The sequence below is a fragment of the Agelaius tricolor genome, unplaced genomic scaffold (genome assembly GCF_023055355.1).
Source record: "Agelaius tricolor isolate 1412-34295 unplaced genomic scaffold, bAgeTri1.0.p SCAF_3, whole genome shotgun sequence".
Taxonomy (NCBI): Eukaryota; Metazoa; Chordata; class Aves; order Passeriformes; family Icteridae; genus Agelaius; species Agelaius tricolor.
The window spans coordinates 13,538,839-13,669,610 of record NW_027269263.1 but is presented as its reverse complement, the minus strand read 5'-3'; the positions used below and the strand labels follow the sequence as shown (position 1 = coordinate 13,669,610).

The 130,772-nt window shown below is 44.3% G+C and overlaps 2 protein-coding genes across 4 annotated transcripts; one reads left to right on the top strand and one right to left on the bottom strand.

Moving 5' to 3' along the window:
* Nucleotides 1-14,007: 14,007 nt before the first annotated feature.
* Nucleotides 14,008-18,081, top strand: BHLHE41 (basic helix-loop-helix family member e41). The gene is made up of 5 exons (XM_071422545.1): nt 14,008-14,240; nt 14,498-14,561; nt 14,844-14,951; nt 15,172-15,283; nt 15,408-18,081. The coding sequence occupies exons 1-5, from the start codon at nt 14,179-14,181 to the stop codon at nt 16,415-16,417; spliced, it is 1,356 nt and encodes a 451-aa protein (XP_071278646.1). The 5' UTR covers nt 14,008-14,178; the 3' UTR covers nt 16,418-18,081.
* A 12,983-nt stretch (nt 18,082-31,064) lies between these two features.
* On the bottom strand, nt 31,065-105,655 carry RASSF8 (Ras association domain family member 8). Of its 3 annotated transcripts, XM_071422543.1 has the most exons (7): nt 105,380-105,655; nt 104,150-104,276; nt 68,903-68,985; nt 52,257-52,451; nt 39,326-40,215; nt 37,238-37,382; nt 31,065-36,115 (listed from the first exon to the last, which is right to left on the bottom strand). In XM_071422543.1, exons 4-7 carry the CDS (start codon nt 52,357-52,359, stop codon nt 35,994-35,996), a joined length of 1,260 nt encoding a protein of 419 aa, XP_071278644.1. In that variant the 5' UTR covers nt 52,360-52,451; nt 68,903-68,985; nt 104,150-104,276; nt 105,380-105,655; the 3' UTR covers nt 31,065-35,993. The 3 variants fall into 3 exon arrangements, with proteins under 3 accessions (XP_071278644.1, XP_071278643.1, XP_071278645.1); XM_071422542.1 differs by lacking the exon at nt 104,150-104,276; XM_071422544.1 differs by lacking the exons at nt 104,150-104,276; nt 105,380-105,655 and adding an exon at nt 99,610-99,755.
* Between the last annotated feature and the right edge of the window lie 25,117 nt (nt 105,656-130,772).

The window sequence follows — 130,772 nt, the reverse complement described above, 5'->3', positions numbered from 1 at the left end:
GGAGGCTGGGGCAGGAAAGTCGAGGGAATGGGAATGGGAATGCTTGATTTGATTTTAAAAACGAGCAGTGAATGGCAGGAGGAATGGGGATGTGCTCAGCAGAGCATTGCAAGATTGGGATTCACTGCCACCGGAGATTGCTGAGACACAGAGCTCAGGAGGTCTGAAAAAAATGCATGGGCATTCATAAAGGTTGTGGATATCTCCAGGGTTACCTCATTGGAGATAATCAAGCAGAAGGGATATAAACCAGAGCTCTTCAGGGGGCATGCCAAGTGATATATGCCTAGGGTTAGGAAAATATTTTCCTATAAGTAAGTTATGATCAGCCATTCTGGTGTTTCTTGTTCTGGGTTTACAGGACTTGACAACTGGGCACCTTCAGAGAGAAGAGAGCAGAGCAGATGAGCTGGGAGCCCAGTCCAAGGCAGCAGTCCCTCTGGTCCTGTGTCCTGCTGCGTGAGAAAGCATGTGAGGAATTATAATTCCCTTTGGACATGTGACCCAAATTGCAGCGGGAATTTGCATTCCTGGTGCCTGCTTCCATTTCATGTCTGCCCCCCGCTGCACAACAACACCTGCAAGAGGGTTTGTTACCGTCTCTGAGAGCACAAGCTCAACAATCTTTTCAGAGACAATAAGAAGAGTATCTACAAAGGAAACTGAATGGCAAAGAGGAGTCAAAAATATGTCAATGCTGTGTAAAAGCTTATCCATACAAAACAAACTTGCTCAAAGAAAAATCAGCTGTCACTTTAAAATCTGACATTAAGGTTTTCAAATCACAGACCTTAATCAGGAGTAATACTTGAAGAGGAACAAAGAGAATTTATGATGAAAAATCAGGACAGTTGAGTGCTAGGCTCAGCGGGACTAACTGCATGACAATATGGATAAGAATTATAATTGCATTAGCTTAGCCTGAAATCACTGGCCAGAGCTGGGGTTTTTTTGGTCAGCTGAATTTCTGAAATGGCTTCATTTATTTTTTAAGCAAACTTGGAAGGAGAATTACAAATAGATTATGACATGTCCATCCACTGTCTTAGGGGAATGGAGTATTTCAGAAAAGCATCCTAACATTGGCTTAGAGCTTTTTGAAATGGGTTAAGCCAAATGCCCTTTATGGGTCCTTCTAAAATAACATAAGAAGGTAACTTCTAGTGGTGAAAGTTAGAGGATCCAAACCCATGATGCTCTCACTTTATTCCACACATTGTACTTTGACCCCAAGCCCCCATCAGACCCTCACCATGGTGACATTCTCACTTAATCCAGTTTTAACATCTTATTTACCCTTTTAAAAATTGGGATGACTTCAAACAGGCACTAATCCTCTGCCTGTTAAAAACAACAAGATTCCTCTACCTGAGTCTAAATTTTCTGCAATAGGAAACTGTGGGTTTATCTCCCAGCTCTACAGTCAAATTCTGGTTCAAATTCCACCCCAGTGATCCCAGTCTCACTTCCAGCTGCCAGTTCCACGTTGCTGAGACCTGGTGGGAATAGCTGGGAGTTCCCAAAGCAGTGTTCTCCCAAACCAGAGCACTGTGAGATCTCGGACAGGGGAAGCAGCAGCTGGTGCAGATGGGAGGGAGGAGCAGACATTCCCCCACAGCCCATACCTGGACCACTGTTCTCACTGGTAAGCATTGCTCTGATGGAACATGAATTTGCCCTTAGCAAAACCTGGAGCCCAAACCGGGGAGCATGAATGAGGCAAGGGAGATGTGAACTGCAACAAAAATTGGCTGATCATGGCAAATCTGCTGCTGTCCCATTGCAGCATCAAATAAGTGGCAATGCTACATCTCTTGGTGCTGCACAGAGGGACAGAAGCTCTGTAGGACTGGCCCGTCCCTGTGCTCAGGGCAGGAGACAGTGAGCCCTGTGGCACAGGCAGCACTAGTAGGGACCAGGCATCTGGGACTGATGCCTCTTTGCAAAAGGGAACGAGTTACTTTAACTTGTTCTGCACAAAATAACCAAAACATCTGTGCCTCTAATTCCTCCTTCAGCAGCAGCAGCAGCAGCTCCAGTGCCCTGATCCCGTGGCGCTGCCTGGCAGGAGCACAGCTCTCCTGCAGCCAGCCAAAGCACCAGCTGCTGCTGGATGTGCTCAGGACACCTTCTCTGAGCAGCCTGGCTGCTGTGCAAGCCACTGCTGGCTCTGTGGGCCCAGGAGTGGCCGGACAGGCGGTGTCCACTGTCACAGAGCCGCCTCCGCCACGACCCGGCCAGCACACGCAGCTCCGATTGCAACACCGCCCGCCTCGCTCACTGGCTGCTTTTATTCGTCTTCCTCAAAGGCTTAAATAAACAAGAAACAGGTTAAAAACAAAATCTTGGCCCTGGCCCCTTCCTGAGCTGGCTGTTCCATGATGGCTTCCGGCCCTGTACACGAGCTTCCCCCTGCAGAGGGAAGCGGCGCCGTCCTGCAGCTGCCTCGAGTGGCAAATGAGGCCACGTACCTGCCTTTGATATCGGTGCCAGGCACTGGAGCAGCGCTCTCCACACCGTCCTGCTGCTTTCCACGTCGAGTGGGAACTCAAGTGCACTGGTGGGAGCTGGAAGAGGTTTGCCTTCCCAGGGCCATGGCACAAGGACATGGGACGGTCCCTGCCAGCTGGGTGCCAGCTCCATGTGAGGGGGCATTTCCAGAAGACAAACCTTGCACACCTCTCCAAAGCCTTTTTTGAGGGGAAGAGGAATTTTATTCCACTTGCAATCTGTCATGAACATAATCTTGGAGGAGCCCATCAAACCAAGAACTTTTGCCCTCAGGACCTGCAGTGCAAATTGCACTGGAGCAAAGCTCCTCCAGCCATTTTGCTGAAGGGACGTTGGGAGCTCATAGCAATGACCCCCTGCCTGAGGTCACTCTGTGACAGCTGGGCAAGGCTCCCGGGGCTTTTGAAACATTTCACGTGCACAAAATTGCCTCACAGCACCTTTGCTATGGATGTTTTCTATTCTTGCCATTCAGAACTTCCAGAAACAGATAAAAAGGTGCCAAGGTACACGATGGGACTCTGTGCCAGTTACTGTGCATTTCTTCCTGCCCCAAGCTCCCTATTTTCTTGACAAGGCCCAAATGATTTTCCTCATAGAGCATTTGAGGTCTGATTTTCTGTGTGTATTAAAGAGCTTTATGTCCATCATATTGCTGCTAAAACATGCCACTATCTAGCGCTGGCAATATGTTCCTTACTAGGGCTTTAGAGTGTTATAGATAAGTTATGTGGCATTTTCCATTTAAATTAAAATAGATCAAGCTAAACTCAAGGGAAGCTGATAGCTGCACTTTCATTTTATTTCATTCTATTTCCTCTTTATGACCCATGTTACGCTAATAATCAAAACTTTGATTATAGGTCCCTAAGGCACCATGTTGCACATAGGCTGGAAACTGCCTCCAGCTCTCCTATTGCCAGGGTTCCAGCTGCCAGCCAGTGGCAAAAGCAGGGTGAGTGATATCAGTGTGGCATCTTGGGGTCTTTTTCCTCCCTCTATGGAGAAAGTCTCTGCTTCTTGTCTCATCTGGCCTGAATTCTCCAGGCATGAAGATACAGATCTCAAATTTGCCTGATTGCTGGTGCCAGTGGGGATCTCAAACTGCCAGTGTGGACTTTGCCACACTGAGCTGCATACAAGTGTTTTGAGGGGACTCTTGCAGTGGTCAACCCCAGAAAGGAGGTTAAAAAAACCCAGCTGTTGAGGGTAGTGCTCCTGGGAGAGGATGGACTGGCCTCACAGAAGATGGAGACATAAAGGAGACACACTGTCCTGCTGTAGGCACTTGCCAGCACCCAGCTGTTGTCCCCCTTCTGCAGAGCTTCAAGAAACTCCTCTAAATGGTTTTGGCTACACCAAGAAAAAGTGTTTAAAATGAAAAGTATAACAGGAATGATAACGCTAATCTGCAAAATGGGAAGGCAATAAAAAACTCTAAGCTTTCTTGTCTCCCTCAGGTTTGTGGGGCTGAGGAATCACAGGATTATAGAATGGCCTGGGTTGGAAGGGACCTTAAAAATCATCTACTTCCAATCTCCTTGCCATGGATGGGTATGAAGGAGGATGTGGTCATGGTCCTGCTTGCTTGACTCTGCCCAGCTGAGCTCCCACACCTCAAGTCAGCTCCAAGGGCAGGTGCAGGTATTTGTACCTCACTGTGCCTCTGATCTTCAGGAAAAAAACTGCTCTGGTCTAGGTCTTATTGCCTTGCTAAAGACTTCACACACTGGGGGTTTTAAAGAGTGGTTTGTACCATACAGGAAATCCCACAAGTGAGACCTCCTTGCAAAGGCCCGGACGCTGTGCCAAGATCCGTGGGCTGAATTTTGGCCACAGCTGTTTTAGAAAAGTCACAGAGTAAAGTTCAAAGAAAATACTGAAATGTCTGCATGGCTTCTTCTCCTAGCAGCAGAGCAGATTTGTAGGGACCTGCCTGCCCTGCTCTGAGTGGGAGGGTGGGGTGAGCATCACCCACTGCTTTGCATGGCTTGGCTGTCACACCTCACCCACTCACTTCCATGAATCCTGCACCCCTTCAGCCTATGGCTTCCTCCTCACACCTTGGAAGGACAGCAAAAGAAGCAAAGGGCAATAAAACAGAACACTGACCTTTGCATAACACAGACCTTTTCTAACTTTGACATAAATTCATGAGCTTTAATGGGCACATGCTGAAGCCTTGGGTTTGGTGATTGAATGCCTTTCTCTTTGCCAAGGCCACCAGCAGGCATGACACGTTTGTACTTGGGGTCTGGGATGCAAAGGTGATTTGGATCCCCATGGCTGTGGGGTGTGTGGGGATGAAGGAACAGCAACCTCAGCAATGCCTGGCTGTGGACAGGGGTCCCTGGTGGTCCTGCAGGGGTGCACAGGCTGCACACCACCTTCTGCCCAGGGGCCAACACTAAAGCCAAGCCATGGAGGCAGCGGGTGCCAGCACATCCCCCAGGTGGGCCGTGTGGGTGGCACTGTCCCCATCCTGTGGCGCACCCCAGGCTCTTTTCCCAGCACCCTGCATCCCTCCCCACCAGGGTGAGTGTCCCTGCTGCTCCTGAGATGAAAGCACTATGCCTGGGGAAGACCCAGGGTGACTGCCACCCTCGCTGTCACTGCCATCAACGTGGGAGATCGGGACCCAGCGTGGCCTGGGTGGGCAGGGGCTCATTGTCAGGATGTGCCTCGGGCAGGCGCCTGTGCCCAGCCCAGCTTTCTGACCGCACAAAGAAAACATTTGCCCAGACACAGCCCGGCCCCTTGCCACGTTGAAAGCCTGGCTGCTGGCAGCTGGAAGGGGTCATGCAATGCCTCCCCAGCAGGACACAGAGCAGAGGACTGGAGACAAGCTAAACGAGCCTGGGTTTTAGAGCCTTCCTGAAATCTGCCCTCATAGAAGGCAGCTGTCTGGAAACCTGCTCACTGCGGGGAGGAGAGTCTCCCTGTGAAGAAGGGAGGCTTGCCAGGCCTGCCACTGCTGCTGCTCGCACACAGGCAATGCTCCCACCCCGGCTCAGCAGCCTGGTAAAACACCGGGGAGGTGAATAACACCACGGGAAGTGACCCTGCAAGCAGGATTTCCAAGAGCTTCAGAGCCCCACGCACCATGGGATAGCTCCCTGTGGCACTGCACACTCCAGGGAGCACGGCCAGCACAGGGGACCGTGCTGCCATCTGCTCTGGGAGCAAAGGGCATACTGGAGAGAGCGGGGAATTCAGGCACAATGGCTGAGGGGGTATTTCCCAGCTGGTACAAGGTCCAGAGGTATCCTGGATACATCCTGACAAGCTAGGATGGGTCTAAGGGCTGACTTATCCTTCCCACTGGGACAGTGGGTTTTAGAGATCATCACACATGCCTGTCCCTTCTCCTGAGTGTCTGTGCTGAGCTCTGTGCTGTCCTGCTTGTGCTCTGGGGCTGGGCTGCAGTTGGGGCCTATGCCTATGGAATATTTAGGCTTTCCAGTCCAGTGCTGTTTATACAATGCAGAGGACTTCTCCTTGCTTGCACATTCCAGGTACATCTGGGGTGGTGGCTGAAACAGACAGGTGCCAACAGATCCCCTGGTTTCTCCTCCTGTCCTTCTAGCTAAGAAGCTCAGCCCTTCCCAGGCAGAACCCAGGAGAACTCATACATAGCAGTTGGGCTCTTTGCTCCAAGTAGCATCTGTACCCAAAAACACATACTGGGCTTCTCCTCTGACTTCTCTCACATCTTCTTAGCACTCACCTGTCTGCAGCCAAGTGTCTGGAATGGGGTGATTTCTGTTTCATAGAGGAGGGAGACTGTCCCACCTGTCCTGCACACTTGGCTTTAGAAGGACTTGGCTTCCCTGCCACGTCTGACCTCTCAGCCTCCTCCTTTATTCTGAAGGAGCTCAAAATGACAAGGCTCTAATAAACCCACCATTCTGTGAATGAGGGAATATAATTTAAGAAGTGATGACTGACACATTCTTATTTACTGTAATTACACAGTGTGCTTCAGGAAGGTATTTTCCTATCGCTAATCCAAAACATTTATACTCCCCTTTCTCACAGTTTTCTGCTCCTTCATTTCCATCTAGGCAGCCACTCCCAGATGCCCTGCAGTGTCCCTGCAAATCTCTGCCCCTTTGGAACTAGCAGGGAGGAAGGGGATCTGTGCTTCAACTTCTCCAGCCTCAGCTTTCCACAGCTACATTGGCAGCGAAGGAAGGACAGAGGAAGAGTGAAATCCTGAAGTTTTGTTTGCCCAGTTTGTTGTTTTCCTCCTACATTTTCTAATGGGTCTTGTGAGAGCCTGGGACCACACTGTAGTGTGTAACCACCATAAATATCCAGGTCAGTACCATATGGCCTTATACAGCAAGTTCAATAGTGTTGCTCTAGGTTTATCCTTTTAAAGACTTTGACACTAAGATGGTAAAATATCCCACATTTCCACTTGATAAAAAAAAAAAAAGGAACATGTGCTTCTATGCATGACCCAAAACTCTTTCTTCTTCTCCCAGAAGTCCATAAAAAGGCATGCAGAAGGCCTTAGGTTTTCATCAAAATGGTGAGGAAGTGCTTTGCTTCTCCTGGAGCCTCCCAAAGGACTGGAATATGCTCGGTATTACTTCAGGCAGTTCTGAGGAGCAAGCCACTTGACTGGAAGAGTCTGCAAAAAAAAAATATCACACCAACCCTTTAGGCTGTGGTCACATGGAACTGTTTTAGGGATCCCAAGCACCCCACAGATCTGCTAAAAAGCTCTGGTTTCAGAGTTTCTCCCTCGAGCTTTGTGCAATCCTCCCGTACCTCCTAGGACTTGGAGGGAGAGGATGTCTTTCACTTGGACATCTGGCACTGGTGTCCTAACAGACAAGCTCCAGGGCATTTTGTGAAATAGTCTGCAGCCTTTAGAATCTGCTCCAGACAGAAACCCAAGGACACCAGGCAATGCAGCCCATTAATGGGATGAGTCTGTCAGATACTGTTTCGTGGGGTGTCTCTGTGTTTCTGTGGGACTGTTATTTGCATTAGGGGCATTTATCTCCTGCATGCATTCTCTACATACATCCTGATTCTTAACCAATGTAGGACTTTTTCCCTTAGCTTAGCTAAGGCTTGTTGGAAACACAGCGTGGCTTAAAACATTTGCCAGCTTTTAAAATAATAATCTCAGAACTTCCTGCTCCAGACACCACCTAACAATGTGCTCTATAGGTTGTTTCCATGCACTAGAACTTATGTGTCTTATTTGACCTTTCACTCCAGACTTTTCCACCATGACCAGAATGCTTTTCCCTTAGTATCCATCACTCCATTGTGCTCCAAAAGTATGTAATTGTGCTCTAGGACAGTGGAGTTTCCCAGCTCATTTTCTAGTTGTATCCTACTGGGATTCTTCCTGTGATGAACCTTCAGGAGCCCACATTTCTCCTCTGGCACTTCCCTTCCTTGGTTCTCCTGAGTGAACTGGAAGTATTTGCACATCCACAAGTGGTTTGAGAGGAAACTAGCATCTCCCTCTCTGCATTCATCCCTCTGAAGAATCAGCTTGCTGTGACACTGTTGCACTGCATCCCAAAGGTTCTGCCTGGATTCCCCATCCTGGCTACTCCACTTACGACCAGAGGTGTAGTGAATTGTGCAGTTGCAAAATTGCCATTTTCCTAAAGACTTGGCCAAATTGCATTTGGGAATCCCACAGAATGAGCTAGTGCAGGGATTTATGGCCTACACCCCTGTACAAATCAGTACACTGATTACACTGTTCCTCCTGTGCAAATACCAGCAGAGCTCATCAGTAAATTTAACCACTGGCAAGAATTGCACAGATGGAAACTGCTAAATCTCATTCTGCTGGCCACTGAAACGCTCTCCCTCTGTCACTGTGCCCAAGCAAGGTTTTGCAATGTTAGCACATCTACAAACAGCACATCTCCTTCTGTAACAGGAGCAGAGTCCTGTGGACCTGCAGCTCTGGGCAGTCTCACTTTTGCTTTTTTTAGTGGAAATTCCCCATCACCAGTTGGTGCAGCAGGCTGAAGTCACCTGCTCTTGGAACAACTCCCTTTTCTTTGGGACCAGTTAGAGAGTGTCAGCCTTGAACTTATCACAGGCCACGTTGTCCACGCACCTACCACTTGTTCAAAGGTCTCTGCATGTACCCATAAATAGCCTAAGCACAACAGACCTCTTGGAAGGTTGAGGCCATCCAAGGCCTCCTGTTGGCATGGTGTGCCCTACCTTCCCCACCAGCCTCTCTAGTGCAGCTGGGGCTTTACATAAGCCCCCAGCCATCACTAAACTGCCAGGCTGGGCTTTGCTGAGAAAACAGTTTTCTATTATTGCTTTTTCTTTGTCTTTTCTGCCTGTTGATATACACATTTCAGATTTCTTGTGACTGACCAAACTGAACCCATCATCCAAGGGGCCTTCATGCTCAGACAGAGCTTCTTTCCAGGGACTTCAGAGGGGGAATTTAAGGGGAAGGTTGTTTTACTTGCTCCTGGTTGATGTTCCTGGAAGGCATCCAGCAGACAGATGGAGGTCCTTTCTGTAACACATACCCAAGGTCTGACTGACCTGTTGGGGAAGAGTCTCTGAAGGTCCCAGGACTCCAGGCAGGCTTCAGACTCTCCCATCAGTCAGGGCTTGCAGTGACCTCAATGTGGAGTCACCTTTATTTTTTACTGTCCCTGAAGGAAGGACAGGTTCTCAGCTACCTGCCAACAGGGAGCTTCACTGGAAACACACCTTAAAAGGGAATTTCTGATTGGAATAACTGATGGAATAAGGCACAGTTCCTGGTGTTTATCAGGACATCACCATGCCTTACTTATTGCTCCAGTGCCTTGTTTCTGACTTCCCCAGGTTTGGGAAGTGTCTACATTCTCCTGTCACCACTATCCACTACAAGCTGATTAGCTCGGTCACTGTTAGCCCACAGGCTGGTTTGGGAGACTGGCCCATCTCTGGCATCACCCATTTCACATGGCCTAAGATGGGCCAAAGTATACCAGAGTGTGACCATTATCCCCCTGGTAAGCTTTTTGCACCAGTCCTCCACAAAAACGTGGTCCTGACTCTGTCCCCCAGCTGGATCTCCCCCCCATTTCCTCATTTTGCAACTCTGCAAAGGGCTCGATGCACGTTGTGTCTTCTCTTGGCCTACCACCTTCCCACACTCAGGCTATTTTATTTCTGCTTCTGAGCTCAGCTCTGTTTTTGCATGGCCCCTGTCTCTCTTACTTTACATATGCTGGGTGTGTGTGGTACTCTCTGAGGTGGAAGTTCTCTTTTCTTGTCCCCTCGATAGCTACAGTGCTGTGCTGACAGGACTGACCACTTTCTCACCACTGCCTGCTAACTGGCTCAGTGCTCTGCTGCAGCCCATCATTTAAAAACTTGGCACATTCCTCAGCCTCTTAGGGCATCTTTGGCTTCCCATTAAACACAGAGGTATCATTTCTGGCTCAGGAAGTCTCTGCCCTGCAGGCCACCAGGACCTGGGAGACTGGCATAGGAAGCTTGCATTGTGTTCATGTTTGTCTGCTCCTCCCAAAGCATCTCCTCCTGGACTCCAGGACCTTTTGTGGGACCCAGCTCAGATTTTTATGTGCTTACCTTTCCCTTTTTCCCTGATCTCAATCTGGTCATCCCCTCACTGAAAAATCTATTATTAGGTCAATGTCCAATTTCCCCTGGTTGAATACCTTGTTATCCAACCAAAATAATCCTTCAGCTGAATTCTCTTTGTCCCCCACTTTGTGGCACACAGCTGACAAGCTTTGTCTAATTTGATGGTTGATTCTAGTCATACAGCCAGACTAGATAATTTAATCTCTTTTCCTGAAGGCAAGTGCTCACTGACATAAGAGCTGACCCCATCAAATTGGCTCCTAGGCCTCCCATTTCAGAACCATTCCCTCATGCCGTGGTTCTGGATGGAACTGAACAAGGTGCATTTTCCTCAAACACCATGGCTTTAGCACTGATTCAGCTGGGACAAATAGTCTGATTCCTTTCTCCTGGAGACTGGAAAGCTGGTGGATGATGGTGGTAGACTGTGTGATGGCCAGCTTCTGTGCAGCAGGAGGCTGTTTTTTCCTGCAGCAACCTGCAAACCTTTTATATCTTTTTCTCACTGATTTTCTCCATTTCTTAACTCTTTGCTATAGTTCATCTCAGCTTATAAATTGACCAAAGCTTTTGTTGTGCCTCTTATTTTCTGGAAAAACATTATTTTGCATGATACTTACGCTGCTGCTCACCTCTTTGATCCATCCTGCCTTTTTAAACTGGGAATCTTCCAGAAGAATTTAGCACTCTTTCTGGACACTGGAGTCTTTTATCCTTGTCTCCAGGTGACCTCTTATAAAACTCTTAGAAGTTTCCAGATGTTGCTTGAACTCCTTTTGCAAAGTCTCCAGCTGTCTCGGCTCATGTTTTGAGTCTTTGGTAATTTTCAATTTCCGTTCCCACTTGGTTCCAGAGGAATCCCAGAATTAGGACTTCTCCTAGAAGCTGAGTCTCACCCTCAACATTCTTTCCATAATTTGAAGATCTGCAGGTTGTTCCAGTGAGGATGAAGCTGGCAAAGAAATGCTCCAGAAATGTTCCAGGTGTTCCACAAGGAGGTTGCTCCAGAAATGCTCACTGCACCCCCTCCCTGCTCCCCACCCTGTGTGTTAGTTACAGAAACCATGCAAAGCCCTGCTGTCCTGCCCATGGGAGCAATCACCTGCAGGGAACTGTCTCTTCTTTCAGAGTTCAACCTCCTTTTTTGTCAGCACTCCCCCAAAAGGTCTCCAGTTCAGGGTGCTTTAGTTCAGGGTTAAGCTCCTTTTACTTGGCCTGTTTTCTTGATACTTTTTCAAGGACCACTCCAGTGAGGAGTAGGGATATTTCATGCTGAAGCTGCCTGTTTCTCTCCACTGACTAACAAGAGAGCCTGCAGCTCTTCCTTAGATGTCCAGCATGGATGACTGACATGGGGCAACCAATATGTCCTTGATGAGCAACTTTCCCCTGCAGTCTGTGGTCCTCCTTCCCGAGGGAACTGCTCTGCAGTCCAGGCTTACCCAAGGTAATGTCCCAGGGGGGATTTAGGTAGGATATTAGGAAAAAGTTCTTCCCCCAGATGGTGGTTGAGCATTGGAGCAGGCTCTCCAGGGAAGTGACCACAGCTTCAAGACTCACAGAGCTCAAGAAGCATTTGGACAATGCTTTCAGGCACTTGGTAGGATTGTCCTGTGCAGAGTCTGGAGCTGGACTCCAGCATCCTTGTGGGTCCCTTCCAACTCAGAATATTCTATGACTCTGTGAACATTTGTGTAATATTCTATGACAACTGTGTAACCATTTGCTTTCCGCAGCAGCAGCAGATTCTCCCACCCACCTCTGTAGCAGTCCACGAGCCTTTCCTTCTGACCCCCCACCTCTATAACCCATATGCACGTGGCACAAAGGTATGCTATTTTTTTTTGTCCCCGGTTTAGCTTCGGACAGTGTGGAAATGCCATCAATTTAACAGGGAGAGAGCTGTACAAGCCCGCAGTGCCGCTTGCTGCTTGCCAAGCAGGAGCCTCAAACACCTCATCAGAGCCTTCGCTGCTCCTAAAACCTCATTCGCACTTTACAGACGAGCAGTGCGGTTCGGCAGCCCCCCCTCCCCCCGCACACAAAAATCACGAGTTACCCTTATGGCCAGAATACCTGCAAAGCACGATCTTTAGACAGGAATGATGTGAGGTTCCCGTCTCTATTTTGGCAGAGGGAGTGTTTGGTATTTATTGGGGTAATTCCCCCGCCTCCCCCAGCAGCCCGGATTCTGTGGGAGCCCGGGTTTGGAGGTCACGCACCTCCAGGAGCCGGAGCCCGCGGAAGGGAGGGAGCAGAACTAAACCAAGTGAAAAGCAAGCGGTCAGCGCTGGTGGCGGGGATAAACAGATCGCTATGGATCGCCTCAGCTGACACTTCCCGCCGGGAATACCGGAGAGAAAGCCGCCAGCCCGGCGCTGAGAGGGGGTGGTGGTGCCGGGGGTGTCCGCTCCCCCCGCCCCGCACGTGGGGCCGGGGCCGCTGCGCTCCCCGCACACGCCGCGCTCCCCGCACGTTGCAGGGCACACATGCGGCGCCGGCTGCAGGCACGGCGCACACGCGGGGACACGCGGGGACACGCCGGCCGGGACACGCACTCGCGGGGACACGCACGCACGCACAGACAGCGCCTTGGCCGGGGCACGGGAAAGAAGAGCATCCCCTTCCCTCGGGCACCCCGTCCTTCCGCGGGCAGGAGGGTCCTGGCGGGCTGCCCGGCGAGGGGCGAGGGGCGGGGGGCGCGGGGCTGCCCGGGGCCGGAGGGGCACGGCCCGCGGTAGCCCGTGCCGGGGGTGCCCGGTGCCGCCCGGTGCCGCCGCCTGCTAGCGGGGGACGGCGGGGCAGGGCCGCCCGGTGCAGCCCGGCGGCAGTGATGTGGCAGCAGGTCGGGTCACGTTGCCGGCCCTGTGCTCGTACCAGTGTGAGACGGGATTAGGGAGGCGGCTGTCGGTGCCGCCGCCGCCGGCGGGGAGCGGGGGCTGCGCGGGCGCGCCCGGCGCGCAGGGACGCGGGCGGGGGGGCGGGGGGGATCCCGCCCCGCCCCGTCCCGGGGCTGCTGCGGCCGGTCACGCTGCACCGGTGCAAATCCTCTGGCAATGTCACCCCCTGAGCCCCGCGGGGATGAGGGCTGCCCGAGGGCAGCGCCAACAGCAGTGTGTTTACATTAGAGATAGACATATTTTTATATGTATGTGCCTCTATACGTGAGTCCATCTGTATAGAAGGAGCGCTTCTGCCGCGGTCTGGCGTTGCAGGCAGATCCGGCTCCCGTCCAAAGGTCGGGAGGGAGAGCTGCCGGGAGCAGCGGCGGCCGGGCGGGAGCACCGGGGGACGAGAGCTGCGGCACGGCGGCGCCGGGCCAGGGAGCGCTCCGCGCAGTAACACGCGAGTGCGTGCGCCCGTTCGTGCCCCCGCATCCTATAGAAATCTATAGAAAATGTACGGCGAACGTGACCCCCTAACCGCACCCCCCAAGAGAGGGTCTCGATTATTACCCCCTTCATCCCGTGGGCACGTTTTCCACTGGCGGGTCTCCTCCCCTGATGCAAATAAAAAAAAATACAATAATAAAAGTAAAATAATTTCATAAGTATTCAAATTAGAGAAATCATAAAAATAATAAAACCACAGTGAGAGTGGCAATCATCACGGCGGTAACGCTGACGATGACAGCGGCGGCAGCAGTAACACGGGGGGAAGCCGCTGTCTCGCAGGGCGGCCCCGGGCGGGCGGCGGGACCCCCCCCGTCCCCTCCCCGGTCCCGCCCCCGCCCGCGCCGCACGTGAGCCGGGTGCGGGGCTGGCTGGCGGCGCGCGTGCCCCGCGGGCAGGCGCGGCGGCGGCGGCGGCGGCGGCGGCGGCGGCGGGAGCTGCGGGCGTGTGCGCGGGGAGCGCAGCGAAGGCGGGCGGGGGGGAGCGGCAGCGGCGGCGGAGGCACTTGGAGGGGGGGGACGAACCGCCGCACACTTTTGGCCACTGCACGGGAGAGGGGGGACGGAGGCTGCATGTGCGCAGCGTCGCTCGCGGATCTCCCGAGACTGATCTCAGCATCCCGCAGGCTCAGTCAAAAGCAGCGACGAAACATCAGCCGCTGCCAGACATGGATGAAGGAATCTCCCGCTTGCCGGAGAGGCAGCTACTGGAGCATAGGGATTTTATAGGGTAAGGCGCCGGGGCACTATCTCCGTCTCGTATCTCTACGGCGTTTCGTCTTCTTGAGAAAGTGCTGCGAAGCGCTGGAAGCGGCGCCGGCTCCCCGGCGGGGCGCGGGGCTCGCCGCCTCCCTCCGCTGGCGGACCCGGGCGAGCCCTTGCCCGGCGCTTCGGGCAGAGCGCTCGGGGCCCGTGTGCCCACTCGAGGAGGTGCTAGGCAAGCTATCGCTGCACTTGCCGATGCTGGATGTTTGTGTTTTTCTCCAGGCTGGACTACCCTGCCCTGTATATGTGCAAACCCAAAAGAGGCGTGAAGAGGGACGAGAGCAAGGTAAGGATAAGTTTCTGGGGCTCTCTTCTCGCTTAACTGCTTAATTTGGGCTCGCTGAATTTTGCAGAGTAGCTTCGCTCCCAAGAGCATCCCCGGGGGGCTGCGCATACAACTTGCCCCCCGAATCACAAGTGGGTTTACGAGAGAGCTGGCGCGGCGGGGAGAGCGGTGCCTTGACGATAATTTGCGCGGCATGTGGTCCGCATGACATTTGTTTTGGTTTTGATCGGCGTTCCGAGGGACTCTGCCTAACGCTTGGCTTTTCCGGGTTTTGCTAATTAGGAAACGTACAAACTGCCACATAGACTGATAGAAAAGAAGAGGCGAGACAGGATTAACGAATGCATTGCCCAGCTGAAGGATTTACTGCCCGAGCATCTGAAACTAACGGTAAGGTGCCCAGGAGCGTATATGCCCGTGCGGATGCAGGCGCCGGCAGCCTGCCCGCTGCGCATCCCCGGGACGCCGGGCTGCCTGACTGCTGCCCGCCCGCCGTCCTGGCCCTAATGCCTCGGGGGCCGGTCTCACCCAAGTTAACGGAGGCCGCATTTGGCGGTAGCCAAAACGTGCCGGGAGGTAGCCAAGCCGCCCCCTACCCTTGCCTTTGCAGACGCTGGGACACCTGGAGAAAGCGGTGGTGCTGGAACTGACTTTGAAGCACTTGAAAGCACTAACAGCCTTAACAGAGCAGCAGCACCAGAAGATAATTGCTTTGCAGAATGGTAAGCGGGGTCCGGGGGGCAGCGCCGCTGGGGCGCACCGGGGGCGGGCAGGGGGAGGCGCGGAGCGGGGCGCTCCATGCCGGAGCCGCGGGTCAACGCTGTTCCCGCTCGGTCTCCCCCGCAGGGGAGCGGTCCATGAAGTCTCCGGTGCAGGCCGACCTGGACGCCTTCCACTCGGGCTTTCAGACGTGCGCGAAGGAAGTGCTGCAATACCTCTCCCGCTTCGAGAGCTGGACCCCCCGCGAGCAGCGATGCGCGCAGCTCCTCGGCCACCTGCACTCCATCTCGTCGCAGTTCCTCCCCGGCCCTCAGCTCCTCTCCCCGCCGCCGGGCCCCCTCAGCAAGGGATCCTCCTCCTCTTCCTCCCCGCCCGCCCCCCCCTGCGCGCCGGGCCACAAGCCGGAGGGCCAGGCTAACTGCGTGCCCGTCATCCAGCGGACTCACGCCGCCGAGCTCAGCGCCGAGACCGACACGGACACGGACAGCGGCTACGGCGGGGAGGGCGAGGCGCGCCCCGAGCGCGGCCCCGCGGCGGCGGCCGGCGGAGCGCTGCCCGCCCTGGCCATCAAGCAGGAGCCGTCGGGGGACGAGGTGCCCCCCGCGCCCAAGCGGCTGAAGCTGGACCGCGGCGGGAGCCCCATGCCCGGCCCGCCGGGGCTGGCGGCGCGGGGAGCCGAGGCGGCGGCGGCGGCGGCGGCGGCGGCCGCGCTGGTCAGACCCGACGCCGCCCTGCTGGGTTCGCTGATGGCCCTGGGGGCGGGCGGCGGCGGGGCCCCCTTCGGACAGCCGGCGGCGGCCCCTTTCTGCCTGCCCTTCTACTTCATCTCCCCCTCGGCCGCCGCTGCCTACATGCAGCCCTTCCTGGATAAAAGCAGCCTGGAGAAGTATCTCTACCCCGCCGCCCCCATCCCGCTTCTCTACCCGGGCATCCCGGCCCAGGCGGCCGCCGCCGCGGCAGCCGCCGCCGCCTCCTTTCCCTGCCTCTCCTCCGTGCTCGGCCCCGAGAAGGCGGCGGCGGCCGCCACCGGGCTGCCCCCGACGCCCCACCTCCCGCACCCCTTCGCTGCCGCCGCCGAGCCCGGCGAGGAGCCCGAGCCCGCAGCCGCCGAGGAGCCCGGCGCCGAGGGCCCGTGAGACGGCCCGGGGGCTCCCCGCCGCCGCTGCCCTTCCCTCGGACTGAGGGGCCGTCGGGCCCGCACTTGCGCCCCCGGGTTCCTACGGAGGGCAGGGGTCGCCGGGGCCGGTGATCGCCGGGAGCTGGCGGCCGCGGGGTGCCGGGCCCGGCCCGGGGGAGTCCCGCTGCCGGGGCGGCAGGTCCCGGAGCGGCCCCCGCAGAGGACCGTCGAGGATAAAATTTGCTACTCAGTATTTTTTTAATGTTTGGCTTTATAAATGCATAAATAAGGAAGACAAAACAAAAAAAAAAAAAAAAGAAGAAGAAGGAAGAAAACATAGTAAGGATACTTTTTTTTTTCCTCTATAAATAGAGTAATTAAATGTGGCACCTTATTTGGAATGGGTTTATACATTGTGTCCCTAAGTCCCACTTGGGAACTTGCACTTGTTGTCCGGGAGACCTGGATGGGTTCAGGGTGAGGGCGGGGAACGAGGCGAGGGAGGAAGGGCAGAGCCCAGCACCTGTGCTAGCACTTTATGGAGAACCGGAGTGTGGAGGATGCACCCTGAGCCCAAACCTGCAGTGCCTTGAGCACCCGGGGATGCCGCTGGCTCCAGCAAGTTTTGGGTGTGCAAGGAAAGGAGGGTCAGACCCATTACATAACCTTGTGTTTATTTCATTATTTTTTTGGCTAAGGTATACAGGTGTGGCAAGTGCATTTGTTCTCACCCCATCTTTATTTAATTCAGTATGTTCCCGAGAGATTTTTTTCCCCCAAACCTTGCTGTATAAAATGAATGTTACTGCACTGAACTACAAAAAGAAACCCCCTTCTCTTCCCCCAAGAAAACACAGAGCAGCTTGTCAGCCTGAACTCATTTTATCCTAAATTCCGAGTGACACAAACTGGAGGCCGTAGGTAAACACCTCGCTGTGCAACCAGAAACGATTAACCCAGTTGGGGTAAGTTTCCCATATGGGTTTTTCCCTCATCCCATGCTCAAATACTGCGTTTTCCCTTTCTGGAGACAAACCAGACGCCAGATAATCACACAGATAAAGCTTTTATAATAAGGCTTAAACCAAGACCTTGCCTAGATATTTTTAGTTTGTTGCCAAGGTAGCACTGTGAGAAATCTCACTTGAATGTTATGTAAGAGGTGAGACACCACAGCCTGGCGAGGAGTGTGTGCGTGTCCGGGGTCCGTCAGTCCGTTTGGTGCATCTGCTGCTGCTGTTGCTACTGTTTGCCTCAAACGCTGTGTTTAAACAACGTTACAAAAAAAAAAAAATCTTACTAGCCTACAGAGTGGCTGTATGTAAATAGTTGTTAATACATCCAATTAATGATGTCTGACATGCTATTTTTGTAGGGAGAAAAATATGTGTTAATGATATTTTGAGTTAAATATCTTTTGGGAGGATTTGCTGAAAAAGTTGCACTTTTGTTACAACGCTTATGCTTGATACAAGCTTATGCTGTCTTAAATTATTAAAAAAAAATAAATCCTGTCTGCAAGAAACCAGCTGTTTTAGAACAGTTTAGTATGTGATATATTAGAAATCAATCTTTATATTCAGTATTTTCCAGCACTCCATGAATTCTATTATCTAAATATTTCCACACTATTTTGTGATTTAAAAAATTCTTAATAAGGAATAAAAACTTTAATACACAAAATGGGGCTGTCTACTAATTAAAAATGCAATGATAATACATAATAATTGGTGCATTGAGCTTCAAACTGTATGATTGTGTGTCTGATGATGATTTAATTCACATTTTTAATCTGGGTTTGAATTTGCTGGGTTCCCTTTAACTCTCTCTGGCAAACTCTGGTTTAATATGTGCACATTTCACAAAGCAAAGTGTGGAACACACGGGTTTCTTCCTGACATCTACTTTTTCCCCCTCTTCTTTTTGCAAAATACTAATCTTTAAAATTAACACTTGTCAGCCCTGGCGCTGCATGGGAGCTCCCTTCGCTCACAAGGAACAAACTTTATGATTTGCCTGACAATCTAATGACGTATCACAATCTCTGCAGGAATGAATGATGGGTGTCCCAGCTTGGAAATACTCTACAAAAACCACATATTTTGTGCTGAGGGGGAGAGGTAGAGGAAGAGGAGGAATAGAGTGGTGGAAGCAGGTTGATCATTCCTAGCATGGAAATGCAGCACCCTAAAGGCTTCAACAGATTGAATAGCAGAGCTGCAGATCACCTTTGCTTCCAAAAATTCTGGCAGGGAAATAAAATTAAAGGAACACCTCAAACAGTAGCCAGTGTTTATGTAAGAGAGAGATGAAGGGAACGTTCCGTGCTCCCTCTGCTGGTTCTCCAGTACCGGTGACTACAGTGACAAGGAATGAAGTTGGAATGGAATAAAAAGTTCCTAAGATTCGTGTTAATTCCACCAATCCCTTAAAACACAGGGCGAATTATAAATTGGATGAAAAATAAGCACTTCTTTTAACTTACTCGAGTAGGATTACTAAGAAAGGCGTCTTCACATGGAAGCTGTAGTAAATTTAATTCCAATTAGAGATACATGTGGGCTATCTACAAATACCAATGGACACATAGACATGTTTTTTTCCATAAATAATGGACCAAAGGCTGCCACAGTGCACCACTCTTCCTGCCAAAGTAAATTACTAGGTAGGGAAATGGGAAAAATCTGTGTCTGCCTCCATCTGTCTTTGGACCTGGTTCTGCTCCCTGTGTTTTCACAGGAATGAAAGTGAGCTGGGCTCAACCCTTCCCCTCGGTAACTTTGACCTGCATACTTGAACAGCTTAACACTTGTTACGCCAGCATTTAGGCCGGGATGAAGGTGCTCATGAATCCTCCTGCCAGCTGGGCAATCGGCCTGACTGAGCACAGGGCCTTTCCTGCCAGATCACGGTCCCAACACAAGGGGTGGAGCCAGAGCACGTCATAAAACCCTGTGCCCCTCGTGAGGAGTGCAGCTTAAACCCGAGCATCGGCAAGGCTTTAGGTCTCCTTCAAATTTTCTTCCTTTGGGAATATGAATCCATTTAGGTTTCACTGGGCTATAAACCCAGATCCTTAGAGGGCTTTATCAATTTCAGTATTTACCATGTACAGTAACAGGAAGGCTTGTTTTTATTAGCCCCTGGATCAAATGTGCCAAATGACTTCATGCCAAGTTGCAGCATCAGTGAAATCTATTACATTTTATGACATAAAACATAAAGACAAACTATGCGTTTTCTGATAATCTCAATGCCTAACAAAAGCAAACATGGGGGAAAATGGTTTGTAATTGAGGCTGATAACCCACTGCTGATGGAGGCAAAAGGCCCATGACAGGAGGGACCCTAGTGTCAGCCTTAATTATTAAATTCCAGGCTTCCTCAGATCCCTTTGGAGTCTAAATCAATTTGTATGTCTTGAATTTTCTTGAGTTTAAAAACAATCACAGAAACACTGGACAAGAGCTTCCCATCTTTAAATACACATACCCTTATAGAAGCACTGAGAGTGCAGGACTGGGTGCTACATTTACTGTTTACACTTGAATCCATATTCTGTTGTCCCATAAACTACAAGATAAGTGATGCAAGCTTGATTTCTTAAGCAATAAACGTTGAAACCAGATTTTATAATCCAGTATATCATAGTGGCATGACAGGCTCCATTAGAATGTGTTAAATCAAGATGGTGATGATTGTTAAGCCAATGGAAGGCAGTATAATGTACCTCCAACTAAAGAACAAGGAATTTTTATGTTTGGAAGTGTTACAGCTACAGATCTTGACTATCAGCCCTGTTTGAGAAAGGCCTGACCTACCATTTAAGCCATGTGAGCCCTTTTCTGGAGCACAATGGGCCTTGGAGTAGGTCCCGAGTTTGTGTTTTGGGCCTTGTTTGTTTAATTTTCACTTTAGTCAGGGCACACTGAATGTCTGACATCCAGCAAGCCTGGGGACTGCGTGCAAGGTGTGTTATAGCACCTCTAAATTCCTGGCCTGCCCTGTAACCTGGGTCTTGCAACGGATTTCCTTCTCCCTTCAAACTTCAGCTCCTGGAATCATGTGATCCCGGCCTTCTTTGAGAAGTTTCCTGCCTTCTAGTTGTAGAAATGAACAAGAAAGTACAACCTCGGAAAAAGAAAGTAACAAAAATGCCGAATTTTCTCTGCGAAAAAAGCCTTGGATTTTTTAAAGCCAGTTTCACTCTGCAAAGTCTGAATGTCTGTTGCGTGTCTGGTTCTCCTGCAGGCTCAGAGCAGCTCGCTGGGCAGCAGCAGAGAGAAGCCGGTGGCTCACCTGCCGCCAGCAGCAGCTGCGTGAGCCCCGGCCACGTGTGGGCTGGGTGTGAGCAGGGCCGAGCTGCTCCGCTCTCCGCATCCTTCCCGCCGCTCCAGCGTTCCAGCCCGCAGGGCTGTCAGTCTGTCACAAGCACTGAATTCAGGGCAGCCTCGATGCTGCAGGAGCTGCCCTGCTGGGGCCGGGCTGCTCTGCCTGGCTGGGCTCACGGGGCACCCAGGGGCAGCACACCTGCTGCTGCTGCTGCTGCTGCTGCAAACATTCCCTGCCCTGCGTGCACCTCCCGTGCCCCAGAGGATGCAGGCGATGCCTGGGGCAGGCCAGAAGAGATTCCCTGATGTTTCAGCAAGCAGGGACTTTGATCCCAGGCAGCTCTGCTGGGTCATAGGGACCAAGGAGAGTTGTTTCTCCTGCCTCCATAAAGCCTTGTTGGTTGTTTGTTTGGGTTTTTTACTTTGCTTTTTGCTAGGTGTTTTATAAGCATGAGACCAATGTACTCTCACAACTATGTAAGTTCTAGGGAATAACCTCAGGAAAAGAGCCATGTAGGTATGGCACCTTCTTCCTCAGCAGAAAATTGTCTCTCCAAGTGTGTTTGGATTAATACCTGCAGCACAGAGCCAGATGAGCTGACAGACGCTGGAGTGGATTCTATTCCCACTGTAGAAGGTTGCCAAGGCTCCAGCCCTCCTGTGAGTGGCAGGCAGGCCCTCAGCCTTCCTCACATACGATGTTGTTTGCAGAAGAGCCCATCCAGATGGGAGCAGCAGTCCCTCTGCATGGGTCGAAGAGCAGCGACCCTGACCAGCATTTCTGTGGTATGGATATCGCAGCTTCCAGCAAAGCTCTTGAGGCTGGGCCCTAGGCTCCAGCTGCAAGACCTGGAATATGAGTATCCATCAAAACCAGTCATAAGCCACCAAGAGCAGACTCTGTAGCAATAAGGCAGCGTGAAATGTGGGGGAAAAAAAGCTTCTCTTCACAGAATCCCAGAATAGGTCAGGCTGGAAGGGACCACAGTGGGTTATCTGGTCCCACCTCCTGCTCAGGCAGGACCATCCCAGATTGCATCACAGGATTGCATCCAGATGGTTCTGGAATCTCTTCAGTCAGGGAGATTCCACATCATCTCTTGGCAGCAAGATTTCCAGAAGGTGTTTGCAGGACTACCAGCAGGAGAAACTGTCTCCTTTTAACATGTGAGTCGAACTCTTGTTCTGCATGGGACTGAGAGGCTGGAAAAGACCTAAAGCTGGAAAATCTTTTTATACTTTGCTTGCAACGAGAGGACATCAGTCTTAAGCTGTGCAGGGGAAGGATTAGGTTGGACATGAGGGAAATTTTTTTCAGTGAACGGGTGATCAGACATCGGAACTCCCTGCCCAGGGAGATGGAGTCACTGTCCCTGTAGATTTTTAAGTAAAGTCTGGATGTGGCACTCAGTGCCATGGTCTGCTTGACACGGTGGTCTTCGGTCGTAGGTAGGACTCGACGATCTCAGAGGACTTTTCCAGCCTAAATGCTTCTGAGATGCTGTGAAAAGAGAAGGTCTGTCCCACGCTGGGTTTGTCCGGAGGGCAGGAGCGCTCGGGCAGTACCTGCGCACGCACCGGGCGCGTCAGTGCGGGCAGCACTCCCGGGGGGCACCGCAGGGGGCCATGGGGCCGCTCCGCGGTGACTGTGCCAGAGCATCCCCGGCAGCCCGGCCGGTTCCCTGGCGGTCCCGCCCCGCTCCGGGCCGCTGTCCTTCCCCCGGCTCCCGCCCCGGGCCCGGGTGCGCGCCCGCCCCTCAGGCCGCCGCCGCCGCCGCCGTCACGCGCGCGCCCGCGTGACTGCCGCGCACGCTGCCCGGCACGTGCGCGCGGGGCCGCGCCCGCTGCGGGGAGGGCGGGAGGGGGAGTGGGCGGGGCCAGCGGTAGCGGCAGCTGCCATTGGCCGGCGCGCGGCTCGCGCTCCGCCTCCCCCCACGTGGCCCCACCTCCCCTCAGGAATGGCCGCCCCGGGGCGGGTAGGGCCGCGGCTGCTCTGACAGAATCACGGGGTCAGTCAGGCTGCAAGAGTCCTCTGTGATCGTCGAGTCCAACCTATGACCGAGCACCACCGCGTCAGCCGGACCATGGCACCCAGTGCCACGCCCGGCCTCTCCAAAACACCTCCAGGGACGGTGATTTCACTGCCTCCCTGGGCAGCCCATTCCGATCTATGATCGCCCTTTGTGTGAACAAATTCTTTCTACTCTGCTCTATTGCGGTCTCACCTTAATGATTGTGTCTAGTTTTGGTCACTGCAACGTAAGAAAGAGATTAAGTTCAAGAGAGTGTCCAGAGCAGGGATGTGGAGATGGTGAGGGACCTGGAGGGGAAGCCACACACGGAGCAGCTGAGGGCGCTTGGTCTGTTTAGCTGGAGAAGAGCAGGCTGAGGTCAGAGCTCACAGCAGTTCTGCAGCTTCCTCACGAAGCAGAGACCCTGATCTCTGCTCTGTGTGACCAGGGACAGGACCCGAGGGAACAACTGGAGCTATATCAAGGGAAGGTTAGGGTGGATATCAGGAAAAGGTTCTTCCCCCTGAGGCACTGAACAGGCTCCCCAGGGATAGTCACAGTCCCAAGCCTGACAGCTCCAGGAGCTTTTGGACAGCTCTTGGGCACATGATGTGACTCGGGGAGTGTGTGTGCAGGGCCAGGAGCTGGACTTGATGATCCTTGTGGGTCCCTTCCAACTCAGCTCATTCTGTGATTCTGTAATGTCCAACCTAAACCTCCCCTGTCCTCTCAGAAAGGGCTGTAAGGTGTTCAGAGTCCTGGCATTCAAGAGTTTTGCCCAATGCACATTGCAGTAAACTGAATGCAACATTATGCACATATGGGCCAATTTTGTACAGAAATTAATAATTACAGCCCTTCAGGGCATCAGCTGGAGGGTTAATAAATCAGGGGAAGCCTTAGTAGAGGCTGTTTTTAAACTTCGATTCCTCTAAAATAACAACATTGTTACTGTGATATGGAATGATAGAATGGCCTGGGTTGGAAGGGACTTTAAACACCATCCAGTTACACTCCCTTGCCATGGGCAGGGACACCTTTCACTATCCCAGCTTGCTCAGAGCCCCATCCAGCCTGGCCTTGGACACTGCCAGGGATCCAGGGGCAGCCACAGCTGCTCTGGGCACCCTGTACCAGGGTCTCACCACCCTTGCAGGGAAGAATTTCTTCCCAATATCCAATCTAAACCTGTTCTCTGTCAGTGTGAAGCCATTCCCCCCTGTCCTGTCACTCCAGACCCTGTGATTAGTCTCCCTCCATCTTTCCTGTAGCCTCTTGTAGGTCCCTTTGTTTCAAAAGAGTTGGTGGTGGCAGCACTGACACAGTGGCACCTGTGGACAGAACAGCAGGATCAAAAGATAACACAGCCACCTGAGAGGAGAAACTGAGGCTGCAGCCCTGGTATGCTGCATGTTTATGCGTTTTATGTTGTAAACTCACTGGAATAAAACCAGATCTTCACAGGAGCAGGGTTGGACCTGGCATGGTGGTTTCCTCTTCCCCAAGTGCAGATTCTAATCAAACAGGCTAAAGCTATTTCTCAGTAAGTAACTGCTTAATCATTCTGTGCAAAGCAGGGAAAGATCCACCAGAGGAACAGTGCACACGTCTTTGAGAGCAGCTTTTGGCACAGGGAGCAGGAGATGCAGAGGTGAACCTCCTGGGAGGAAGAATATTCAATCCCAATCACCTACTGAGAGATAAATACTCTAGGTCCTGAACTGACTCAAAGGCAGGGCTGCTCTTCTTCCAGCGTTTTGTGTGAGGAGTGGTGCCCTCTGTTGTTCCAGGGAGAAGCTGCTGGGAGTTAGGGAACTGGAATCACGAATGTGAGGTGGGTTTGTTTACTCCAGTGCTGCAGACTCTTACAGATGCTCTGATTTGGACAGGGTCTGTCATGCAGAACGCACTGCCATCAGCACTTCATTTTCCAGAGTAAAGTCAGAAATGAAACATGTAGAGACAAATGGAACAACATGACTAGGAAAAAATGCTTAAACATTAGAAAAGCGTGTAGAATAAGCAAGAATTCCTTAATAGCTGCTATGAAGGTAATTGAAGGGTATGGGAATGTGTGTGGACAAGGGTCAGAGTTCAGGCTGTCTTCCCTTTGACATCTGTTCCCTGAGAGAGAAGGAGCTACCTTTGCTTACCAAGCTGCCATCATCAGATAATGCTCCTTGGCACTCCTAGTCCATCTGCAGAGGCAAATGTGTTTGTGTGAACCTGGGCTGCACGAGTTCCTGCTCCCTGGCACAGCAGAGGAGTTGTGTTTGGAGTGCAGTCTGCTCTGCAGAGTGCAGAAACGAGAACATAAAGATACATCCACGTCTGCAAAATGTGAAGTGGCTTTGAAAAATGCCTGACTGGTCACGGGGCTAATTCTGGTGTTGTAAATGATGAGGTAAGTACAGTTATTTAAGATGACCTTTGAGAGCAATCTGTGTGCCATACTCCAGGAGCCAGCTGTGGGAAGCACGCTCCCATCAGTGTCCTGCCAGGCCCAGAAGGCATTTCCAGGACTCCAGCTGTTTGCTATGATTGCTGAACATGCACAGTCTGCAATACCTGCTTTTAAAATACACAGTAATGTCACGGGCTTGCTTGAGGTTAGTAACCCTAAGGCAGTGCATTCCAAGGAGCAGAGGGCAATTCAGCTGCCTGGCAGAGCCAGTGGGAAGGTACTGCATGTCCCTGACTTTTGTTTGCCACAGAGATCACTACCTGTACCTTCAGGAACAAAGCTGCCTGGTCTGGGGAAGCACAGTGGTAGTTTAAGTCTAACCTAGCACTTTCCCTAGTGTGTACAGTCACATCATAGAGCAGAATCACAGAATGGCCTGGAATAGAAAGGACCCTAAAGATCATCCAGTTCCATCCCCCTACCACAGGCAGGGATCACCATCCCAGGTTGCTCAGAGCCCCATCCAGCCTGGCCTTGGACACTGCCAGGGATCCAGGGGTAGCCACAGCTTCTCTGGGCACCCTGTGTCAGGGCTTCACAGGGAACAATTTCTTCCTGATATCCAACCTAAACTTTCTGTCAGTGTGAAGCCATTCTCCCTTGTCACTCCAGGCCCTGGTTAAGAGTCTCTCTCCATCTTTCCTGTAGGCTCCCTCCACGCACTGGAAGGGCACAATGAGATCAAACCATCTTTATTTTTACAAGTCTGTGAAGAGAGATCTCCTCCTTTCCCCAGATGTTCCTGATACACCCACACAGCAGTGCCTTTGGGATGCAAGCCTGATTCCTTAACTGAAGGCACCTCCACAGTGCAGGAATCTTGTGAGCTTCTGGCTGACAAGAGAAGCAATAATACAATATATAATAATATAATAACTAGGCAGAGTTACCTGAAGAAGAAATCAGAACAGACTCAAATCACGCAAGGAGCTGAACTCCTGCATATGCTGAAACCCGCATGCTAAAATCAACAGTAAATGAAGGTAGTGATTTTGGAAAGTTTTAAGTTTGAAACAGATGAATCAATTAGATCTCAAAGGTAAAATCTTTACTGGTTGAACCTGGTGCAACACTTGCTAAAGGAGAGAATAAGTCTCACCTCCTTTGAAGTGCTCTCATTATTCAGTTTAGAAGGGATATAAATCCTCTGCTATCAGGAAGAGGTTTAACCTCTGACTGAAGGGTTAGGGAAAGCTTCCTCTGCAAGTAGGTTATTTTGGCAACACTGCATCAAGGGTAGTTTACTGCTGAGCCCAGGCAGCTCTTTCTACAGAGCTCGAGAGAATGTTAGGCCAGGTGCCCCCCAGCCTGACTGAACCATTGCAGGACAACTCTGTGTTGCTCAGAACAGACTTTTCAGCAAAAGGCAGTAAATGGAGATGAAGGGCTTGTACTCCTTCTGGGAAAGCCCTGCGCTTCCCTGGGCTTTAGTTTCCCAAGCTGACATAAAGGGACAATAACATCTAATAGGGTGACTATATACACATATATGGGTGTGCATACACATAAATGGTATGATTGGGATCATTGTTATAGTCATAGTAACATAAGAAAATAGCTTTCCTTGGGAATTTTAGGCTGTGTTCTGCCACTGAACAAAGATGTTAAGGTACTCACACTGCCCAGGTTCCTGCTTTTGCAGTTGCTCACAACACCTGAATGCTTGTCCCATGTGACTGCACCCTGGGGGCAGTCCATTCTTCCAACCACAGGAGGAAGATGTTCCTAGAAGTAGGTGCCTCTTGCTGTAAAGTTCCTCGGATAATGTACAAAGGTAGCAGCAAGAACTTTATTGAGCAGAACATGAGATAAGGTACTGCAGCACTGATTATTTATTGTCCTGTCAGATGCCAGCAGCTGCACTAATTGTTACATTCAGATGGCTGATATCTTTAAATGATCTCTGAGCATCTTTAAATGAACTGAGCAGCAGGGACTCTCTGTGCTCAGACATGCTGAGGGGTGCTCATTCTCAGCAAGACTCTGGTGTAAGTGCAGCTGAGAATTTGTTAGTTAATTAAATTTATTTGGAGCATGTAGAAAACACTTTGGAATTGGAAAATTATGAAAAAAGGCACTTTCCTACAATTCTAACTCTTGTGTGCTTTATCTCTTCAGCCACGAATACCAAAGGGCACTTGGGTATCAATGGAAAACTGTGAGATGGCAGCCTGTCATGGTGCATTACTGGTTACATGCACATTGCTAGAACATCCTAAGACTTGCAGAAACACTGGAACATTTAGGACCACCAAGCAAATCTCAGCCTGTTCAGTCAATTATTTCTATCAATTAGGTACAACACACTCCCAAGGAGCACTTGCAAAAAGATTTAGGCTGCCTTTGGTAATAGCAGCACTTTGCAAGAAGTATTGAGCAAAAGTTGAAATGAGGTTTTATTCCTTTACTTGCTTTTCCTTTTTACACCTTTAGAAAAAGAAATCTACTTAAAGCTAAACAAGAATTCACCTTCAGAAACCCCCAGCTTCCCTCAGCACACCTGCATCTTGCTCTCACTGCAAGGTAAAGCTAACTCTGAGTGACTTCTTGTCACCCTCTAGGTAATGATATGAAAATACACTTCATGCTGCAGTATCAGGATGGCACAACCAAGTTCAGGACCATGTTGTGCTCAGTACTATTTGCAAAACAAACAGGAATCGAGATCCTGTTCCCCATGGGGCCTGCCGTATATAGAGACAAAGTCAAAGGGGATGAGGCAGTATTATCTCAGGCTTACAGCTGGGAGACTCCAATCCACAGGGATTACAGTACCTTGCCCAAGGTCACACACAGGAAATCTGTGGCAGAGCTGGGAAATGAAACAAGAGCTTCCCAGGCACGAGCAAATACACCAGTCACGGGACAGTATCTAAAACTGAATGCTTCAACCCACATCTGTACAGGTTTCAAAAGCTTCCAGGCCTGCTCACAAACTGCAGGAATGGCATCATTTGTGCATCAGTTACACTGGCACTGTGAATAAGACATGTCTCTTTGTAAGTATTACTGTGTCCTTTCTGAAAGAACGCCTTTAAAGTTGGAATGTTGGGTGCCTCCCTACCACGTGCTGTGTATTCCTAGAAAACCTGCTTCCCATCGCAGTGCGTGGCTGCTGCGTGTACTGCTGCCCTCTCGTGTGGGCCTGCTGGGAACTGCAGCATTGGCACAGTCCAGGCGACCCGACCATGTGGCGCCTGCCCCTGGCACAACCTTTCACCCCAGCCCTACAGCTAATGGGCATTGCTGCCTTTCTCATTTGCTCTGTCACTGTCTCCTCCATGCTTGCTTTGTGTGTGACACAAGCAACATGACAGTGCAGAATCCAGGTCATAATTTTGGCAGCCACGCTGCAGATCTGCCAGGTCAAGGAAACGCTTAAGACAACGTTGTAGCAACAAAATGTTGTCAAAGGTCAGCTAGCACTCTGAGATTTCCCTTCAGTGTGCCAGGAGGGCCAGTTACACCTCATCAATCAAAGTTCACCTCAGGCTGATTGGGACTGCTAAAGCCAAATCATCTGTTCTGGGCACATAACATTTCATGAACAGCAGTTTGATACACACAATAAAAGTTGTGGCAGGTAGTAATCTAGGAGAAGCTCCACAGGCAACCACAAAGAAATTCCAGTTATTTCACACTTAAAGGCTGGCCTGACTTTCATTCTAGCAATAGCTCCTGATGGTACTTCTGTGATACCATGTCACTGGCTGCAAAGTTGCATGATTCACTTTCCATCACACTGGCACTGGAAGAGACTTCAGGGCAAATACAAAGTAGGTTAAAGATGTTTTACTTGGTCTACATCTCACTCCCTTCCCTCCTTTTTTTTTTTTTTTTTTTTTTTTTTTTTTTTTTTTTTTTTTCTTGTTTTTTTTTGTTTCTGTTTTAACCAGAAGCCCTAATTTTAAAAATACCTAGGCAGGAAATTATTGACACTCATTGGTGTTGCATTGGATTAGGTGGGTTTTTTAAGAATACTTTGCTGGAGCTCTTCTGAATACCTTTTCTTCAGACTTTTGCTCATTAAAAATAAATAACAGAAAACTTTTCTTCCCTGTAACTTGACCCAGGATTGAATATTAGATCTTTTATGCTGCATTTTCCTACTAAGTTTTCCAATAACCAACTATCTTCCTCCTTTTACAGAGGGGTAAAACAAGACAAAGCATGTAGCTGAAACAATAAGAACAGTCTGGTGTAGTGGCATTTCCCCTCTATCACCCTCCAGATGTCTGAACAGAAGTGTGATGACAGTCTCTCACTCTTCCAGAGATCCCTGTAGCCTTTCCACAGCCATGGATTCAGATCCAAAAAGCCTCTAGAAATCAAACTTCAGATTGCATGGGGGAGAAGCTCCAGGGCTGCCTGTGTGGCAGCAAGGAAGGAGGCACACACAGAGCCACCAGAAGTGGCATGAGGATATTGGCAGTGCCTGAGTTGCTCAGACAAGCGGTGAGGGTGCTCAGTGAAGTTTATCAGCTCTGATTGCATCAGTTCCTTGTTGCACTAGCAAATGCCAAAGAGGCTCCTTTCCAATCAGCCCTGGACAGTACACAGAACTCATTGCAAAAGATGGGGGAAAAAAGTACACAACATTTTCCACCTGGAAAAAGGGATCAAAGTAGACCAACTGAGATTGTCTCCATCCAGTATTTCTGGAGAAAGTTAATGATGAAGCAGTGGTTGACCCAGAAAATACTCATTAACACTAGCTACAATATCAAAGGAAGCAAATATATCATTTTCAAGTAAGGCAATAATGGGCACCATTGCTCATTGTGCCCTACTTCAGACACCAGACATCTTAGTTGAAACAATCATTAAAAATTTGGGTTATAAAGGAATAATACCTAGCTGACACAGACATAACAGGCAGAAGAATTCAGTATGGCTTCTGAACAAAATGGATCATTGATCTGGCCTGGTTTTGCAACTCATTAGTGGTCCAGTTACACTGAGCTAGTTAGTGCTGCAGCAGCCACATACAAATAGACCACTTTGTTCTTTAAAGGCAAAGCAAAAGATCAGAAACATCAGCTGTAGCCCTGGCTCTGCTGAGCACACTGGGAAACCTTAGTTACCACAAAAGCCAGCCAGCTGACTGGCACAGGAGCAGGAAAGGGCACCTTTCAGGGCACAGGGCCTCCACAACTTCCACAGCCCTAACAACAACAGCGCCACGTGCTAGGGCTTCAGTGGAGTTCGTGGCATTGTCCTATTGCCAGTCAACAGTGCCACTACTGTTAGCTCACTTCTCCTCACATCTAATGAGATTAGGCTCCAGTTAGCTTAGGAAAATCCATTTGTTGGGATATTAGACTAAGGACTGCATTTGCATGGCTTAAATCACAAGTCTCCAGCTGCATCAAGTTCCCAGCCTTGATTAGCTCAAATGATCTCAAGCAAGCCTCACACCCTCTCTGGTCTCAGCACAGTAACTACACCTGAATCTGGCCTAAAAGGTCTTCTGCTCCTTGTTCAAAGATTAATTTCTTCCTGCTCCCTGAAGCATCAGGGCACCCTGCATTTGTTGTGGGAAGAATCTGTACATTCAGTTCACCTCCAAGTGAACCTCTGCCTCTTTGCTTTAAGTTACACCTCCCCCGAGTCAGTGACCAATTCTGTCATTTCAGGGTTATTGTTAATTTTAGTGACAGTTCCTCAGCTGAAAACAAGCTCCTCTTCCCTCTTGCAGTGCCTGGGCTTTATCTGATTGAGATTACAGCACACTTACAGTAAAGGAGCCTTGGCCCTGCCTTCAGGCCCGGTGTTTTCTGACAGAATCCCAGCAGCTCTGTCGTGAGATGTGCGCAACATGAACAATGCAATCCCAGCAAACCATGAACTGTAAAGACCCAAAGTTTCAGAGGGGAATTTATTGTATGGGAGCATATCCAATACTTTTTGTCAACCATTCATGAGAATAATAAAAAATAGAAGCTTCTTAAATGACAAAAAATATAGTTACATATAATACAGATTTTCATCTTGCATTGAAGCGGAGCAGTAATAAAATGCTCACTCGTGTTTTCAGTTTGTGTTGCTTCTCTAGGTTAAAGCATCAGCAACTCAAATGTTCCAGTCAGAACCCCTAGTTAGCAGTTTCATGGGATGATGGCGAGGGTGAACGCTCTCAGCATTCTGACACACTTCACAAGTACAGCAGGCACACTTGATCCATTTCAGAACTACTAACATTTTCAGAGGTACCAGCTACACTTGAGGCATCCTTGCTGCAACTGAAAGGGTTTTGTATCAGAACATGTTTTTTAGGCCCCAGTCAGACACACAACTGTGGAACACAAAAATGTCCTTAAATTCAATCTGGTTCAAAGGGCTCCAAGTTGATCCTTTGAGACCCCTTTGTTCTGCTCTCACACGCACCACACATGAGCACAAAGCTCTAAGCAGTACTTGGTCACATGTGTAAAGTGCTTGCAAGACCACAAAGGATTTAACATTCTTCAGCACTCCACTTAGAGACCTAAAGGCATTCACTGCATGCATACATTGGTATTTACTACACACACTGACACCCAGCCCCCAATATTATTGCAATAATTCTTTGCTGGTATAACAGCTCATACACCAAGTTTCACTTATTTAATTTTCTACAAACATAGGAAAAAAACACCTGAAGAGAGCTAGAACAGCTTTCAATCAGTCACTATATTGGCATTGAAAGCTTTATTTTTGAAAACTTTAAGCAGCAATACTGAATAAATAGACAGAATGATTGTTTTGTCATCTCCATACAACTGATGGCCTTCATCCAAAACATTAAAATACTGTAGCAAATAGAATAAACATGCACATTTCAATGTTCTAAAAAAAAAACCCCAAACAAACAAACAAAAAAAAGGAGGTGTAATATAAAAGTAACACTTTGACACTTTTTTGATACAGTACAGACCATTAGAGACTATTTTCTGGAAAAAATATCTGAATACAGTTTTGTTATTTACATATATCATTAAGGCCCAATTCACTCAAGTTAATGCACATCAGGAATTTATATGCTTCAAGGTAACTCACTAAAAATTACAAGATCAATGTTTCTTTGATCATACTCATATGATCCCAGTTCACTACAATAATGCAATACTCTCCACACTAAAAACAAGGCAATTGCTGCCCAAGAGGAGATGTTTATTTCACTAAAGGATCTTTTTCCCTCTTACCTCATATGTTTGCATATTGTTAATGCTAGTAATGGCAGTTCTCTTCTTCAAGAACTTCCTCTGAACTTGCCAGGGTTTAGAAAAGCAAGCAATCTCAAAGCTAACATACCATTTCCAGAAGCAATTCAGGCACTTGGGAACCTAAGTCCCACTAAAAGATACTGGGAGCTGACTTTTTAGAGTGGGACTTGGTTTCTCCCTTGCTCAGGCATTCAGACTGTTCACCTTAGCCTTTACCTACTGGCTTTTCAGATGCTCATCCCCCTCTTTTCCCCTAACAACATAGCATCTCCATCCTCATGGATGAGAGAGGTAACACAGTTAATTTCCATTAGTAATAAATTACAGGAGTTCTCCATATAAATTCCCTGTGCACTGGAAAATAGTGCTTGTGTATTCAACTATTTAACGCAAGCAAAAAACCCCATTTTTATCATGCTGCCCAGTAAATAATATGGCACTTGTTAAAATTAGTATGTGTAGCTTCCTTTCTGCTAATGCCCTAGGAGGTGTGGAACACTTCTGAAAATGGACTTTTTGTACAGTTGTAAAGAAAGGGTGAGTTTCTGCAGTTGATCCGAAGCAAAACTCTAAACGCCATAGTGTGAGGGATTTTCTAACTGTTACACATGGGTCAAGTCACATTTAATGCAAGGGCATGCCATTTCCTTTTTGGTTTATTTACAGAGAGGGCGAAAATGCTATGGAACTTCAGCCTGGGTGAAATTCAATAAGCAAGGGGAGTATGGTGGGGGCAGGGGAATTTGTCAGTGTCTCACAACTGGCAGGTCTGGATACCAAAGCCTCTCCTTGGCCACAGGAGTGGCTGAAGCTGCAAACGCTTTTCAGATCACCTTGACATGTGCCAAAGCCCTGGCAGGGAGGGGCCACTCAGGGGTGCTGAAGTGGTCACTCCTGAGCCAGCTCCAGGCTGGTTCCTGTGTCCAACAGCTCCTGCAGTCAGCAGGTGCTACTTTTTAACTCAAATGGCAAATTCCTCCCTTGATTCTATGACAAAGCTGTAATTCAAGCCCTCCAAAGCTGCTCTTACTCTTCCTTTTAATCCTTTTCCTCTTCCCTCTGTCTTACAGAATAACCTGGCAGAGAAAGAGAGCAGGTTTTGTGATGCAAGAGCCCAATTCAGCTCAAACTGACATCTGTGGAAGATGGACCAGTCATAGAATATGACAAAATCATTAGCTGGGGTAAATATGCTGATCTGCCTTAAAAATGCTTCATTTCAGAACAAGACTCTTTCCCCCCACCCCCATGCAGCATAATTTGGGCCAGACTTTGCAAGGTGCTGAGTGCCTCAGTTCTCTAACATCAAGAGGTGCTGAAGATGCAAGATATCCACTGGAGAGGGCCATTTTATTTCTGTAAATTGAACCCAGAATGTAAGGCATATATGCTCAAGTACCTTAGACAGATATTGTCCCCAAACTATGGATATTTTACACTTTTATATATATATATATATATGTATATATACACACATTCTTTTTTTTTTTAATACAAATGTATGGGCACAGTAAACATGAGCACGGAATTGTGATAAACTAACAGTAAAATGGGTGAGCACTGCAAAGGTTCCTCAGGTAGGAATATCTCATTTTCCAGTTTGCTCACAAGGGAAGATGGAAAAAAAAAAAAAAACCTGATAAGTCAAACAGTAAAAATTCAGAGTCCATTTGGAAAGGTCCTTTATATATTCACAGCCTTATCTGTTGCTGTAAGTCTAAATACAGCAGCATTTTTAGAATATATGATGCCATTAATAAAGTGGAAAGAAAAAAAAATGCATTAAACACTCAAGAATCCTTCATCTTCTGCTATATCTTTAAAAACTTCCATTTGTCAGGAAGCTCATTTATTTAGAAAAGGAGGCTTAAATTAACATTTATCTGCACATCAGTGAATCAACACAAGAGGATGCTACGAGTTAAGTATTTTTCTATGGCTAAAAGCTTGGAGTTTCCTAGCAGTGGTAAAATCCTGACCATGCCAAGGAGGGCATCAGGAGCCCAAGTCTTCAGCACTGCAGTGAGGGCACAGTGTCCCCCCTTGTGCCCAGGGGATCTCCAAGGTGGGGATGATGCTGTGAGTTGCTGTCAGAACTGAAATCCAAACCAGGGAAGGCCCATCCCTTCCCTAACTCATCCATGAGGCCAGCCCCCAACATTTACAATGTGTCCCACTGATGCCAGTCCCTTTCTCCACAAAGCTGGTGCCCCCTGCAACAATCTCACTTCAAGGCCTGCAACCAATGAGCTATATGGGAGCAGCTACTTTCTGCAGGAAACCCTTTTTGTATAATTCTTTCTTAGCTTTGATTGCATTAGAGCAATATCAAGATGTGATAATATTCTCTTTTCATATGTTTTGAGAAAAATGACCACCAAATGCGTGAATTTTCTGCTTGGAAGCTTTACATTCTCTAAGTGACTGTCTTTCAGAGGGACCAAATGTCTCCACCAGGGAACTGAATGAAATCCTGGCCTCACTCCTGTCAATAAGAACTCTGCTATTGACTTCTTGGGACTCTGCCAGGTTTATTCTCTTCACAAAACTTGAGTGGATTGTGGAAGGTTGGAAGTGGATACTCATTTGTGTTGTGTCTTTCTTCCCCTCCAACAGCAAGATTTGTAACAAAACAAGAACACTGTAATGGCTAGCGAAAAAATTGAAGTACAAAATCACACACAGTGAAAGCCTCCTACTCTCTTTTGGTAAGATATATGAAGACAACTTCTTACATTGTTCTTTTCTCAAAAGGCATATACAATGTGGCAAAATATTTCAAATATACATTCTATATAATAAAATATCATCTAACTAGTGCATCCTCAATCATATGCTGGAAATATTTTTACCAAGCCAAGGTTTAAAATCCATAAATCTTCTGAACACTTGGTGCTTCATTCAAGGCAGATACAACAGCAAGTAAATCCCACAAGCTCACTTTTCAAGCTTAAAAGGTAGCAATGGATGGAACATGACATATGATGACCCATGACAGAAATGAACAAAGTTAGTGGTGAGAAACCACTGCAATGGTTCAGCACCCCTCAGAACTCTGCATTGCAGGTTGCTGTACTTGATCAGATGGGGGATGTTGGTACACACAAATTAAAGTCACCTCATCAGACTGACACACAGCCATACGTGATAATTCACAAGTTAAAAATAAAAATATAAAAGGTCAACATTCACAGGTCCATTGATTAAAGGGAATAAATTAAACTTCAGAAAAGTTGCATACACGGTTTCCTTCACCCTCAGTCTTCCATTTATGACTATACAAGGAACAATACTTTCCCAAACACTTCTGAAATGGCAAAAACAATGAAGGTTTTTGCACTCAAGCTGTGTTGACAGCAAGGTCATCCTTGCCAATTATGAATCGAGACAGTTCCTGTCTCTTTAGCATCAGTGCACAGGGTATGGCTCCAAGTGGTGTTGGAGGAAGAAGAAGAAATAACACGGTGGTGTAACAAAAAAACAAAACAAGACAAACTTCTTCCATTCATCATTGGCTGAATAAAATAAAGTGTATCTTGTCCAGGGTACCTTGCTAGGTCCTCTCTAGAAGAGGTACATACTGTCATACATAAATGCCCTCTGGGTTAAAACCAGATGACAGGGGGTTCTGTAGGATCCGAAGGTTACTGGGGAGTTGCCTCGATGAGCCAGGGCGCTTCAGTGACCCAGATTGAAAGGCTGGCTCTGCATGAGAAAAAGGGCAATTAGAAAAGTCATCAGCAGGGCTGCACCTCTCCTCCTCCTCCTGTATTGCATTTTTCTTAATGCAATACAGAAAAACGAATCCACATGTAACAAACAACTGAAGTGTCTGGCTAGGAAGTGAGGAGATCTAAGGTGCACACTTCCTACTCACTTCATAGCAGAATGAAACCCACACAAAAGAATTACCTTCCCACGAGAAACATGCGCACGCACACAGACACACTTAAATGGTGATGAGCAAAAAGAGCTTGAACATGTAACATGACTCAAAGCTTCAGCTTCCTCCCTACTTAAAAGTTCCTACAAGCGCTGCCTTTGAAGGCCTGGCTGTCTTTTCTTCTCTCCCCACCCCCTTGCCCCCTCAGTGCCTTTTGGTTATAAAGTTTTCTGAGCAGAGGGACAGACCCAGCACAGGAGAATGCCGAGACAAAGAGCCCCTTGGACACAGAATGATGGAAAAAGCACCCGACTGTGCTGGAGCTGCAGCTCTGACACGCATTCAAAACGCTCCCGTGGTTCTGCCCAGGAAACTCCCATCCAGATGTGGGCACGTGCAGGCTGTGCTGATCTCACTGGGGGCAAAGGCAATTCGCACCCGCAGTGACAGCCATCTGTGCAGGACTTCTGCACGGCTGGCAGCCCAGCTGGATCGGCTCCTGTTCCCGTGCGGCTGCTGTCTGGGGTTTCTGGGGGTCCAGACACATTCCTTTTTCTGCTTTGACAACACCCCCACCAGAAGAGGAAGAACCCAGACGAACAGCAATGTCAGATGTACGATCACGTTCTGTGCTGGCAGCCAGCCACGGCGGCCCCTCTCGAAAGCTGCAGGCTTAATGCGTTGCTGATGGGACAAACGCATGCCCGGGCACAGTGGGAGAGAAGTTCTCCACATACTGCTCTTTATTTAGAGCCTGCTAAACCCTTGGAATGAAAAGAAGCACTCGACAATGCGCTCTCGTAGTGTTTTGCTAATGTCTTCACTAAGGGAGCATTCACTTCACGTAGGAGTGCCAGCGTTAAAGTAAACGCGGCAGTAAAGGCACCGCCCGCCCCTTCTCCCTCCTTCCTTCCCTCCCTCCCGAAGCATTCCGAGGGCTGCACCTCTCTCGAGCTCCACATGTGGGGCCTCCTGCTCCACGGGGTCTGCCGGCAGCACCGTCACCTTGGTTCCCGTTTGCTGGATGAACTGCTGCAGGTTCACCTGCCGCAGCTCCTTGGTCAGTTGCTCCAGTTCTTGTTCCCTGTCCTGCCAGGAAACAGAAAACATCTCCTGAGCAAATAAAGCAGCATTTCATGACCATAGTTACAGTTGGGCAACTAATGCTTCTCCTCTTGATGAGAAAGCCTCCAATTTTTAAAGCTCAAATGCAAATTGATGAGTTGAAAGATATTTTAATCTTGTAATTTAAAAAGCCAGTCAACACTCACTAGCACTTACAGAATCACAGAATCAATTAGGTTGGAAAAGACCTCTAAGATCATTAAGTCCAACCCATGACCCTAATTGGGTTTTTCTTAATGTATTTTATTTTTATATTGCTTCTTGGATGACTAGCAGCTGTTTCTCATACCACCTGAGAAAAACCTTGGCACATCAGCAAACAAACATAATATTGTGAATGTTGAAAAATTAATTAACTGAGCGGCAGTCTGGCACTAAGTCTTACTTCTTCCTGAAGTGTCCAGCACAGCTTGGACAGCTCATTTAATTCTTCTGATCTTAAATTAAGTAAAATTCTTTTCTCTTCTTGTTCTTTGCATTTTCCATTTAAACTTTTTTGGCCAGAACCTTCTCACTCTGCAAGGGTTTTGTGCGATGAAGCCAAAGCCTGACTGGTTCCCCACCCCTTCAAAGCACAGATGATCATTTAGGATCTTTTTCTGTACTTCTGTCATGATATGCAAAATTTACAACTCTGAGAGATTATAACAGTCTTGGACTATTATTATTCCCACACACAGAGGTTGAGCTGCTTTAATCTTTAACTTCAGGCATGCAATAAAATATTTGTCTATCTCCTCCCCCTCAAAGCTCCATAATGCAGAGCTCAGTTTATTTTCTTGTGGACTTCCAGATTTGTGCACCTTTAGGTTTAGAAGATGACTGGAAGTCTGAATTGAATGGGAACTTTGCAAAGAAAACAGACTATGAAAAGTACCAAGCCAGAAATATTTTTAACTCCATCATAGCCTCAGTGAATGTGACTGAGGATAGATAAAACACATAAAGAGAACTTGAAGTTTTCCATCAGTGCAAATCCTTAAGTGTAGCATGTCTGGAAACTTAGCATAGATAATCATGGCCAAAACTGCTTACCGTTTTCATCCATTTTGCTTTGGATGAAAAACTTCTCCCCTCCCTCATCATCTAGGAAAACGAGCTCATACTGACATGGTTCTAAGGCAGGAGTAAGGATACGAAATCCCTTTACATATTCACAGTGGAATCACCTTATTACTACTGCAGTGCTGCAGAATATACTAACTGTGAATCCTGGGAATCAGCAAGGACCACAACTCCTGCTGATGTGTGGTGCCTTAGGACTACCCTATGTGGCACATAAAAATCCCAGGAGCTCCAATCTTCCCTCCACCTCATCCAGCTAGCAGTGAGTTCCTTTATTCTTTCATGCTCTATCAAGTTCCAGGTGATATCATTAACTTTAGCAAGGAAACAGGGACTGGATTCTCTTTTGACATGTGCCACAAATGCCTGAGGTGTAGAGAAAATAAAATCCTGAACACCAGCCAGTCAGCCAGGAAAAGAGGGATGTTGTTCTTTAAAACCAAAGCTCTGTAGGGTTGCAGGTACTTTACTTTAGCTCTGTACCTTTCCAGATGCTGCTTTTGGACTGTTCTTTGTAATTCATCTCTTTTGGTGGCAGACAAACCTAGCAAAGATCAGAAGTTTATCCTCAGAAAAGGCTATGATGGTGCAAATTACTGCTTTTCTTCTCAGACAGTTTGAATGAGCAAGTTAAACACGGGTGAAATAAAAACTGTCTGCACTCCAAAAAGAGCCCCACAAGCTGAAATGTGATTTGAAAATGAAAGCAACACATTCTGCCTTTTACCCTGATTCACTTTGGAAACTTTTTTGTGTTGTCTTTCATAGGCTTCAGATTTGTGTAAGAGAAATTAGTCACAGTCTTTGACTTTCTCTAGCTATGGATAAAATGACAGTCTTACCTGTAATCGCTTGGTAGCTTGGCCCAAAGACCTTTCTACCGCTTTAATGCCATTTTCCAATCTCAGACTCTGCTGGCCCTGAATATCAATTTCTCCCTTCACCTTCTCGATCTTTTCCTTGACCTCTTCTTCATTCACCTGGGACTCTTGAACTTCTCGCTGCAGCTTCTCTGCTTCAAGGCCACTCTCCATGTTGTGGATCTGAGACACATAGTCCTTGAGCTTACTTTCACACTCCAGGATCCTCTGCCTCATCTCCTGCAGCTGCTCCATCAGCTGCTTTTCATTCTCTTGTTCGATCTGCAGCTCGTTTTCCCAGAACTCTTCCTCCTCGATCTCCACTTCGTTCCGTTTGATCTTCTGCTCCAGTTTGAGGATTTCTTCTTCCAGGCTGGCATTGTACTTTTGCTCCCAGTAGCGGATCTCGGCTTCATTGGACTCCAGCTGCTTCTCGATGCACTGAAGCTTCTCCGTCTGGAGGTGGATCAGTTTCTTCAACTCGTCCGCTGTTGTTTTACAGTTGTTGAGCACCTTTTGCTTGAACTCGGATTCCTTGCTCTTCCCGAAGATGTCCATTAGCCCCTTGGCGCCGCCGGTGAAGGTGAGGGATTTCCTTTTCGGCTCCCTCCTCTTCATGGCCTTATCCCCGGGCTGCCTCAGCTTGGCCAGGGGCGGCAAGCTCTGCCGGTACAGAGTCCTCTCGGGGATGCGCGCCACGCTGTCCGACGTGGGCCGCTCGCTCAGGGAGGGCCCGGTGCGCCGCAGGATCAGCTGCACGTCGCTGGCGTACTGTCCCCACTTGTTGAGGGACACGATGGGGTTCTCGTGCGGCGCCAGGTGCCGCTCCGTGTCCCGCCACTTCTCGATCAGCGTGTAGCGCCCGGTGCGCCCTGCAAGGGAGCACAGCGTCAGCGCGGCCGCGGGGGGGCGCCACCGCTCCGCCCGTGAGGGACGGCACCGGGACGCGCTGGGACAGCACCGGGACCAGGGACAGGGCAGGACAGGACCGGGAAAAGGGGACACGGCTGGACAGCACCGAGACAAGGGACACGGCGGGACAGGATGCTCCGGTCCCCCACAGGCTGTTTCAGCGCACCCGCCCCTGCCGCAGCACACGCTGCCCGCACATCACCGAGTTCGCCTCTAAACCCTCCCCGCGCAGGGCGGGAGCGGCAGCAGCGAGGAAGGATTGACCCTAAGGTGAGAACCGTGGAACTGCGCAGTCCCGGGGCTGCCGGCGGGCTGGAACGGACTGGGATTCATGGCATCGCACAATGGTTTGGGTTGGAATGGACCTAAAGATCAGCCAGTTCCATCCCCCTACCATGGCAAGGACACCTTCCACTATCCCAGCTTGCTCGGTGCCACATGCAGCCTGGCCTTGGACACTGCCAGGGATCCAGGGGCAGCCACAGCTTCTCTGGGCACCCTGTGCCAGGGCCTCAGCACCCTCACAGCACAGGAGGAATAAAGCAAGTGACCCAGCAGGGTCACATAAATACACCCATTGAGAACCTCTAGGCCAAGAAAACAAGAACAGGAGTCCCAGATCTTTCATGCAGCCACATAGAAATATCCAGTGTGGAGGCAGTGTGTTTGCTGTTAAACTTTAACAGCTGCCTCTGATTGATGACTGACTGACGGAGCCTCAGCTCCCCTGTTCATGCCTTCCAGTTTGTCTGGACACTGATCCAGCCTGGGCCACAGCCTTTGATGCCCACGGCAGTGCTGCTGATGTGACAAACCTACACTGAGGAGAGCACAGGGACAAGAGCAGCAGAGGCTGCTTGAACTGTGAATGAGCAATCCCCGCCCAATGAACGGGCTCCCTGCACAATGTTGCCATCTGTACCAGCAGCTCCCACATCCCCACTGGGATCCCAGCCTTCAGGAAGAAGCTCAAGTCTTTCTTTAAGTGCTGAGTTTTTCTAATCGCTCCATTGACAATACAACTTACATTCATAGCTTCATTTGGGTTCTTATCAAACACAAAATTCAGATCAGCAGTCTTCCTCCTCCAACACCACTTATGGGATATTTTTCTAAGCACTCTCACTACTCTGAAATACAGCATTCTCCCTCTCCAGAAGTTTCCCCTGTCAAAGTAACCTCACTTAAAAGCCACAATGTTATTTACAAAAAGATGGGAAAGATCAACTGCTTTTAAAGCATTTGATGTTAATGAATTTCTGAACAGCTCCACAATTGCCATTAACCTTAAAAACATCATTAGCTACTTTAATGCATTACCTACATTCATTTTAATGAGAAATGATCATTCAAATGATTTATTTCAGCACATAAAAGCCTGAAATACCTGTCATATATTCAACTACAGAGGGGAGGAGTCAGAAGAAATGCAGTTATCCGTGGTAATACATTTGATGTGTTCTCTTACCTTATACTACCTGCCCATTCATCACACTTTTCTCAAAATGACAAAAATATCCTAATCTCAGGCTGGAGATCTACCCCTGACTTCTAGTCACATCACTCACATGGACTCCTCACTTCAGATTTGTAGGGAACAAGCTGCACTGTGGTGATTAACACACTGTGCACCCCTCTAAAATCAAACACTGCCTTCTGAAGGGCTTCCCAATCTACAAATACTGCATTGGAAATGCTCCTCTGCTCTCTCTGTCTCGCAATTAGATCCCAAAGAAAAGAATAAGAACAAAAACTGTCTGCAGAGGCACCACCTGGAGAACAGGTGGTTTTGGCACATGGCTCATCCTAGGGGGATTGGCTGGCCCAGTCAGAAACCAAAATGTCCATGTTCACTTCCAAGTTAGGAGTGAGGACTGAAAGATTTGGCTGATGGAAGTCAGCAAAACAAGGCAGACAGCAAAACTACAGGAATCTAGCACCCCAAATGCCATATAAATAAATGACTCTGGGTAGGGGCTGGGGAAAAAAGGTGGGAAAAAGCCCCAAACCTAACAGCATACTAACATGCTTGGCTAACACTCTCAGAAAGAGATTTAAGGCTTATTCTAATAAAGTTCTTCAAAATCAAGTTTAATAAGGTATATGGTGTAAAGTGAGAGATTTTTGCTAACTTGCAATATTGCTAATAGATCCATGAAAACTTATAGTTTGTAGCAGGCATTGGTGTTGTTACAGGAAAAATAAACCTACTACTGTTTGCCATAGCATACGGACAATAAATCCTGGAGAAGAATTTAGTGAAAACATACCCCAGGACAAAGGCTGCACTTCCCTGTTCTCTTTTGTTCATCTTAGAAGTTTCCAGCTTGTAATCATGGTTGTGCTACTCATGTTCATGTTGTGTCAGAAACAGACAGGTTCAAAGAAGTCCTGAAATTGCAAACTAGAGTAGGTACCACTAGGGGAGTGAGAGCAGAGTGCAGTTTCTATTCACTCTGCTATTAAATTCATTACTTAAAAAAAAAAAAAAGGGGAAAAGAAAGAAGAGGAGGGAGGAGAATAAAACTCTTAACAACCTTGACCAAAAGAATTAAGCACAGACTTGCCAAGAAATATTTTCATCTTAGCTTAGGGTTCCAAATCAACACGCAGCCCTAAATAATGAACTTGGCACTCAAGATCCACATAAAAGAAAGTGCTTTGTAGAAATAATACTTGCACAGTTCAACAACCACACCTGGAGCTCAGGACTGCTCTAAAACAAAGCTGTTCTCTTCCGAGATCATTACCCAGGTCTGGTGCTCAGCCTGTGCATGACGCAGATTAACAATACCCAGACAACCACAACTGTGATGTTTGCCTGCATTAGAGGGGATTAATTCACAAATGAAAGGGTGAATGAGTTAATTCAGAACTAATGACAGAGTATTTCAGAACACAGGCGTCCCTGTAGCAAACTGCTGGGTTTGATGTGCAGCCACCACTGACAAGGAGAAAGCAGCTTGCCCGGGTTGTTGATGAGGAACAGTTTGGCACCTGCATGCTGCTTCTTGCCCTCTGTGTTTGTCCACAAGCTTCTGGACACAAAAAGCACCTGGCAGAACTCAGTCCAGCCTCATTCATGCAACCTTATTATTTTAAAAATTAAAGTTACAGTTGCATTCAGGTAATGGCCACGTATCAGCAATGCACAGCATTCCTCAAATTATAGTGTGTTTCTCCAGCTGAATATTATATTGAATCCCACCCAGAATTTTGCAATATCTCCAGGGAAGGTTCAGTGACCAGTTCAGCAGTGAATTTCCCTAAAACTTCTGCTTTAACTACAACTAGAACATATTAGACTTTTTTTTTTTTTTAATACTTCTATCAAAGCCTTGTATTGATGGGAATGCTAGAGAAAACCATCCAGACAGGCCCAAAAAGCACAAGTAGTGCTGTGTTCTGTAGTTTCCTCTTCAGAAAACAGGAATTCAAGGGCTGGAAAAAGCAATGAACTTCTGCACTCTATTTCAGGCTCAGCTACTTCATGGGCAGCAGGGGAAAGGTGGTTCTGCTCCTCTCTGCTGTGCCCCCCCTGCAGGGCTGCATCCAGCCCTGGGCCCAGCATAGGAAGCACAGGGAGCTGCTGGAGCCAGGCCAGAGCAGGGACACCAAGGGGATCAGAGGGATGGAGCAGCTCTGCTGGGAGGAAAGGCTGAGGGAATTGGGATTGTTCAGCCTGCACAAGAGAAGGCTTTGGGGTGACCTCATTGTGGCCTTGCAGTGCCTGAAGGGAACCCACAGGAAAGATGGAGAGAGACTCTTGGCAAGGGCCTGGAGTGACAGGACAAGGGGCAATGGCTTCACACTGACAGAAGGAAGGTTTATACTGGATATGAGGAAGAAATTGTTCCCTGTGAGGGTGCTGAGGCCCTGGCACAGGGTGCCCAGAGCAGCTGTGGCTTCCCCTCAATCCCTGGCAGTGTCCAAGTCCAGACAGGGCTCTGAGCAAGCTGGGCTAGTGGAAGGTGTCCCTGCCCATGGCAGGGGCCTGGGATGGGATGATTTTTAGGGTCCCTTCCAACCCAGGCCATTCTGCGATTCTGTGATTATTACATGGTCCCCAGAATCCCCATTCTACCCTACATGACATTACCATCTTAATCACCAAGAACTTGTATCTGTTTGGCAGGCAGCAAATGGCAAGCAGTAACAGAAGCAGATACATATTTACATCCCTGAAGCACACTGCATCTGCACAAAGGGCAGTGTCAAGGTTAATAGGTTAAGTTTCTACCTACAGCTCCCGAAGCACACAAACTTATCACAGGTTCCATTAATACAGGCACACCTTCAAAAGAATAATTTATTTCAAAATTGAGAAAGACACTAGGAAAGGAAATATATAGACTCCAAACTGCTGATGTTCTGACACCCTGCAAATAGCTGTCATGAGTGGTTTGAACCTGGATTTCTTGTGATATTAAATGGCAAATTGTACTCAGTGTCCTAGATCTGGCTCTGCTGCACAGCCAAACACAAGCTCTGGACCCCAGTGCCCATGCCATGTGCCCAGCCACTGTAGTCTTAGCTTGGGATTGATATAATTGGTGTAATTTGCTAATTTAAACACAGATTCCATCACAATGAACAGTGATTAAACGAATGAAATATAGGTACAAGGTAATGAACATTTTTTAAACTCTCAAGAGGCAGATTTTTAAATTATACTCCGTGAAGGTAGTAGGACACCATTACTCACTTCAAGCTCCTCTATATGCTTTAATTTTTGCAGCTGACACAGTAGACAGAGCAACCATTTCTGCTGCCAAAAATGAAAATGAAACTCCAAAGGAAAGCAGCAGTAGCAACACTCTTGGCAGGACTGTAACCTGAGAGGTCATCAATTCCCTTTTTCAGGACAGAAATGATTCATCCTATTACTCCCACCCAAAAGTCCATCATCCTCTACAAGCAAAGCATTTCAGGCACTACATTTATTTTGGTATGCAGGTAGTATTATATACCATGAAAAAAAATTATCTGTGCCTTATCTTTCCCATCAGACTACAAATGTTAATGCCAAGCACCAAGCAAGATCCATCTTTCCATTAAGTGTCTCCCATGCTTCAGAGCCAGGACCTACAGCAGTGAGTCAGTGCAAGCAGGTGACTTCTTGCCCTGGTCTCATATCATTTCTGGGAAAAGCGGTGGGATGAGCAGTCTTAAACATGAGGATACCTCTCCTTCCCTAGAAAAGGGGTTGGAGTGGGCAGGAGCAGGTTTTTGTCACCAGAGGTCATAGAATCATTTAGGCTGGAAAAGACTGCCAAGAAGATCATTGAGCTCAAGCTGTGCCCAATGCCCACCTTGCCAGCCCAGAGCACTGAGTGCCACATCCAGTCATTCCCTGGACACCTCCAGGCATGGGGCCACCAAACCTCCCTGAGCAGCTCCTTCCAATGCTTAACAACCTTTTCCATGAAGAAATTCCTACTGATGTCCAACCTGAACCTTCCCTGGCACAGCTTGAGGCCATTCCCTCTTGTCCTGTCTGTTGTTCCCTGGGAGCAGAGCCCGACTTCCCCTGGCTGCCCCCTCCTGTCAGGCACCTGTGCAGAGGCAGAAGGTCCCCCCTGAACCTCCTTCTCTCCAGGCTGAGCTCCTTCAGCCGCTCCTCACAGGACTTGCTCCCAAACCCTTCAATGCAGTCTTGCTCCCAGTTTCTCCTCTGTCCCTGAGACCACCAGGATACACTCAGTGCAAGGGAAGTTCCCTGGAAGACACATTCCTAGTTCCCATTTTCCCCAGGGGTCCCATCACCTCTGCTGCACAGCAGCTGTGCCAAGAGTCTGCCCTGCAAAGTAGCACTCTGGACAGTCTTGGGAAAAAAGTGGTAAAAAAGAAAATGGTCACTTAAGACAGAAGTTTTAGGACAGCCACACTAAAAGAGAAGTTGCACTAGTCTCAGTCTTGAGCTGAATCTGAATGAGCACCCCAGACTTATCACAGTGCATAGTAAGAATAAAGACACTGTCACCTGCCTGCACACAGGTCTCCATGGAGGTAAAGCCAGACCGGCCAACACCTGGCTCCAGCCAAATCCAGACTGCCCAGTGCACTGAACAATGCACGTGGATACAGTTTTCTGACCCACTTGGTTTCCCAGAGACAGCCTTCCAGCCCTAGGGCTGTCTTCCTTAACAAGGCAATGCAAAGAAAAAGTAATTGCATGTGGGTAAAATCTTCTAAGAACTCATAATATGTGGAACACGTGGGTGAAAATGCTCTGCCTTACCAAAGGGACAACAGCATTAACTCCTGAATCTTTAACAGCACTGACTGAAAAGCAATTTCTGGCAATTTTAATCAATCCAGGATGATTTGAATTCAGTATCTTTGAAATATGAAGCTGACATTTCATTCATTATGTGATACTTAAGTTAACATCCATTGCAATTAAAAAAAAATTACCATTCTGGCTACCTGAAACTCATTAAATACCTAAGATTAAGAGGGGGAAAAAAAACCCTTCAAAAGAGAGGTTAGAGTTTTCATTATTCAGATTTCTTAACTCATGCTATGTTTTGCAACCACAGGTATGAAATACAATAGAAAATAAAGAGTGAGAGGAGTCCAGTCCTAGGAAGAAATATCCATAGAGATATACAGGCCCCATGGAAGGTCTGCTGAGTTCTCCAGGCACAGCCATCTCTCCTTGTCTTTACCAGGGCTGAAGCCTTAGTTCATTACTATTATTCTTGCTCTCAAAAAAGAATATGCAGGAGTTTATCACAACCTGACAGAACAAAGCTCTCAGTCATCACTTCATACTTTCAACTGCCTTTTTTCCAAGCACCCTGTGGTATCACACTTATTTTAGAGCTGTGTCCCAAATAGGTGAAACAATGGGCAAGTTTGGCTGAGGTCACACAGCAACACATGGCAAAGCACATAGAGCAGCCCAGGTCCCTCTTGGTGGGGTTACTGTCACCAGATTTCTGAACCAGAAAGGTTATATGATCACACCATGGGATCACCACAAAATTTCTTGTACTTATTATCCCTCTTAATGTCACTATTTGAAGTGGCAGAGAATGAAATCTTGGGGTTGAAAAAACACAAATTCTTAGCAGGGACACCTCCCACTATCCCAAGTTGTTCAGAGCCCCATCCAACGTGGCCTTGAACAGTTCCAGAGATGGGGCAGCCACAGTTTCTCTGGGCAACCTGTGCCAGGACCTCCCCACTCTCATAGGGAACAATTTCTCCCTCATACCCAATCTAAACCTGCTCTGTCAGTGTGAAGCCACTGGCCCCTGTCCTGTCACTATATGGTTTTATAAAATAAGAGATTTGATCTTTCTGGATACAACTCTGGCTGAGCCCTACAATGCTCTAACACATGTCTGAGACAGCACTGACATTTTAATAAATACATTCCATTTATCTTTGAGGAAAAATACTCAACTGGAAGAGAAAAAAAAAGAACCCTGATGGCTGCATTTGTTTAATTTTAAAAAGAGACAGCTGTACTTCTTGTTCAGTGAAGTGTCGCTCATGATTCTCCATCCAGAAGCACCAAAATCCACAGCACTATTTAAAGCAAGTCTGCCAATTTAACTATTTGGCACAGAAAATTACAGGGAGGAGGGCAGAAGGTTTCTTTTGGTAAGAAATTCAAGCTTCATGTCTCTAGACTGAAATATCCATAGGGAACAAACATTCTGAGCAGAGGAGATGCATTCTAGGCTTCAGGAGTAAAAAAAAAAATCACAACAAATACAATAAAAATCCTCATGGGGGCTGGAAGTGGGAAAGCAGCACTTTGAAGGAACAGGACAAGTGTGTTTGTAACTGCACTACTTGTCACCACATTCCTTTGGAAGATTTTTTATTTTTTGTGTTTGAATGGAAAACAACCAGTAAAAGCCAATTTAAAAAAATAATCTATAGTTAAACTCCATCAGCTAAAATGATTGACTCACTTTTTTAGGATGCACCTGCTTTTCCCCTCACTATTACAATGACTTTTTGAGAGGAGTCACTATGCTCACACACATTCAAAACAGACCTTTGGCGGGATTCATCAATCATCTCATCACACACAAAGTTTAAAAGTATCAAGAACTCTCTTTTCCTTTTTTTCAGTTGTCCAAATTATGAACAGGAATCAAAATGACCAAGCAATGTTTATATGAAGCCATTCTGATTTTCACAGAATGCACAGAAAACTTAGCAGAGAATGGGACATTTTTAAAAGAGACAAGGATGAACCTTGGAAAAGCTCATTTCTCCTGGTAAAAATATTTTCAAAACAAGACTCGTGGTTCTCTATTTAAACTGTGTGCTGAGGTGTGGTTTTTTTTGGTGAAGGCTTTGTTTCTCATTATTAAATAATCTCTTCTCTTATTTGTATTAAAAAGCCAAATCTTTGTCACTTGCAAACAGTTTGAGTTAAAAAGAAAGCAGACCTAGATAAAACTCATAAAGGGTAGTATCAAGTGTTCTTAAAGAGCCCAGTGAGAGATGATTTCACTCTCTGGAAACTTGTAACTGAATAGTTTTATGTCTGTCTTGAACAGAATTCCAGCGACCCGCCCTCCAGCTGAGGCAATTCCAACTCCTTCTGAGTTACAGATACAGACAATTTTAGTATCCAAAGTTATATCCAACTGATATTATTTTCTCTTGCATTCAATAAACTACATACACATTTTTAAAAATAAGCTCTGTTGGGGCACCAAATGAGACAATTCTCCCCTTTTTTTTCCCTTTTGTTTTAAAGAATGAGACTGAGATTTAACTTCAGTTCATTTGAGACTGAGATTTATCTTCAATCCAAACAAATTTAAAAAAACAAAACAAAAACACAACCAACCAAAAAACCCTAGAATTCTTACTTTGGGTAGTCATTTCCTGTTCTGCAGTGATGAAGAGATGGGCAGCAGGGGAAAGGGAAGGAGTTCACAGTGCAAGAACAGGTAACACAAATGTTATTTATCAGGAGTACAGCCCCAGAGAGAGACTTTTTACTGGAAGAGCTCCAATTTCTAAGGAATTAAGGAGCATTAGGCAGGGAAGTTTTAGTGACAGAATGCCACAGCCAAAGGATTAGACAGACACTAGCTATGGAACAGAACCTCTTACAAAGGCTCATAGCCCAGTATAACTTGATTTTTTAATGCTAAAATAGCCCCAGAACATTAAAACAACAACAACAACAACAACAAAAAAAAAACCCAAGAAACTGTATCCTGAAGTTGTTATTGAATTTTCATGATATGGGGGAAAGAGTTGGAAAGTGCATAGATGGAAATATTTTTGTTGCTTTTATCACAGCATCAGGAGACAGGACCCTGCATTTGATCAAGTGACAACAAAAGGCATTTTTTAAAATACAAGAAATTCCATTTAAGGACAGCACACTCCGACTGCCAGGGTGAGTGAACACTGCTACAGTCAGGTCTCCACACTTGTGCATATTCAGAACCCAGCTGCCCCTGAGCAACCTGCTCTGCCTGGCCCTACTCTGAGCAGCAGAGTTGGATACTGTCCAAAGGTGCCTTCTGAGCACAGCTCCATACTAATTTTGATTTTCCTCTTTCTGAAATACTGGACAAAGCTTGATTTTTCACATGTCTAGAATAGAGGCAGCTTCATTTGTCCATGAGAAACTTCTTAAGTATGGATGTCTTAATCCAGGTATCTTTGGCTTGTGCCTTCCTCAGTGGATATGGCTATAAAATAAGCCAACTTTCAGATATTCCAGACACTACACTTCAAGAAAATAATATATTTCTTGCAATTCACATTTCAGGCTCAGTGAAGAAGACTGTGTTTTGTGTGTTGTATGCTTTAAGTCAAGGACCTAGTAATAAACTGGAAGGCACAACAAAACAAAAGGAGTATCTCACAAACTTTACAGACAGACAAAATAATCCTGAGTGCAGCCAAGTTATGTGACTGCTGAAGGAGCCAGACAGCAAAGTGGAAAATCCCATCAGAGCCAAGCGAGGAGGAAGCCAACTAAGACTGGCTACTTTCCACCACCAAATGTCAGGTGATAGTTAGAGGGATCCATTTTCATAGATTCCCATTCAAATTCAAGTGACAATTACTCCTGGTGAGCTGGGACCTACATCCAAATCACAGGGGCAGCCAGATGGTTCTGTCCTGATGAATGGCCTGACAGGAGGGCTGGGAAAGCCCCCCCTGCCAAAGACACACAGGTGTAATTTATATGGTGCTTGATACTGTCCTAGCTGTCCCAGCAAGAGGGGAATTGTTCTGGGGGTTTTCTACAGAGGCTATTTGCCTTGGGAAGGAATTTCCAAAGGATTTTCTTGATTTGGCTCTGGTTGCAGCTGAAATTTATCTCAGCATGGAACCAGTGTCGCCTGTCCCAGACAAACTGGTGACGTGTTACAGAAAAGGAAGTCTGCAGAGCTGACAAAAACCTGTGTGTGTTTCCAAGGCTGAGGGAGTCTTTACAGAGTTCAGGCTAATAACTGAGGATACAGAAGAAGACCCAAGGAGAAATTACACAGGAGAACATAAAATTACTGTCTAGAACTGGGAGTCTGACATTTCTGTGGGAGAAGGCAAAGGAAACAGAATGAAAGGGATATTAAAAACAAAGTGAAGAACAAAAGTATCACAACCATTACAATATTTCTAAACATATATCACTTAATCATGACTAGAAAATGATCATGCCAGCAGAATTGTTTCTCAAAAATTTTGAGAATGTTTCTCTGCATGCAGAAATTGAGATATGGAAGCTATTGATGAACCAATTACCATTAAACAAAAAGCTGCAACAAAACCAGTAAAGAAACATTTAACAGTTTAACATCAACTACAATACTTGAGAGAAAAACTGACTTTCTACAATTTTTAAATGAAGCTTTAAAAGCTATTTGGTGCATATAGATAAGCATATTTTGTTCAATCTTCTTAAAGTATAAAAATGCCAGTCTTCCACTCCATCAGATATAAGTAGATGGAAATTATGTTTAGAAGTTTAACATTTAAATAAACAAACATCAATTTCAGAGAAATTGACTTTGTGCTTACAGGGAGAATACCTTGCTGACATTCACAGATCTAACTTTCTATTAGAAAATCATTCTTTTCAAATTGAGTCAGACTGCTAATACAATCTTGCAAAATTGCTGGCATACTGAAAAATACAGAAGCTCACCTTTAAACTATTCATTTTAGGTAAAACATAAGTTTTAAATTGCATAGTATTGTGTAATAATACTATTAATTAGTAGTATTATTATCTAGTATATAGTGTATAGTATTATTAATAATACTGTAATATACGAAATTTAAATAGTATGTAAAGCAAATTATAACATTTTAGTGAAGAATAGGTATCAGCATAGGAAATACTGATGGGATAAGGCTGAGGCTTATTCAGGATGCCCTTAATCACTGAGAAATATCTAACAAGACTTTCCTGTGGTGGAGCCTGAAAGATTTTATTTTTCTCTTCTAAACTGTTCAGCAAAGGGATAACAGTCTAAAGACTTCCAAGTTACCCTTTCATGAGCAGTGAGTTATGTGGCATGCAGGAGTCAGAGGAGACCCTGAAGGATCTATTTCATTGATCTATACTATTCCCAGTATAGCTAAAGATACTTACAGTGGGTATAATTTCAACAAACTTCATTAGCCAACCAATTATATTGAACTGCCAATTCTATTTTTGAACAACCAATTCTATTTTCTTTGGTACTCAGAATATTGACAGTTTAGCACCTTCCTTAGTCCAGGCTTTATTTACAACAACCAATAGCAGCATAATTATTATTATAGAGAGAATAAATTTTTTACTGAAAGGAAGGTTATAGATTTCAAAATGTTTCTTTTCTGTCTTTTCAGTCTCTCTGGCACGTGAAAAATCCAAGGCTACAAGTTTACACTGCAAGATTATCCCACTGCACGCTGCATTTTCTGCTCTGCTGGTACCCAGTGCTCCCCCACCTCCCCTGGGCTTAGCTTCACACAAAAAGCTTCACCCCACCTCCCATCTGGCAATACTCACCAATAGCCTGAGCAAGGGCTATTACAACTTCCTGGCATGTTGTGACTTCGGTGACCCCACACACAATTCTCTGCACTCCATCCACCCATACTTTGAGCTCCATGGTTCACCAGATCATCCAAGAGCCATGAATGCAAATCAGTCAAGTCATTCTTGCAGCTGCACCAGAGACATGCAGCTGACTTCCTGCAGCAGCTGGAACAGAGAAAAATCCTGGTCTTAGAACAAAGAATCGCAAATAACAAAGAAGTTAACAACTTCACCTCCTTGAGAGCCAATACAACCTCCTTGCTTTGAAAACAACAACAGGAACCACACACTGAAGCATTCTGGGGGCAGAGTGGCTGGAAAGTACCCAGCAGAAAAGGACAGCAGGTGCTGGTCAACAGCAGCTGAATACGAGCCAGCTGTGCCCAGGTGGGCAAGAGGGTCACTGGCACCTGGGCTGGGCCAGCAATGGTGTGGCCAGCAGAGCCAGGGCAGTGACTGTCCCCCTGCTGTGGGCACTGGGGAGGCCACACCTCAAATCTGTGCCCAGTTCTGGGCTTCTCACTTCAGGAAGGACATGCAGGGCCTGGAGCATGTCCAGGGAAGGGAACAGAGCTGGGGAAGGGGCTGGAGCATGAGTCTGATGAGGAGCAGCTGAGGGAGCTGGGAAAGGGGCTCAGCCTGGAGAAAAGGAGGCTCAGGGGGAACCTTCTGGCTCTCCACACCTCCCTGACAGGAGGGGAGAGCCAGGGGCTGGTTGGGCTCTGCTCCCAGGGAACTGCCTCAAGTTGTGCCAGAGGAGGCTCAGATTGAATATCCGGAGAAATTTAATAATGAAAGGTTTGTCAAGTACTGGAAGGGGCTGCCCAGGGAGGTCTGTAGTCCCTACTGCTGGAGGTGTCCAAGAAAGGACTGGATGTGGCACTCAGTGCTCTGGGGCTGGGTGATAAGGTGGGTATCAGGCACAGGTTGGACTTGGTGTTCTTGTCCAACCTCAATAATTCTATGGCTGCATTCTAGGATCCCATGCTACAACAATGTCTACCTCTTCTGCAGACTTACCCAAAGCTTCATTACAGTTTATTTCCTGAAATTTTATGAGTTGTTACAAAAAGAGCACCCAGAGAAAAAGCACTAAATAAACAACTCCAGAATAAACTCATAACAGTTTTCAGTAACAGGTGCCCCTACTCCTTTATATGCTGCCTGAATGTTTCCAGGGACTAGTAAGTAGCTTTCAGTATTAGTTCAATAATTTCTGGCAGGTGGAGCTGCAGAAAAACAAGAGGGAAACATTTTTAATTACAGCCATCTATGAGAGTCCAACTTTTGTTTCCCTGCAGAAGCAGCTGAAGGTTCCTATTCCCAAAAAACCCATGCATTTTGTACCAGAACCCAGAGAGCAAAGCGAGCAGACAGATTGCTTCTCTCTCCCCCTCTAAAACAAAAAGATGCATCAGGGAAAGTGTTCTAGGGGTGCTTTGACTCCTGCCAGCACTGTGCTGGTTCTGTGAGGAACCAGATGTTGTCTAATATATTTTCCTAGGTTTTTCCATAGGCTCTGCAATGATACCATGAAAAAAAATTTGTACTAAACTGACTAAAGTTTGTTGTCTTCAAATGATAGAACGCTCCCTCAAAAAAAAAAAAAAAAAAAAAAAAACAAAAAAACAAACAAACAAACAAAAAAACCAAAAAAACCAGGCCACCAATAATGATGATTAAAGCTTAAAAACCCCAGAAACTAACAAGAAAGCAAACACCCAAAAACCAGCTACAAGCCAACCAACAACAAAAAACCAAACTCAAACAAAGAAAACCTAATGAGACAGCTGGGCTGCTTAGGCTGATAGAGGGAAAATAAATAGTGATAATACAATAAAAGAAGCTAATGTACTCAGGTAATCCCATATGGATAAAGTGATAAAACTAAAAATTTTTTTAAGACTTAAGTACCAGGAAAATGGGTAACAGAGAGATGGAGTATAAGAAATCTGAAAATTAGGGGAGATTAGTGAAGACAGGCAGGGTGGGGTTACACAAGAAACATGAAATCAGATGATGCTGATGGATTGAACAGAACTGCACCACATGGAGGCAGAAATGGTGCAGAGAACACTGCACAAATACCTAGTGTGTTCACATTTACAGTGTAACCAGAGCTGCTTTCTCCTGGGGATGTGAACATCTCTTCCTGCATCTAAAAGATGCACCACTGCAGCCCCCAAGCTAGAGGGGAAAAATGACTTCCCATCTACAACCAAACAGTTCACCCAGCAGATGATAAATACTGACACATGATGCAGAGGACACCTGGAAGATCCTCACCTGACAGGCTGGGGGTAGCAACAACCTCAGAGCCTGTTAGAGCCCCACCACACCAACAGGATGAGCTTTAGCAGAAAAGCACTAAGCAGTAAAGTCAGGGCAGCAAACACCCCCAAAATACTGCCCAAACCTACCTGTTCAGAAGTATATGTAAAGCTTGTAAGTAAAACCAGATCTCAAATAGAGTTGCACATTCAATAGAAAAGTGATCACCTTTAAGAATATTGATGTATATAGAAATAGTCTTTTGAGACATGAACAAGAACCTGAAAACCCAAAGAGGTTTTGATAAACATTCTCCCACATAAAACTAGGTGATTCAAAGAAAATTTCTATCTACACAAGCATTAACCATGTACAAACACAGAAACACTTCACTTGGGTTAACACCATCTTAATGTACCAATAAACTAAGCAGAAGAAAATCTTTTACCAGCCTGTAACATAGCAGTGACTGAGAAAACACCTCACCAGCCTCATCAGTGACCTCTGCTATTTATTCTTGGACCAGTTGTCTTCACAAATAAACAGACCTTACATTCCAAGCCCAGCTGTAAGGAACTTTATTAATTAACTTAATAACTTGCTGAGGGTTGAACAGTTCAGATTTCCTGGCACCGACCAAGCCATCTCTCCATGTGACAACGCACACGTCAGCAAAGCATCCGACAGCTCTAATTGTTTTTCTGTCTGTCAACATCCAAAGAATTATCTCAATTTAGCAAGCCAGCAAATGCATTTTTCCCCCAGTCAGCACGCAATGTACAGTCTTGTGCTCAGTGCAGATCAGATTTGGTCATTTGTTTGCCTACAGTCCATCTTTGAAAAAAGCAAAGACTAAAGAGGAGCATCATATAGTAAGGAAATATTTGCTGACACTTCCAAGTTTGAAGAAAGCATTCACCAAAGCTGCAAATGATCTGAACAAAGTGCCTTTGAATCAGTTCAAGCTCAGGGGAAACATTCCCATTCATTTCCTACAGGACAAATAGTTTTAATAGACCAAATACGGTTAAGAATTTGTGGTACGTGCATCCCTCAGACCAACAGGCAGGGCTGAATTAAAGGAGTGTGTTAATAAAAGGGCTGCCCAGGTGGAGTCCCCATCCCTGGAGGTGTTCATGGAACAACTGGATATGGCACTCAGTGCTCTGGTTTAGTTGACAAGGTGGGGATCAATCACAGGTGGGACTCAATGATCTCAGAGGTCTTTTCCTCCATGGATTCTGGGATTCCATGTGCCCCACAAGAGCTCACAGATTCCCCTCTGGGGACCTGCCACTAGGAACATACACTCACATCAGAAATGTAACATCTCTGGGCTGAAATCACTGTGTCTCGTTAGAGTTTCTAAGCAAAGCTCATCTGTACGAAGTCAAAAAAAAACAGGTCTAGGACTGGTTTGGTTTCTAGGATTGTGCAGTAGAAGTTCACAGAGAGGTCTGAAAACCAGAAAATTTTCTGGCCACATGCTTATCTCTGCTTTAAAATATAATTCTGTAGCACTGTTTCATTAGTCCTTGGTTTTCCTTCACAGGTATTCTGTTCTTTATCTGCTGTTAGTTAACTTTCATACCAGTAAAAGCTAATTTGCCTCCCCACTGATGGTCATCTGACAGCTCCAAATATATTTTTCAGCCTGAAATCTGTGCCCGTAATGCACATTGGGCTTTTATCTTAGAGGAGGCAAAATAAGCCTTACCTCTAACGCTGTGCAAATTTCTTTCTGAAACCAATGGAAGGGCTGGGGGAAAAAAATCTCACTTCAGGTTCCTCAATCCCATGAGTTCAAAACCAGTTCACCTTATGCATATTAATTTCAGCAAAGACTGGGAACAGGAATGCAAAACTAATTTACCGAGAGGCGTGCAAGCCAAAGCACGCCTGTGATCACAGCTTTTCCCCAGTTTGTCAGCCATCAGCTCCACAGCCACACACAGTTGTGCTTGGAACCAAGTACTGGAAATCTGGCATTCCACAGCTACTTCCTTCCCCCACTTCTCCATTACCTTGCCTGAAGCTTCCTCAATTACCTTGTTTACCATGCATTAAGCATTTTCCCCAAATTCCCCTCTTATCCTAATTGGCTGATGGTATCTTACTCTTTCAGGTATTTGTTCAGTTTTTACATGTGAAGAAAATCCAGCATATAGATACATATACTCACACACAAATATATATATATAGCATATATATGCTACTATTTAGCTACCTCTCCACAACTTATTTACAGAGAAAAATAGAGAAGGCTGAAGCTTCACAAAAGACAAGCAGATCAGACTAAGTGCAAAGGACTTTAGCATTTAAGAAGAAACAATATTCCAAGCAGATGTTTGCAAGACATTCACTTTGCCATAAGTGTTAAGTCACAAGGAAACCTGAGAGCTAAAATCAAGATGCTGATTTCACCTCATTTCTACTTTTTACAAGGTTCACACTGCCTGAAAGCACCATGCACCTCAAATCAGGGCTAAAATCCTGCTGCAGCAGAATTTTGTCCAACCAGTTCAGCGACTTTCTGTAGCCCCAGCAAGTCACCAGCATGTTGTTTAGTACACTTGAAAGTCAGGGTGCTTTCATTTGTAATTAGCAATAACCAAACATGATTTGGAGTTTGGCATTTACCCTTTATTTTTCATTCCCTGTGCACTATGGCCAAGTTGTGCTCCTTGTTTTTCCCTACTATGACACCAGGTAGGGCACTGGACAAACAGGCAGCTTGTTCCACCCATGCTGTGAGCCATTAATAAGAATAATTACTCAGTGCTAGTAAGGCTTGATTGGAAAATACCAAACAAACGAGCACAAAGAAGCCAGTCCAGCTACCCAGAAAGTTTATAAGCCATCCAGAAGAGCATGAACAGGGATGCATTTGGGAGGTCTTCCCAACCAGAAGAATCCAGGTATGGAGCCAAGGAACATTTTTGCAGATGAAGTTAACTGCAAATACAGAATTGGCTACTGGAAATAAGCTCCCTAGTATTTACCAAAAGCCTCCTCTTTTAGACTGATGAAGAAGAAATATCCTACAAAATATGCAGCTTCCCATCAATAAATGGGCAAAAATATTTCATGTCAGGTGCAAGTAAAAAATATGCAGTAAAAGTCTTCTGCAGGCAAAACTTCTACTGAAAGGAACAGGTTGTGGGTTTGAAATCAGTCCATGACTTTCTTTGAAAGAAGAGTGTTTACACAGAGCTTTATTTGTGGGACTAACCCTCGTGGAGGTTATTCTTTTGCTATTCCAGAAGAATGCTCTGAGATAAAAAGCACTGCTTGAAACAAATAAACCAGAGGTCCCACAACCATGAAGATGACAGTGTTGAGAACAAGCTTGAGAGAGAGTTTAGGACCAAGGAATTTTCCTCCATGAGACTGGCCAAAAGATGTTGTGATATCTGTGTCAAACAGGCCGAAATCCTGATGCCACAAGTGATATCTAAACACACACCAAACACACACACACCCCCTCACCTGTGGGAGGACAGCACAGCACCAACACAGGAGTTTGTACAAGCACTGACGTGCAGGCAGTTTGGTTGTGTGTTTCTGGCAACAAAGGCTGCATGAAATGGTGCCTCTGGATAACCCAAAATTCCCCAAGTTGCAGTTTCCCAGACAAATTACCAGTTGACTTCCATCCAGGAACCCTCCACTGCCTAGAACATGAACTGCTGCTTGCACTGCAATTTCTCCTGCTGCAATACAGCTAACAATTTGGTGGGAAAAAACGAGGGAAAGAAACATTGTTCTGAAGCACGGAATGCTACAACTGGTATTTTGCCTAATTACAGAACATTTCTGACCTCTCCCTGAGCTACAATCTCTCCTTGAGCTGCAATCTTTACAGCACAGAAAAAACAAATTGTCTCTTCTCTTTGTAATGGTGAGAATTAGCTAGAAGGAATTAACTTGTTTTCTTTTGGGGGCGGAGAAGTGAGAGGAGGAGGTAAAGCATTCATCCACATTTCTCGTCAGCTCTTACAAAGATACACTTTGTTAATGGCAACTATTCAGTTTTTACCTGAAATAATTCTTCCATCTTGAAAATTTTATTTTTGGCTTCAGCATTTCAATTCTAAGACTGATCTCTGACTTCAGCAAGTGTGTTAAGCCTTTAGGACATGTTCCTGCACAGTGTTTTAATCTAAATCACATGTGACAATCTGAAGAAACCAGAGACACAACTTAGTAAAGATTTAACTGCAGCATAGCACAAAGCATTCATCCAACCTGGGATACAGGTGATGACATAGCTACAAACCTTGACCATTATTAACTGTGTCTAAAATTCTCATGGCCTTCATAAAACAGTGAGTTCCAACCAGCTGTCACAAACACAGATTGATGGCTGGAGTGATAGTGCTCCCATCACAGTCTGTAACACTTTGTATCTTTGGAGCTACCAGGCTTGAGCCAACTGTGCTGCAAAATATTTTCAAATCCCCACAAAATATTGGAAAGGAAGCAAGCCAGCAGGTAAGCCAGGGAAAACAGATGGCTTACTAAAGTTCCTTTGTATTTGGTTACTGCTGAGAGCATAACCTTGCATTTTTAACAGTAAGTTTCACACTCTTGCACTTGAATTAATCAACAGGAACAACAACTCTGAAATTAATACTCTCCCTAAGATTAGATATAAAAAGCATCTGAAGTCCACACGGACTGTGGCATAAAAATCCAAGGGTGTTTTGGAAATGGTGACAGCACTCAATTCAGAGTTTCAAGGATCCTTGCTTCTATTAGATTCCAGTCAGAGAATTTCTAAAGCAGAAATTTAAACATTTAAAACTTAAGAACATTATATTTAGGATATGTACCAGCAAATCAAAACAATATCTGATTCAGCACTTCTTTCAGCTCTTGAGACAGGATTTACTGTGGTACAAGCATGAATTCAATTCAAGCAGGCTTACTCACTAAATCCCAACCCTGAGTCTGTTTCAGGGTTAGGACTGAAGTATCACCTTCATTTTACAGACAGCACTCCTTTACCTCATTCTCTGGTTTAGCTACTAACCAACAAAGTGGCCAGTATGAAACATCACAATCCTAGAGAGGCAGGATTGAGTGGATTCATCTAGAAAGCCTCACTGGCAACCACTGTTGTAGGAAGGGCTGGATCATAGAAGTGCACAACGGTCACTTGTTTAAAGGGTTCAAAGGGACCTTAAAACCCATCCAGTTCCAGCCTCTGCCATGGGCAGGGACACCTTCCACTATCCCAGGTGCTCTGAGCCCCGTCCAGCCTGGCCTTGGACACTGCCAGGGATGGGGCAGCCACAGCTTCTCTAGGCAATGATGGCTCACAGGAAAGAATTTCTTCCTAATATCCAATCTAAACCCACTCTCTGTCAGTGGGAAGCCATTCCCCCTTGTCCTGTCACTCCAGACCCTTGTAAAGAGGATCTTCACCTTTCTGTAGGCTCCCTTCAGGCACTGGAGGGGCACAATGAGGTCACCCCAAAGCCCTCTCTTGTGCAGGCTGCACAATTCCAATTCCTTCAGCCTTTCCTCCCAGCAGAGCTGCTCCATCCCTCTGATCCCCTTGGTGTCCCTCATGTGGACTGGCTCCAGCAGGATAGCTGGTGGCAGCACAGGAGAGGTTCAGACAGCAGCTGGGACAGATTTATTCTGTGGCAGAGGAATATCCTTTTCCAGATATGTTAGCCAAGGAGCCTGCACTGCATATAAATGCTGTGACAAACAGCTCAAAAAAAGACATGTGCATTAAATAAACATCTCCTGATTCATCATCTCAGTTAACAGGCAGACATTTACTGCACTGTAATGTCTTCCAAACCTGTGTAAGTATTTGTTCCTCGTTAGTAGCAAATATATAGTGCATTTGAGAAAACAGCTTTATTACACACCACTTTATTAATAAACAGCAGCATTAGGTGGAAGTCACATCTGTACCTCTCTAATATGGTCTAAATAGTGTGTGGGAGTGAAAGAAAACAAAGAGCAGAGAAATAAGCAAGCTGGTTCATTGCAGGGGAAATATTTATACAAAAGCTACAATATACACACACCTTACTTCAAAGTTGCCTTAGACCACAAGATGCCCTGGCTTCGAAGGAGAGAAAATAGGTCATTCTCCAAACTGGTTCCAAGGAAGACACAGCTCCACCCGTTCAACTTTTCCCCTCTCCCTTCATGGCTTGTCCACAAACACTCACACCCAGCTGATGGACTGAAGACATTCATGTGTAATTGCCAATATTTACACTAATGAGGCAATGAGCTCATCTGCTCCCTTTTGGCAAGGCCTGCATTAACTCTTGGTTTTGTAGGGCTGAATCTGTTCTTTACACTTCACTCAAGCCCAGCATTTGCTTTGTCATTTGACTACAGCCATGCTGAGTCTCAGCTGTCACAGAGGTGTTTTCTGCACCTCAAATGTGAGCTGAGGGCAAATTCCAGAAAAAAAATATAAGAAACTTGTTACACTTCCCACATTTCCAGATATGGACCAAAACACAACACCTTCTTCCTCTATATTGTGGTGAACCTTGCATACAAAGGAGCCCATGCCTCCCCTTCCAAATTTGCACTGAAGGATGCAGGAAATAAAATACATCCTGCAACTGAAATCTACTTAAATATGAATTAATAGAAGTCTTAAAAATCAGTTAAGCACATGGTTTAAAGCCATGGTATGACATGATTACTGAAATCTCACTGTAATGAAATGCAATTTCTGAAACAGAAACAAGGTGAGGCACTTTCAACTTAAGCAACATAACTGTTCCAAGAAATTATAACCTCAAAGCTCTATTCAGTGAGCAGCTACATTATTCATTAAACATTACCTAAGAAATTTCAAGTTGCTCTCCTGGCAACCTAGAAAAGTCTGCAAGACAGAACAGAACTTATTATGATGAGGAGTCTTTAAACAGTTAAGCAAGATAAATGAGTGGGGGGAACCCATCACTTTCTAAAATTTACACTTGGCTGTGCTTACTTCCATATTTCCCCAGGCACAAAAGAAATTCTTTGCTTCTTCTATTCTCTATTTATAGGACTCAGCTGGATCACTTAAGTATTTCCCCTCTCTTGACAATTGTGAGCTTGGCTAATTTTATTAGAGCAAAATCTGAGGTAATCATAACACACAGCAATAGCTTATGGGCGGAAATACTCCAAGTGTATTACTTAATTCATGGAATTATGGAACATGTTAAGGTGGGAAAAGTCCATCTCATTCCCATCCCCCTGCCATAAGTAGGGACACCTTCCACTATTCCAGGCTGCTCCCAGCCCTGTCCAGCCTGGCCTTGGACACTTCCAGGGATGGGGCAGCTTCTCTGGGCACGCTGTGCCAGGGCCTCACCAGGAACAATTTCTTCTATATCTCACCTAATTTCCCCCTCTTTTAGATTAAAATCCCCAAGTTTTCAGTCTGAATTCCCATAGTTCTGTGGCATTGCCACAGGCACCTCCAAGAGAAGCCTACACCACTTTGGCTACACTGCACAGAATGAACACAGAACCAAATTCCACTTCAGGAGATGAGGATGCTTAAGTTCGCTATTCAGCTGATAATTTTAGGGAAACTGTTACAAACTTTGTACTTTCTGAACCACTAATTCTCTAGAAATGTTACTGAAACTCACCTAAACTCTAAAACTCACTGGGAGGAATAAGAAGTGCAGATATGAACATCATAATAAATACACTTCCCCTTGGAAGTCCAATAATCGTCACTTATCACATTCATAGAAAGACCCAGCAAAGAGCTCTTTAGGAAAAACATGATTCTCTGCCAAAAAACTGACAGCAATTAACAGAAGTCAGCCAGCAATGCCAATGGAAAATGGAAGTTAGGTCAAATTCAATACGGCAAGGGGGAAAAAGGTTCTTTTTCCTGCTCCTGCCTTCTTTCTCCATGGCAACAATTTTTAAACCAGCACAACTTCCTATGTATTGATTTCCCTCCGTATTTTGAGACAGCATCTACATTTTGCACTTTCTGAGATGAAGCGTTTCACTGCTGTCCATGCAGTCACAGGCTTTCATGTCAGCTCCTAATGGCTACATCCTCCTCCTCCTCCTCCTCACTGCACCCTCAGCAACTCCATTGTGTCCATTTGCCCAGCACGAGCATGTCAGGACAGATTTCTGGAGTCAGCAGACTTGCCAGATGCAGGCAGAGCAAAGCAGCCTCCCTTCTCTTCACTTGATCACCTTATTTTCCCTCAGGAAGTCCTTCCACACTGATCTCTGCCCTTCTTATTCACTTCTTGCTCAGTTTACCCAGGGACTCTTTATGGCTCACTCATCAGAGTCACCTCAGAAGCACACATGGAAGTGCAACTCCACCAAGTTACTGGGTAAGTCTCTTTATCCTCCTTCATGCTGTCCCTTAACCCACTTCTGCAGAGCACCCACCAAAACACAATGGAGCAGCAGGTGAGACCCTACTGCTTTTTGGGCTGATTGAGCTTACTCTATCCACCTCCACACCCTGGGCAGGGTGCACCTTCTCTCTGGGGGTTCTGCTGCCTTTCAGAGAGGCCAAGACAAGCACAGTTCTGCTTTAAAAAGCTCCTGCAAAGCACCCAGATGAGGGCAATGTAATCAAGACCTTCTGGAAGTACACTCATCCCTCCAGAAGGAATTGTATCATCATTCCTCCTGTCACAGGGGATCTTCACCATTTTTCCTGAGCTTACAAGATGCCTGAGATGCCAGACACTGGTACTGAAGAACACAGAATTATTAAAATTGTAGAAGATCTCCAAGATCATTGAGTCCAACCGCTGACCGAACACCACCTTGTCAACTAGGTGCCAAATCCAGTCTTTTCTTAAATGTCTCCAGAGATGGTGACTCCACCACCTCCCTGGGCAGCTCCTTCCAATGCCTGACTGCCCTTTCAATGAAGAAATTCTTCCTGAAGCCTTCCTGACATAGAGTCCAAGTTAACCAAAAGAGCATCTCAGCACTGCTGCGTGAACTGCAGTGATGAATTCTCTGGGTTATCATCACACTGCTTGTGAAGGACAAAGCCTAGATTGCATTTCTCTTTGGAAGCAGAAGAAAAACCAAAGAAAAACCAAGAGATCTGATTAGGACATTTTTAGTTTCCCCTGGTTTTTCTTACTTAAAAGCACTGCAGTATCTGTGGATTCTGTTTCTCCACAGAAACAGGAGAGGCTGTGCAGTCTGGAGAGCCACTGGCAGCACTGAATAATAGACAGGGTTAAGGATTTAGAACTGTGTGAGGGAGCTCAACAAAAAGAACCTGGCCAATTTTCTTTTAAATAAAACGTGGCTGTTGGAATTTCTAATCTTTATTGATTATGCAGCTATGGAAGTGTACAATACCAGGTAACATCAGGAGGCCAGAATGGCTTATTAAGCAAAATTACCTAGCAAGCAATCTAAATCCTGGAAAGAACTCAAGGGGGAGTGCCCACAGAAAGTTTTGCTAATCATAAGATGGTAAGCAAATAAACACCTAAAACTGTGCAAAATTTAAAGCTTTAAATAATAAAAACATCCAAAGCTTAACATTTCAATTAAAATTCAACTACATGAGTTTCCTCGGACCTAGGAAAGGTTATATTAAAGAAATCTTATATTATTCTTTATAAAATTCTTATTTATAAAAGTACAAAGTCAGGCTTACCAAGTGAGGTAAGCCAGGCATTCACATTTCCCTTCCTATTTAGTTATGAATGACCTGAATATGAACTTGAAGGTATTTATAAGATTTTTGCAATTTGACAAATGAGATGCATTTGACTTCATATAGCCACTATTTTTCTTCCTCACTCCAAGATATCAAATACTAAAAGCATGTTTCCTTAACAACTACAATTCAAAACATAAACCTTTATTTCTTTAAAGCCCAGAAATTCTCATTTTTAAACATTGTGCAACTATCCTTTGTAGGAAGCAGTCTGCAGAACTGCCAAACCTACATGGAACAAAGAGAAGAGATTGTATCAGAATGACATGCCTTCAAAAAGCTGAGTTTCTTTCCTGCCAGAAAGAGAAATGACTAATGTGCATTGTAATTAGTGCAAGAAACAGTACTATCTTTGCAGTTGCAGACTGGGAAAAACTACAGTTTGATGTTTACACTGCAGTAAATAAAGTGGAAAAACTTTTGAGTTGGGTAATAAGCACATTTTTCCTCTCAAATGTTTAATGACAGTGAATCATTAAACACCCATGAGGTGAGGTCTTCCCCATTTTGCTACTACAAAGATTAGAATTGCAGAATTCCCTAGTGATTGATAAATTAATAAAACCCAAACAAAGTTATTTTAACTTTGGAGTCCACAGGAATTGCATAATTCTGTTTTTCCCACTGTTCTACAGCAAGTGAGAGGATGCAAACCTTGCCAAAGCTTGATACATTTATTTTAAAAGAGGGAGGAAATGGTTTGCCTGCAACACCCAGGGCTTGGATGCAGCAACCCACGTCTCAAGAAGCAAATATTTTTGAAGCAGAAAACCTAGGGACTACTGTCTCTTCATGTAAGAGGCATTTCCACACACCACCCCCCCACCATTTATTATCAATACTTCTGTCCTTTCCAGACATCCTGTCTCCACTTACATTCCATTTTCAGTTTGCCCTCAGCTGGCAAGCACAAGATGAATCCCAACTCTGAAAAACCACTGGAAGAAATTTTTTTTCCCAACTATCAGACCATTGTATTTCTTCAGAAACACTTTCAAAGTATTCAACTTGAAATGCATTTCAAATACTTGAAGTACTGCTGTTTCAAATGCAAAGAAACCATTCAGATGTGGATATAAGATCCAAGTTTTATGTAAGGACAGATTTACACAGGACTGTAAAGCAAAGGAAAAGTAGCCTTGAATGAGAAATCAAGAAACCACGCTTAATAAAAATGTGACCAAGTGAGGAAGAGGAAAGAAATGGATGCACATGCCACAGTATCTTCAATTTCAGGTCTGCCACCCCACCAGTCTGAACAAGTGCAACACAGACAGCAAGGAAACAAGAGGCACTTTGTGCAGTGTGAGGCTCTGGAGTGGGGAAGGGAGATGAGAGATGAAAAGTATCTCTTGTAATGCAAAGAATGCAGCAAAACTCAAGGATCCCAGCAATGCCACTGTCAAAGGAAACTTTCTTTCCTGTAGTGACTCAGTGCCCAGGCAGCAGGAGAAAGGTGTGCATCCAGCAAAGCTGAGACAGGCAGGAGAAGCAATGAGAACCTGAGAGGCAGCACTTCTCCCTTGAGAGTATTCCTCACCTCAATCAGAACTCAACAGCACGTCAGAGCAAAATTCTCCCTGAGCCAGAGGGAGAATTGCTCTCTCAGAGAGCACCCAGGAACTTCTCCCACCTATTCATGCCTGTCAGTAGATACCAATCAGAGCTGAAGGGCAGAAAATCATGAGCTCAACGAATAGAGCATTTTCTGATTCATGACCTGGGGCACTCGGATGAAAAAGGAATTGCACTCTGCTTCCATGGTTCTGGAAGGGAGCACACTGGAGGTTTTTTAGCCCAGCCAGCAGAAGTATCTGCCCAGCTCAGGTAGGTCAAAGACATCTAAATCATGACAAACATAGGCCACAAAACAGCTGGAGGATACAAACTGTCAGTGCTAAAAAACTAACAAAGGCTGGTTTTGTTGCTTATCAAACATCCCAGAAAATGCAATATCACTATGCAGAAAAACATGAAGTAGCATTCTGCGAGTGAAAGCTCCTGAAGTGAGTCTTAAAACAACATTTTTGTCAACTGTATTAAATACTGTCTTAAAGACTTTGTGTGAGTTAATTCAATTTAAGGTGTCATTAGACTTACTCTGAACTTCAAAGAAAAAGTTACATCTATTTTTGTCCACTTTTCATATTTAAGGTTTTAAGTATTGAAAGAAAAATATTTCCTAAAGTTAACTCCTCTGATTTGGTGTCCAATTGTGTTGCCAGAGTAAGTTCTGTTCCTTTTCTTCATTATTTTATTTATTGATTAAACTGAATAAAAGTGGATTGATTTTTTTTTCTTAAAAGTACAAAAACCTATTATTACTCCATGATTTCAGCTGGGGAAAAAAAAGTTTTAATAAAACACATACTACAAGCTGACCCTGTCTTGTGCCCCAAAACAGACAGCAAAATAAAGTCATGTAACAACAACAAATTACATTAGTGATGCTCAAGGCAAAAAACCCAAACTGGTTTATTCAAAACAAGCAAAGGTAAATAAGTCACTCTCCCCATGTGAGGATGGGCAGGCACCATCCTGATGAATTTCCAGCAGGCAAATACCTTCTGCTCTCATACAATAAAATCATTCAGAGACAGTAACTCAGATGACTTGTTTCAAAGTGACAAATAAAGGAGTGACACTGCAGTCACCTGGCAGCCAGCCACAAACACGCTTCACTGGAAGGAATTTATTCAAAATAGAGTCAACAACAAATTCTTAAATATTTCAACTTGGCAGAAGAAAACCTGGCTCAACACCACTACATTCCAACCTTCCTGGAGCTCCAGGTTAACATACATATGTGTATGTGCTCTGGCTAAGTGTCACCTGAGAAAAACAAGAGACCAGTGCCTGTCCAAATCCTGTGTGCTGGTTCAGCCAGCAGGACTGTCCCCACAGCAGGTACCACCCTGCACACAAACCATCACATCCCTTTAGCAAGAAGATGTTGTTGGCTGAAGGCAGCAATTAATGCTCTGGAAATGTTTGCTTTAGAAACAATCCACTGATGTGCATTAAAGAAACACAGAACATAACGTGCCTAGAATGTAGGGCTGAAAGTGCTTTAATGAATAACCCAAAACTCTCAAATGAGGCAACCTAAGACAAATCTGAAGCCAGACTCTAGCCAACACAGCATTGTGGGTGCTGTACATTTGGACAGATGCATCCACACATCTGTAGCACTCTCCAGCAAAGTTCCTCTCCTTACATACAGTGCATTTTCTATATGTGCATTGATATTTCTACTAGTTCTACCCTGTATTAAGGATAATGAAAGAATCTATCCAATGCTGCTTTGCTTCAGATTTTCCTGTAGTAAGATAAAGCTGTTGTACCTTTATCCTTATCTGTACCTCTGATACACACACCATGGGACAAGCTGTCATTGCAGCAAATGAATAAGGCATTTTAATTTATTTTGTTCTATTGGTCCCTCAGCTGGTACAGTTATCAACAAAATACTGCTATAAATACTGCATTTGCAATAGAAGGAGTGGTAAAATGGCATACACACACAGAAATTAAAAAGGTGGTGTGACTGCTATGAAAGTCTATCACTGAGAAGCTGATGTGTGCACAAAAGGTAAAATAGCTTTAAACAAGGCCTGTAAATGGTGACAAGCCAGAGAAGAAGCTGCATTCTCAGTTTTTCTCACTTGCTTCATCAGCCTCATCTACATCACAAAACAGGGGACTCAAAAAATCAAACCAATATGACAAATAAACCAATGCATAATCTGAAAGTATGTTTTGGTTTTTTTTAGTCTAAGTTCTGATATTTTTCCTGTATCAAGGATTCATCATATTGTCAGGAAAAACACCACCTGCTACTACTGTTTACTTTTCCTGACAACTTTTTTTGATTTTTGGCAATGTCTGAGCGGCCGAGCTGGGGACAACTCCTTACAGTGAAACACAGAATCATTAAGGTTGGAAAAGATCTCCCGTATCACGGCGTCCAATCTTGGACCAAACACCACCTTGTCACCCAAACCAAAGAAGAAACACCAGTTGTTTCTTGAACACCCCCAAGGATGGTGACTCCTCCTCCCTGGGCAGCCCATTCCAATGCTTAACCAGCCTTTCAGTAAAGAAATTCTTTCTCAAGTGAAGATCTACTGCCCAGGATCATCAGACAAGAAGAGGAGCCAAGGACAAAAGCCTCCTCTCATTTCACACTCCGCAGTGACAGGTTAGCTGTGGGCCTCGCTCTTATACAGCGGGAAGCATATCCATGGAGATCACACCACCACAGGAGAGAGAAACTCAGCAAGTCTGCCCAGAACACAACTGGTTAGAGAAAACATTGCACAGAGCAGGGGAACTGGGATCTTACTCAGATTACTCATCTCAGGAAAAAAGGGGGAGTGATGAACTTATGAAGCTGCCCCATCCCTGGAAGTGTTCAGGGACAGGTTGGACGGGGCTCTGAGCAACCTGGTCTGGTGGAAGGTGTCCCTGCTCACAGAAGGAGGTGGAAGGAGATGGTCTTTAAGGTCCCTTCCAACCCAGGCCATTCTGTGACTCTAAGTTTTTGAGTTTTTGGAATGCTTTATGTGCAAGTACTTTCAGAAGAGAGCAGGGAAACTCTTTCTTGGAGGGTTTTGGTGTAACTCCTTACCTGCAGATAAGGACAGAGATGTCTGCTTATGCACAATCTGCTACTCCAGGCATCAGTGTTCACTCTGCTGACGAGGGCAGTTCCTAGAAGGAAAAAAAGAAATATTGTTATACATTAGTGAAACAAACTTCTTGAGGATGAAGTTCTATTCCCCTTCCTTCCTTTAATGTTTTGGAAAAACACCATGTTCACCTGGCACCTATAGATCTACAACAGCCTGGTACATACAAGCAGTATTTTATTTTTGAAAAGTTAGTTCAAAAGAAACTTGGAACACTGCTCTTTATTTGCTGCTTCTTATACCTGGTATGACATGTTCCTGCTATAAATAACTAAGTGTGGCAAACAACATTTCAACAGCTTTCCAGAACATTAGAAAAAAAAAAAAAAAACACCAAAAAAAACCCCTAAGAACTGTATTAGGTAGTCACGAGCATCTACCACTGGTAAATTGTAAATATTGTGAAATAACCTTCTTTCCCAATTTTCTTTTTAAGGAAAATAATCCTCAGACTGGAGTGCTTCCAGTGTATAACCCTCCAAGTGCTCTGGAGCTGCACACTCTGACTCCCTCACAGCAGTGAATCACGAGCAATGCATGCACAATCAGCCAAACAAACTGGGCAAAAGGTAACAAATCCCAAACTGCTGATTAAGACTAATAATCAGCTTGGAAGGGATGCTTACTACAACAATGTTTAACAGCATCATTGTGACAGACATTGCCTAATATTACGGCACAGCCAAGGAGAACATGTGAGATGTGGTTATTTTTAAGCCTTCACAACCAAAGATTTTCTGAGTTATATTTTAAAGGAACTTATCTATTACGTGTAACTCTACATGGGAACTTTATAGAGTGCAGCATGGAAAAACAGCTCTAAATCTGAAAAACTTCCCACTGGCATTTCAGCATCTCCTCTACCACCCTTGTCAGACACTGAATTTTGTCTAGACAAAATGTTTGTCTCCTATTATCTGTCTGATGGAAAGATGTAATAAGTACCAGTTCCAGCATAAGAACATCATAAGAGTTCCGAAAACAGCAAAAACCTCTTAAAGATCTGGAAAGAAGGGAGGTCTGTAAAATACTAAGCCATGCACACCACGCATCAAAGCTCTATAGAAGTAATTGCATCTCTCATTGTAGCCCAAAACTCCACAACAGGACATTCAGGAGCTCCAAAAGTCTCAGGCACATTATGATTTTCACCATGACTGACCAAATATGCAGCTTTCATTCACAAACTGATATTAATTAAACTTCTGGCTTGCCACAGTATGTTTTTGTGGTGTTTTGTGCTTTCCACTCTGCAGACTCACTAACATTTACTAACAGTTCACATAAGCCTTTAGCTCTGAAATGAACAGAATAATTTTTGGTGAGTTTATGTCTCTCAGCTGAGAAGCTGTAATTTAACAGAAGGAAGACATGTGTATTAAATCTCCTTAATGCATTTGATTGCAGTTCTATTAGAGAACATTCCTTTAAGTTCTCTACTCAGATTATTCACCACATAGTCAAACAGTCATAGAAAATGCAGAACATTCATCTAACCCAACACATCAGGATAAATCACCAGTGCTTGAGCCCCAGTTACTTACCAACCCCCACTTACACATGTTAGATTAGGAAAATAAATCTGGTTTTAAGATACAGATGGTAAATTAGTTAATCCAGAGGGACAGATGCTTGAATTTTGCTGAGGGAGGGAGAGATAGAGAAGAGAGAAATAATCACCTCACCTTAAACTATGAAAACTCAGCTTTGAGATGCTAAAAGTTGTCTTCACCTACTGCAAACTCATCAACTGCCAATAGACAAATAGTAAAGATTTCAATTACCACTGTTTGTTAATTACCCCAGGACACTATACAGATAAGAAGAGTGGATTCTGAACCTGAGAGTGGAGTGGCTGTGATGCTGATCCAGCAGCAGGGACTGGACACTTCCACTCCAACAGAGCCACATTATCTGCAGCTCTACTGAAACCCTAAAGCTCCTCTCAGACCACTCTGCAAACTGAGTGGGAAGGAGTAAGGATAAGAGCCACATTCTGTCCTTAGGGACCCCTATTAAATCAGATTCCCAACATCAGCCACTTCCTCTTTGTTTTCCTCAAGCCATATGGCTTCCTGACAAAATCTGTACAAACAATAAATCCATTAATCAAGCCACTGCTGGAGGAAAAGGCTTTCCCCCCCCCCCCTTCCCCTCATCAATCCAGACATTTTCATGGAGATGTTTTATGTATTTCATTTTATGAAAGTCCCAAGGAAAATACTAAAGTGGTCTTTGTTCTCACACCACAGCCCCAGTTCCAGTTCATACTTGTAGAAGGAGATCCTCACATAAAATGCAAAGAGATACAGGCATAGAGAGAAGTCAGTCAAACCAACAAGAAAGGAGTCCAGCCTAGTTGAATCTTAGCAGGGATACAGCATAAATTGCTACCTAGGTCTGCTGGCATATGGTCTCAAAAAACCAAAAATTACAAAGAAAACATAATTAACAGAAGTAGGTAAAATAAGAGAGGCATTATAAATCTACTCCCACAAGGCTCTGAGGAGATGCACACATGCAAATGCCACAAGTAGCTCAAAGGAAGAGTTTCTCTTAGGAGATGCCACAAAAAAAGGACTTCCCCACACGCAGGGAACTCCGTGGGAGGGAGGAAACAGAGAGAAACAAGATTTCTACTTCTTGTAGGTGGGAAACTCCCTTTCCAGCAGGTGGAAAGATCTCCCACTCCTCTGAAAGAAGGGAGAAGAACAATAAACCCAAACCTAACCAGGCTCATTCTTTCACCAAACTAAACATACACTTGAGGGACTGCTGGAAATGCAAACTTCCTGTTTTGATGATCTGTTCCATGCAGGCTTTTCCCAAAACTTCTTTGACTGAACTTTCATTAGTCAATAGTCTTCAGTGCAGGAGGACTGGGAAGAACAAGAAATAACTCTACAACTCAGGTGGTCTCTTGCAGTCACACATTTCTAAAGCAACTGTGACCCTTCCACTCACATGGAAGGAAAACAAGATTGGCATGGTAACAAATCTTTTTACCTTAAATAATGTTTTATTTTCTTCACGGCTGGTCTACAGCTTACTGGATGACCAAAACTGTTCCACAATTCATGTGAGCAAAAACAACCCTCTGTTTAAATGAAGTTCAGGAAACACAAAGCAGCTTACGACACTGACAAAGACCTTACAGGGAAAGTGCATTTTAAAAGGTGGGATATTCACTTTTCAAAACTTGGAGAGGGGTTGGTTTTTTGGTTTTTGTTTTTTTTTTTTTTTTTTGGGGGGGGGGTGGTGTTAGCAATTTTTTTAAATACAGGAAAGCAGTATTCTTGATTAAAAGCAGGAAATCTTTGAAATTACATCCCTTTCTGTCTTTGTTGAATTAAGCAACAATTAGCCACAAAGAAGAAAAAAATTACAGAGCTTAGAAAGTTTGAATCATTATCTCCAAGGAGACACATCTGTAATGTTAACAAGGTCAGAACATTTCAGTCAGTTCTTGTGGGTAATAGGAGATACAAGATGTTAGCTTCTGTTCCTACCAGGCAATGACAACTCTAAAAGACTGCAGATATCACTTGGAGCCTACACCACTATGAATTATTAGCCTTGAGGCCACAGCCTAGAAAGATACAACATCATATCCAAAGTACAGAGGGATTTGTGGATGCCTTGAGGTAGTGATGAAAGGTGTGTTTGTTTTGGACAGGGTGGTAAGGAGGATCAGGTGCTGCCAGCCAGGGAGGCCTTTTACCACATCTGGGGCAGATGGTCCCAATTATCTTCTCATCACTGCTAATCAGAAGTCATCCTTCAGCAGCTATATAATAACCTATGTAAAAATAAACCTGGGATTGGTGTTTGGCTTCTAGCAAGAGGAGAGCGTGCCTGTCACAAGTCAGTCAGTGCAGGCAGCATCCTGTCTTGGATCTCATTTACAAGCCTGGGGTATGAAGCTCTGCAGGTGCAAGACTGTGTCTTCGCATCAGGTCTGAAAACAGAACACAGGTAATGCTGACAAGAAAACTCCAGGGCACACCAGTGGGGAGGAAAAGGCAGTTCTCCCTCCTGCCAGTTCATTCTTCTGCCCTTTCTGACCCTATTGATAAACAGCATGTGCTCCCAAATTAACAGGATCTTAGCACCCTGCCCTGGCTACTGCTCTTACCTACAGGGACAAAACTGGTCCAAACTGAAAACAAGATATATTATCTGCAGAATATAAAGAGCATCAAGCTCTTCATGTCTTTACTGACTGAAGCCACTTGTTCATGTCCTCACTTGACTGTCAAAGGTGGCCAGTCATAAGATCAAAAAAATTTATTGCCTCTCTTCCCTGAGCAACCTAACACCTCAAATAGAATTGAGAAAGGATTTGTCCAGCCCAGACTTTACTGCACCATTAAGTCCCATACCCTGTATGGGTTAGGAGGAGCAACACCACTTACATCCCAGAAAAGAAGGTGCTTCTTTGTTACTGCTATTTAGCTCTTCTCAAGAAGAGGAAAAAACCGCATATCTTCAAATTCAGCTCTGAGCTACTCCTTATTTGCCCACAACACTGCATTCTAGTTCTTTAAGCTCTACTGTAGTGTTGAAAAGCAAGGGCTACAAAAAAATGTGTTGACACATAAATCAAGAAGAGTGAAATTAAAATTATGAAGCAGCTTGATGTAAAAGCAAAGTTTTGACTGAGATCTCCAGAGCTCTGCCTGTCATTTGTCTCCTTGCAAGTACGTGAAGGGGATCTGCTTTCCAGCAACAAGAGGTTTGAATTCATTTACTGTATTTCTGAGCCTTTAGAGTTACAGTTGTTGAGAAAAGAGAAGAAGAAAAATACTTGAAGCGATTTATTTTCTTTTTGCTTAAACAACACAGCCAAGAGAGCCCTGGCACATGAACTCAGAGGACATCAGAGCAGAATACCCACAGGTAGAGCACGTTGCTTTCTCTTCCTCCAAATGAACACTTTATTTTGCAACCCCTGTGATTAAAGTCCATGGAACCATTACTCCAGGATGAAAAGGGGGTGCTGATACAGCAGAGAACCATCAAAGCTCACCCACAGACTCACCTGCACATCCCACTCCCTCATCCTCGTGAAGCTGCACCTGGAAAACATCGGGGGAATTGCACAGAAACCAGGAGCTTCTCTTCTTGTCAGCAGCACCACTTTGTTTTTTTTCAACACAGGAGGCACTGAGATGTCACACTCACTGACAGGAGGAATGCTTTCCTCTGCTTCCTTCAGCAGCCCTGGAAGCAGGATGCTTCCAACAAGCTGCTGATCAGATGATTCCCTCCCAAAACACTGCCCTGGCCACACCGCTGTGGTTCCACACAGTCAGGCTTACTTCACAAGGTAATTATTCAACAGAACAACAGAGAAAGTCATGGCAATAATTTGCTTTGTTGTTGAAAACTTCTTTTTCACTCACAGTCAAACCCAAGTCTGCCCTTTGATTTAAAGGGAGAGCAGCTCCCTCACTTTACATTCCTGCCTTACCTGCACAATTTCACACTTGACTACTAATTCTTCAAACAGCAAACTCTTGCCATACCTACCTATGATTAAGCATTTTGCACTGGTTCTCAGAAAAGCATGTATGAGAAAGCATATTTAAAGAAAAACAGCAAGAGACTGAGTAATTCAGTCAAGCAGCATTAAGCAGAAATCAGGACTAGGCCTGGGTATTCACATACCCACTGACCTGTTTGGGTTGGAGGTTAGCTCTTGTTATTAATCCTAGTGGTTAGAACTACAGAAAGGCATTTGAAAGGAACAATTCAAGTTCAAACATGTATTTCATTGTCATGCACATCTCTGAAAAAGTACAGTTGGGCAAGTCATCCAGGTATTTAGGCAACATAGAAGGAGTAGCACACAAAAATAGAAGTATAATGATATGTCATTTGTTTTCATTTCTCTCCTTGAGGATATTTGACAGCAACTGAAAAAAATAATGGAATAAGATTCTGGTTTATTTCCATTTGTGTAGAAATGTAGAACTAATGAAAGACAAACCCAAATCTCCCTTTCCAGAGAAACTGTGGCTGCCCCATCCCTGGAAATATCCAAGGCCAGGCTGGATGGGGCTCAGAAACCTCGGATAGTGGAAGGTGCCCCTGCCCATGGCAGGGGGATTATAACAGGATGGGCTTTAAAGTCCCTTCCAGCCCAAGCTATTGAAAGAGTTTACGATTCCTTGACCGCTGAGCAGGTGTCCCTGCCAGCAGAACGGCTGCACTGGTGGCAAAGCAGTGGCTCACCATGCAGCCTGTGTCTGCAGTACAGCCAGAACCCAACAGCCCCTCCAGTTCGCTCACAGTCACCACCACAATTCTTGAGTAAACAATGCTCCGCTTTCTAGGCACTGCCAGACAGTTTCCATTTCCACATCATATCAATTTATAGGCAATTCTTGAGGGCCTGCTCTATTTTTGAAAATAATGAAAGACTGCTGTTATCTTTGCAAGTACAAGCCCTGTTCTGCTTCTCTGGGTTGTTTACACAGCATCTCTTTCTGTGATGATTTAGCCTGGTTTTGTATGAGCACCAAGGTAGGTTAGTTTGCAGACCCCACATCAGGAGCATAAAATAATTAAGAAATCAGGATTAAACAGTCACTATTTGTAAATTCAAATTCGTTCCATTTAGGATTAACCCAAGCCAGCAAAAATATCCAGTGTCAAGTCAGTTTCATCTGTAACATCAGCAGAACATTCAACATCACTCTGCATTTCCAAATAACCCTTTCAATACAAGACAGCGCTCACCCAAACCAGTGATTTTCCAGAAGGTCTAAAGGTTAACTTCAATTACCCTTTTCTTGGCAAGGAGTCACAAGCCACTGCTAATAACCCCGGTTCCAGACTTCTTAGAATTGCACAGGACAAAGCAAAGCATTCAAGACAGTGCTCTCAGCAGCAGCAAAACCTGGCAGGTGACAGAGAAATCCAGCCCCTGTTCCAGAGGCCTGCAGTGCTGTCTTTTGTGACTGCCACCTTGCAGGCAGTGCACTGCTGCAGCCTTCCATCTGATTCCACAAACTCATCTTTTCCCTGTTTCCAAAGCACACAGCTCCACTGACACTTGAAAGCAGAATTCTGAACTGTACCATTCTCTCTGCCTGCTCCATTTCTGTCTGGCCCATGTGGCACCCCTCAGTTCTGAGTGAACTGGGTCAGCAATCAAATCCATATTTGTAAGAGCCAGAAGCTCACAAAGAGTCCAGCAGTATGCATGAGCCAATGAAACTACACTGCTGAGAGGATAAAAAGAGCCTGTGAATTCCTCCCTGGCCATGCCAGTGCTCATCCACAAGGAAAGGACATCATCAAGACAAACAATTTTCACTCATGAGAGCCATAAAAAGCCCACCTCTTGGTTCTGCTTTTGTACACAAGGCAAAGTGCTCAAGGGCCAAAGAGATATATTATCATCAATACATTAAGAGATCTTTATTTGAGATGATGTTTTGAAAGCAACTCATGAATGTATGTGAAATATGGAAAAATGGACAACAACATGTAGTTTTCTTGTTTATGTTGAAGCACCCTCAAAGTGACTCAATTTCAGTATAAGAATAATGCAGTAAGTTTGTTAAGCAATAATTTCTTTCAGGTAAATTGTGTCTGCAAATAGCTTCCCTCTAATGAACTTCAAATGTCTTTAAGTGAAAACACACAGTGGCTAATAAGAGGTAAAATACTGAAGTGTGCAGCTGTTACATGTTTCATGGCTCAGAGGGCAGAGAGCAAAGCCAGGCCTGAAAGCTTGCAGATTTCCAGCTTGCTCCACAAACATTTGTCCTTGGGGAAGATGAGTACCCCCCATCAGTCCTTCATCCAATGTCCCTGTCCTGTGCCATCATGTTCCCCTCCTTGAGTGTGTGAGGAAATATTATCAGGACTCTAATACCCCATTTCTTAGTTACCAACCAAAGAAATACACATCTTACAGCAGCTACTGCTATTATATAACCACAGATTTCTTTTCATGTGGAGCTTTAATCTCTCACTTCATTATATAGTCAAGAGATGCCAAACTTCCTTTTTCTTTCCTTGCAATTACCCGTGAGTCAATGGAAGACAAACATGGAGCTGATTTTTGCTGGATTTACCACATTCTGTCCAATGAAATTTAATCAACCCTCTGTGCAACAAATTCCAGGTACACTTGGACCTTGCACAGGTGCAAGTGCAAGGCAAATGCGTGAGAGAGAAAAGTTAATTTCTCTATTGCAACCCACTGCCTCCTTTCCAAACAGCAGGAAGTAAAGCCACAGCACTTGTCTCTCTTGAGACTTAGGAGAAACCCTGCAGAAAGTGATCAAGGCACAGCAGTTTCAGAACTAATTACAATCTCTAGTTGGACACTTACTGGTTGTTAATTAGCACCTGGGAGAGACAAGGGCCAACTCATCAGCTACCAGGAAATGCCATTGATGCCATTAAAGTCTTTGAAATTTATTTATTTATTTGATAGCATAAAGGTACACAACAAGTTCTTGCTTCATCTCCTACTAAACTTAATCTTTGTCATTGGCAACACAACTCAACACTTCCAAGGTCACTAATAATCAAGAAGAAAGCAACACTTTACTGTCCAGTTCTACCATTCAGCTTATGGCAAAGACCGGTGCTGTCACTGTTAAATCCACCTTCTCACATCTCAGACCAATGGAAATGTAAAGAATTAATTTTAATGTAAACATTTAAACCAATTTTTCTTATACAAACACGACCCCTAACAGTCAGTACTTGAATTCTCTGAAAAAGGTGCATTTTTGGGGATGACATGCAAGGCATGGAATGGGAGACAAGGAAAAGCTACTGTAATAGATGACTGCTCAAATCTACTAGCTCAAATAAAAAAAGGAAAGCAACCATAAAAAAGGTTTTTAACAACAAAGAAGATAATAGTCTGGTTAAAAAATACCTTGTAAAGCAAAGTGAAAATAAATGTATAAAGCTTAGTGGCATCCCTACCTGTGGCAGGGAGTTTAGACAAAGATGATCTTTAAACTCTCTTCCAGCCTAAACCAGTCTATGATTCTAAATAGCCAGACTCTCCAAGCACTGGAACAGTGAAATGAGAGAAAAATCTTCATATACACAAAGCTTTCTCTTCACAAGATCTTCAAAGCAGGGAATCCTTTCTTTTTAAATTTTCCTGACTAATAAAGACCTCACATTAAGCCCAGAGTCAGACCAAGACAGAAGTCAACACTTTTATTCAAAGACCCTTCCTTACAATTTAACAACCAGTTACTTATTTACTTTTTTTGTTTGCTTAGTTTTGGTAGGGGACTGTCAGACTCATTACCTAAAACTGAGTGTTCAACATAAGCCAGACAAAATGGAAAGATTTCTTCAGAGTTCAAAAGCAGGACTGAGATCCTGCTGCCATTACCAGAAATAAACAGGAAAATAATCAAGATAGAGAAAAGCAGCAATAAAGCCTATTGTGCTGGTCCTGTTTTCAGACTTCTGTGGAAGTGTCTCTCTCCTGATTTAGAGCAGTGGCCAGCAAACCCCCAAATTCCCTTTGAAAAGGTCCCATGCACTCTGACATGTGGGAGGTCCAACTGCAGTTCAAAGCCAGAGAGCTGCAAGCACACGAGACCAACACGTTGTAAAGATCTACTGATACCTTTCAGAGTCCTGCCCAGTCAAGGCAGACCTGAAGCCAAGTGGCCAAAAAAACCGGCTGTCCTGATCTGCTGATACACAACACTAAATCTGGTTCTTTTGATGACTTTGCCATTTTATTCCATGTGTTTTATCAAAGCTCTTCTTTCAATCACATCTAAACACAGTTTGGTAAGTTCTCCTCCTCCCCAAACACAATTGTTTGCAAAACTGCAAACATTTTGTTTCAAGGCATTACAAATCTAATTCACAGAATCACAGAATGCCCTGGAATGGGAAGAACCCTAAAGATCATCCTGTCCCAGGCCCGTGCCACGGGCAGGGACACCTTCCACTATCCCAGCTGGCTCATAGCCCCATCCAGCCTGGCCTTGGACACTGCCAGGGATCCAGGGGCAGCCACAGCTGCTCTGGGCAACCTGTGCCAGGGCATCACCACCCTCACAGGGAACAATTTTGTCCTCATAGCCAATCTAAGCCTCCTCTCTATCAGTGTGAAGCCATTCCCCCATGTCCTGTCACTCCAGGCCCTTGTCAAGAGTCTCTCTCCATCTTTCCTGTGGGTTCCCTTCAGGCACTGCAAGGCCACAATGAGGTCACCCCAAAGCCTTCTCTTCTCCAGGCTGAACAATCCCAATTCCCTCAGCCTTTCCTCCCAGCAGAGCTGCTCCATCCCTCTGATCCCCTTGGTGCCTCTCCTCTGCACTCTCTCCAGCAGCTCCCTGTTCTTCCTGTGCTGGGATTTGGAGATGATTTTAGTTAACATTGACTCAGATCCCATCCAAATTACACAAATTCTGATGAGCTCTCACACTTTCAGTTTCCAGAATTTCAATGAAAACCAAGAAACAGCTAAATAAAGCCTTAGTTAGGATATCTTCTTTCCTGGGGGCAAATGGAATCCACCAACACACAAAACTTAGAAAACAGTCAATACCAAAGTGTAAATATTGCCTGAAACTAACACAATCAATGAAACAGCTTTTGAAACTGCAAATGTAACAAAGAGGCTGAACAGAATGTTTTAACCTTCTTTGAAAATGACAAAGACTAACAATGTTAAAAGGTTTTTGGAGGCTAAGAGATGCACAGCTTTTTTCTACAAAACGTCTAATGCTGACTCATTTAAAAATACTCTCTTGCTACCACATCCAAACAGCAGGTGGGTACACAACAACAACAGAGAGCTGAGACACAGAAACAACCAAACTGAGAGCACAAGACTTGCATAGCGACCAAACTCCATCACAAACCCACAGGACAGCACTACCTCTCAAAATTATTTCAGGAAAACAACGGGTTTTCTCCTTTATGTTTCCTACCACTTAGTGAAAGGCTCAGAAGATACCAAGTGATGAAACCGCCAGAACAAAAAGCTCAGATTTTGGGAGTACTTATCCCATGACAGGATAGCTGGGAGCTGAATAAGAAAATCCTCACTAAGTTTTCTGTATTTACTCAAGACACATACAGACCAGGAATTTGCTTGGCTCGTTCATCCCTTTGCTAATTCCTATAAGGACACAAGACAATTCCACCTCCAAAGAAACCAGCACAAAACAGCAATTACCTCAACATGCCTCAAAGATGCCCTTAAGCAGGCAAATATTTCCTCATGGAAATGCAATACAGGCTTCTAAAATTCCACTGGGCAGAAACAAGTATCACCAGAAGGTCTGCATTTGTATTCCTTCTGTTGTGTGCTTTGTTGTTCCACCATCAAGTGCAATCTGCACAGCTTACTCTTGAAGTTAATGCTTTGTGGAACAAAACACAAAGAACACTCAGTTATTAATAATAATCCTTAAGTATTATGTTAAGAACACACCAACTCAGTTGACTTAGCATAGTTATGCATTAAAACGATCAAAAGCTTTAAAGGACGTTTACATAGTTTCTAAGATTAGCCAAACACTAAGTGCAAATCCCACTTCATGGTGAGAATAGGGGCAATTTCTCAGTACATTAGCAACATCTTAATTTTTTGAGTTAAAAGGCACATTCAAGCATTTTTACTAGACACTGCTGTTTATAATCACTGGACAACATCTGAGTTCAGGCAATCTCTTCAGCTGGAAGAGACATCTATTGCAATGAAAATTTTATTCAGCTTCATAAAAAGCATCAACCTACAGCACCCTTTATAACATAATACACCAGTTGCACACAATATTAAATTCAGCTGCAGTGATTGAGAATCCTGTTTGCTGACAGAAGCTCAAAAAATAATTCATTTTTCACCTGATGGATTACAGATAAATCACTCTATACTGTAGACTAGTTCTCTGCCACAGCACCAACTCCCTATGTTGAGACTTCTTTCTCTTCCATATTTCTAATATCAGAGTTTCCAACTAAACTGCTGCTTAGGTAACTTCTGGAGTTGTATAAACAAAACGACATTCTACAAATTGGTTATGAGGGCCTAACCTTGACTTGCCAGGTGGATGCTCTGTGCTAAAGAAAACACAGACCAATGGGGTGACAGTCCCAGGCAGAAGCACTTTTAACTTCTCACCAGAAAGATCTCTTTTGCTCCCAAAATCTACCAGTTTTGGGTTAGTACTACTTTCCTTTGCCAAATTTCCTCCAGGAACACTGTAGCTCCTTGTTCTTTGTGTTAGTCCAGGTCTGTGAGGCACCAAGGAAAAGAAGAGATGTAGAGGCCAGGTAAGCTGTTTTAAAATGATTCTGCAAGTACATGACTAACATGAAAGTTAGTAATTCTGGCAAAAGGACTACAAAGCATTCCATCAGGTTTTAGATTTTTCCAACATCCATGGGAGGCCCCCAGACACAAGGGGGAAAACCAACACGAAACAAAACAACACAAGACTTCCACCACTGTGCTACACAGGAATCAAACATGACTCACTCGCTGCTTATCTCAGCCTCCTATCAGCATTTTCAGGAGCAAGCCTTCCCTGACCACAAGTAACAGCCTGCTAGAACTGAGAGAAAAATCTAATAGCTGACCCACACACAAAAAAACCAAATCCAAAACACAGCCACACCATGAACCAAACCTTAAAAAGATTTGACACATCACGAGGAGAATGTGCTGCTTTAAGGAATTAAGATCTCCACACCCCACTGTGCTGGTGGTAGAAATTGTTCTTCAGGCATTCATTCACCAGGAAAATGGGAGAGCTACTAACGGCCAGAGCAGGAGTTCATCAGGAGAAAAAAGCATTATACAACCTGGAACAACGTTGCAAGTGATGCAGAGAGGCCTTGGAAATCCAGATGTTCAGCAAAACAGCCCAGGAGTGCCACATTCCCAGGCACTGGATGCACCAATGCTTGTGGTACCTTCTCTGCAGAAGCCAAGAGCAAAGTGAAACACTACTTTTTTTGTTTCAGAAGATGAATGAAAGTTTAATTAGCCCAGATCTTCAGAGGAGGAAGCTAAATTTTTTAAAGCCATGTCCAACAGTGATGAGGATTAGGAGTAACAAGAGTTATCTATATTTGATGTGTAGCTGAGGAACAAAATTATCAAACTCCACCAACATTAATACAACCAGACACTCCTGTTGTTCATTTTTCTCAGTTACATTTTAGAAAGGACTTTTTTTATGATTATTATTTGAAAATAGAAATCTTATTTTTCTACTATTTATTCCAGTCATTTTTGTCCTTCTTGTCCTTGAGATTCATTTGATATAGAAAAGCACATACTTTGCATAGGACATAATATCCCATGTGAGAACAATTTACTAGATTTTACTAAAAGTGACCTGGCAGCACCATGAAATTATTTCTTTGCTATACAAAAAATTTTTAAGATGGATATAAGATAGGACAAAAAACATTGGTTCAGTCACCTCCAAAAGAACTCATTATAATAAAAGAGTGCATATACATAAGACATTTCACCAAGCTATCATATTCACAATAAAAAAACCCCACCATATAAACACAAACCCCATATTCTTTATGTTTCATTCTTGGAAACACAATTTAAAAAAAAATTAAAAATCAGTTTATAGAGTGAAGCCATCAAAGCCACCAAAGCAGCAATGTTAACATCCCAGTATGCTGTTATGCAATTCTTAATAAATAAGTTTTGGAAACACATTAAAATCAGAATCAGCATTTTCTTGACAGTTTGCCATTAACAGACAAATAATTTCATTTCTGCCAGTGTAGCAAGCTGGTAGCAATCCAACTAAAAAGTTATTCCATTTCAAGCTTGTTTCCTACCCAACATTAGATCAAATTGGTTTACATTACTTGACTAATGCAGTACAGGCAAGACTCCTGTCACTTGACCATAAGAGTGCCTCATACACTGGACATTATTGCATAGCTGACACAAAAATATAATTTTAATGTAATAATATTGAACATTGCAGCACCCTATGTCCGAGAAAAGCCCTTGCCCACAGCAGCAGCTTTGCCACAGATGAAGCCTGAGGTGTAGATGGAAGCCCCACAGTGAAACCTGAAGGGTAAAACACATCCAGACCATGACTTCCCCACACAAATTGCTTTCATTGCACTATTTTGAACTGGAAGTTCATTCATCAAAACAAAGCTGTGTATTTGGTAAATAAACCTCTTGTGCATTTTTTTAATCCAAAAAGAAGCAAAAATTGGACTAAATGGAGAGTTCAGAAAGATCCTCATAAGCATAAAGCAGAACAGGTGGTGATCTCAAGTCACAGCAATAATGCACAGCTACAAAAAGCCTCACCCAAAATCAACCTGAAAACCTGAAAAACATGAGTGGAGTGCCTGTGGTACACTGCATCAAGTAATTACAGTGGCTTGGCTTGGAAAGGACCCCAAAAATCATCTTGTTCCAATCCATTCCACTACCCCAGGTTGCTCCAATCCCTGTCCAACCTGGTCTTGGACATTTCCTGGGATGGGGCAGCCATGGCATCCTGGGCAGCCTGTGCCAGAGCGTCCCTACCCTGACAGGGAACAATTCCTTCCTAAAATCTGTTCACCATCATTCAGACTATTTTAGCTGTTATCGCTGCAGGAAGGGGAAGCTCAAATCTTTCATCTCTATTTGCAGCAGGAAGAAATAACCCACGTGCAATCCAGTTCAGTGCTACAACAGATGCATATCCAAGTACAGAACCAGCACTGCTGCACTGTGTGAAAGCAGACACCAAGCACTCCAAAAGGCAAGTTACAACAGAAGGGAAGGGAAAATCCCATTTTTACACACCATATGAAGGAAAACAACAGACTAAGCAATGGCTTGACACCACTGTTAAGCTCTAAGAATGTTTCACGTTAAAATCAAAGCAGGACACAATATCTCAAATAGCTGTTTAGACTCCAAAAGGAATTATCATTTGGAGCATAGAGGCTGATTCTGTTCAGCCAGCCACATTAATTAAATACACACTGCTAAAATTAACCTGGAACTATGCACAGTGTACACTGTCATAAAGGGGTGCAGGGGAAAACCATCAGTTTAAGACATGCACATAAACCAACCATAATTACTATTCTAAGGACTTCAGAATTGACTTCTTATGCATATTAGTTGAAAGGCCAAAAGCTATTTTTACAGCATGATTTACGATCTACATAAACCCTAGAAAGGTAAGATTTAGAGCTAAGTCACAAGGCAAAACCAGTTTTTTAACCCAAGGTGTTGCTGTCATCAGCAAGGGGAGCTCCTCATCTCCTCCAAGGCCAGAGTTAGAAGTCACCATTCTCTTCCAGAAGCAAATCTAACAGCACATCTGCCCCTACCACCCATCCCCGTGGGTTGGAGAGGCAGGAGAGAGGTGGTTTTGTCTGCTGCTCACAGCACAGTACATGAAACCCTTACGCAAAGTAAAATCAGTCACACTCAAGTACAAGCCCATACCTGCTTTATGGATAGAATGGCCAAATGTCTGTGACCCAGAGCATCCCGAGTGATTCCCTTTTCACTCAGCTGTGTTACAACACAAGACTATGACATGCTGCTGGTTTTTTTCCATCCTCAAACAAGGATTCTGGGGAAAACACGTATATTCTGAGTACTGATGAGGTTATTTTTTAATGCCATTAAAAGCCACTTGACCAGGACTGAGTGTGTGCTAGATAATGGATCAGAACACTCTTTACAGTAATTCAATTACAACATAACTCCTTGAGCCTTCTAAAAATAAGGAGTATAATGGAAGGAGAGTGACTATTGGTGAGCAAACTGCGTCCAAGAATGACGTGAATGAGAATCTCAGCTCTAAGATTCTGGGTGGGACAAGGAGCTTCTTGCAGCCATCAACAATGGACTATTACCACCAGAAAACAGACTTTATTTGTTTATATGTGATTATTTTTATGTCTATTATCCACACATATTACATGAAGGTGGACAAGATTTCAGCCTTTCTGTATTTCTGAAGTTATTTCCCTGCATCATGGCTTTCTGCATATACTGAACAGAGCCTAGGTAACAAAATCCATGGTAAGCATAATCTGTTATCTTCTAACTGCATTAAACAGCATGGACAGAAAACCATTTTCAATGAGAACAAGATAACTCTCACTTGTGAAAAAAATGAAATCTCACAGGATTTTGAGTTAGACAGTAATGACACACTTCCTTACACAAGGCTTTCCTGCACTAATACTCATCTTTTCCATTATTACTGATTTTTATTTTTTTTTCTTGAAATCTGTGACCTACATAAGTGGTGAGAAGTCAAGTAATCATAGGAGAACTGACACCAGGCAGGAAACAAGCAGCTGAATAATTGCCCAGCTGGGCATACAGATATCCTGTGTTGATCCTTTAAATAACACCCATGACACAGGAAGAGAAGCTGTGCTGATGCTTCATTCAGATTTTCATATTTCTCCATTTAAATTCATGTACAAGATCAGAAACATCAGCACAACAAAAGAATTTTTGCATGTTAAAGCACCTCCTAGAGTAACATTTCAAAGACGATTAGAAGCTCCATTGGATTACTCTATGCTCCTGCATTTAGCTGCAAGTAGTTTGGGAATGTTCTCCCTAAGTAAAGGTTTGTTACCTTGCACATGTACCTTTTTAGAACTTGTCTTTAGCTTTTAGACTTACTGATTGCTGGAACAGAGAACAGAAGCCTTTGCCAAATTATCATTATGGCAACACCTTTCAAACATAAGGCAAATTTTCTAATACAAACAAATAAAATTTCTTGGCTTTACAGGTAGCATCAGAATTATTTAATTATGCTAATTTCTGGCTGTTTCTCTCATAAACCTGTATTTGTGCTGTAAGAAAAAATCCAAGTCTCTTTCTCCCAGCTCCTGGTTCATACTGGCAAATTCCAATCAAATTCCAACCATCACAGCAGGGAAGAGTTGCCCACATTTTAGGAAGAACCTGGAACTTTCTACCTGAAGACAGACAAGGCCATCAGAGCAGTGGTGCTATGTGTTCCTCCCCTTAAACAAGCCTACCATACTGCACCTAAAAAAGCACCTGGAATTAAAAAAAATCCAGGCAGGAAGATGGATCTCCAGCAAACTCCAGCTCATGACAGAAGAGTATGTGCAAATCAAATGATCCTCTCTTTTCATACTTCTGCCAGATAAAAGAAACCTTAAAATGCACAAAATTACAACTAAGTCCTTAACTGTAAACAATTTTTTCCTTAAGTGTTTGGAAGATGTCTCTTCCAAGATGTCAGGCACTGCTTCAGAACCACCTTACTCATTTTTCAAAATCAAAATGGCACCTTGCTGTAACTTATTCACAAAGCTGAAAGCTTAGGGTTTTTTTTTTTTTTAATTTTGTTTAAAAGTGGCCCTATTTACCTACCAAAAAGATTATCTTCTTTCAAACTGCCTTATTACTGCACAAAAGAAGTGAGATGAGCTCTCTCCTTCAATGTTTTTGTTCAAACACATCCAGGACAGCCAGTTGTGCTCACAATGCAGCACCTATGGGGAAGGCCACCTGCCCTGACTGTCAGGTTAATATTTAAAGACTCAGAGAAGAGAATTTGGAGTTTAATGCACCTGTTGAAAGCTGGCATCAGTGTTTCTGGTGAAGCTACATGCAGGATTGGAACCCAAACTTACAGAGTTAATAGCCCACAAAGGCACTACTACACTACTATTTACACCAAGAAAAAAGTGAAAAAATTTCAGGTTACAAGTCTCTAACACACACTGCTTCCCTCACACTCAATATACTGTTACTGTGGCACATTCTTGCACATTAAAGTTACAGAAACGCCAATCCATAAAGAATACTTGCTTTCAAACAGCAGTTGCAGTGATTATAATGCTCCCAAAGCAGCTCTAAGTGAAAGCAGAACACTGATAAAAGTATGTCTAAATCATTAGCAAGAGTTTCACTTCACCAGCCAAGCTTCAAGAGAAGAAAAAGTTACCTTCCCACACTTACTGACTGACCAAAGGACTCCAGGCTTCTGCTCTCAGCTCCACCTCATAGTGGTACAGTCTTTAGAGTCGCCACAATCTTGCCAGTTCCATTCCACTCAGAGGCAGGAAGAGCCATCAGCTCCTTCAGGGCATTTCCCAGAAAGTTCAGCTTGCACTGCTTCCCTCCCAGGCCTTCTGTCTGCCCACACTCCAGGCAGATCTGGCCTGGCAGCGCTGTTCTGCTGGCAAGGGCAGCACCAGAACTCTGAAACTCTTCATGATGAGCCCCAGGGATGTGTGGATTGATGATGTCTTGAGGGGTAAAGTTGTTGCTGCAGATGGTGTGTGCACAGCAAGGGAGGACACCTGCACTACTGCAGTCAGCTAATTAAATAAATTGGGCTCGCTTCAGCACCTGCAAAACCACACCAGCAATGAAGAAACCAACCCCACTAGAAACTATGATCTTAGACATCATGCACATGACAATTCCACTATTTGATAACATGGCACAGGCTCTGAATATTCAGATTTCTTATCTGTAAGTAACTGAAGTTCATCATCTCTGAGAAAATAATTGCATGAAGTAATTATAGTTCTAATTTTTCAGTCTCCACGAAATACGTGGTGCTAATGTCCTGACATGACTCTCAGTTCTGGAAGGTTTAGTGCAAGTGAACAATTTTAGTCTCCCAAAAGCCAGCCAGAAGCTGAAGTTGACAAGTGAGAGTACTAAACTTCCAGTTTCCATGGAAATGGAATTTGGATCAGTACAAATAGGGATTTCAGAATTTAAAACCCAATGCTCTCCATCTTCCATGCTCTATTCCAGCGTTCATTTTCCTGGGTAATAAGGGGTCGAGAGAGGCACAAATGCCACACACATTTGTGATCCAGTAACTCACCCTGCCTTGTGGCTCCCCATTTTCATTTAGAGGTTGCCAGCCCCTTCTAAACCAGGCACCAAAGCCATCAATTCAGCAGCAGCCAGCCAGACACATTTATAAACACAACAGTATCCCAAAACTGTCCATCTGGGAGGACTGGGCTCCCAGTTACGTGATGCTAATACACATGAAAGAGCTGCTTTACAGCCCCTTGCTGAACCACCCAGAACACGGAAGTTGTGCCATACAGCACAATCAGTAACAAAATTCTCATTTTTTTTCTTGATATGACCCAACAGAACTGCACAGAACTGTGGGATTTTCCAACTGTAAATCTTCAGGCAAGAACAAAAAAAAAAAGGATATTTCATCACCACTAATGCAACACTCCTGCAGCAGTGGCTGCCTAGGGCTGCAAGAGAGAATTCCAACTGCAAGTGTGCTCACTAGCAGCTAAAACAATTTGCCAATGGTTTTTATGGCTCCTGTTCCTTCTGTTTGGCAAGAGCAGAGGAAGAGTAATTTTCTGGAAGTATTTACATTGATTTTGCAGCTGATGACAACACTCCATCTGCTCTCAGACACTTCAGTGCCTCTGCCAACTTCTTCCCTAATGTGGTGCTTTCTCCAAGCTTTGCCAAGGCTTCTCTGCTTCCTGCACTACTTCTACCATGTTTGAAGAGGACATTTCAAGTTGAGATGTGAACACCTATCCCATGCCCAAACCACAGATCAGCAGATTTCAAATTAACACCCCTCTTAAGACCATCACCTCCAGAAGCCTGAGGATGTGGCTGATGGCATCAACAGAGATGGCAAAATCCCTGAAATAAAAAGGTCCAGGCCAATGAGAAGAAGCAGAATTTTAAAAGGACCTAAATGAACTCATTATTTTAAGAAAAGCCCAGAAGTCCCATGGAAATCAAGATTTTCCCTAGCATTTAAATATGCAAGCAAGTAAAGCAATATCCTCTCTATGGTAAAAAGTGGCCTACCCCAAGAAAATACAAGATTTCAGATACTTATGCAGCAAGTGCAATTCTACCCACAAAACTTGTGGTGCAAATCAAAGAGAAGGAAGGATTCAGTTTGTACCCATTTGCCCGACAACTTTCCTAGAGTTAAACATCAAAAGAAGCAGCAAAAGTAAATAAAGATTGGGAAGCCTGATTGATTTTTTTTTTTAACTTTAGGGCATTTATCAAGGCAGAAGCATACACAAGTAACTTGGCTGCTGTCTCCAACTTTTATACAATGATCACACTACCTTGATGCCATGCCTTATCACTCAAGATAAAGTAGTCCTAAAAATGTAAGAGCTCATCTTACAGCATCATATAAGTGAAAAATAACCCCCCAAAAGTCACATACAGCATTCTCTTTAAGATGAATCCACCACAGGAAAATGGATTGCAAGGTCAGAGATTCCTGAAAAGTGACTATGACTTTCAGCCGCTCACATAAGAATTGTAAGTATTTAAACCCCCAAGAACTGAGATAAAGAGCATCAGCCTACTCATGTTTCATTTGAAAAGAGGAAAGTATGTTGGTGTGAAATGGCATCCCTAGGAAATAATCCCATCAGGGTAAATGCAGGAAATAAATGCCTTAATCCCTTTTGTATCAGTACATATTTATTAGGCCTGTCCAGAGATAACCAGGATCTGTGCTGTGCAGGTTGGTTTCAACATCTAAAGGTTTCCTCTAGCACAACACCCGTCTCAAATTATCTATCCTATTTGCTGACAACCAGAGAAAGAATTTGCCTGTAAACACAGTAATCATTTCTTCTAACAATTTTCCCTTTTCTTCTCATTTCACTGACCACCTAAATAGGAGAAAACAGCAAATCACAGCACGTGAAAAACAGGCACCAGCCTCATTCTACTGCTGCAATTTGTCTTTGTTACTTCAAAAACCCAGGACCACGGTGATAAGCCCAGAAAAAACAATGGATTTGAAACGAGCCTTTTTCTCTTCCAGAACCCCTACAATATGTAAGCAACTTCCTGCTTCAAGTTACAGGCTCAGAGACAAACTGAAAGCTGAAAAAATTTGGAAATGACCAACCTCTTTGCATTTAGGCATTTGACTCAGGTTTGCCTTTGTAGCAAATAAAAGGCCAATTCAGCAGCTACATCAAATACAGCAGCTTGTTTTGGCAACCTCGTTTTTAGGAGATCAGATTTAGCTACTCAGCTTTAATACTCTTGGTTTTGAATTAACCATCTGTTCTGTAACATTGAGACAGACCTGGTGAAGTGCAGTGGCAGTCTAAGGGGTCTCGAAGCTAAAACACACAAATACATACATATATATATTTATATATGTGTGTGTATATATATGTGTGTGTATATATATATATATATATATGTATATATATAATCTGCCCACAGCAGGAAAAAGAGTCCATCAAAATAATAACCAACTCTTCCGAAAAGGAAGCTGTAGTGTTGATTTTTCTATCTATTCTGGGGCTTCATTTTACCTAATTACCAAGAGGAACTTGGGCCAACCCAGCACACATTTTAATCAATTAACACAAAAAGGGAACAACTCCTCGAGGCTTTAGAACAAAAAGACTTGCATTTACAACAGCTGTGGGTCAAAGATCTTAATCTGGGTTCTTTTGAGAAGATTGCCAAAAATAAACATGCTTTTCCACTGTAAATTGTCACTGCAAAGGAAATGCAAAATTCTCACATGAAAATATACACTTAGAAAAAGCTCCATAGGCAACAATAGGTATTTTTAAAGTATTGCTGGGAAAATATGGAAGCTTCTTTTTCCCCTTTCAAAAAGATAGATGCAAGTACACAGTTGCTCTACTATTTAAAGTCCCATCAAAAGAAGACTGGATTTCTAAGTGTTGCTGACCAGTGAACTTTTAACAAACACTTTAATCAATTGATCCCTTTAAGAGAATAACATCATCAAAAAGACATTTATTTCAGCAGGCTACCAACATAAATGGCTGAAAGTTGGCTAAAGTGTGCTAAAGAAACACATGACAAGCTCAGAGTTCCCAGATCTTCAAACACCATCTGCATATAAAAAAAGCTCCCAGTAACACCAGTGCATTTCCATGCAGTATCATCAATTCCATGGTTTGCAGCTTATCCACTGCAGGAGGCTCTCCATGATCCAGCAGGTCCTACTCCCACACATGGTCAGTAATGAGGGCTTACAGGTCCCAGACTGCACTTCAGTGACCTCCAGGACCTGCTTACAAAAGCTGCTACAACTGCTTTTACAACAGCTCTGGCCATGAGCCTGCACCTTGGTGTAAGGCTGGCAGCACCCAAACACTACAGGGCTTATTTCAACTCTAAGTATTGCAGCTCCACATCCCAACAGACCCAGCCTCTACTGCAATTAACCCTCCTATTCCCATCTATCTTCTCAAAAAAAAAATTTAAATCCAATCCAAATTCTGTGTTACTCCTGCAGACAACCCCCTGTGCTCACTGCACAGCAGCTTCCCATGGCACAGATGATTGTGACTGCAGAGGTGTTTAGCAGTGGCTCAGTTCCAGCTCTGCCCACCCCAGCTGGCACAGGGCCACTGGCTGCAGAATCTATGCAATATGTGCATATTCAGAGATCATCACTTTTTAGTAAATAAACTAAGGAGCTAAACCATAAGCTTCCAACACAAGCCAGCAAGCAGTTAAATCTAGTCTTGTATTTTACCAAAAACCAGGAAGGGATGCCAAAATAATTCTCAGGAAACCACCTGAGATACCACAGTGACTCCAAATTTCTATCTAATCTTGATTTAGAAAACCAAAGTTATCATTAGGGTAGATAACTATTGATGCACATGACCAAACAATCAGCACATGATGCCAGAATACACCACTGTCCTGACATTTCCCTTTTAACTTCCCCTGACTCATGGTGTAAGTTCTATTAAATGAACTTTCAATTTACTGGGTTTTAAATTAAGAAACTCATGATTTTGCAATTCAGGTGCCTTTACATAAATAACTAAACACATGCTGTGATATTCAGGTATTTGCCAAAATTTCTAAGAACTGATGCTATAGTTGCTGACTGATTTTGCACAGGTGACCACTCAGTGAGTTTCCTTTGTGTCCTTACTCCTGCAAACTTTGATTTATCTCTATTCCATTTATCATTGCCTTTCTCAATATTACTTCACCTAGAAGTAAAAAATAATGAAGAATTAATTAATTTGTCCCTTTTTCATAGTATGTTCAAGCATTGCTTTACCAGAAAAGAAAAAAAAAATCAATTAATTGAAAGGAGGAAAATCAGATTTCCATGAAAAAGGTACTTCAAGCCACCTACTCCACATCAACTACATAAAAATTATGACAGTACTTGAACAAAAGGGGAACCCTTTCACTCAACCAATAAGAAGACAGCAGAATGGTTTGATCAAGGATTTAATTTCAAGAAAAAAAATTCCAGTGATATAGCACCTAGTGAAGCACACGATATTAATCACTTATTCCCCTTCAACTTCATTAAAAATCTCTTCTTCTGCTTCCACTTCAAAGCTTCCAGCTGAAAGCCTGATTTGTCCTGTTGGGTCCAGAGTGGGATGACTCTCTAAATCTCAGTTACCACCAGGGAGTAACAGGCCCCTCTGTGACACAAGTCCACACACATAAAGGAATGCCCACTCCACTACCTCTTGCAAAAGCAAGCTGGTGTGTGAACAAGCAGCCCTGAAATCCTGGATTCATTACCAGGCATGTATTTTTCCCATATCACCTTACTCAAGTATGTGCATAAACATTCCTATAGAAAAATCTGTAATTTAACTCCTTGTTAAAAATCTTACCAAATAAATGCATATACTGCATTCTGTTAAAAGTAGTTTGGATAAAAGAGTTTTTCCTTCTCTTCTTTATCACCTCTAATATTTCCTATGTTTATAGATTTTTTCCAACTCAATAATTCATGGGTAATTTCAATATATTGTACATTTATGACAAGTTTCCCTAGAACACAGTTTATCTGCTGCATTCAAGTACAGAATCATTAGAGTCCACAGAAAAACCCAGCTCCTGGAAAGCTGAGAACTTACCCTGCAGTTTAGAGGAAGGTCATAATAACTTGCCCTACTCTACCTCTTTAAACAAAGATTCTGCAGCAGCCAGAAAAGAAGATGCAAAGAAAATCCTACATGTTCTGCATTTATCCAACTGAAATGCTGTAAAGATAAGCAAAAAAAAATTTTTTTTTTTTTAAATTACTTACAAGCAAAGATTTATTTACCCCTCTGGCTTAACTGCTGGCAGTATCAGCAAGGCAATCCCATTACAGCTGACAGTGGCTGTGTGGTACAAACACCTTTTAAAGAAAAAGAAAATAAACCAAAAGCCAGAACCCTTCAGGCTGGAAGGAGCTGCTAGAGCCCAGCCTCCTGCTCAAAGCAAGGCCAGTGCTCCATTCAGACCAGGTTGCCTTCACCAGCTGCATCTGAAAACTGACTCAAAGGATGAAGATGCTTCCCTAGAAAATTAAAGCCTTCTTTACATATGGTCATTAATAATGACATAGATCAGAGAGCTCCCAGTAGCCCTAAGCCAGTGACAAACCTTAAATCACTTTCTTTAAATACTTCTACACTTAATGAAGTTCAGAGCCACTGAATGACTCCAGTTTCCCAACGCATTCCGAGAATTTTTAATACAGTGCAAAAAGTATCCCCTATTAGTGATGCTGAATCATTTTTAAGCAAGTTGTGCTCACAAATGACTACATCAACACAGGCAGAGCTGGAATGTCAGCTCTGAGGACAACCAGTGTTGACTCCAAGTAAGCAGCTGGTTTTCTCCCAGCCTGGGACAAGGTGGAATAAATCAATTTAAATTTTGTAGAAATAACTTATGTAGGTAAGTCTGCACACTAGTTTTTAATATCAGCCATCACAAATGCTTTGCTGTCCCCTTGATCCAAGACACAGCACAAATAAATCAGTTCCCAGAGACAAATCCAAACAAGCAAACACATAAAAGCAAACTTAGCTAAGTGATTTGTGTCACAAGATTTGTTTGGGGATGATGGCTCAAATTGACTTGTGCCCAATCGCTCTTTACCTCACCCTTTACACACATTTCCAATGCTTCAAATAAGCTTTGGCATTTATTAAATGAATGTAAGAGCATCTTACATGAAGATCAACAGGTTATTTCCTACATATGGTATATTTTTAATAGCATAAGCTGACAAAGCAACACATTTTTACAGGCCTACATAAATCCATACTTTAAGCTTTTTTTCCTCTTCCTTTTCAAATAAAACCCATGTCTGATAAATGTTAATAGAAAAAATAAAAACAAACCTGAAATTTCTCTAAGAAGAGGCAAATGCAGGCACAAATCACCAATTCCCACATAGTCAAGCTCTGCCTCAGGTTCACACATTGTCAAACTGGCAGCAATGAGCAAATAGGTACTAGGAGAGCAAACAATATTGTTAAAAGAATTTCAGGACATGCTTGGCCTTTGCTTTAATAAAATTAAGTGACGTGAACAAAGCACAGAAAGAACATCTCTCAACAAATCCACAGGGTTCAGTGTGAACAGAAGAACAGACACCATTTGCACCTCAAGAGTGCTAAGAATACAAGGTAACCAGCAGTCAGACACTAATGATGGGCTCAGCATAGCAAAATAGAACCTAGAATTCTTTTTAATAGAACTGATGGTAAAGAATTTCTTAAAGGATATGCCTACCAATTTGCTACTGTATTAATTAAGAACAAAAACAAATCAGTAAAAGCTTCTAAACTAATAATGATTCTTTATTTTGTGATCACTTTTGAAGTTCTGTATTAATTCTCAACATCAGGAATAAATCCACTGCAGGAAATCATATGACAAAAACACTATTTTGGAAAAGGACTATGAAAATGAACAAAGTCAAACTACTCAATATCTGCCTTAGCTTTAATGTCTTACTTGAATGTCAGATGTAGTAGAAAGGACCCATGTTGGAGCACTATAGTTATTTCCCTTTTCCTAGTTCAATAAGCACAGGACTGACTTTATTAAAACATTGCAGGAGTCAGGAGGACAGGGAGAAGAAGAACACAACACAGCAAAATGAAAACAGTGGCTGTACAGCAAGATTATTTTGAAGTTCCATCAGAAGAACACACAAACCCTCCCAGAAAGCTCTGTATGCTCACAGAGCACTGGAGCACAGGCATTAGAGTTACTATCCTGCAGGAAAACTGAAGTATAAGTTGCAAGAAAAGATGTAAGAACAGTCAGTGGCTTATTTGCCACACAGTATCTGGGTAGCAACTGCTGGATTACACTTAACACCCTTCCCAGCTCCTGGAATTGACAAGGTACAGTAACAATTCATGGCTGCCTCCAATTATCTTGTAACAAATCTGACTCTTCCAGTCAGCTCTCCTCCTAAAAAGATGAACCTTTCCTTGGTACTTGTCCTTTAAAATGTTCAGTATTCCAAAAGAACACCCCAGTTTACATTTCCTTTTGCTTGAGCTTCTTGCTAGCAGAGCAGCTGTACCTCAGCTACGTGCCTGCTGTTATCCCACTCGGGGTGCCAGGTAAATCAGCTTAACATCATTGCCAAGCATTTCCCCTCAGTGATGTGACAGCCACAGCACACACGGCCTCAGTGACTCACAGGGTGGCTCACAGGTGGCACTGCTTGGCCATCATCACGCTACAGCTGTGCCTTTGCCACTCCAGCCTGCCTGAGGAGCCTTTCAGGGTGCAACAGAGGCTGTCAAGTTGCTACACAAGTTAATCAAGAACTTGTTCCAGAGCTGGACTTCATTGCAGGGACATTATCCTGGGCATGCCAACAGGCTCGCTCACTGAGGATGGGACATGTACCTTCCAACTGCTGATTTCAGGTCTCATTATTCATCTAGTAGCCATACCTTTTATTTTTACAGGAAAAAAGCCACTGATAAGTAGTGGTCCAATGTCCAAAGGAAGTTCACTTCGTAACCTCGTTCAAACTAAGGTCTGAACTCTGCATGAAGCAACTCATGGCTCCCCCTGCCAATATTAAAATCAGACCAGATATTCCCATCTGCCTTGTACTTGAAATTCCAGCAATAAAGAGGCTCAACATTACAGCTACACATTGTGACATCACCACAAGGGATTTAAATATTCTTTTTTTTTTTTAACAAGATCCTTGAACACTTCCAGGAACGGGGCATCCAGAGCTTCTCTGGGCAATCTCTTCCAGTGCCACACCACCCTCACAGGAAAGAATTTCTTCCTGATATCCAATCTAAACTTCCTCTCTATAAACTTGAAGCCATACCCTCTTCTTCCCTCTTGTTTAATTTTCTACTCCATTATAGAACTGTCTTCACTTTACCACATGCTTTATGTCCATGTCAGCAAGAAAAAGAAGGGTATTCTTAAAAATGGTGTATACATTGAATGCTATTCTCATGCATACTGGTCAAGCTGAGGATAATGGAGGTCTTTTGAAATAAAATATAGTTTGTCCAGAGATCATTGTGGACTATCAAAGTAAACCATGCTCAGGAAGCATATAGATTTCCAATTATTTAGGCTTTTGCATATACACTTACAATGACAAGCATGAAGGGCACTGTAAAATAGGAAAGAAATACCCTTGCAGCATATATTTAAATAAATCCAGTCATCCTCTGCTCTGCTATCCACAGTTAAAGCAAACATATTTTTACAAAAGTTGAGGTAATATTTAAGTTTTTTAGAACAAAATAATATTGTTTAAAAATGGCATTGCATTTGTCAAGCACTTAGGAAGCCACAAGACTAAGACAAGAAAGTGTATTTGCCATTTCTTTCTATTTATGTCACATTTTTATCTTACAGTGTGTAAGATAAAATTCAGAAAATGCTAATGACTTTAAAAAAAGGATCAGAATTTACTACACTAGTTTATGCTCAGGGAGGGAAACACAGGGCTCTCGCAGCTGGTAACATTGGTATATATGAATATGAAAATACAGCCAACTGCATTTCCTTACCCTGTGTTGAGGATGGATGTTTTTGTCATGACAAGTAGCGTACATAAAAAATGCTTACCTGCCACAGGCACTTTAGTATTAGAGAGCAATAAAAAAACAAAACACTAAGGAATGTGACTGTATTTGACTGTTCTGCACATCTGTAATGGTTAATGTTTCTAAGCAGTCCTGGAAAAATAATGAAAGCTGAAGAATGAAGGGAAAAGCAGCTGATAAATGAAACTAAGCATCTTGTCAAGAAAGATAAAAATGTGGTTAGAGGTCAGTGAAGGACAAGGGGAGGGAGAGAGTGGAAGAATTCTAGAATGTTTTTGGTTGGGCTTCCCTAGAAGGCTAAGGCAGAGAGCTGCCAGAAACAAAAACACTGTCTCTCAAGCAGCAGGGGAAACGAGCACTGACAGGATGTCAGGATCACAACAGGACAGGTGCAAGTTAAACCCAACTCCTGGACAACAAACAGCAAAGTGTTCCCTCTGCTCTGCTCCAAATAGCTCGGCAGCAGAGGAATTGGAGGAATGCTCTGTGCCTAGGAGATATGAAGGGAAAGCACCGGTGTCTTCCTCTCCCATCCAAAACCAAAAGCTGGGCTGCAGCTTAGAGGGGCACCTGGAAAGCCACAAAGTCTTGGGAGAGTGTTTAGGAAGCCTGGTGGCAGGGCAGAAAGGAGTGGCAGTGCCATCAGACACACACAGAGAGCACAGGAACGAGTCACTAATGCGAAGTGCTAAAAGAATGGCAGCAGGAGAGCAGCAAGGGTTGGGAAAGAGCCCCGAGTTTCAAAAGGCACACTGTGAATCCAGCATAGAATCACAGAATGCCCTGGGTTGGAAGGGGCCTAAAGACCATCTCATTCCAACCCCCTGCCACAGGCAGGGACACCTGCCACCAGCCCAGGTTGCTGATCAAGGCTGATGAGGAGCTTTGCAATGAGTTACAAACAGAAGACCAGCAACTCCTAACAGACCCACCGCCCCTTCTGTCTTGCCAACAGTTTAAGTAAAACCAAACGCCCCTACTGGAGAACACTTTAAATTGTAATTTCTGGCTGCTGTCAGGAGCCCAGCTCTCTCACAGCCTACCTAAGGAAGGTGAGCCTCTTCCCCTAATTTCTGCCTCAGAAAAATGACCAACCCACGGCACACAGAACTTGCCAACAGCACACACCCAGCTCTCCTCCTGTAGCACACGCCACCTCCTAAAGGTATGTGCCTCTTATCTTCCAGCCTTGCCTGCATGTACTGCAAGTTCCTTTGATTCACTAAAACCACAAGGGAGGCAAGCATCAAGCCTAAAGTAGAATATTATCTTAATTCTTGAGTTACGAGATCGGACTGGGTTTTCTAATAGCTGATCACCATCACAGATGTCCATCCTCACTACACCAAAAGCCATCTAAAGACAGTTCTCTGTGGTCTCACACAGGACAGCTTGACTCCAAACAGCACTGCTGTGCTCTGAGTCAAGCTGGTCACTTTCTGGTCTGTTCCTGGGAAATAAGGGAACAGCAGAACTTTGTACATTTCATTTTGTTCTGCTCCCCTCTTCCATTCTTGGAAGAAAAGCCCAAAGTCTTTTAATTTATGGTATATTTCAGTTTGAAACAAAGACTAGCTCACAGGACATGAGGGAAGCAGGTAAACTGCTAAGCAAATACATGAACTGCAGTGAAAGAACATGGGTAGTAAAAAAGAAAATTCAATTTCTATTCAGAGAATTTCATGAACTCTTATGAATTTGTAATTTTCTGCCAGAACTTGCTCACTAGAATGAGTTCTGACAAAAGATTCTGCTACACTCTACCAAGTCCTAAAAAAAAAAAACCAAAACACCATGTTCCCTTGTATGCTAAATAGCCTTTGTTATCTCTTTGGAGTATCAGGTTACCAATTCCAATCCCATTAGCTGCATGAAAACACTGCATTGTATTCAGTGTGACTGTTCTTTGTTAGTCCTGTGCTCCTCTGTGCCACTTCCACTGCTCAAAATACAGAGTCTCCAACTCAGCTTATTCAAAGTTTCTGTCCTTGCCCCCAGTGAAAACAGTGCAAATGCTTGGACTGACTTGGAGGGAGGGATGAAGCCCAGGGCAAACTTGCTAAAAAAAACCCAAAAAACAAAAAAACAAAAACAAAAAAAAACAACCCACCCCCCCCCCCAAAAAAAAAAACCAACAAAAAAACCCCAAAAAAACAAAACAAAACAACAAAACAAAAAAAGGCCCAAAACACCAAAAAAAACCACTACAATCACTTCCTGGTGGGCAAGGACAAGGGCATTCAACCACTGCCATATGTCTCTCTCTGGATAGGAATTATTATTCCAGGTACAACTGCTAGTTAATATTGCCAGCTACACAGCTGCAATGGCACATTTAAGCATTTGCTCTCTTGATTCCCAATATCAACTTCTAAATATTATCAGCTGTGGCATCTTCCTACTTTATTCTCCAGGAAGACTCTGACATGTGCAGCCACTGATGAGTTCCTTTTAACTTTCCCTCTTATGTCAAATAGAAGAGGGAGAAGAAAGACAAGGACAGACACAGATTTTACAAGTGTCTAGGTGCCTAAAAATGGTGCAACTTAATATGGACCTGGGGGATTTGCATCAATGAGTGTTCTCCTTCTCTGTTTGCAGGGAAAACCGATTTCTTTATAAATTTCACTTAATGCCACACTAGTCAGAATGAACGTTAGTATCAACCTACTGGATAATTGCTATTAATTCACTAATTGTCAAGATACATGCAGCTTTTATATGGCTTCAAGCTTAGTATTTAAGAAACACAGACTGACAAGCAAATACCTACCTTTTATAAAGCAAGAAATTACGCTCTGCTCTCAATAATCCCATTTTACTCAGAAGGAGGTAATCACCATCAGCAGAGGCATGGCAGGAGGGAGCGGAATGGAGGAGAGAAAGCAGATCAGATCTGTTGAAGATCTCCAAACAGCCCTGTGACAAGAACAGCACACCCTTCAACCCCCAAAGCCACACTGTCTCCCCATTTCAGCAGACACAAAACATCTGGCTGCCCAATGGAATCACAGCCTCTCTTTATCCTTGCTCACAAAACTGCTGACTGAGAGTAAAACCTTAAGTTTCAAAAGGTTCTTCCAGAAGCTCCGAACTTCTTTCGAACAACAGTTTGGAAACATTGACAAACACTTCAGGAGTCCAAAAATATTTTAGCAAAATACTTCCAGTTTACTTGAAGCAAAAGGAATTTCCAGCTCTGAAGATTGCTGGGGAGAACACAATACAAAGAAAGCACCGAGAGCCTGGCCAGTTTAAAACTGGACCATGCAGAGGCACAGCAAGGTACAGGCTGGAAACGTGTCAGGTACTGTTGCAGGAAGGGAAGTAAAACTCAAGGTTACACCGAGTACAGCTTTCAAAGCAAGTAAATAAATTCAAACTACGATGTCGAGCCTGGAGCAAGGGCAGATGCTGGAAGTCAGTTGCATTACACATTTCTAGAAGTTTCCCTGCCCTTTCTGCTCAAAGGGGTAGTAAGGCATTAAAATCTGACGTCTCAAAGTACCATAAAACCATCATGACTGCCAACATGGGGAAAAAGAATTCTCCTTTCAAAGGCATAGATGTCATATCACACTACTAAGGAGGGAGCAATACCACAGCAGAGGACAACATTCAAGCTCACCTTTAAAGCTGTGCTGCTTGCTTGCAGGTGAAAAACAAATCCCGGAGTGCCTCACAACTTTTCCAAGCGCAAATATCCTCTTAGTGCATCTGCATGAGCATTTTCCATTGACAAAGAAGGTTAAACCCTCTTAGCTGAAACACACATTGCTCTATCTACAGTGGTCATTCCAATCCTCAAAATTAATGTCAGTCCCACACAGAAAAACTTCAGGGATCTTCACAGGTTATCCATGGATTACTTGTAACCTCTCTGCTAATATTTCCTCTGAGTTCCACTATCTGGGGCCACATAGAACACACAAACCATGATATGAAGATTCAGTTGGCAACAACGGGTGTAGACGTGTCTTGCACAGCAGACTCCAGTACTGGAATTTAAGTAAAAACGTAGCTTATAACACTTGGAATTGGCAGCATCCTCCTGTACGATAATGCAGTACACTGGAGTTTTTTTAGTTACTGTGGATGAAGTTGTGAAGTGTTTCCCCAAACTCAATTTGAAAGAGCACAACGCAATTGGCTGCAATGTAACTTTACTGCTCATGTTTTGGAGCTGAACTTAGTCCAGTAATGTATATCACCACCTTTGGAGACACAAGTGACCAACAGATCACTCTCTGTGAACTATCCCGTACATATGGGGAAAAAAAAAATCTTTTTATAAATATTTACTCATTTAAATTACAACTCTATCTTGCTACCCACACAGAGGAGACTACAGAGATGACCGTCCGTCCTCATTACCATTCCTCCCTTCTTGTGCTAAAGATAGCATGGAGAGTAAAAATAAATAAATCCTCAACAGCATTAGGAATTAGACAATGTCATGTTGAAAGATACCCCAGATGAGGAGCCTTATCTCTCCTGGCTGGCTGGGAGGGCAGGGGGGCTCTGACCCACAGAAGGGAGGTAGCACTTAAGCCTCCCCAGGTGGTCTCTTGCAGCAGGCTCTACTCCCAGCTGTAATTGCTCCTCAGTCCTAACGGGATGTCTGACCACTCTGGAACAGTTCAGCAGAGTATTTAAACAGATGGATGGTACAGGCCACTGGAACAAACCCCATTTTTCCCTGGCTGCAGCTCTCTTTCAGTGCATTCCTTTGAAGTCTGTGCCACTGAGGAATCAACAACAGCTGAGAAACATGTGTTATCATACAACACCGAGCACAGCCACAGCACTGCACAGCAAGATGCTTTTGTGCAATAATCCTGCACTACAGCAAGCATTACAGGGTCTTTTGGTGTGGGCGAGCCCATTTTCCAAGCACAAGAAGAAAGTAAACAGATTCCTCCCTTCTTAAGGAGTGACTCAAAAGCAGAAAGGTGAATTACACAGATTTCTCAAGCGCCTGCCAGCTGAAAGCTCACAGTGCCTGTCTCCTAGAGTCCTCTCAGACACATTAAAACTCTCCATATTTATATCATCACAAATATGACCAGATGCTTGCAGAGACACGAGTGAAGTAACAACCCAAAGGGGTCTGCAGTTCTCCTGGCAGATGTGACAAACCCCTGTATCTACAGCTTGAACACACTTTCCTTTCCCAAGCAGGATAAGTTCTGTGATCTCAACTTCACAGGTGACAAACTGGAGAGAGACTGAGCAGGATGGCACCGCTCAGCACACACGGACCACTCAACCCTCTCCCCACACTTTATCAGCACAGAGAGAGATAACATACAGCCCTCAGAAGAGCCAAGGGAGAAAACACCATGACCATCCCCTTATCAGCCAGGAAAACCACTCCTGTCAAAGGCATGAGATCACCATATGCTTTGAAGGGGAATGGGAAGGGTAGGAAGAAATAGTTATTTATGAAACTGAATTTGAGACTAGATTTGCTGTCCAGATTCAGAAGCACAGAGCTGGCTATGTGCATATACAGGAGGAGAGCAAGTTATAAACACATAACACATATATACACACAAACACACCTATACTTGCCCAGTAACAACTGTCTACAGAACCGAGTATCATTTTCACTGGAGAAACGCAACAGGTCAGAGCCTCACATTTAAGAAGTACCCCACTCTCAAATATTACAGGAAGGCAGGCATTGAGATTATAACAAATCTCATCACACTGTAAAGTCCCAACCCCACCATGAAAAAAAAAAAATTACAGGAAAACACAGGCTTTCAAAAAAGCCTGAGAAAACCCAACAACATTTACATTTAGTGTCAAGATAGAAGTCTTGAAGACTTAAAAACCCAAGCAAAAACCCTAAAATTAGAAAGCAAACACACTGGTGGACTAAGCTAAGTTCATAATTACAGACCTCACAAAATAAAATTACCAGGAACAACAAGCATCACACTGAGGGGGGTCCTCAGCCCAGTTCCCACAGCACCATTTTCCACCCTGCAATTCAGTTTAACAGTTTCTTTCTGGAGAGGTCAGTCCTTCATAGTCAGCTTGAGGCAGATTTAAGGGACCATAGAAAAAGCATGCACTGATACCGTCAGAGATATTCAGAGGATAAAAATAGCCCCAGTCTCAAAACCTTTGCAGCAATGTAAAAATCCAGTGTTGCTCCAAATAAACGGTGATGCTCAAGATCCCTACAACTTTCCAAGAGTGAGTATCAGCACAAGCCAAGATCAGCCACCAGATCTACCACCAGATCAGCAATCAGAACGACAACTGAACATTTACATGCAATTATTCTTATAAATCAGATGAAAAAGCACTTAAGAGAACGGGGGCAAAGTCAGTATCCCGAGAGGTGCAGGCAGCTTAGGCAGGAGGTGACACTGCCCTGCCTAAGCTGCCAATGCAGGAACAGAACCCACCAGCCTCAGTGCTCAGTCCCGCTCTTTCAGGAACTCAATCTCCTTCATTGCTTTTCAGAGCTTCCCTCAAACAGATTTTAAGAAGTTATATTAATCATCTCAATTTGGCTCTTCAGAATTATTGCTGGTATTTCCAGCAATGGTTCAAAGTAGTTTTGAAAGACCTAAACTTCTTGGTAAATATGACTTGATATTTCTCTTCTCCTATTTCCCACTATGCCAAACTTCATCATCTCCAGGAAAGATTAAAAACAAGATTAATTCAAACAATGGATCAAATTCTAATGGACTCACAAAGGTGGAAAGGATGGAGAGATTACTCAACTGTAAGAAGTGAATCATCTTTATCTCTCAGTTGTCCTAAAGGGCACACAACTAAGTACAAAGAATCCCAAGCAGTCATTTCAGTTCCCTCAGCAATTCATTCCGTATCAAAAATATTTTTTGCTCTAAGACTCAGAGAAGTACTTCCAATTTCACGTCTAGCCTGCTTTCCAATGAGATATCATCAAGCAAAAAGTTAATCCGAAATTAAATTTTCTCTCTTCTCTAAAAAAAAGCGGGGGAAAAGTAAGGCTGATTTTATTTGCAGTTCAGCCACGTGGTGTTTTGGACTTTCGGAAGAGTATCTATCAGAAGAGGCAATGTAACAGAAGGAAGAACCACCCCCAATCAAAAGAGTTGACAGTTCATTCGCAAGCTACATACTCTCTACTGAAAAAGACAGAGCCCTTTACTTTCACAGCACTTAACACCACCGCACCGCGCCCAAACCCAATTAGCAGGGAGCCTGAACGCCCTTAAACAGGTGTCTTGCACGAATCATTAGGCAATTGATTCGCTCGCTCTCCACAGCCCGGCAAACACTCAATTTCAACGTGTGATACTGACCAGAGCTGAGGCAGAAACTCACAGGTCCGAGCCAGGCTTCCTAAACCCCCGACAGCACTTTCTGCCACGGATGAGAGCAGTTTCCAGCGGTTTTGTTAAACGTGTCAACCTCCGACACACCTGCAGCCTGGGGAAGGGAGGCGTGACAGGTGTAATTCCAAAGGGGTCACCGGAATCTGTGACCTTCCCCCGCCTCCTGATTTCCCACACTGACGAAACCCACGAGCAACACTGAAATGCAGTTTAGGACTGCGTTTAAATCACCATTCTGCTGGACAGAAAACAGGCTGGCACACACCGGACTAGCACAACCCCAAACCGGACCCTGGAGCAGACCTCCCCAGCACCACTCCGGAGCTGGAGAAAGCAAGCAGCAGAATCCATTTCCTTACCCTTTAAAGTTCATGCCTCTGTATTGTCCTACCGCACTGTATTTGCTTAAGCTTTTCTCATCAATAGTACCCCAGGAGGAAAAAAAAAAAAAAACCCGAACCAAAAAGTCTTATGCATTCCCTGCCGGCAAAACACATTTTCTTCTAATCTTTCTTCTTACTGGGGAAGAAAAAGAGAGAGGGAGGGGTTGGGGCAGGAATAAAAGAGATTAATCGTGAAACAAACCGGCACTGCCCGAAGAAGGGGAAGAAGAAAAAAAAATACCAAAACAAACAGTCCACGTAGCAAAAGGGGGAAAAATGAAAAGGAGAAAAATAGGCTTAATTTTCTTTCCGGTGACAGGAAGAGAAGGGGAAAGAAAACTACTACAAAGATTTCCCTGTGTAAGAAAAGTAGGTTTTGAATTCCCTTCAAGGACACCGAAAAATATCCCTTACTTTTCCACGCGATGCCCAACGGATGCCAGGAGAGAGGAAAAGCCGGAGGAAGCCGGGGAAGTAGCGAAGGAAGAAGCCAAAGGACAGAAGCGAGTGCGAGAGGGCTGGGAAGAGGCGAGAAGGGGAACGGCAGAGCCGAAAACGCCAAACCCCCCCCCCCCCCCCCCCAGAAACAACAGAAAAAGAAACAAAAAAAACGTCAAGAAAATCCGAGGGGAGATGGGAAACGGGCGAGAGGGACGGGAAAGTTGGCGAGCGAGGAGGAGGCAGGGAAGGGTCACAAACCCCCCAGCGGGGACGAGCCAGGAGCTGCCGGAGAGGGGACGCAGAGCCGGGAGAGCGAGCGGGGGACAGAGGGAAGGAGCGGGACAGGGGAGCAGGACTGGGGAGCAGCACTTACCGCCCGTCCCCTCGCTCGCTGCGCCGGCAGCGGCTCCGGGCGCCCGTCCCGCGGTGGCTCCGGGGCAGCGCCAGCGGCCGCCGGCCCCGCCTCGCTGCCCGCGGGGGGCGGCGCGGCCGGAGCAGCGCCCGGGGCTCGGCTCGGCGCGGCCCTGCCCCGCTGCTGCCCCGCTCCTCCCCGCCGCGGGGCTGGGCGGGCGGCAGTGCGGGGGGGCCTCCGCCTCCTTCCTGCCGCTGCCTCGCTCCCCTTCACCGGGGGAGACATGTAACGGAACTGGGGCGCCAGCACGGCATTGTGGGAGCTCTTAAAGCCGCAGCCGCCCCCGCCGCCCCGGGCCCGGCCCGGCAGCCTCGGGAGGCGGCGGCGCTGCAGCCTCGCCTGAGTGGAGCCCCCGGAGCCGTGCTCAGCACCGAGAGCCGCCTGCGCCGGCTCAGGCGCTGCAGCCTCGCCTGAGTGGAGCCCCCCGAGCCGTGCCCGGCACCGCGGGGCTGTGGGAGCTCGGGGCCGCCCGCCCTCTTCCACACCCCCTCCCGAAGCACAGGGCGAGCCCCGGAGACCTCGGGTTACTATGTGGTTTTCCACGAGATTTTTTTTTTCCTCCCCCCCCCCATTGTTTCTGGAAGAAACAAGAATGCCTTTGGTGCTTGTTTGAACCGGGATGCGGGAAGCCGACAGGCAGTGTTCTGTGTTGTTGCTGATTTGGATTTTGATGATGGAAAATTCCCCGGAAAAAAAAAAAAATAAAAAAAGTCATAAACCTCAGAGCAGCAAAGACTGAAGGCGGCTGTTTGGGGCAAAAAGTTTTGGGTATGAAGTTTTAATCAGTTTTGGGAAAATGACCATTAAAAAAAACTCTGAAATCTGTTTGGAAATGAACTTCAGCGCTGTGATGCACAGGCATTTTTCGCTGTCTGCAAACGCTGGCGCAGGGTCTGCGTTCAGTTCCCAGCAGCTGCAGCAGCGGAGCAGCAGCAGTCAGTCCCAGCTCTTCCCTGGGCTTGTGGCCTTCCCAAAACTGCTTGTGCCATGTCCAGGACATGCTGGTCATTTAAAGAAGAGTCTCATAAAAAAAAGCATTTAATAGCATTTAAAGAAGAGTCTCACCAAGAAAACGTTTTTTCTTCTTTGTGTTATCATTATTCCTCTTGCGGGTTTTGAGCATCCCAAAGTGTTTCTATAGAGGTTTTTTTTGTAATTCCTGATCCTTCAGAGGAGAGCAGGGTTTTGCTTCCATGCAGGGTGCTGCTTCCACACAACTCTGTGCTGGTGCTACACGGAGGACATTTTCAAGAGTACTAGCATAACTTCAGTTCAGATACAAGCAAATAAATATTTGTGAGATCTGGGTTTTGGGATGTTTGTACAAATATTCCTAGTAGGTCTGAATCTTGGGTTATGATCACATCTTTCTTAGTGGGTTCATTTTGCTAAGCAGAGTTTTTGTAAGGACACCTCCAAAGTTCCTGCTGAAAAAAGTCTTCAGAAGGCTGTCACTTTTATTTCTTTGTTTAGACTTTTTTTATCCTCTTTTACAGGAAGAGGTGCTAAGCAGTCTGTGAGAAAAGCTTTAAGCACAACATGAAGTGGAGGTTGTAAAAATTGGATTATTCTGTTGGGGACCATGTGCTTTCTGTGGTCAGTTAAACACACACACTCACCTTCAGTTTAAGAAACTTTAAAAAAAACATCACTTGAGGGATGAAAGGAAAAAGGAATGGTGCTGATGACCAGTTCTGTACTCTACCGGATGAGATTTGTTTGCACTAAGCATCTTTTACTATGACTTTCAAGAATGTCAGGCAACATCCTAAAAGCTTGATGCATTTTCTAGGTAGATTCTTTGTTGCCAAATATTTAACCAACTATAACTCCAAGATGCTGCTGTTCTCAGAATATACTACTGCTTCCTTTTGTTGTTCATGAAGCCTGTAAACACAACAGGAGCTGTAAAACTCATGGAAGAAATTTTCCCAAAATTCAGGCTTCCCAGGGACTCTTATGGAGTGAATGACCTGGGAAGCTATTGAAGCTATATGACCTGGGAAATTATTGTTCGGAGGAGAAAAGCCTTTTTGAAGGAGTTAATGGTTTACTGAAAACAAGTACTTGATAGGTCATCGAGTTTGTGTTTGCCCGCTTCAGGTGTTCAGAACTGGGGGCCACAACATCAAACATCGAGTTTTCTATTCAAAGTTCACTCACCTATTAGTTTCCCAAGCCCAACAAATAATTTTTATACACTTTTTGTGTACTTTCCTGTGAGAAAGTTTAGTAAATGAAAAATACCCCTTTACATAAAGAGGAAAAATTAATGGCCACAATTAAGAGATTTCTGAATATTCAGCACATGCACAACAAGGCATAAAATGTTTATGTTCAGTGTTTTTGTGGTGTTTGACTTGCTGGCTGAGCATTGGCATTTTTAATATTCTAATGTCTTATTTCTTCCTATTTCCCTTCTGCAATTTGGTTATGAAGTCACCAAAGGGAACACATTTCCGCTGCTTCAAAATAGTGTTTGTGAATTTTTCAGAGCAATTTTTACACAGTTTGATATGACAGGACGTCCAGAGAGGGCATCAAATGCATTTTCAAGAGTGATTTTGTACATCAAAAATGTAACTGTTTGGAAGGTGAGGTGGTGGCAAAAAGAGAAAATCGAATTTCTGTGTTGCTTCAATTACATCAATTTGACCAAGAATTTGACCAAGGCTAGCACAGGGAACATGACAGTGGTCATTTAAGCAAAAGGGGGGGAATCAGGCTCCAATCCAGCCATGAAATGGGGCTAAAATGGTACAAATACCTCCCTTATGTAACAGAGCAGTCCAGCTGCTCTTTTTGTGAAAGAACAAGATGCCTTGTTTTCCTAGAAAATTGGTTAGGAAGATGTTACAGAGCAATGCTAAATTGTACCAGCCAAGGGCAGGACTTTGTGCTGGTGCAGGGTGACTCTGCTGTGACAGTTCTTCACTCCTGGTGCCCACCCCAATCACTTCTTAACTTGCTTACTCTTAATGCGATCCCAAATAATTTGAATCACATTCACCTTCACTCAAGCCTTTTTCCACACTTTGCTGGAGGAGGGTAAGGAGGATCTAGCCAGAGAAGTTTTCAGATCTGTAGGAAAGCAATTTTTCCATAAAGATCCTGCTTTGGTTTTGCCACAAGGGTAATTTAGGTACCCCAGGAAAGGAAGTAAGACACCCTTTGGATTCTAGTTGCACAGGGAATTCCTTACACCACACAGCCACACGCATGCAGACCTTACACATATGTTCTTAATGAGCACAGAAAGGAGAAAATAAACCCACATGCCTTTTGGTTATGTAAGTTTTCCAAGAATGATGCCTTTTTGACCAAAACCAAGAAGAGAATGTTCCTGAGGTTCCTTAATTTCCTCCTCTCCTCGATCTAGCAGCAGCTACCTCTGCCCTTGCCACTGTCATTTCACCTTGAGAAATGCAGTGTCTCGGTGAGCCCTTCAAATTCAATCCAGCCTATAAAATCCAGCTCATTGAGAACAGAAACAGCTCTGTGTGACCAGTGACAAGTGATCAGCACTGCTTTCACTGTCATAGGTTTGCAGGAAGCTCTTCATGGTCAGAACAGAACAAACTCTGTCTCTGCAAATGCTTTCTAGAGGAAAAGCAGGGCTGGATCCAGCAAATTCTTTACCTGTGTACATATATCCGAGCATGTGAATAGTCTCAGTGGAACTGCTTGCATGATCAAAGTTAGGCATGTGCTTAAGTACTTTGCTGAATTGGGTCCATAGCAAATAAATCTGAACTGATACCCAACAAGCAGAAAAACAAGCTAATTTGGAGTGGGGTTAATTTATGTCCAGTGGTGTATTTGATTAACTGTAAAATGAACATTTCAAGAGGCTGGTTTCTTTTAAAATAGAGCTGCTGTCTGATATTCAGGGGAAGAAAACAAACATCAGATTAAAATTTAAGTGCATTCTTCAAACTCTTTCTTCTTAGTTTTGTTTTCCTTTTCAGTTAATATTTATTTCTTGCAGCCTGAGGAGCAATAATTCTTGGTTGTTTCTCTTCTGTGTTTTCTAGGTCTTGCCTTGCTGTGCATTGAGTATGAGTGATGTGCTGTGTTCGATATACAGAAAAATGCAACCTCAGTCTTCAAATGGTTGAAATTCAAAAGACAGATATTCTAAGATGGGAAATAGGTTCTATTTCTGTTTCACACAGCAGATTCTGGGTACTCACAGAGACTGCAGATTTCAAGACTTGGCTCTGTGGAAGAGATCCAAATGAGCTCAGAAAAGAATCCCAAACCGAATTCTTCCCCTTTCTTTCTGACCTGGATGTGAATGTTAACTCATATTAACTAGGGAATTAGCCTTGAATAAGCAATCAGAGCAAATTTATTTTTGTTGTCAGTACAAGCAGTAACTCTCCCAGTTCCTGGGTCCAGCCTAAGCACAGTATGAATATATTCAGGGATAGTTACAGTTCTGGCAGGCAAGATACTCAATATTCATGAGTGTGGCTCTTCTGTTTATTTCACAGGAATGGGAATCAGGTGAGCCTGGTTCTATCTGTTCATCAACAAATGGTTTTTTTCCTCTGATTTTTCTTGATTAATAGAAAGTCATCTTCTTCCTTCAGGGATAGACCAGTTCACTCAAGTTAGAGGAAGATGTTGAAATCTAAAGTGGGGGAATGTTACAGAGGAGTGAAACATTACTAGCAGACCTCACCCTTGTGCATTGGCCATAAGATTATAAGATTTGGATGAACACCTTAAACCAGTTTTTAAAGGCCTGTTTAAATCAATAGTTATCTGGAATGGTTGATAGTAAACCATAATTTTTAAAGTATTTTTCTTCAAGTTTTGTCTTCTGTAGATCACTGCACAAGTCTGGGATTTCATTAGAGAAAAAAAGTAAGTTTGTAGTTGCCATGGTTACAAAGAAACGCAAGAAAGATGTGAACCTTGACAATTCTGGAACCAAAATGCAAATAAGAGGAAATCTAAATGTCTTTTGATAAAGGAGGAGAAATTACTAATATCAGTCTTTGGACATTTAATTTGAACATAATGACAACAAAAATGCTCCACCATTTAAGTTTTATGCAAGTACTTTGCATCACCTTTTCGCCAAGTCCTGGAAAGAAATACCACTCTAAATCTCAAGAAATTCAGAAGAGAGAAAATTATGTACTGTGGCTCTGAGAAAGTGACCAGATATCAGCTAAAACAAATTAATATCTCTATGGGGACTTGCATCTCTCTTGCCTGGAAGACCTAGATGGTGGCAGAACCATTGCACCAAGCAAGGACTGAGAAACCACCTGAAGATCAAACTGTCTACAATGAGTCTTCTGTTGAAGAGTTGGCTCAGCAGAGAAAAAAACTCACACCTTAAAAGAAATCCAATGATGGAGACAAAAATAGTTGACTTAACTAGGAGGGAATGAGAAGGAGAAGATTTTAATTTAGGAACCTGGAAATGTGCCCTTGAAATGGGTGTAATATTTAATGCAGGAGTTAATTTGCTGGGTGTCTGGAAATCTGTGCCCTTCTCTGATCAAGGACATTTAGACAGGAATATTCTTTTATAATGCACAGAAAAGTTGTAAAACCTTTGTAATTCCAGTGTTTCTTTGGGTTGGTTGTTTTGGTTTTGTTTTTCCTGTAAAATATAGCAGAATCCTCTCTCTCTCTCTCTCCAGGTGTGATACAAAACTTTAGGATAGTAGGATATCCTTCCATGCAGTTAAAAAACCAGGAATACTTAAAGGATCTGGCATGGTGCTGTTACTTTTGAGTTAGGACTGTTATCATTTCCAGTGTAAGATATGGCTCATCAGGCAACATATTTAAATATATTTATAACTATATTCACTTCAGTTTATAAATCGGTTTTGTTGTTATTCTGTTGTATATCTGTCAGGTGTGCCAAAAGACATGCCTGCTTTTCTATTATGAAGAGATTTTTATCATGCACATTAAAAGTAACACCAAACCTCTCTCGTATTTTGATCTTGTTGATAAATTCTAGACCCTCAATTTTTTCCTGCTGCACAGTGTTTCATTTCTATTGAAAATTATAGGAATTACCTGTCCCCTGAAGCAGCAAAATCAAGGCTAATATACTTTAAAATACAAAGAGTACAAAATTTCAAAAGCACCTCAGTAGTTTCTGAGCTTAAGCCCCATTTTCATAAGTAAGTTAGGGCCAGATCTCCAAAGCTTTTGGAAAATGCAAATAGATGCCTCGAGGGCTTTCAAAACACACATTAAAATGGAGAAAGAAAAAAAACCCACCACAGAATAAAGTATTGCTGCTGAGGTTTCCATCTTATGAAGTTTGCATGGGAAAAAAAGAAGAGTTTTTTACTTCTCAGGGATTTTTGGAAAAGCTTGGGAATAAACACTGACACTTCACTGCATCTCCAGAAAGTTTGTGATAGAAGTTTTAGGCTGTCCTACAAATTGGTTGCAGCAAAAATTGGTGGTTTGCTGTGCAAGGTCTGTATTTATCCTGAGTTCAGCAGATTAATTTCTTTGTTGAAAACCGTTTCCCTGTTGTCTTGTAAAGCCTTTCTCTCAATCTTACTCCTCGCTTTTGTGGTAGGTTGGGAAACATGAGAGGGAAAGATACTCTCTTTCAACAAAGAACTAATTTCCTGATCCTTATAACCCAAGTGAGCCAAGCTTCCCCACAGAGAAACAAATTGGATGACTGTTTTAGGATAATTGGGTGGTTCTATGCCTTACAAGTAAGTTATTGGAAATCAGAGCTGTGAAAAGCTCTTTCTTTGCTTTACCTGTTGTTGCCCCTCATCGAGAGGTTTCATTTATTGTCTACTTCAAACTGAAAAAGAGCAAAGAAATTGGCAAAGTAAGTTTCAGATATTTACATTATCAACTGGTTGCTATTTGGTTTAAAATTTTCTTCCTGCCACTTTCCTTGTCCTTTCTCTTCCTTTTACACAGTGTCTTTTTTTTTTAGGGCCAAAATCTTCAAAACTCTTGTAAGCCCGTGTGATGCTGCATCCACAACCACACATTCATTTATAGATCTGTGCACATCCTTGCTGGATTATGTCACAGACATATTTTATGAAAAATTATTTTGTCAGGATCTTTTCTCCTGAGAAGCTGAGAAGCTTCAGCTTCTTCATGTTTTGCTGCTTTAGAATGTGATTTGGAGAATTGTTTACCCAGCATGTGAAATTGTTTTTACTTGATGACCAATGACAGCCACCTGTGTCAAGGCTGTGAGCAGTCAGATTTTATTATCATTCCTTTCTATTCCTTTCAAGCCTTCTGATGAAATCCTTTCTTCTATTCTTTTAGTATAGTTTTAATATATAATTTTCTTTTAATAGAATATATATAATAGAATAATAAATCAACCTTCTGAAACATAGAGTCAAGATTCTCATCTCTTCCCTCATCCTGAGACCCCTGCAAACACCACCACAGGATTAGGCTTTTCTGTATGAAACCTTGACAGTCACATGCCTTGGCTTCTAAAATCTGTTGGGAGCAGAGAGTTCACTGGTGAATCAAGGTGGGAGATTCTCAGGATTGGTTTGTGCCTCGTGTTCTTCCCCCAAGACACAAGTCCTGCATATTTGTTGTGCAACACCCGGTGGGAGCAGGGATGGGCTGAGCAGTCATGGCAGTGGGGTCACAGCCAGGCTGTACCTCCACACACCTCACATCCCCGCTGATGAGGGGAGAGAGCAGGGCCTGCCATCCCTTCCCACCAGCTGAGTTCTGCACAGTGTCCAGGGAGCATCAGGGAGGGGCATTTTCCAGCATCCTGATACAAGGGAGAGCCTCCCCTGCAGCCTTGGCTGTGGATGTGCCCATGGGAACACCTGGAGCATGGGGTGGGGATACCCAAGCCACTCCTGGATAGCTGGAACTGTGGTGGTGTAAGCTCAGGCCCAAGCTGAGATCAGGGCAGGCTAATTTCCATTTCTGGGAAATAATCCCAACACAATGTACTCTTTTCTATACTAGGGAAGTATTTTAGGGCAGTTATTTCTTTAGACCATCTTTTATTCTTTTATACATCACTAAAGCTTTTCTTAATATTCACACAATAGTTATCCCTTAATTGTGACAGCCAATCATCTCATTATCCATCTATAACAAGCAGAAATCCCAGCTGGATGAGATCCTACAAATGACCTGTGCAAACTGAGGTGCAGATCCATGCTGTCTTCAGGGACATTATAGAAAACCTGAACTCTGCTCTGTTAAAAGTTAATTTTAACCTATCCCACAGATGAGCACTAGGGATGTCTGGTCAAGATATAGGAAAGGGCTTTCAAACACACTTTTTCCCAGGTATTTTTAATGTCTCTTTGAAAACTTGTGCTGGATGTTAGCAAGGGTTGCTTCCTGCTGTCAGTTTTATTGTTTCAGCCACGATTTGCAATGCAAAAATACTATTAAAGAGGTTTCTAAGCACCATTTCTATTTCAACCAGAGTTAGGAAATTCTGCTTGTCTACTTGGGTGTTCCTGAAACTTCTAGCCCCAAACTGCAGATGCAAGAAGTCTGCATGAGATGAATTATTTTGCAAAATAATCCCAACACAATGTACTCTTTTCTATACTAGGGAAGTATTTTAGGGCAGTTATTTCTTTAGAGCAGCTCTTTTGCTCAGTGCCAAGCCCAGTCTGGCCCAGCCAGTTCCCTGCTTGTGGCTCCACACCTTTTGTAACTGGGGAGGACCTGTGAGCTGCAGAAGGGTGCCAGAGTGGGGGCTGTTGCTGCTCATATTCCATCGTGGTGGTGGCTGTCTAAGGTCCCTTTGTGGGTGGAAAGGGGAAAATTCACCTTACAGATCCCCTGGGGTGTTCCTGCAAGAAGGAGGAGCAGAGTCCTGCTGGGAAGGAACTTTCTGGGGCTGTCTGCTGGTGGTCGAAGGCGAGTGGCACCTTCTCCTGGTTGTAACTCCACCAGGGAGCTCTGATCTGCAATAACTTTTTTTTGCCCAAGAGAAAATATTGTAGTCTTATGTGAAAATATAACTGCAAAACCTCTGAAAATGTCCATACTTATAACCACAATGGCCTGGAGAAGGGTAATTTTCATTTGGGTACAAGACCACATTCTCAGCATTGCTTCAAAAAAGAGCTACAATGATTTGTACTCAATGAGAACCTGGTCTTTAATTTTGTATACTGAGTAAAAATGAGCACTGGTTTAATTTTTTTCCCCACTATTCCTGAAACACAAGCCTCCAGTGAACAGAATGATGAATATTCCAATGTCCTGAACATGATGGATTTTAATTTCTTATTAGAGGAAGCAGAGGAAGAGAGAAAGTAATAGCTTTAGAGAGAATGGCTCTGTTTGTTTTTTTAAGTACCTACATTTGCCTGGTAGTCTGCAATGTAAGTGAATTTCCTTGAAATCTGATTATTGATGTACCATTTTTTTATTATTATATCATTTATGTCAGGCAGCCCACCAGCACAATTCCTCAAAAGAGAATGAAAGTGGTGTAAAAACAGAATAAGGACTGTAATGCTAAATGGCAGGAAAAATATTAGCATCAAATGTAGTTGGTCAAAACCCAGCAAAATTGTTAAATTATTGATGTTTTTCTGGGGGATTCAGCTGTAAAAGGGATCTGTTAACATGACACAGTAGAAATTTCCAACACATAGACATAATTTAATTTGTTCACTAAAACTTTCAGCGTAAATGTGGGCATGGGAGGTGTAAGTGATGCAGGCACAGCCCTCTGACACTGACTGGATGTATTTTTCTTCCCTGCTGTAAAATCACAGCTCCAAGCTGATTTTCTGTAAGAAAAGGCCAGCAGGAAAGCTGAAAACACGAAGTAAATTGATTCAGACCAATTTTTATTCTTTCAAGCAATAACAAAGTAACCTCTAATCTCTTTGTTTTTCTGACCTGTCCCTGACTTCTGCTGTTTGTTTGCTTTTTCATGTCACTGGGTTTGTGTCATGGCTAAACAAAGAGATGGACTGATCTTTTGTTCCTGGCCAGTTTTCATTTGTTTTCTACGACCTGTACGTGCAAAAGGCAGAGGTGTGAGGTTTGAAATGCTAAGGGAAGCTGAAAAACAGGTCTTGAATAAGACTCTCTTTTTAGGTTATTGTAGCAGAAGAGAGTTTCTCAACTAATTACCCAGCCTTTCAGCCAAAGACAGGAACAAAGGAAGTGCCAAGCTGCTATAAGATAATCATTCTGTTTATCAGCGCTCTACAAACACCACTTGTAAAGTAATGATAAGCCCTTTGCACTCAGATAATGCAGCTGATCCAGGCATATCTCAGAGATGCTGTGCAGATCTCCCAATTCAAAAGCGGCTCTTGCCTACATTCAGGTGAGAAATGGTGTTCCAGATGGTCCAGTGAATATTTTAGAGGTTGGCAATAAAATCAGAGGCATCTGGGGCAAGGAAGAATAGTTCCTGTAGACTGAGAAATGAAGGAGGGTAATAACAGGACATTGCTGCTTGGAACACAGAGGGACAGGCTGTCTGTAAGGAAAATTTGGTTTAGATAGAATTTTGTTTCTTAGTAGTGAGAGGGTTAAGAATATGATGCTGTTTGGGTTTTGCCAGTTCAATCCTGCTGTGAAGCTGCTTTTGTTTTCTTTCATCATAATTTCTTTTTGTTTTGCTTTCATCCAAAGGCACCCTTCCTAAAACAATGTTCCCATTGCTTTTAGGGAAAGTTTGCCAAAGTCATGCACCTCTTTATTCCTTGCACTTTGTGAATATTTCGTCTTCCATAAGCCGTGCCAAAGACTCTCATCAGGAAAACAAGGATCTAAATAATTCTGAGATAAATGAGGGCTGGTTTTCTCTTTTCCATATTAAGTGTTTATAAACTTCAAAGTAAGAATAATCTTGAAAAAAATTACAAAACCGAATGCTTTAAAAAATCACTTCTTTAATTCAGAAGTGCTACCATGAAGTATCTGGGATGGTTTTGATTTTTTTTTAAACATATTGCCTCTCCATCTTGTGAAAGCAATTTGTAGATACCACAAGACTCAGTGCCCTCAGGCATCTCTTCCATGAAAAAAAAGAGTGCTCAGAAGAGTCCCAATTAATTTGTGGTACTATGAACTTCCACTGAGGGAGGGCACAGTCTCAAATCTGAGCAAGTATTCCTTTCGGATTTGTTTTCTCATGGTCAGTATTTACTTTCCATGTGGGTGAAAGAGTGCTGGTGCTGATTATCCCATGGGAAGTGCCTGCCAGGACACACTGCAGCCAGAGGGGATGCTCAGGGGCAGGGCTGTGGTCCCTGTGGGTGTCCTGTGGGTCATTCCCCTGATCCTCTGGAGCAGGTACAGCCCATGGGGGGATTGACCATCAGGACAAACATCTGTGCCCAAAGAGGAGGAGAGGTCAGGGACCTGCGGTGTAAATTCGGGAGAGAAAAGCCAAGGGATGAGGGATGTGGAGGGGTGGCCTGAACTGAGAGTCCCCTGCTCAACGTGTGACACCGATAGGGCTTTTCTGAAGGCTCTGCGTGATTATCACACTGCTCATCAGCAAATGAAGGGGCCAATTTCACCTTCTCTACTCTTTCTTCAGGGCTTGGCAGTGGGTTCAGAGCCCAAGCCGTGATTTGCTTTGTTACAGGCAGGCTAATGCAGGCCATCACCTGGGAATGTGATGGAAATGGCTTTCACTCAGTATCGTGTGAGAGAACTCCTGGAGTGTCAGCAAAACCCCGTGCTTCCTGCCAAGTGCATTTATGTGTTTCCATCTTCCTAATTTGTGCAGACACAGAAATCCCCCAGACCAGCTTTTGTTTTCAAAGCTGTTGAGAGAAAATCCCTGCTTTCCCCTGGCACTGGAAAAGTCTGCAGGCACAACCAGGTGTCCTTGGCATCTGCCTGGGGCCTGCACACTGTGTGCCCTTCCCTCTGTGCCACGGGAGAAACCCCTGAGTGCCACAGCCACGCCTCAGTGTCACACAGCTCCAGCCAAAGCACTTCTGACTCGAGCCCCCAAAGAAAACTCCACACATCTGTAATGTATTTATGGCTCTGCTTGCTCATTTGTCCTCCCTGTGGTCTCTTCTAATGAAGGGTATGAAAAATTAAACTCCTTCATAGGCTCCAGCGAGCTCAGCAGATGCAGTGAGTGAATGCTCTGTTCCTGAAGCACGGTTCTGCCAGTTACTGGTTGACAAATTCACGTGGGTACATGGAATGGGATCTGTAATGAGCTTCCTGCACAGTCAGGGCCAGACTGTGCCAGGAGCAGGGCTCATGTGAGTCCCACACTGGGACTAAGGGCAGTTTTATGGTCCTGAAATGGGCAGTGCTGTTTGTGCAGCAGTGAGTGAATTTACAGTACATTACTGCAGAATTACAATTTTTTAATTACACAGCATCAAAATAGCCCAGAGAGGGGATGTGGACCCAATCACCCCTGATGGTGTATGGAGCAATGAAAGGGAAAAGTTGGAACTGTTGCTCTCTATGCTGTGTCTTTAAAAAATGTGAATCTGCCACAAGCTGGAGGCTGCCTGTTCAGTCACTTCAAGGTGGATATAACTAACACACTGCACAATTTACATAAGACTTATCTTTGGTTAAATTCTTTTAAAAGGATACCATCAATTTAAAGATTACTTTTCCCTGGGTCATTAAAGTTAGGCACATACTAATTTATTAAAGGGTAATGTATTATACCTGGGAAGTGATAGTATCTGCCAGAAATTCCAGGGAGGCTGTAGAGGTCTTGCTGTGATGAGCCAAGCTGATAACAGCACACAGCGAGACAGCTGCGTTAATGGAGCTGCCTGTTCCCCAGGACAGGGGGTGCAGTGGCAATAATCCTTTGGGAAGGTGGCCTGGAGAGACACAGCAGTGGAGCCTACAGCAGGAAAAAAATGAAACACATCAAATCTTATTTACCAGGATGCTGCAGCACATCACAGGAGTGGCCCTAACGCCACTTAGCATGTGCCAAGTGCTGTCCAGCCATGTGCAAATAAAAAGCTCCTCTGTGGAAGAGCTTTCACAATCACAAAAATGTGCAAAAAGCCTGGGTGGATGCCCCATCAAGCACCCGGCCTGCCAGGAGACCTGTGGAAGGTTTGCAGTGTAAATAACCCTTTCCTAAGGTATCTCTGTGTAGAATTTTGCAGCTAAAATGACCCCGTGGGGATACAAAGGTGCCCAGATCACCTGTGGTGGAGGGAGCATGGTGATGTTCCCAGTCCATGTGATATCAGCAAAAAAATACGCGAGCAGCAATTTCAGAAGTGAAACGTGAAGGCTACACAAACTCCACCAGTGAGGGGATGAGCCACTGAGGCTAAAAGCTTGGCTGGGGAGAGAGATGCTTCACTGGAACCAGCACTGCAGGAACAACGCTCTGGGAAGCACCAGCATCAGCAAAGGGACAAGGTGACAGATGTGAACTGGAGCAAGTCTGATCCCTCAGCCTCACTCAGCAGGCTGGGATTATCCCTGCAGGTCACTGAGAAACTCAGAGTAGAGCTGTTCACTAAAAAGAGGAGGGGAAAAAAAGCCCAGTGGGAATCAAAGCTGAATTGCAGAGGTTGCTGCAGCAAACCAGGACGGAAAACCCATGGCTCAGAGTGGGGAGGAAAGAGCAGAGGCAGCTTGAGAGGCCCTGGAAGTTGCTCTGGGCTTGGCCTTGGCCTCTGCCAGCAGGACTGTGTAAGCAGGGTAGCTCCTGCAGTGCCTGGCTCGGGGCTGGGCTGGCAGTGGAGGCTGGCAGGGAGGCAGGGATGGATGAGTTTCTCTCATGGACAGGAAATGTGTACAAGGATTTCCCTCCTTTGGATGCCAAACTGGGCTACAGGGACAGGGCAGAGGGAAGGAGTATAACAACCCTCCACTTTATACTGAAATTATTTTGTTAATTATTGCAATTCTAAGCCAGTCCCAGGATTGAAGAAAAACACCCTCAAAGTTCAGCATTAAGTGCCCTACCTGATGTCTCCTGTTTTGAGATCACAAATCATTTCCAGATCTTTGGCTCCTAACAGGCACCATCAGCACAAACTTTTTCCCCAAACATTCTCTGTTTTTAACCCCTGAGAGGGCCTGGGAAACTCAAACGTGGTCTGTTTTTCCCCTAAATCACAAGGAGGCATCACTGAGAACTGAGGGCTGGAATGCCATGGGGCAGGAAAGGCTTGTTCCAGGGGCCAGTGCAAAGGCATTTTCATGCAAGGTCTGCTCGAGACTCCATCATCCCACACCACAGGGACACAAAGCCTCCTCCTGCCCTGCCCAGGAGCAGCAGGAGCTGGGAGGCAGGATTTGGGCACCTTGCCCAGGAACACGGTGACAAACCCTGACTCAGAGCATGAACAACCTTGCCCTTCCTGTGGATGTTTCTTTGAAAGGAGTGACTTAGCCTTAAGCAAAACTGGAACACCAAGAAATCGCTGGAATTCAAGAACCACTTGTTTTCCTTTTGCACAGTTTCAGGTTTTTTATTTTCTTTTTCTTTTTTAAGGATGAGCCTTATTGCTCTTCGTGCTCATTTTCTGGTTTGACCAACTTTTAATGTGAGAAAGACACCCAGGAAAGTTAATACACATAATTTCTGAATTGTAAGACAGCTTTCAAAGGAACTGAATGTGTTTTTTTCAGGGCTACTGTCAAGAAATCTTCAGGTTTTGAAACTAAAATTTATTTTCCTCATTTAAAAAAAAATCTGCCTTCACTGGGAAGTTTTGATCTGAGCACAGAATCTGAATTGTATGTTGGGCACTGGCTTGAGATGGATTTGTGTCTTAAGCAAGGAACTTTGCCTCTTCCCTAGTTTTCCTATTTGAACTATTGTTTCGCTTCCAGCAGAGCTTTATAAACATCCAAGCAAAAAGAACTTGGGGAAATGTGCTGCTGTTATACAACTGCTAATCATTACTATTCTTCTATTGTATTTGATGACGTAAGAAAGCCCCAACCAGATGCCTTGAGATCTGAGGAAATGTCTGCAAGGCATCTTTGTGGTAACACATGGGTGAAGATTCCATTCATCATTTCCTTGACAGTTTAACTAACTACTCCCAAGCCAAAAAAGATCCCTGAAATCCCTCCCAGAAATATTAGCTGAAGGACAGGAGCAAATCATTATAAAAGCTCAGGCAGCCTGTGTGGAAATGCCAAGGCTCAGGGACTGTCAGGAAAGCGGCTGCAGAACGTAATCAAAAAATGCTGCCTTGCTATCCATAGGACTAAATTCTATACACAGGGACTTGCACCTCCACTGGGAAAAAAAAAAAAAAAAAAAAAAAGGAAAAAACCCAGAGTTCTGCACATTGTAACATTGTACACAGTTGGAACCATTCATTCAAAAACTCTGGTTTGAACTTTACGAAGTACCTATGGGATTTAGAACAAATCCCAGTTAACTTCAGTAGAACTGAGGCCCTTGCACACTTGAATAATTGAAAGCTGCAGTCAGAATCAGCAGAAACATGTTTTTCAACCTTTTACAATTTGCAGCACCTTAAAACCTTTCTTTTTTTCCAGTGGAAGTGTCAGTTCCTGTATAGTGATTTAATACTGCAGAAAATAGGTTTGCTTTTCTTAGCTACCCTCTGCAGACCCCTTAAAAACACTCTATGAACACACAGATTGCAGGTTAAAAAGTCTAACTTTGACATACCTCAAAATATTTATTGTTTTCTCTAGAGCCCTTTGTCCTGGTGTCATGCAAACTATTATACAAAAGTCAGGGTCTAGTTCTTGTGGTTAGATAAAGCGGAAAAGCATCAACTTTAAATGTTTAGTGTTGAATTCTCTTTTTTTGAGTGCCAATTGCATAATGTTTTGAGCTCTAGCTTACAGCTTTTGAATGTTTGTTGTTGGTAATGATGTATTCCTGATAGTACACGCCTTGTGCTAGTCCTCTGTGCACTATGTAAGCCCCATGTTAACACCAAAATTTTATATTGACTTATGGGGGGGAGGAGACACTCTCCACACTTGCTTCCTGCTGAATACCTTGCAAAACCTGGGGAAGCATTCTTTCCAGGGCCATCAGAACATGACATGATTACATTACAGAGTGGCTATGGAGCTTTGAAGCTGTGATCTCCCAGCTCAGCTTGGCTGGGTCTCAGGACTTCTGCTGGTCACTGTGACTCCAAGATGCATTAGAAAGTCTCTTTCCTCAGCCTGACAGTCAAAGAAGGAGTCAGAACTCTTCTATTCTCATTCTTAAAGTTGTTTATTGTTTCTTATCTATAAAATTCTTTCTTTGGCTTGCTGAGGTCTGCTCAGCAGGTCAGACAGAGAGAGGCACCCTGTCCGCCCTCGGGGCAGTGTTATCTTTTTATACTGAAAACTATGTGTACATTATTTACTATAACTTCTCAATACTTATTACTTATGTTAGACAGTGAGCTTTTACTCTAAACTAATCTAAAAGTGCTAGCATCACAGCAGAAGATGGAGACTAAGAAGAAGAAGAAGGAGAAAGACTGGACACACTCAGATTCTTCCATGTTTCTTTTTGAATCTCTATTCTAAAAACTCTAAAAAATCTATTTTTCACCCCGTGACAAACTAATTATTATTTTACTTAGACCCTTGCAGATCTTCATATAAGGTTGGTAATTTTTTCTATGGGTCATAATCAAAATCACAGGTGTCTTGGGCTCTGTGCTAAGGTCTCTGAGCCCTCTGGTAGAGGTTCGGGCAATCCAGGACAGCCAGAGGGATGTCCTGAATTTCGACAGCTGGGAGAAGCTGGCTAATAAATGAGGAACAGAAATGGTGTAATAGCCCAGAAAACAAAAACTTTAATAACAAAAATAACAAATGTGGCACAGGTTAAAGACCCCTGTGGGGGGAAAACACAGCCACGTATATGGGCAAGAGGTCCGAGCACAACATGCACGCAGGATAAGACCTTATATGAACTGGGCATTGAGCCAACTGCAAACAAGAACTGGAAACTTGACCAAATACAGGACAATCCTATTAGCAGACTACTAATTTCCATGACCCCAGTCTTCCCACCGTGGCCTGGTCAGGTGCCCCCTCCCCTCCGTACCCTGCCTCCCATGGTTTGTGGCTAAAGCACTCTGTAAATTCATCTGAAGCATGTGAGAAACAACTGCTCACTTTGAAAATTTAAAAAGGTTTATTAAACCTTGACAGAAATACAATAAAAGGACTACATAAAGAAAAATTCACAGCACTGGGAAATGCCCTCATGGATACCACATGGCCAGTTCATCTTCAAGATGGATGCTCAGTCTTTTATACCCCTGGGGGTTGCATCAGCCAGCCCTGGCCCCTCCCAAAGTCTGTCAGTCAGCTCTTCTTGGCCATTTATCAGTGGAGACTGCTTTCTTGTAACTTGATTGGAGATCGTGTAGTTTTAAACATATGTTTAAAAAAAGACTGGACATGGCACTTGGTGCTATAGTCTAGTTGAGGTGTTAGGGCATAGGTAGGACTTGATGATCTTAGAGGTCTCTTCCAACCTCAGTATTCTGTGATTATATTGTTCTGTGGTCAGATGTTGCCATTCCACACCCCCTAAGCACCAAGCTTTTCCATTCCCAGCTGCCCCATGCCAGGGACACCTGTGCAGCCTTCTTTGTACCTGGCCTAGACAGCCCAGGCTGTCTGATGGTCACAATAGAGGGGGGAAAAGGGAACTGTGGGGAGAACAGAGGACATCTAAACTACAATAACATAACTATACATCACTAAAACTTTTCTTAATATTCACACAATAGTGATCCTTTAATTGTGAGAGCCAATCATCTCATTTTCCATCTATAACAAGCAGAAATCCCAGCTGGATGAGATCCCACAAGTGACCAGAGCAGACTGAGGTGTAGATCCACGGTGTTTTCAGGGACATTATAGAAAACCTGAACTCTGCTCTGTATTGCAGCCTACAAGAATGACAACCTGAGGAGAGCACAGAGAGCCAGGACCAGGCCATCAAACACAGCTTTAAAGGTCATACTCCTCTTGGCACCAGAAGGAATCACGGCCATGAGCAATTTGCTTTGTGTTTATGGCTTTTACCTTGGTGTGTTTGTCTTCTAATAAGCTTCTTGACTCACTAATCATCTGTTCAGAGGAGCTTTCTGAGCTGTGACTGGGGAAGAGATGAATGTGTCCAGTCCTGGAATTATGCAGTGAAATGCTACTCTGCATATTATAGCTGCAGCATGATATATTAGCCTATAAAACACAGCTTGGGAAAGGCTTTGGGCAGGCAAGGAAGGGGCTGCTGAGAAAAATGGGCAGGAGGGGCTTGGTGAACTGTGTGATCAAGGGAGGCAGTGCAGGGAGAAGGTGTTAGCCTTGGTGAGGTCTCACAGGTAATGGGAGACGATGGAGGAAGGGATTTGGGGTGGAAGATCTGTGCTTGACATGGTTGGAAGAGAAATAAGAAAAATGGTCACTGCAGGACTGTAAAGAGCAGCAGCTGGAAGTGATGATGAGCTGTGTGATGCAAAGAGACAGAACACCACAGTCATCTCTTCCAAGTTGCAGGATATCCCAGCTGGATACAATGGGAACTGAAAATCACAGGCCAAGGGTTGTCCCTGCACCATGGCCAGCCTGACCACAACTGGGGCACTGTCACCATCCTTACAGTGCAGTCATGCCTGAGGCCAGGGCAGTAACAGGATTTTAATGACTTGGGAAAGCAGCAAGGCTCTTTCTGACACAGAGTGACGTGTGGGGCGTGGTTGGAAACAAGTGAGGGGCAGTGTATAGGTGTTTAATAAAACTACATCCAGCCTGAAGGCAGTACTCAAAAAAACTTGAGGTTCTTCTGTGTATCAGATCAGATTTCTCCCTCAGCCCCAAACTCACCAAGGGTTGACCTGAAGAACCTGACCTGACTGTTTTTCTAAAGATTTGGGTGACTCTATTTTGTTTGGTTTGATGTCTGCTTTGGTGGGCAGAAAGACAAGCTTACAGATACATTTTGGCATTGGAAAGGAATTGCTAATTGTTACAGTTTGAAAACACAGATTTCTCCAAGGTTAAATATCTGAAGATATTAATAAAACGAAACAGACTTCCAATTCTGAATCACAGGTTAAAATCAACTCCAAATGAGGAAGGATCCAACATTGCTCCTTCTTGGAAAATGCTTGGTAACCTATATGAAGTTAGCTGGGCTTGCTCAGATCAGGTCTGCCCTTTGATTTTCACCATTTTGGTCAGTTTTGAAAGTGATTGGATTATTGTCGTCCACAGCCATGTTGAGGCATTCACAGCTGAAATGTAGCAGTGTAAGCAGAACTGCAGGAACCTGAGCACTGTTCACTGTTTGTTTCATCTGTTCATTTGTTTCAGTGGCTGGTCCCATGGCTTAGTTCAAACAGCCTTTCATGGCTGCTAAATGAAGGGAAACCTTGGGAACATGCAGCCAACATGGCAGATTTGGGGTCCAATTTGCTTTTAAACCTTTGGGTATTGCTTATAGGGTGGTATGGGACAATGGTGTGACTGAGCACTAACATTATAAAAGATCATTTCTAGTCTGAAAAGACAAATTTTTTAAGTGCCAGGAAAAGCTACACTGTCACTGAAACCTTTCTCTGGTCCCTTGTTCTCTGAGCCACTCTGAACATGTCTTTACTTCCATGACCTTGTACTTTTTTTTTTGCTGTAGAAAAGCAATGGCCTCATTAAATAGGTTTAAACCTGACCAAACAGGTCCCTGTTGCACACCCATTGTCTGTGTGCTGGGGTCACAAGGACAGAAATAAAAAGCCATTACTCTGGTGACCCTTGTGATATGCATAAGGAACATGAAGCAAGATTATCTATATTGAGAACAAGAGTTTTCTGAGTTTCAAGTACCTATTTTTACACTGGATTAGTGTCTCCTCTGCCCTTCCAAGTCTTGCTAACAGAACCTCAGCAGCAGGAGAGTGACTCCTTTACCTGCTGAAGGAATTCTGCTCTTTGTGCTTATGGAATGCCAGTAATTCCTGTGAACTTGCCACTGGCAAGGCAGGATGCCCTTTGGAGCAGGTATTTGCTGACAGCAGAAAAGCAGTGGACTCCTGATTTCCTCTCCAGGCTCCAGAGAGGAATGTGTTCTAGTGACCAGTTTTCTGCCTGCCTATTTGAAGCATGGTCTTTCCAGGTTCCCCTTTTCATTCTTGGGATGTTATTCAGCCAAGTGCTGTCTGTGAGTTCTCCCATCACCTTGTGTGAGATTTGCAAACCACAGGGAGGTCCCAGGGGCCACATCCTGACCCCCATGTCATGCCCAGCTTCCCTCTCCCCACCCCAGGCAACCCCTGTAAGCCTCAAGTCTCTGTTCTCTGCCTCAGGTATTGTCTCACAACCCAATCTTCTTTTCTTGTTCCTTATCTTGCTCCTCACACTGCTGTACAGTTCTGGTAGCTTCCTTCTTCTTGTGGTTCAGGAGGAGAGAAATCCTGGGAAAGCAGGAGGACAGGAGGGCTTGCTGTTTGCTTTGATGCCCTGTCCAGGGGCTAGAGGAGCAAGAATCACAGAATCAGGGAATGGTTTGTGTTGGAAGGGACTTTAAAAGTTCCAACCCCCTGCCTCCTATCTCTTGGACCTCCCTCTGACTGTTGGCACAGAGCTCATCCAGCTCATCCTTTCTGTGACATTTGTGAGGTGTGTGAAGGGACCTTGTAAGAGAGAGAAGTGACACTGAGGGGGCTGAGACAGGAGAAGGAGCCAGGCAGGGACCTTCCCATTCTTTTATCCCAGAGCCTTTCAACAAACTCAGCAGGTCAGACTGATGTGGCCTCTGGATCTGGCCAAATGGTGCCTGCAGTTTTTCAAAGCCTCCTAATGTGGTTAAATTGGGGCAAGCTTTCACAAAGGCAAATTTCATGTTCCTTTTCCAAAGGCTAAGGGCATTAAAGCCTCTCTGGAAAAGATTACCAGAGTATTTTGATAAGGCAAAATACAACCTAGCCCTGGTCTTAGAGATAAGAGAAACTTCTGGCTAAGATTTTCCCATGTAGTTCAGGTTTAGGTAAATATTCAGCATGGAAATTTTAACTAAAATACCTAATGTTTGGTAAATGTACTTGAACAATCTCAACAATAGAGCTGTCAGCCCCACCTACAAGAAGGGGTTTTGGCAGAAAGTTCTAGGATTGAATGGATATAAGGCAAAGCTGGGAAAATAATGTTGTTAACTATTTCCCAATGAGTCATCAACAGGTTTTTAAAAACTTTATAATAACAATAGTTTTTTAGAACACATGAGATGCTTTTCTTCAGAAAGCAGCATTATAATGAGGGAGGAGTGGAAATGCATGTGCTTTTCATCTGCAGGGAACACAAAGAGACTACCTAATGTAAAGCAGGCCTTAAAAAAGACAAATAAGCATGTTAGAGAAAAATACTAGAAGAATAAATCTGGAGAACAATGTTTCAAGTGCACATAGAAATGCTTCCATATCTTCTGAAGTATATGAGGCAGGCAGAGGAAACTGCTCCCAGTCACGGCAGGGCTGATAGATCGGCTCGCACGCCCGGGACTGATAAACAGCTTTTGTGCAAATCTCTTTCAGACCGCTTCCCTTGTCTTCTGATAAATATTTAAAAAGAGATTTGTCTCACCAAGATGACTTTAGTATGAGAAAGTGAGCTGGGAGTTTAATGTGGATGGATCTGAAAGAGTTTTACAAACTTTTTGTTTTGTTTTTACTTTATTTTGTACAGTGGGCAACTGGTGTCACTTACAAACTCTCACAGAGAGCCTCTGCTGCTGCTGCTGTGGTTACAAGGCACTCACAGGCAGAAATCTGAACGACTTCTGGTACCTTTATGGTCTTCCAGTTTCCCTCTTCTCCTATAGCCTCTGCCTGTCTGCAGAGCCCTGGCAAGACCATAGCCCCGGCCCCACCCTGCTGGTGGAAAGTTCCTGGAAACCATCAATCAGGAGGAGTTGCCTTTAGCAACCAACAACAAATCTGCAGAGTTCACTGCAGGGATGGAGAGTACGTGGTTATTACTGTGTTGATGTTCAGCTGAGAATTCCTGGCATCGGGAAGACTTAACCTGTAGGGGCTTTCAGAGGGCAAGAATTAAGTAATGTCTGCAGGGTGTGATGGGAGGCTCCTCCAGCCTGGCTGCACCCCTGTCACTGTCACTGAGAGCAGGAAGAGATCCTGAGCCAGTTTGCAAAGAAAGAACCATGAGGTGCCTTTCTCAGTTGCTAAAAACACCATCAGGCAGCCTTGCAATCCTCAGCAAGGCTTGAAAAATCTGCAGGGGTGGAAATGTCCCAGTCAGCCTTTCTAATAGCCCAAATTATAGTACATTTTAATGTTCTTATTGCTGACTTGTTATGTAAAACCTTAAACACCTTGCCAGGGGAAGACGTGTGTCTATGAAAAGACATAGGTGTGTGTGCTCTCTATATATTTTTGTATTGAAAAGCCATATCTGCCTGTGGATATTTTTTCCAGGTGACTCACAGGTGGGCAATGCTGTCTCCAGGCTCACCTAGGAACACCTCCCATCCCTTCCCAGCATAGGGAAATGAGCCAGCATGAGCTGCAAGGTTATGGAACACAAGGATGCACAAACAGAATTACAGTCATTTGTAAGCCTTATCCAGGGACCAGGTGCTGCCTTCCACAGAGAGGGGCTTTAAAAAGTGCAGCAGCTTCTGAGGGTGGGTGTCAGCACAGGGGTTATGGATTCTGACTCTCCCAACCCAAAAAGTTTCCCTAGGTCAGAGAGGTGTGGGTTTCAGCAGCTGCTCCTGTGCTAGCACCTATGCCCTTGGGAACAGGAGGTGGAGAGGAAAAGGAGGGAAAACATGAACATACACTTAAAAAGCAGCTCAGGTTTCAGGGGGGAAAAAGCCAAAGAGGAGGATTTCCTTATTCCTCTCCTCCCCAAAGCCCTAGATGGGGGGAAGGAGCCTGCTGTGGCGTTGGAGTGAGGCAGAGCTGTTGTGCAGATCCCAGCATCTCTGCTCATCCTGCCTGTGGGGAAGTTCAGCAATTTCAACACCATCTCTGGGATTTTCCAGAGGGCACAATCTCCCAGTTAGTCATTCAGTCTATTCTCCCAGTGCTCTTTTGAAAGAATGGAGGCATTTTCAGAGAAGTCAGAGGGCATCACTAGCTTGGCTTGACATTTACACTGGTATGTTTTTATCAGAAGGCAGGGGAATGGCTTTCAGTGCTGGTAAACCTGAACACAGTGAATTTTGTTTTCTCTTTGAGAGTTTAGAGCTCACTTCCTCAGACCTATTCACAGGCTAAAAATAACTCTTTTCATCAATTCATTAACAAACCCCTATTGCAGTGCATTGCACCTTGTTATTGATGTTCTCAGTGGTATAAATAACTGCCTGACCACTTGTGCTGGACAATCAAATGCCAGAGCATATATTTATTTCGTGATAAAGCAATCAATTTTTAATTTTCCCCCTCTCTTTTTGCAGCTGTCTAAAAGCTACAGGAATGCCTGAAGTCAGAGGAACTGCTGCCTACCAGGACAGGTTCTGCTCCCTGAGTATCTGATCTATCCTTTGGTAGGTCTGAACACTGCAGGGGACACAAAGGCAAAAGTGGAAGAAACTAAAGTAAAATACCCAGTTTTGCATTCTTTGGACTTCCTGGTGATAGGGTGGTGCATTTTTACTTTGAATTAGATTCACTATGAAGTGAATGCATGCAGTAAATTTCCCAAAAGATAATGGGAGAAATATTAAACAATATTATTCTTAATTAGCGAGATGAACATTTTCTTCATCAAGCCCAGACTTTCACTCTGCTGGGCTAGGTGAGAAGGCATTCCTTGCTTTGAAGAGTTTGAAACCTAAAGAAACCAGAGAGTCTTCAAAGTCAGGCACAGTCCTCTTTTCACAGACAGATAAATTCCACCTGCAGAAGTCTCCTGTGTCCTTCTGCACAAGATCACTCTTTTTTCCATAGTTTATTTGAAAAATAAGATGAACTTTGCTAATTAGCAGCATTGTACACATGATCTTTTCTTTGGCAAGTGTGTTCCTTAATGTGCCAGTTAAAATAATTCAGTTACTTTTGGCCCTCTCAGTTTATTTAGAGACCTCAAAGTACCTCAGCATACACACAGCAAGAACTGATAAGGGAATGAAATTATAAACAATCCTAATTTGTATTATGCTGGGTACACTAAAAAGCTGCTTTTCCCTAATCTGCTTATTGCTTTTGTAATCCTCACAACAAGACCTCTGAAAATCTCCCTAGAGCATAAAGATAGAATAGAATCAAATGGGGAAAGGGCAAAGGGAAACAGGTTTAATAATTGAGGAAAATTTCATTTGAGCAAAGGCTAATTAACGAGCACATGGAGTTTCATTGGGTTCTGTGTAAAGGCTCCAAATGAGGCTGGAAGGGAGGAAAACGTGATGCCTGTCAGATCTGGATTATCAATCTAGGCTAGACCTAGGTAAAACCTGAGCCTAGCATGGAGGGACTTTGCTGTAAAAGGCAGAGGGAAAGCAGCTTTAAGCCTCCAATCCAATTCAGCAAATACCAATTTCCCATTTGATTGCCCCAGTGCTGAGAATTCATCTGCTTCCAGCACAAGTAAACGTGGTTTTTCTTCATGTGGGGGGGACTTTGTCCCCAAAATAGAACCTATCTGTGGGGACAGCCTTCTTGCCAAGCCATACATAAACTGAGTCATTTCCACTCTGTTTTTACCATAGCTTTGAGCTACACCAACGTCTGTGAGTTGATGCTGCCATGTTTGGGACAGCCCAGTTTCTTTGGTGGTTTCTCCCATATTTCTATGTCTCTCAGTCCTTGGCACAGAGACTGGAAGGTAATTCCTGTTAGCCCTCTGAGTGCCATTGTGGTAGATAAATACCCAATGAGCAAACAAATGCTAGACTTAACAGGAAGTATAATCCATACCTGTGACTTGTGCTCAGGTACATTGAAATGCATTCTGAATTGATTCTTTTTTATTTTGGGTTGCATTCCTTGCTCAGTACTACTTGCCCCTTGTAGTAAATCCACACCCAACAGGGATGAAGGAAAGAAAACCAACCACAAGAGAAAACCAACAGCACAGAAGTGACTGAGGCCAGTTCTAGGGAGAGGTAAGTTCTGGGAAGTTTCATGCTCCTGGGCAGGGTCTGGGGATCTTATGGACCCTGCTGACCTGGCAGACCCTGTAGCAGATCCCTGGGGGCAATGCTGGTGTTGTTTTTGCTTCCTCCCCTTGAAAGAGTTTTCACGTAAAGGCCCTGTGATGAAGGCAACATCTTTTTTTAGTGCAGTCCCCCTGAAAGTAGAACACAATTTCTTCAGCTTTGTAATTCAAAAGTATTTTAATTCTGTAATGGCATTTATTCTTCAGGCTGTGAATTGACCATAAATAGTTCTCAGCAAGAACTTGCTGTTGGGACTGTGGCATTTAT

What these genes read in the sequence shown, in the direction of transcription:
- BHLHE41 (XM_071422545.1), top strand. Translation starts at nt 14,179, where the DNA reads ATGGATGAAGGAATCTCCCGCTTGCCGGAGAGGCAGCTACTGGAGCAT. An exon ending in CCGAGCATCTGAAACTAACG is followed by an intron (nt 14,952 to 15,171) that starts GTAAGGTGCCCA and finishes TTGCCTTTGCAG; the next exon opens with ACGCTGGGACACCTGGAGAA. An exon ending in GATAATTGCTTTGCAGAATG is followed by an intron (nt 15,284 to 15,407) that starts GTAAGCGGGGTC and finishes TCTCCCCCGCAG; the next exon opens with GGGAGCGGTCCATGAAGTCT.
- RASSF8 (XM_071422543.1), bottom strand. Translation starts at nt 52,359, where the DNA reads ATGGAGCTCAAAGTATGGGTGGATGGAGTGCAGAGAATTGTGTGTGGG. An exon ending in AGCCCTTGCTCAGGCTATTG is followed by an intron (nt 40,216 to 52,256) that starts GTGAGTATTGCC and finishes GCTCCCTTGCAG; the next exon opens with GGCGCACCGGGCGCTACACG. An exon ending in ACATGTGGAGCTCGAGAGAG is followed by an intron (nt 36,116 to 37,237) that starts GTGCAGCCCTCG and finishes TTTCTCATGCAG; the next exon opens with AGCCAGCCTTTCAATCTGGG.